The sequence below is a fragment of the Strongylocentrotus purpuratus genome, unplaced genomic scaffold, assembly GCF_000002235.5.
Source record: "Strongylocentrotus purpuratus isolate Spur 01 unplaced genomic scaffold, Spur_5.0 spur5_contig_845, whole genome shotgun sequence".
NCBI lineage: Eukaryota > Metazoa > Echinodermata > Echinoidea > Camarodonta > Strongylocentrotidae > Strongylocentrotus > Strongylocentrotus purpuratus.
In genome coordinates, this window is record NW_022145552.1 from 1,073,247 (window position 1) to 1,217,425 (window position 144,179).

Below are 144,179 nucleotides of genomic sequence, written 5' to 3' on the forward strand. Positions count from 1 at the left end.
TTCCAGCACACACTGTATGCACAATCTCCACTCCCTGGGGAGCATTCCAGCCAGGCGTTACTTATTATGATACAATATTTATTACAATACATGTATCACTAACCAGTGAGATAAAGCATTAACAAATCTAACCACAAACTTCAATATATCGTTTGGGAAAATGGACGTGTCGTCCAGATCTGGTTTGGCGAACTGGTGTAGCGAGTTTAGTCACTACAAATGTTAATACATGTAAGTGTAAGTCTGATAGTTTGAAGATGCTGGTATCTGAATTTTCGATCAATGGGATCATTTGTGCACATATGATAGGTGAAAATGGGTAGTCCAAGACTCATTATGACAAATCAAACTAAGTTGTCAATGACATAACTGTGTTGACTATATACTTGCTCACTCCATCATGTGCATATATCAGTGACAATTGGCAGCATCCCTGCTGCATCGCTGTAAGCCAGTCTGTCCGGTTAAAAGAAAAGTTTTTTTTTCTTCATCCTTTAGATTCTTCAATTGATTTAATTTCCTCTTCACAGCCACTGCTTCCTCTTGGATAAATCCTTACTATTTAAACAAAAAGCTCAATTTGACATTCAATTTGACAGGTTCCCATACATACACATGAGACTGAAAGTAAGGATACTTTGTATCAAACTTTGGTAGAATAGTACCAGGATGGTATTGTCAACTCGGAATTCCCTTAATTTCCTTAGGAAATACAACCTTTGATTAGCTTTTCCTGCGAGTACTTGTGAATTTGAATTCCAATTCAGTTTGTTGTCGATGATTGTCCCTAGACATTTGTATTCTGGGACCTGCTCTATGGGATGTCCGTGAATAGTAATAGGCTCATGAGAATGTGAAGAGTGACCTTAAACCTTGAAGAATTACTCTCCCAAAAGCGTGAACGCTGTCCTGGAGAGGGCTGTGCTGTGTTGCGTGCTGTTGGTGACGAAAATCAAAAATGATTTCCTTTGTCTTTTGTACATTGAGGACTAGATTTGATTGATTCACAGTCAAAGTTAGCTTCTCGCCTTCTCGGCGTGATTTGATGAATTGTTTACTCTTTTCTGTTGTGTAGCTGTCATCAGGGTTCCGTTTAGCTTTTACATCAGATTTCTACTCTTACAGTCCTTCAATTTGTTTGTGGACAAATCCTAGACACAGATGGAAGGTTTAATACATTCCACCTGATCTTATGGGACATCTGGCATGGTTTTCACAAAATTGGGTTTAGATTTCCCATCACATACTGTTGCCCCTAACCCACTTTTGTCACTTTCATGAACTGCATTATATCTGAGCCCACATTTGCTGTAAATGTGGGGTCTTGTCTGGTTTTTAGAGCCCTGTGCCTCATTATGTTCAAAACGTAAACAAACGAAGGCAACAAGAAGTTTATTCTTCCTACTGGCCTTCTTCTCCAATCTTTCTTTCTTTGTCTATTTAATTAATGATTTCTAAATTCGATTTATTTATTCAAATAATCTTAATTTAGATTAACCAGATCAGTTACGATTCACTATTTTACATTTTAGTCCAGTGAATAAAACTGAGCATATCAACAATCATATAAAAAATGCCAAATTCAATACAATAATTATAAAAACACAAGAGGAATCAAGATAACACAGGATATATGAAAAGTATCACATAATGAAATATTTACATTGGTGTTAAAAATGGTAAATTCATTACATGATAATAACAAATGAGAAATCAAGATAACATATGATATGAAAATACCACGAATTGAAAGTAATTAAAATCTTTCAATAAATTTTCTCATAAATCTCTGACCTCATTGTTTGCAGTATTACTGATGAGATTGTTCTTGGATTTTGTTTCCCTCATAAATAATGTAATCGCATATATTGAGAATTTATTACAGAAAGTCATCAACAAAGCATGCTCTATTTAACATTCTCATTGGTCATTTCATTCACCAAATTATGTAGACTTTTACATTTTATGGCTTATGTTGTATGTGTATGTATTATGAAAGTTCTCCATTTCTATCATGTATGTATTGCTGACTGATTGGTATAGAGTTTGTCAATTTGCACATTTAAACAGTAGCCCTATCTAAGACTACATTTTGAACCAATTTTTATCTTTGGACTAATAGCTAACTAACTTTGGGTACATTGTATTGTTTAAGTAATACTTTTGTGTTGCAATGTTGATCCATTTACCTCTTTTTATCTTTTTACCACATTTATCAGGGTTTGTTATAAAAGTAAAAGTCTTCAAACAGCAATGTTCATGTATTGGACAATGCCTGTATTGCAATATTTTATGCTATAATGGTGTAATAAATGTTTAATTCATTGTTTCCTCATACACAATTCAACTTTAACACATGAAATGCATTATATGACAAACAGAAGTTGACATATTTGTAAACAATGTGATCATTACAAGTAAAGTGACATTCTCTATACAAACAAAGCGTTCTCAAATTCAGGAAATTATAGCTGATTTGATAATCTTAATATAAATCAATACCATTTTGAACCTCAATTTGATCTTTTTATACCAAAATTACTGTTTTTTTTACTCTCAATAATAGGTTTACTTTACAGATAATGCTAAACAAACAAGTTTGTTTGCACATGTCCTAGATTTAAAAAAAATCTAAAAAATCTATTAAAAACATAATAATTCGCCATTTGAATGTCTTACATTGCAAAATGTTATTTACCACAATAACAAAAATAGTAATTTTGCATGAAATTTACTTATAATTTACTTACAATGTGTCTTTCTTTTTTTTAAATTATCAAGTTGTTTTTAGGTAGCCAGAGTAAAAAATGTTAAACATACATGTACATATTTACATTTAATGCTTTTTAAAGTACTCCTAATAGTTGAAAGATTCAATTTATGTGAACATATTAAATTAATGTAAAACTATGACAAAATATGTTATTTACATAACACAGTTTTGAATAGAGTTTTTAAAGAAATAATGATGTAATCATGTCTTTCTAATATCTTTATATACTTTGTGGTAGTTTTTTTTATACTTAATAATAAAATATATTTTCATACATTTTAATTTGGACAATCAACTGCTGCATCATTCAAGTAGCATTTTAAGTAGCACTAATGCGGTAAAGCTATGAAATACAAAGTGACAGGTGGGTAATTGGAATACTGCTCCCTTTAAAGCTTATCTACCGTAGTTTACAGGAGGGATTAGACCGCTCTGCAAGGTCACTGGACAGGTGGTTATATCATCAACTCAGCTCTCAGTTAACATAAGTAAAAGAGGATCATGGGGGACCAATGGTCACCGATTAGGCACTGTTTGTTATATAGAGGGCGCAAGTAGCTACCAGTAGTGCAGTGGGCCTTTAATACAATTATAGCATTAATGAAAGATATTTTTATGTCTCTGAATTTTTTAATTGGATTTTCGTCCTCAAATTGATGCAACAAAATTATTTCATTCCACCACAAAGCTTCATCTGTCAGAAAACAAATTCCTACTTCGGCTTTAGACATTATTTTTTAGCTTAAAATGTGCATATCGTCGCTGTTTTCACGAAGTGACGGTTTTCCTCACTACCGTCACTTCGTGAAAACAGGGACGATATGTATGTGAGATTGGATGGAAGATTGTTAAAATAAAGGTGAGAGAGAGAGAGAGAGAGAGAGACAGCTGGTGCACAAAAGACAGAGCAAGACTTCTCAAGTGTGTGTGTGAGAGAGAGAGAGAGAGAGAGAGAGAGAGAGAAAGATAGAGAGAGAGAGAGAGGGGAAAGGGGGGGGGGGGGGGGAGAAGTAGAGAAGGGGACACAGACAGAGAAAGATAGTGCACAAAAATAAGAGAGCAAGACACAGAGAGAGAAAGGGAGATAGGAAGTTGGAGAAGGGGGACACGGAGACAGAAGAACAGAGTGCACAAAACAAGAACAAGACAGAGAGACAGGGAGTGAGAGAGAGAGAGAGAGAGAGAGAGAGAGAGAAGTGGGGAGGGGTCCAAACACATGGACAAACAGAGACAACAAGAGAGAGTAAATGAAATATTGGTAATCATACTAAACATGTAATTAGCCCCCTTAGCTCCTCAAATCAATAATCATTTTCTACCTTGCTAAAAAGCTGCCACCGAAACTATTGATCACTACCCTGCCTCTTCCAACAATCAATTTGTTATTGTGTTTTGCTATGGAAATGACAATGAATCAAGAATTAATTAGAGGGATATTTTGGAAGAAATATGGAAAGAGATTGATTTTTTTCAAGGGTAAATCAATGAACTTGGAGAAAGCTGAAATACCAAACATCTTGGTTATGGATGTATTCTGTTTATGATGAGAAAGATGAGATGAATCGTGTTTGAACCACTCTGATAGCACGATGGACAACAAATGGAATATATTTGTTATCGCTGTGGTAAGTATTTAAATCTATTGATATGAGTACATTTAAAATGTAATTTTCATTTGTGAGGATCTGTGCTAACAAAAATATAGCAATGTGCATGCATATAAACATGAAAATGAAAATAGTGTTAAAATGCCATTATTAATTAGGGGAATATATTTTTTGGCAAAATCTTCATGCACATGTACTCTCAATAAAGAATAAAGAATGCCTATTTCGTTTCCAGCTTTTGTTTCAAGTTTCATATTCTTATTAGTCTGTAACAGGGTTTTATTAGTAAGTATTTAAGAACTATATCATTTATCAATGTGTTAGATTTGGTTAGTACTTTTAATGACATTGAATTTCATAACTTCAACAGCCATATTTGAAAATGTGGGTTTGTGAACTTGTATTTTTTGTTAAAATGTTTTACAATTTGTATATCATAAATTGATTTAATAGCACAATAAATAAACTTCTTTTATTCGCAGGTATCTCTAATTTTCATCCCATTGACAGAACAAGAGGCTGGTGAGCGAGTTTGTTTTTTCAAAGCTAGTTTGATATGAATCATGATCTGGAAGTTGATTAAATAAATAAGTACATATACCTGGTCATATTATGATAGTAAAAACTAAAAATCCAATTCTATATCTAGAATTAGTTTCATGATTTGTACTCATGAAATGCCTATTAATTGCATAATCATTGAATTGTCATTAGTTTTGCCCCAGGATGACCATCATCAAGAGTACATGATGTCACCAGCACGGGCTGCTTCAGTTTTCTTAGAAATGTTCTATTGTTGAAAGAAATGAGCAACAGTATATTCTGCTGAAATTTAGGGACCAACTACAACTACAGTTAACAACTAAATTGTTCATACCCATAGTAAATTTGATGTTGTTTTTTTTGTTTTTTTTGTAAATCAAGAATAAAAGGTGTACTGGTTGAATTAAAGCATTTGTTGAACTCTTTTAGATATAAGCTTTTATTTGTCACATTTTCAAGAAACATAAATTTGTTGGTATGTGAAAAATTTATTTTTCACATACCAACAAAATTACAAAACTTGATAAGGGTGTGACTAATTTAGCTGTTTATTGTTTATTATGTCTTATGATTTTAGTGATATTTACTTAATTTAAAGATAAATAAGACTTGTATAAAGGTTTACCTGGCCGGTTTGCCTACAATATAGTATTATCAACTCACTTTTGTTTGTAAGTTAAATTTCTAATACTTTTTTTTTCTTTTGTAAGCTTTTCCTGGTTGCTATGATGATCCTATCCCTAGCTTCAATGGCACCTGTCCTACTCCCTACATCAATCCCGGTGAATATGACCGGAATGGTGTGACCCCTGACCTGTGTGTCGCCCTCTGTGACTCTACAAATTACAGGTAGTTTTACATTATTTACGTAGCTTTATAGTGACATACTGTATTGGCATAAGAAAGATGCATCTGGAACAAGATACGGGGATAGAGCGCTTTCTGTAGCTGCCCCCGAGTTGTGGAATAGCCTCCTGTCCTACATTCAAAATGCTCCTTCTACATCCACTTTCAAAGTATTGTTAAAAACCCGTCTGTTCAAATACATACCATGAATTTTGTCTTCTCTAAACATGTCAAATAAATAAATGATGTTGTACTTCTATTTGTTATGAAATAAGTCATGTTTAGCACAATTTAAGTTTGATTAAGTTGATTTATTCATTTATTTGTAACAAACTGTAATTTTGATTTTGTAACTTAACACAGCGTAACATACTGTATCTTTCCCAACTGGAAAAGACAGTCAAAATAATGATTTGATGAAAAATCTTTTAAACCCCCAGCCACGCAGTCCTGAAGTCTGGCAATGCCTGCTTCTGTCTGCAGGGTTCACCATTGGATGAGCTTGGCTCCAGCCACAACACCTCATCATGTGACCAGTCATGTGACTCGTCCCCCTCTCAGTCATGCGGAGGAGACAGACTGGTGTCGGTTTACGATGCACCCTTGAGGCTGGATGGAGTCCAGATTCGAGAACTTCAGAATCAGAGCGGTAAAATTATTTCTTTCTTGTTTTCTTTTTGGAGAAGATATCTCTGAACTTGTTGTGGATGCAGTAAAAAGTCTTTATTTTATGTCCCACAAACTACAACAAAATATTATGGGAAAAGGTCATGTTCATATGCAGCCACAGTTTTATGGAATAATTTGCCGGAATACCTAAGAAATATAGAACATAAGAAAAGTTTAGAAGTAATTTGAAAACATATTTATATAGCCCTTTGTATAATCTCACAGTTTTAAACCCAATGCACCATTTCCACTCCCTCTGTATTCTGTTCTGTAAAGAGCATATAATAGAGACATTCAATTATGCCAATGTGTATAATGCGCTATACAAAAACGTTTTTTTTTTTTTTCAAAGGTCAAACAATGGATCATCTTAAATCACCTTCCCCAAACAACATGACTCTTGAAACTATATGCAACATTTCTTTATACTTTAATAATAATTTATATGGACACACACTATATATCCCCTTCTTAGAACTTTGGTGAAATAAACATCTATACAAATTTTGATGAAAACTGAAAAATGAAAATTGGTAAAAGAACTCTAGCATTTTCTTCAAAAGTATTTTACTACTTTGTTGCTGTAGCATTGCATATAATTTGGTAATATGCAAAAATGCATATTATCACTATGGTTGGCAGTTTCATCAATGCTGATTAATTAATTACAATTACTTTTTCAAATCATGATTCCCCCCAATAAAAAGCAATTGATTACCAATTTGCCAAATTCAGAATTTGATGATTGTAATGAATCGCGATTTGGTAACCATAGACACATGGGATTATTGTTTCATGCATGTTTAAAAATAGTAAATATTCATTTTTCTGTTAAAATTGTGATACATCAAACCTTTCTACTGAGGCTACCCAAGGGAAAGATGGCAGGTGATCAGACAGGTGGTCTTTCTATACAGCTTCTACAACACACAATTCTTTCTAGAGGGGGACAAAATGCATGGCCACTGTAGACAGGTGGCCTTTGTAGAGAGGTGGCCACTATTAAAGCCCCACTGCACTACTTAACTACTTGCCCTCTATACAGTCAGACCGCAGCCGGTGCGAAAACCCTCTATTTTATTCAGCACGTATGCAAGAATTTACGTGTCTTGCATACGTAATGAGTAGTGCAGACGGTCTTGCCGATCGGCAATTTTTGCCTTTATAATTGTTCATTTCTCATGAAATGGGTCTTATTTTAAAGATAAGAAGTTGCACTCTCTATATACTTATATGTCAATCATGTTAGATATATTTTGGAAACAGATATTTCGCCTTGAAAAAAGGGTTTTTCGACGATAAATCTATCTAAAGAGTAGGGCTGATTTTCACATAGAAATCATTCTTGCGTCAAGAAGATGTTATAATCAGCATAAAGCATAAATATTTTTCTTTACAATGATATCAAAATTATTATATTTTACGCTGTACCAAAGTCAGGAACCAAAAAAGATCACGCTCATGTTCATGAATAATTAAAAAAAGTAGTCATCTTTGCCGATGTGATAATAGAGAGTTCTGATTGGTCAACTACGTCAACTACGTCACATATGTTTCGCTTTGGTTTATTAACATTCTGAATACCGCTATTTGGTAACCATGCGTTGTGGCGTGCGCCTGTAATACACGTGCGCGCAAGCCGTCTTGACAACAATCTAAGGACCCGAGATCAAATACCTCTCATGCCAGATAAAACGAATTTTATTTACTATTATTCTTTTTTAATCATTTTTCTAATTTTTTTTGGCCAGTCGATGGCGCGGCGGAGCTCCCTGGAGTTTAATAATCAGTTATGCATTGCCATTGCTCAGACGGCGAGCATGCACGAGTAGGAAATCACACAATTTCGCGCTATCATAAAAAGAACAAATTGGTAATTTCCGGGTTTTTAGGGTCTTAATTACCATGGTTATAAAAAGAACATGATTTTGCGTCAATTAGGTTTTGACATATTTTTGATCAGTGACTTTTCATCTTTCGAACGAATCTCAAAGTGGACAAATTTATTTTGTACCACAGTCAGGAACCAAAAGTGAAATTCCCGGGTCAAAACAGCAGTTGAAATGTTACAAAAATAACGTCAATAAAAGTTGTGAAAAATTATTGTTTACAAATTGCGAAATATGGCAAATTACATATCAAACTGATGCTGAAAATCTCGAGAGTGACTTTCCGTTGCATGCTGCCATGTTGAATGAAGTTAACGACCAAAAACGCAGCTACATGTACACCCCTACAAATCTCACTGAAAAGCGCATGGAAATTCAGCAGACGTAAATGTTATGTGATCGCCAGATATCGCTGAATAAAAATCAGCTTTCAGCCTCATTAACGCGCGCGCTGCGGTCTGACTGATATAGCAAACAATGCCTAATCGGTGACCATTAGTCCTCCATGTTCCCCTTTTTCTTATGTTAATTGAGATCTCTGATTTGATGAGATAACCACCTGTCAGTGACCATGCAGGGAGGTCTAATCCCTCCTGGCCAAACTAGTGCAGATAGGCTTTAAGACAGGTGTGGCTGACTGTATTTTTGTCCTATCGAACATTCAGCATTTCCTGCGTTTGAACCTGTGACCTTCACCCTCACCAACCCTGCCACCTGGAACCAAACCGACAACCAGACAGTGACCATCGACATCAGCTTTGATGATGACTATCCGTATCTCTACAAGGGGCAGTGGCGTGAGGAAATGCAATTTGAACATACCTTTACGTAAGTCGAGGGGAACTATACAGTGTGAGTCCAAAAAAAGTTTTCACCTAGAAAATTGCTAATTATTTTAAAAATCATCTATGAACAGTAAATTATTATACTTCTTATGAAAGACTGTTTTATCCTGAATCATTTGGTATCATTTATTTTTTATTTTTTAAATAATTAGCAATTTTTAAGTGTAAACTTTTTTTTGACTCACACGGTATATTCATTCTTCCAATTCAGACTGTTCGGTAGAAATCCCTTAGTTTTCATACTTGTATGTGAAGTAAAAAGGTACAGTATAATCAAGTCTGTTTTTTTTCTTGTACATTCTCATGTAGGATAATCTAAAATTACCTTTTACAAATTCGTTTACGGATTGCATGTTGTGCAATATTTTTCTCATTTAGTGAAAAAAGTATGTTTCATGTACAGTGTACACAGTTACATTTCCTTTTGTGTGTCTGCTTATTAAATGTTGGTTTCTAATTGGAAGTGAAGCCCTTTATGATTCTTGCTAGGGAACGTTGCTAACTTGAAAACTGGAAATGAATTTAGACTATTTACATGTTTACACTGTTTACACCAAACCTGCTAGTAGTCAGGGGCAGTTTCTCCAAGCCATCATAAATCTAACCTCTTGGACACCCTACTTAAAGCTGTGTTATAGAATCAACAAATGTTTCTATGGGATGACCATGAAGTTAGACTTACACTGTATTGAGCAACTGGCCCCAGGCTCCTACATTCCATTGTGTTACGTTGCATGTACACGAACATCTGTAATATTCTTTACAGGGAACCAGGTATACATGCCGTACACTTCAGACTGCTCCAAGCAGGACCAGGAACCGACTGGGTCCAACCAGTGTCCATCGTCATCCCCATCAGCGACGTCTCTATTGCCTGTCCCAACCGTAACCCGGGGATACAAAGCTACGACTGTGACATCACCGTTGCTATGGGAAGCGGCATGCAGATGTCGGCCTACTTCGAGGAGGATGCGGTGTTGGATAGTTTCAACGTGTCAGGTGATGAGAAAATAGCAGCTGCAAAACTTGTCAGTCATGCAAGAATGCTCAAGGATGATGTCAATTTATTTAAACTTAAAATATAAAATAAGCTCTTTGGGTCTTGAGCTTCATGTTAGATACTTATTGGAAATCAGTCATGCATATCTACATATTCATTGAAGGTTATATGACCAGTAAAAATAAATATTCCCTCACAAAAAATAAAAGTTAATTCTTTGTTGATAGGAATTGAGTGTAAGCTAATAATATGTAACATTCACAAGAAACATACTTCGGGACAAACTGATTTTTTACATACTTAAGATATTACAAAACCTGAAGAATTTAGTTGTTAAATGTACATGTACATGTATTAATTGATGTAATATTTTAAGCAAAGGTTTTGTTTGAAATATATCTAGTCAAAGCATGAGTATATTGAAATGAGCATTAATATAGACAAAGGTTATACATTGTTTTAATCAGCGAAGGACCTACATGTACCTGTTTACAATCCAGAAATTGATTTTATTGATGTTATCTTCTGCGGGAGAGCTTATCATTTAGTTACATATGGGATGGATGGTCCTTGACCCAAGCATATTTACAGATCTAATACCTTTATTGAGGCAGCAAGACTATGTTTTTATTGATTACTTTTCTTTTATCTTGACACCCCTTCCTCCCTGCTAAAAAAAAGCCAGTTAAAAAAATGTAAGATGGATATTATAGAATGGAAGAAAGATCTATGTTCAAAGGTACATCTGTGTAAGCTTATCTTAGTTACAGAATGATTTTCAATCATTGATTCTATTACTTCTTAACATTTTGTTATTAGCATGAAAATGTTCCAATATTGAAGGTTTTAATTTAATGTTGTTGCATATCTTTGTTGATTGTCTCTGCAATGAAATGAATTCAATTTTCTTCTTTCGATTTTAAATACTATTAGTTTTTATCTTATGCTGCACAAGTATTACAGAAAATAACTGTTGCATTTATGTTCTATAATAACATTTAAATGCAGTTCATTTAATCATCAGTATTTGTATCAAAAATCTTGATGACAAAACCTCTTCCATTCTTAGTCTGCATTTACATAGAGTAGAGAAATAAACCAAAGAAAGTTTGATTCATATATTCAGAAAATGATATCACACATGTTACTTCAAAGAATGACATTGTATTCTTACTTTTTTTAAATAAAAATTGTATCTTAGTGTTTATTAGCACTGTTAGGAACTTACTTCAGATTCTCAAGTAAGTATGTTGGAGTTGATAACGTTGCCCCTGGTCATTCTTCTACGATATGATCACAGTTGACTCTTGCATCTCCTGCTCATAAAATATTATTATGTCTTCAAAGAATGTATCTTTTTTGATATACCTGTATAATTTCTGATATATGATATTTATGGATCTTCTTCAGATTCTCAAGTTGAGTATGTTGGAGTGAATGCCTTCGCCCCTGATGATTCTTCTACAACACGATCAAAGATGACTCTTGCACCTCCTACTCAATCATTTGGAGAGCCGTTGAGTCCTGTACCTGTGGATGAACGTTACATTAAGGCCAAGGATCCCGTCCTTAAAGATGGCTTGCTGGTTGGATTCGATTTCGATGTACAAGTTTCAGGAAATGTTGTCCTTGAGGTAAAACAAAAGATTTTGAAGTGACCCTATCAAAATTTATAAGAAAAATTGGCTCATAGATTAGGGGAGCCCAAATTGTAAGCACTTTGTAATTGTAAGGGAAAAGAATTAAATGCTACGTGTATGTTAATGGGATAGGACAATTGTTTACTGGCAAATACAACTTGCTATTTGGTGTCCCATGTGTTACTAAATGCAAAGTATAACAGAGCTTTGAACATATGAAATTAACATAAAATCTCTCTCACTTTATCACTTTAATCAAAATTCAGTCTAATCCAAACTCTGGTAGGGCAATTTACTTAAAGGGAAAGTCCACCCCCAAAATAAGTTTGTTTCGATAGAGGCAGAATAATAAGAAAATCAGGTGAGTGAAAGTTTGAGCAAATTCTGAATGAAAATAAGAAAGTTATGAATTATTGAAGTTGTGATCAATCAAATACAAATTGGCAACTCTGTGACTTATTATATGAGCTCTCCTTCATTTGCTTTGTGCATAATATTCCATAAAATCATGTTTTCTTCGTTATTGATGACGGAATATATATTTGTTCCTTGCAGGGGGAGTATAGAAACATATTTGCAATTATTATATTAAGGGTGCATGTATGGTTGAAATTTTTCTTGAGGGAAAATGAAATTTTTAGATTTTTTTAGTACTGAGCAAATGAAAGTTGAGCTCGCATGATACGTCATAGAGTTGCCAATTTGTGTTTGATTGATCACAACTTCAAAAATCCTAACTTCCTTATTTTTAATCGGAATTTGCTCAAACTTTCACTGACTTGTTTCTCTCATTTTTCTACTCCTATTAAAACTAACTTAATTTCAGGGTGGACTTCCCCTTTAACAAATTTATGGGTAATTTTATTATCTTAGATGTGCTTATATAGTAACCTGTGGGACAAAATAGTTTGGACTTGCCCTTGCAGTTTCTGATAAAAGAAAATGTACTTGAAAAATGTTGAAGCCAGATATTATTTGACATTAATGTTCAGATGAGTATTGAATTAGTGAAAATGAATGGAAAAAGACTTACCGGTAACTCCTTATTGTGACAATAATGTGAATTGAAAATTTGGAATCAAGCAAGTTTTCATTGTTGGCAGTTAAAAAGAAATACAAAATGATCTTTGACAATGAAAAAGTGTTTAGCACAGTGATGATATGAATTATGATATTGAATTCATACAGGTTTTTCGCCCACTGGCAAATGAGAGCATGAAATGCGAGAACAATACAAAACCTGATGGAGCAGTTCTGCCAGTGTCTACAAGCTACAGCTGCCAGAACCAAGGAGGTTTCAGCTTCACAAAGAGAGCATGCATTAACCCCACTCCTGATGCCACTCTACCGACTCTCCTGACAACCTACAGATCGGTGATCAGTTTTAACGTGACCCTTCCGTCCCTCGGAAGATACTTTGTGTCTCTGGACGAGCAGGACAGGTTAGAAGTCCGCAGAGGAGACCTCCTGGCGCTGATCCCCAAGTCGGCAGCGATCGTCAGGCGGGCAACAGCAGCGGACCGGGAGTTGTCCCCTGTCAACGGCAGACTCACAGGGGATAGCATCTTGGAGTATGATGGTGTCACGTCTGTGCCTGGGGAACATCAGTGGAGGGCTTTGGTGGTGCTGCCATCTCGTATCTGGGTCAGGAACACCAACATCGGGATGTGGGATACCTCCTGGGTGAACGTGACCTTGACAAACCCTCTAGGAGAGAAGATGATGTCCGCTCTGGCTCCGGCACCGTACCCAGGGATAGAAATTGTCACACCACCTTATGGTGAGTAATTCTCATTATATTTCTCTTTCTTTGTACTGCTTATACATATCATGTATATTAGTCTTATCGTATTGCTGTTGGAGATTAATGTATATGGCAGTGTATGAAGAAGAATGTAGATACAGAGGTGGAAAATGGAATATCATTGTTACATACTCATTATTTCATTGCTTTGAAGTAAAATTGAAAGTGACAAATTTGCATTGCAAGTATTACACAATGACCTAACATGCAGATTTGGTATTAAATGCTGTACTTTCATCAGACCTTTATCTTCATGGTGGTGGTGGTGATGATGATGATTATGGGGATGCAATTCTGTAGATAATGAGTTTCTAATATTCATCAGAATGGTATTATGATATTTCATATGATTATGATACTGTGGGGTTGACAGAAAGAAGGTTTATGTATAGTAATTGTCACATCCCTGTAAATGTCATTCATATCAAAGGCTTGGTTGGTGATAACATCTTTCTTGAGGCCATCTTTGACATACAACTGGACAAGTTTTATTGGAGCTTTGGAGATGGTGAAGAGACCTTGATGAACCTATGCAACGTGGTGTACCACACCTGGACTGAGCCTGGACTGTACAATGTCACCGTAGAGGGGAAGACCCCCCAAGGTTCTGGCATTTTGATGGTAAGTTTTAACCAAGGAAAAATATTTGTACCAATAGCATAATGATAATCACCTGATTTTTTTCTCTGATTCTTTCCAATTTTCTTACTCAAAAGGGGGAAATGTTGTTAGATGCCATTTTTTCTCTGAACCCTTTAATTTTTTGTTAAAAAAGTGCCCACTATCACCCCTGATGAATTGGAAGAATATTCATGTTCTTTGTAAGAGCCTATAAGCAAGGGCATACTGTACGGTATGTATGTTTAGATGTGCATACATGATTTTACAGTTGTTTTGCATTTGCATTTGCATGTTAGGAATGGAATTATTGATTATGTATTGAGTGGCATGGTTGAAATGACCATTCTTTCCTTTTTAATGATTACAAATGAATTAAAAGATAAAGAATTAAAAGATCTTCTATGATATTCCACTCTACTTTGACACACCATTAATTGTAATCATAACAATCTCTGAACAGAAATGGATAAGAACAATTTCAAGGGGACATCTTTCTTATTTACTCTTTTATTCAACAACAGCAACTACAATAACAAAAACAAAATGGGCGGGGAAAAGGAATGGGAGAGGAAGGGAGAAGGCAAATTAACATTAATTTAAAAGATGATTTGTATATGTTCGTTTAAAAAGCTGGAAGACTTTTTGTACATTTTAAGATTTTTTATCTCCATCAATCAGACAACCTTCCTTGTGACCCACAATCCTCCATTGCCCAACATCACTCTGAATGACACAGGTTCTTCTCAAGAATATGATGATGATGGTTCTCTTAAAGTATCAGGAGATGTGTCTTTGTCATGGCATGTCAACTATGAAGGTAAGTGAAAAAAGGGAAAGGCCCTACACCCAGGGATGGGAATTCCCCTTTACTAATCTCCAGAGGTCACTGTATAAAATACTTCTGTTTCCTATAAAAATACTTCCTTGTTTATATGAGCTCATTTTGGTTTGGCTATTGTTAAATTTAGATGTACCTGCAGTACTCAGCTTATTTTTTCCATGTCAGCTCTTCTTCATCACAGAGCTAAGTTGCTGTATGCACCTTCTTGTATTAATCATGGCAAGGAATGGATTACCATTGTACACACATGTAGATTTCTTTCAATGTTTCAAAAATTGTCTGAAAAACTGCAAGTATTGCAACATGTTTTAGATTTACCAGAGGGATGTGAGGAATCTCTCTTTATGGAAGAAGAAAAAAACAGACCACTTAGTCTGTCATGGACACTTAGTTTGTCTACCGTATCTGTGTCAGACAGCAACAGAGATCAATCTTTCTAAATTATTGGGCTTCATAGCAACAGACAAGTGGTAGAAGAAAGTATGTTGGAATACCAGAAGACACTCTGAAATGAGTATCATTTTTGGGGACTTAATTCAAAGCTTACTGGTAACCCCTTTCTCATCTCTGTATCATAAAATTCTTAAAGAATGTCAGGGAAAAAATTAATATTTATTTTTCGGGGGCTACTTTTCAAGCTTGCCTGCATAAAAATAACACTCTAAAATTTGTTTTGCATTGAACTCTATGCAAATTTATTTTTTTCACTGAAGAATGTGCAAGGCTTTTATATCATTGGTCTTAAAATTTAGAGACATGAGGGGTGTTTCACAAAGATCCTAAGTTAAACTTCGCTTTAAGTTGGACCTAACAATTATGGAAAGCCATTAGCATCTTTGAAAATATTTTGTAAAAGTTGTTTTAAAAGGCATAAAATGTTGATTCAAATCATTCATATTTTCTATCATCAAGGAGATTTCATGTTCTTGATGTGGAATTTATAGAAAGTCTAAAATACTTTAACTTTTGCTTTTGAATTTATTTTATTTTAAGGCTAAAAAAATTGCTGTTCATAATATTTAAGTCCAACTTAGATAACTTTGACTTAAGGTCTTTGTGAAACACCCCCTGAAGTTTGAATTTGAATCAGATCGTACACATATATGCATATTGATCTGATTAAGAATCATGAAAACATACAAAAATATAATATCTACTTTTGAATAAGCACCAACTGGACAAAACAAAGAGTTCTCTTTGATTATTTTGAAATGCTCATGTTCTGAAATTTATTAACTGCACAGTGTACAAACAAATTTGATTTGTTATCATGTAGTGCAAATTTAATCTTGAAATATATACTCCTTCCTGTATTAATTCCATTCATTTCTTTACAGCTACCAATGTCACTTACGAAGTTAGTCTAGGGAATGCTTCTGAGGTTTCCATGGCAGTTTGGGAAGGGTCATCAGAGGTCACTGTAGCATCTGCTTCTGTGGGGATCTGTGGGGATCTCATCAACATCACTCTCAAACATGAAGGTAAATAAATGCTTTTTTGGCAATGTTTAGTGATGATAGTTTTGATATTTTAACTTATGTATTTATTAATTACTGCTATTTTATTATGTATATTTGATTTAAATTTTATTTTGTACCCAAGACAGATGTCAGTCTTTGGACTGTTTGCTCTTGGTTTTTGTTTTCAATAAAATCCTATATATATATATATATATATATATCATCAACTTGAGTTTAAAATACATTCAGACATACAGAATTTAAAGAAAATCAGAAAACTCAATACCTTCAGCCATTCCTATGTTGTACACTTTTATGGAGTAAGTAAAAATGACAGTGTTTCATTTGATATTTTAACATAGAATTACCCAATATTTCTGGGTAGAGAGTATAAACTAACAATATGATTTGTTTTGATTTTCCTTACTTATTTTGATTTCCAGATTGGGGTGCAACATTGAGTATTTTTTCATCGTCATCGTGCATGCTACCAGTTTCCATAGTATCCCAGAATGCATTTGGCAATGACACTCTATTACTTGACTTGTACATTCTTGAGGCTATCACAGAGAGTCCAATCATCAATGTAACTGCCAATTTCAGTGAAGTAGGAGAAGATCGATTTGTGGCACACGATGAAGATATGATCATTGATATTGAGATTATAGATGGCAGAGGAATCATTGTCAATATCTCTTTAAACGATGCCAACATCACAAGCACCTGTTTTGATTGGCTAGTGCTTGACCGCAGGGCCAGATGTGTCCTGAAGGTGTCGGACTTGGAGCTCGGGACCTACAACCTCAGAGTGCAAGTGAGCAATGAATTCTCTCCAGTGTATGAATCGTCAGTGAATTTCACAGTCGAGATGAAGATTGAAAACTTGAGGGTCCAGGTGGATAACCTGGTAGAGCGCGACCAAGATGTACCCATCTGCGTCTATGGAGATCAGGGAAGCTCTGTTAAGTATATCATCCAGATCTCGGATGGGACAAACCTGACAGGAACTACTGATCGTTTGTCCACTAACTCTTCATGCCAGACAACAGTACATCAGTTCCCTGTACAAGGGAGGTTATCTTTAGTTGTTACAGCAAAGAACGAGATCAGCCAGGATAGTGTCGTTGAGATGGTCGTTGTAATGGCTCCAGTCTATACCCTGATCATCAATGTCCAAGAACAGGTCAATCTCAATGCTTCTCAGATGGGGTATGCTGTTGTAACAATAGATTACGAAGGCCTACCTGCTCTGCAACCTGTGGAAGTTAAATTGAATGTCACTCTGATCAATACAGCCGACAATTCATCAAGTACACTTGACTTTGCAGTATCAGAAGATAGCCCTTTTCCAGTGACTTTCCAAATTCCCTTCTTTTCAAGTGGAATTTTTTTGTATGAGTACTTCCTCTTCAACAATGTGAGCTATGTTACATCGACAGGGGAAATCATTGCTGGTTCTCGGATACAGAATGCAACATTTAATGTCAACAGTCTAACAGTTTGGTCTGGTGAGACGGTCAATTTTACCATTGCCCTTGTAGCCGGAACAGATTTGATCTACACTGTTGACTTTGGGGACGGTTCAATCATCCAGTCTAGCAACATTACCAATGAACTTCAGATGAAGTTCAGCCATGTATTTTCAGCTTGTTGGACACAGGATTTTGAGGTCATCCTTAGTGTGAAAAACAGCATGAGTATGGCTGAAGAAACCATCACTCTCTCTGTCATTCCAGCAATGTTTTCTGTTGTCAATGACAGTCCCTTCGGGATTTCTGCCCCACCATATCAGATCGTCCAGGTACCATTCCTTCTCTTTCGTGCAAAAAACTTCTCTGTGCCTGATGATGTTGTGTACCTTGCAGACTTTGATGATGGTGTTGGAGAGCGGGAACTTCATTTGACCTTTGAAAACTCCCCATCTTTGGACACCAGCACAGCCACCCATCTTGTTACTGTCTGGAAGTCGTTCACGGCCCCTGGAGCATTCAACGTCACGTTTGTATTCAACTCTTCTGCAGTCTTTCAGGAATGCGAGATCCCTGTTGAAGTGTTCGAGGAAGTGTCCAACCCAAGGGTTGATTTCTTCTTCACCAGTGGGGATGTCACCGACGAAGCCATGGATGAGACTGCCTTTGGAACCGGTGGTGACCATGTACCTCTTGATGCTGCAGTTGTAGTCCAAGTTGTTACAACAGGTGGTACAAACTTATTCTATGAATGGTCTTTTGGAACTGACAATGACTCTGCTCTCCTTGAGCTTCCGCCTAGTTATTGGAAAGGGGAGTCCCCTCGCAACTTCTGGAAGTTCAAAAGGCCAGGTTCCTACCTGGTTTCAGTCAACGTTTCCAATGCTGTCAGTTGGGTAGAGAATTCCGTTACAGTGGTTGCTCAGTCCAAAGTGTCTGGTCTTTCTGTTGAAGGACCAGGTATCGATGTTGCCAATAAAACGTTGTTGTTCACACTCCGTTTCTCAAGTCTACCTACAGAAGCATGTGTCTTGTTGGACTTTCAAGACCTGTCATCAAGACCATCGTATTTGGCAGGAGCTGGTGATTCTAGTTGTGCCACTATGGATTTCCGCTTGGCAAGCACCCTCGATGACAGGCCACTTCAGATACTCGATCTGACGCAAATGTGGAATGATGACCAGACATCTATTGATGTGTACAATGAATTTGGTGCCACAGGGGCATTCACTGTGAAGGTCCTTGTTCAAAACACTGTATCACAAGAACAAACTTCCATTGAACAGGTTATCAGGAGTCCTGGATGCCATCCTCCGGTCGTCACTTTTGGACATACTGGTGAACTCTCCAACCTGGTATCTCAAAGACTTAGCGTCCAGACAACATTATCAATCAACTGTACATCGTCCAACCTGGTTTACTACATGTGGCAGGTGTTCTTTCTTTGGGACAATGGCACTCTAGAGGAAGTGGCACTTCCTTCTTCTGTTGCTTCAGAAGGTGCTACACTGTCAAAGATTGTGATCCCTGCTCGCACACTCACTCCTGGGAACCATGTGATATCTGTCACTGTATCAATCCAGGATGAGCCTGGATTGGCGACCATTGCCACCACGAATGCATCGATTGCTGCCAGTGATCTTGTGGCAAAGATCAACGGGGGTGATCAACGGATCGTGTCCTACCAGGTGGATGATCCAGTCACGGAGGCCTTGACAACACAGAGTTTCTATGTGGATGGTTCATTATCCTCTGACCCTGACAAGGACCCACAGGATCACTTGGGATGGACGTTCACGTGGCAGTGCAGAAGGAAGAGGTACACCCTCGCCAATGGCACAATCATCAACGATCTTGAGACCTTTCAGCAGTGGAATGAGGACTTCTCCATGCTCCGGTCTGACAGTGTGGTCAATCCTGACTTTGAGAAGGAAGCATCTGATGTTGGAGGGTGCTTTGGACGTAATGGAGGACCTTCTAATGCATCTTTGCCGGGAGGTGAGTCAGTGATCAGTGTTCATGAATCTGAGTTTCTCATTTAGATACTCTGCAGATAATTATACCTGTAAACACATTTACATGTATGTGCTGTGTTAAAGTTCTGCAGCTTCCTTTTGCAAATCATATGTAAATATTCTTATAAAGTATAACCTGTATTTCTAATAAAAGTTCAGTGATTAAAAAATAGGTATACGTTATAATTTGCAAAGTAAAGCAAAGTATAAGCACAATTTGCCTTTTACTATCGTAACCCCTTGGAAACAATTCCATTGTCCTTCAATATGTGTCATACATGTTGCTGGTTTTAATCCTGAGTTAACCTGGGACCCGTTTCAAAAAGCCTTTTTCCAATGAAAAATTACAAAAATCAGTGACAAATCTGTTGATAACCAATCAGAAGCAAGGATTTCAGTAGCTTATAACAAAAACTGTCATCTGTCACTGATGACAAGTTTTGTGAAACGCCCCCCTGGACTCTGTATTCAATGATTTAACAATGCTCAGACTAAGATACCGTACTCGGTAGGGTTTCGATATTGTTTTTAGAATGATCTTGCAAGACAGGATAATCATGAATCTATCCAATTATTTCCATACATAGGTCTGCTATCAGTCCGGTCAGGAATCTTCACTGTGGATACACACTACCTCTACCCCAACATGGAGTACGAGTTCAAGCTCTATGTGTCTGATGGATCCAGGAGTGCCACTGCTCTTCAAACCCTCTACGTAGTGGATGGCTTCATACCTGATGTCTATCTGAAGTATGTTCAATGCTTGTTTATGTTGCATGTTTGGGTCTTCAAAAAGAATCAACACCAAAAAATGAAAATAGGAGTTTAGTTCACTGTACATGCATGTTAATTAGCTTCATGGTATACTAAAGCACAATATCACCAAGAAATATAAATTCTTGCTATTTATCAACTATAAGCATCATAGAATTCTGAAAAATAAAAGGTTTGGATGACTTACCAAAATTATATATACCGGTAGGCTTTAAAAATGACACTGTTTACTAAATGTACATCCAAACCACTTAAATAACAATAAATGACATTTTCTTTGAACTCATATTTTGCTGTTCCTGTTGAAAAGTGGATCAGGAAAGATTTTAATGAAGGTGAAGAATAATTGGAGTAACTTTTCCTAACAGGGATAAAGATCTCATTATACCTAGAAATATGTAAAACAGGCATCAGTAAAGGGAAATTGTATTATCATTTTTTTTGTTGAGGGGGGGGGGGGGGGAAAGGAGGGCAGCAAAAACAATACACTGGAGTGGTGGGTGATTTAGCCCATGAAAGCTCGAAAATGCTAAATTGAAAAAGAACTCTCAGCTGGTATTATAAAAAGGGTGCTTATAAAGCTCTTACAACCAAAGTCTCTAGGTATAACAAACAAAATTTTATTAGATGAACAGTTACATATTAAACAAAACAAAAAATTACAAATAAACCTACAATTTACAACACGTATGAAACATTCATCAATATGAACAGAACAATGACATACTTTAATCTCACTGTGAGAAAATCACGCTCATGCAACACCGAATCCTGCAAACAGAAAAGCTTTTTTGACCTGGGGTGGGGGGATTTAGATTCAGGCATTGTGATCAGAGAGAGAGAGTATTCCTTTGATATGCTACAATCTTGTTTCATTCATGCATGTATTCAGGTGTAAAGCCAACTGCAGGGACAAGATCAACCCTCAGAACCGATGGGTCATGGGAGTAGTCTTGTCTCCAGCTGCTGATATCGTTGTCAACCAAACTGTCTACTACAAGTAAGTCATTAATTTATGAGATTATGCTCATGTATTTGATGATAATACTGTAGAAACAAATCGCAAATTCCACTGAAGTGAATCCTTGCTGGCATTACTAAAGCCCAACTGACCTGGTTCGGTCATGTTTCCAGAATGAACAGAGCACGCTTCACTAAACGCTTACTCATGGAGACTGTTGTTGGAACAAATAGGCAAGATAGACCAGGGTAGAGATACATCCTAGTAGGCAGCACCTCCCAAAAGGTATATACATGTAGAATTGCACAAGATAGGAAACATGGTTTGAATATGTTTGTGGAGCCATCTGGAATTCCCCCACCTTTTGATTTGTATTGCTTCTTTATTCTATTCCCCATTTGGTATTCATATGCTTGTCTCTGTTGTGTGTGCTTTGATTCATATTGTGGTAATGAACGGATTTAAACCTGAAAGTTAAATGAGCTCAGGAATCTACCTTGTATAGCCCAGATATATTGGTATATCTGCAGGGCCTGTTTTATCCACAGCAAAAGACCACCCCCCCCCAAAAAAAAAAAAACTCTTTTTTAATTTTTTTTTTTATCAACTGTAGATGGGATCTGTCAGTATACCAGAACAACATGAAGCAGTTGTTGTCTCCAGATGCATGGCTGCCCTATACTTCGCTGTCCAACCAGACCACGACCTCGGCTGACCATTTGTTGGCCATCAAGAGTGGATTCTTAGAGGAAGGCAAGCAATATGAGATAAGTCTAATGGCCTCCTACTCACCTACTTTCAATATCAAAGGTAAGCGTCATATTACTTCAGTGCGTTTCCATTTTCACCGTTTTAGAGCTAAATCATGTTTGAGTTGACTGTGAAAAATGTTCATAATCAAGAGCTTCACAAGGCTTGTGAAAGGGTGAACACTTGATTTTGTTTTTCTATTTGTTTTGTCTAATCAAAATCAAACTCAAACAATTGCTTATTCACACTTAGGCTTGTGAATTTAGCTTGAAAAGATTCAGGCTCAATTGAACTTGGAAGTATTTGAATGAATTTTCATTTATCTTTAAATTCTCAGTAAAATATATCCATGATATTTACATTCATACTTCTTTATACTGCCGTGTAAAATTGAACCTCCAAATGTGGGTAGAGATTTTAATCGGAATGTCAATTGGCACTTTATATCTTTAATGAATGTTACCATCTTTCAGCGGATATGTCAATGACCCTTGACATCAATGCTCCTCCGTACGGTGGCACCTGCTCCATCACTCCTCTGGAAGGCACCGTGGCGGTGACCAAGTACTCCTTTGCCTGTCAGGATTGGATGGTGACAGATCAAGACTGCTTACCTCTGCTCTATGCTGTAAGGGCGAAGGTCAGGGGTGTCGCGGAGACGGTGTCTCTGAGTACCCAGGATACCAGTGACGTCTGGCCTCTGATTTACTCTGGTAGGTGGTGAGATAAGAATGGGGATGATGATCGTGGTGACGGTGACGGAAATGATGGTGATGAAAATGAGGAGGAAGAAGATAAGAAGGAGCAGGAGGAGCTCAGCAGGGGAATGGAAGGAGGAAGAGCAGGAGGAAGAGGAGGAGGAAGAGGATATTGATGATGATGAGGAGGAGGAAGAGGATGGTTAAGATATGGCTTCCAACATGAATCGGTACCTGTTCCTAGTGACATAAAAATCAATAATTTCACATCAAATTGATGCTCAATTGCTCATATACAGGAACGAGCCCTGCCTCTTCAGATCTATTCTTCTCCACTGGATTATCCGGCTATGACTACATTGTTGATGTCAAAGTGCAGATCAGTGATATCTATGGAACCTATGCCTTGGATTCCAACATGGAAATCAGGGTGAGAATTGGTTCCTTAAAGCCCATCTGTACTAGTTTACAGGAGGGATTAGACCACCCTGCAAGGTCACTGACAGGTGGTTATCTCATTAAATCAGCTCTCACTTAGCATAAGAAAAAGAGGATTAAAGGGAGGATTAATGGTCACCGATTAGGCATTGTTTGCTATATAGAGGGCCCAAGTAGCTATAAGTATGCAGTGGGGCTTTAAGGTAATAGATAACATCTGATTAAATAGAATGTTAAAGAGAGAAGGGGGGGGGGGATACATGTATATGTATATCCTTCATGAAAATGGATTGGAACTGTACAGTTAATGCAACATCTACATGAAGGATTAATGGACTGTAGTAAAATAAGCATCTAGGACAACAAGTAAGTTGATAGAATTTCAGAAAAAGATTTAATGTTGTACTAATTTAGAGTAGAAATGAGCTACAAACTCTTTGTAGTGAGAACACATTTCAAGAGGATCGATGTAACTAATTACATGGTTTTGAAGGTAGACTCAGACCCCGTTCTCACTCACTTTGAAAGTGGTCTTAGTTAAACCGCTCCAGAGGAACGGGTCTTGAGGAACGGTTTGCGAGCGTACACACTCCGAGCAGTTTTTAATGGCTCAAACCGCTCCACGAGTCAAAGTGGTCTTGTTGCTATGGCAGCTCAGGTCAGCAGATCAATTTTTTCGCGCGCGGAATACAAACCGTATGTACCGTACTACATGTTTCGCATCGAAGGTCACTAGCTCACTTCAGTTCAAAGTACGCTTTCCGTTCACATTGCACGTTAGAGCGCTCCAAACCGCTCCTAATAAGACCCGCTCCTCAAGACCACCTCGGAAGGTGGTCTTCTGGAGCGGTCCAGAAGTCCACTTCCTGGACCACTTTGACCGTTCTCACTCACCTAAGAACTGCTCCTGAGGAACGGGTCTTAGTTAGAGCGCTCCAGAGCGCTCCAACGAAGTGAGTGAGAACGGGGTCTAATATATTTTTTTTGTAAAGCATGGACAAGTAAAATTAATAAAAAGATTCATCAGAATATATGAGAAGGAGATCCTTGTGAGAGGAAATTAAAATAAGAAAAAGATAATAAAAACAAATGAGAAAGGGCAAAGATAGGGCTGTACAAAATAGTTGTCATAATATTAGTGGTAGTGATGGCAATCCATTATTATGCAATGCATTATTATGTAATGCATTTTCAGATCTACACTTTTGCAACTCGCTTTGACACTTGGTTTAAATTCTCTGACTTGTTTTACCATTCAAATATGAAAATTCAATCAAGGGTGTGCAGATATTTTAATTCTAGTAATAGTATGCTAATTGCTGAATAGTTTGATAATCATCCTATATTTTAGGTACATCCGTTCAATGAGGCATTGTCTGGTGATCTGGCCGACACCCTTACCGACCTGACAAACAGCATGGTTTCAGAAGCATCTACGGGATACTCTGACTACGCTACCAGTTATGCTAGGGTCATCTCAGACATCCTTAATACAGGTAGGCCCATAGAAGTGTGCTTAGAAATTCATGAACATCACTATAGGAAAAGATGGTGATGACATTAGTGATGATGGTGGTGATTATGGATGTGAGGAAGTTGATGGTGGTGACGATTTTGATGACATTTATGAAGGTGGTTTCAGAAGCATCTACGGGATACTCTGACTATGCTACCAGTTATGCTAGGGTCATCTCAGACATCCTTAATACAGGTAGGCCTAAGTGTGTTTAAAAAGATGGTGATATAACATTAGTAATGATGGGGGTGATGGTGGTGATGCTGGCGATTATGGATGTGATAATGGAAGTTATGAAGTTGAAGGTGTTGACGATGTTGATGACATTTATGAAGGTGTTGATGTCATATGTTCAGTGTTCTGGGGGGTGTTTCACAAAGATCCTAAGTTGAACTTATCTCTAAGTTGGACTTAACAATTACGGAAAGCTGTTAGCATCTTTGAAAATATTTTGTAAAAGTTATTTAAAAAGTGTAAAATGTGGATTTAAATCATTCATATTTTCTAGAATCAAGGAGATTTTCTTGTTCTTGATGTGGAATGTATGAAAAGTATAAAATACTCTTTTGGGGCTTTTGAATATATTTTATTTTAAGGCTACAAACGGCTCTCCATAATGTTTAAGTCCAACTTAGAGTTCAGTTTTACTTAGAATCTTTGAGAAACGCCCCCCTGGTGTCTATGTGATCTGGCCCACATTCATAAACATTACTAAGCTAGTTGTCAACTAATTACACAGGGTATTGTACATTGTTAGTTGACAACTATATAAGGTTATTAAGGTTTAATGAATGTGAGCCCAATATGGTACTACTAGTATGACATAAAGAATGTTTACATGTGTTATATACATAGATTCATCATCTGGATCAACTCAGCCTGATGAGACATCATCAAATAGTGCCCTGAGTTCAGAAATCAAGATGGGGGTGAGTAATTAGTATGGCAACGGCAAAATAATCTGTTGCATTCATAATACATGTGGTCAATTTTAGGAGGAGGAGGTGGTGTAATTGTGTGCATGTAATATATTTCATGATTATTAGCATTATATCTCATGTAAAGTGCCTTGAAAAATATTATGTAATACACTATATATAAATGAAGCATGTTATTTTTATTATCATAATGATAATTATTATACTATTTGCTAACTTGGATTTGTTCAGATAAGGGAGAAGATGGTGACTATTCTAGAGCCTGCTGCCTCATCTTCTATCTCTGTCGATGATGTGGACCAGATCTCATCCGTACTGAACCTAGCAACTGCTGTGTCAAGTGAGGTCTCCACCACAACACAGGTAATTCTATTCATGAGTGGATGGGATGTTTGGGGAAGAAGAAAGTGATAAGGAGAAGAAATAAAAAGGGAAATTAGTAGTAGATGAAGGAAAGCAGAGAAAAAAAGGAGAACTGGAGAAGATGAAGATGGAGGGAGAAGGAAAGATTGATAATGGCGATGTACATGTAATAGTGATGATGATGATGATGATAAGTGATGATGATTATCATGAGGATGATTAGGATGATGATGATGATCAGGATGATGATGATGACGATAATGATGATGATGATGGTGATAATGGTGATGATGATGGTGATAATGGAGATGATGATGGTGATGATGGTGATAATGGTGATGATGATGATGATGATGATGATGGTGATGATGATGGTGATGGTGATAATGGTGATGGAGATGATGATAATGATGATGATGTTGATGATGATGGGGATGATAATGGGTGATGATGATGATAATGATGATGATGTTGATGATGATGATGTGATAATGATGATGATGGTGGTGATGGTGATGATGATGATGATGATGATGGTGGTGATAATGAGTGATGATGATGATGATGGTGATGATGATGGTGATAATGAGTGATAATGGTGATGATGATGATGATGATGATGGTGATAATGAGTGATGATGATGATGATGTTGATGATGATGGTGATAATGGTGATGGAGATGATGATGTTGATGATGATGATGATGATGATGATGATGATGTTGATGGTGATGATAATAATGAAAATCATGTTGATGATGATGATGGTGATGAAAAATCACTCCATTGATTAATGTTCCATTCTGATATCAGTATGCAGTGATCACACATTAGTTTCTGTGTACCAGTCATATATTACACAGGCTAGAATAATTATCCTTATATATAATACAATTTGTACATGTATGTATGACATAAACTGTTACCCTACTGCATGATTTTTTTTTAAATCCCAAAGATGTTTTCAACATTAAAAGTGAGTTTTGTTGAACTTGATAGATAACATTTTATTCTACGTCATCCAAATCATCTAGGAGGGAGCCTTAGGTGCCACAGAGAGATTGACAGGTGCATTGGTTGGTATTCAGGAGGAAGATCGAACTGCTGTGGAGAGACTTCAAATATCGGCATCCTTACTCCTTAAAGTCTGTGGTAAGACCGATTGTTATTCATACAACAGTGGAAGAGGAAGAGAGAGAGAGAGAGAAATGTGAAAAAAGAAAGCAAAATTAAAAATAAGAAAAAGAAGAGAGGGGAGTGAGAAAAGCAAAGGGAGACAGAGGGACAGAGAGAAAGTGAGAGAGATTGAGAAACTGCTGTGGAGAGACTTCAAATATCAGCATCCTTACTTCTTAAAGTCTGTGGTAAGACATTCTTATTCATACATGTACATTAGTGCAAGAGGTAGGGAGAGAGTTAGAAATGTGAAAAGAGAAAGCAAAAGTAAAAATACAAAAACAAAGTAAGACAAAGAAGAGAGGGAAGAATAGAAGAGTTAAAGGGAGAGAAGGGAGATGGAGAAACAGAGAGATAGAGAGAAAAATACATGTGAATATTGGGAAAGGATTTGGGTTTCAGTAGTGTAACAATTACAGCTGTTTTGTTGACACTTGTTACATACATGTTTATTTATCATATGTTTCTCATTTCCCATGTGACAGATAATGTGGTAGATGCTGCCATAGATTCAGTGGATCATACAGAAAGCGAACAAGATTCTGTTACAATGCTGAAGGTGAGTGAACATATATGCAAATTCATATTTTAATGTGTTATAACTGATATTAAGACATTGTTGTGAACATGCACATACAGAATTTAATCTGTGGCTGCAAGGAATTGTCAAATAAAACCATTATTGAATTGATATGGAGGCCTTTGTCGTATTAAGTCTTCTTTTCTCCCCATTTACCATCTCCTTTTCTAGGGGTTGGGGAGGGGGGGGGGGGGGCAGTTTATTGTCACAAGTGTCAAGACTTAAGAATTAATGGTTATATTTCTGAATCAAAACCAATGGCAAAAGACTGCTCATGTTGCCATAGCAACTGACAGAAAACTAAGTGCTATATTTGTTATTGTACTCCATGCTGTTACATATTTGAAGCAAATTACTCCCAGTGTTGAAAGAAGTCTAATGAAAGTGTATGCTCTCGACTGAAATGTAGATGTCATAGCATTACTAATACTTTTCTTGATGGGAAAGGTCATGACATTGACAGTGCTGACACATTTGTTGGGGGTATTGATGACTTTCAGTCCTATTTCTGCTTTCTTTTGTACTTCATTCCAGAACTCGGCTGTAATGAACACCCTTGTCAGGTCTGTATCCGTCGTTGACAAGGTATCCGAGGTCCTGAGCAACAATGTGATCACCGGAGAGGGACCTGTTACCGTGGATGCAGGCAACATCAGGGTCAAAGTTCAGAAAACGGAAAGCGAAGATGTCGAAGGTATTAAAATTTCAGGATCAAGAAGTTGACCTTGCAGCACTTTTTTATGTGATACCACCAACATGTACACTTTTTAAAGTTGCTTGTAAAATGTTCAAGTGGGACTGTACTGTAGGGTTTTTACATCGTCATGCTTTTTCTTATCTTCAGTCATTCACCAGCAAGAGTTTCTAAAGTGTATGTACAATTAACAATTAAATTATTCATACCCTTTGTAAATTTGATGTTTTTTGTAACTCAAGAAGGGGAGATACATGGACTGGTTGATCATTAAGGCCCTTTGTTGAATACTTTTAGATGAAAGCTCTAAAATACAATCTGGAGAAACATAAATTGGGACAAATCAGTTTTTCACATACTTAAAACATTTCAAAACTCTGTAAAAGGGTATGAATAATATAGTTGTTAACTGTATATATTCATGTACATGTATCGTGCATGGAATGAACATTTAGGTGTGAATTCACTCACCGTTTCTTGTAGTTAATAGCAAACGGGTACAGTGCATATTGTCGGTTGCTGCCAAAAAACTAAACTCATTATTTCAAGATTATATGAGTTGGGGCCCCCTTCTGGCTCTCATCTGACAATTATTATTCAGTGTATGTTATTGTATGTGATAGGCTTTGTAAACTTATTTTCTGGTCTCTATGAATTTATTAAAGATGTCTGTAAGTATTATGCAAATAATATAAGTGAAGTTCACTCTAAAAAGGCAGCTTTTATTCTTCATATAAAATTTTGGGAACTTTGAAGTGGAGCTTGGCTGCAATCTTGATTTCCTACCTGCTCTATTGAAATTATTTAAATTTATTGAAGATGTTTGAATATGCAATTATTTCAAGTGAAGTCTACTCCAAGAGACAGCTTGTTTTTGTCATATTGTTCAATTATTTCTGGGAACTTTATAGTGGAGCATGGCTGCAATCTTGATTTCCCACTTGCTCTGTTTAAATTATTTTAATTTATGGAAGATGTCTGAATATGCAATTGTTAAAGTGAAGTTCATTCCTAGAGACATCTTTCATTCTTCATATTGTGCAACTATTTCAGGTAACTTTGAAGTGGAGCCTGGCTGCAATCTTGATTTTCCACCCGCTCAAAACATGTTTGATACCAGTGCTACAACAGGAGGAATTGAATTCAAGGTAATGATTGCCCACAAACGAGACACAACGGTTTGAGTCAACATTTTCAAAGAACCGGAGTCTTCAATACAAATGTTTTCATTTACTATCGCAAATTGTATGTACCGGTGTACATGTGCATTAACTCATTACGCACCCTCTTTGCCACTGAAAGAGCAAATGTCACTTAGACTTGATTTCATGAATCAATGATAAATAATAAGAAACCAGTTGGCAGTCCTAAATAGCTAATACCACATTATTATCCTAGTTTGAGCTCTGGTAGCAGATATTAGTGCACAGTGAATCCTATTAAGACCTGGGTGGAGAGAGACCGCAACTGGATAAAATGTCTTGTCTCAGGCAGCATTTTTCAAACGGGTGCTGCAAGACATCCGTAGGGTTGCCACAAGAGAAAGAAGTTCAAGATCTATTAGAATTAACCAGCAATTTCATGAAAATAAAATATTAGAAACCAATATGTATTTTCATAAGGAAATAAAACTTTAAAGACATTAAAGTCTCCCGTTTGATTCCTCAAAAATGTTTATTCTAACAATAAATAGAGTCATGAACCACTCTGGCAATGTGTTTTATTCAAATTTTGCTACTTATTTCCATTTCAGGCTGTGATGTACCAACCCAACATGCGACCCTTCGCCAACGGAGCAGCTGAAATCAACAGCAAGACGGTATCCTTCCAGTTCATTGACAGTTCCACCAATGGTGTCATTGAGGTCAAGAACACCATGCAACCGATCACCATCACGATCCCTCGCATCAATGGACCTACCATAACCTTGGATAACGAGACATTGACATCCTTCAGTCAAACGTATGGAGTGGGAGGTCCCATCGCTCTTCATACTGTTGGTAAGATTCATTTATTTTTATTGGTCAGGGCCCTGTCTTACAAAGAGTTGATATCAATCGCAACTTATTTGCAATTGATATCAATCACAACTATGTACATAAGAGATAGGAGACTGCAAACTTGCGATTGATTTAAGGACTTGCGATTGATTTGGATCAATTGTAACTCTTTGTAAGACGGGGTCCAAATCTTTTAAAAAGGCTGTTAGGTATACATGAAGTGTATATGGCGTCTTTTGTCACTTTACAGTTTGATCCTGATGATAGCTTGGGATTTAGACAGCTTCTACCATGTAAGAAAAATGTAATCACTGACTGTAAACAAATCTCAAGTTAGCCTTTTATTACTGTGACTTGTATTTTGAATTACCTTTAATTTGTTTTCCTTCACATTTAACCCTATTTCTACAGCACCCCAGGAATAAAAAAAAAATCACAGCACAGCAGAACGTTCGTGTTCCATGGATGGGGGTGCTGTAGAAATAGGGTTAAAGGGTTTGGCAGGGCTTATATAAGGAAGGGAATATGAAAGCTTCTTAAAATGGTTGATTGATGATATTAGTTTTCTTTTTGTTGTTTCTGATTTCCCCACTTCAGAAGTAAAATACTTTACAGACATTAGTTTTTTGGGGGTACTGAGTTCCCACAATGTGCATTGTTTAACTTATGAGCATACAAGACGTGATGAGTTTTCAACATGCAGATAACCTTTGCTTTTGAAACTGCTTTTGAATATGATCTTATTAACGTTCTAGTAATTCCTCATGCTATCTTGTTTTTGTTTTTTTACAATTCAGATATCCCATTTTCAAATGGAGCCGAGTTTGAAGTGAAGTGCATGGGTTTCACAGGGATGGAGACAAACTATACTTACAACTGTACTCTCATTGTAATGATAACAACTACTGGGCTGCCAGAAATAGGTATTATTGAAAATCATAACTTATCCAGGGAAAAATAGAGCAACATTGTAATCTACATTCATTATCCAATGTGCACAGTTACATGCATTGTTCATCTATTTGTTATCTCCTTCTTGTAATGTCTTTTGAACTTGAGACATAGGTCTTGCCAATTACATGCATCTTTACTTTTTGTATTTGATGAATTCCATTTTCGATCTCCCACATCATTCTGCATTTTTTTAAAGATTAAGATAAAAAACAGCAGAAGTGGTGATTCATGTGCATATGCACTGTATGTTTTTATAAGAAACATGTTGTGAAATTGTAATGACTACATCTTCTTCTCAGTAGTGTTATTCATTTAATTGCGGGCATTAATTAGCATATCTTTAAAATTTATGGCACACCTTTTGCACCTTCTAAAACCTATCTGCACTAGTTTGGCCAGGAGGGATTAGACCTCCCTGCATGTTCACTGACAGGTGGTTAACTCGTCAAATCAGCTCTCAATTAACATAAGAAAAAGTGGATCATTGGGGGACCAGCGGTCACTGATTAGGCATTGTTTGCTATATAGAGGGCGCAAGTAGCTATAAGTAGTGCAGTGGGGCCTTAAATATACTCTGAATCACAGTGTTGTATGCAGTAAATAAAACTCGATGAATTTCATCATTTTGATAGGAAGTAATGCATGGAACTGTACCTTGGCCCAGTCTGTCACGCTGTCAGACTACCCGTTATATAACAGTACTCTGGTTGATCCCTGGAATAAAACTGACTTCATATCCGTGGAAGGAAACACAAGATGCTTCATCGATAACGACGTCATGAATGAGTAAGTATTATCAATCTGCTTCTGCCTGTAGGTTGCGACCATCATTTTTGGTCAAACAGTGTTTGAGTGTCAAGTAACGCCTGGCTGGAATACTCCCCAGGGAGTGGAGATTGTGCACACAGTGTGTGCGGGCAAGCATTGAATCCAATGACCGGGGTAATAGTATATCTGTAAAGTGCTTAGAGACATCGTAGATGTATTAAGAGTTATATAAAAGCGGAATAGTATATTATTATTATTAGACAAAGCACAGTGAAGGCACGTGATTGCTCGCTTTTAAAACCAAGCTGACGTTGAATCAGTGCCAGTTGATGTGGTATTTATCCTGCATTCCCAAGTTCCTCGATTGGGATGTCTTGTTGACTTGCTGCCAGTCTTCAAAGTATTCTTGTTTACTACAAGTATTTTAATGGGTAAAATGACATTTCATTATCATTGTACCGGTATTATGAATATTCTTCAATTAGATGTTTATGCACATCAGGGGGGTGTTTCACAAAAATCCTAAATCGAACTTAACTCTAAGTTGGACTTAAACATTATAGAGAGCCATTTGTAGCCTTCAAATAAAATATATTCAAAAGCAAAAATTCAATTATTTTAGACTTTTCATAAATTCCACATCAAGAACATGAAATCTTCTTGATAATAGAAAATATGAATGATTTGAATCAACATTTTATGCCTTTTAAAATAACTTTTACAAAATATTTTCAAAGATGCTAGCGGCTTCCATACTTGTTAAGTCCAGCTTAGAGATAAGTTTGACTTAGGATCTTTGTGAAACACCTCCTTGGAATGGTATATCTACTCTAGATATGAAAGCACCCAAGCTTAAATCAAGCAGGGGATGAAAATAGTAATAAAAATGATCTGTTTCATCTATTTTGTGTTTTATCATTGATTTTTAATAGGATACTGGGTAACGGTACATACGCATCAGTAAATGTTGGAGTGAGAGAGCTAGCCAATGAAGTGGAATGGAACGCGACCTATGCCAGAACTCCCAATGCTACGTTTGAATTCAAACACTATTCGTTCAGCCCCACACTGCACAGCTGTTCTTATATCAAGGAAAGGGATAGCGAAGCTGCTTGGAAGAAAGATGGATGTCTGGTCAGTATTGAAACTAGCTGATTGATTTACTTTTTGATTAATAATAATAATAATTATAATAATAGGCATTTCTATAGCGCCATCTATCTAGAAACTCTATTCCGAGGCGCATGTATTATTACCCCGACTTTAGCCTAGCTGCCATTACCGCGCTCCAGCATTTCAAGGAATTCATTCCTGCCAGGTACCCATTTACATCACCTGGGTTGAGTGTGGCAAATGTAGATTAATGTCATGCCAAAGGACATTAGTACCGAGGCGGGACTTGATCCGCATACATTGTGATCGACAGTCCGGCAACGTATCCACTCGATCACGACACCTCTACACAATTGATTAATTCAGAAGTTGCTTTAGTTGTTGATTGTTTAGAGTAGAGGAAATGATATGATTGAATTATTGAGTGTTGGTTGATTGATTGATTGGATAATTGATTGATTGATTTAATGATTGGTTGATTGATTGATTGATTGATTGATTGACCATCTGACCAAGGTCAGTGCAGGCTACCAGATACCCATGAACCGGATTGACCTCTCCTAGTGTGCCTTCACCAAGCTACTAATAACCCACTGATAATGTGAAAGAAGAAATATCCTACATCTTAAAATTCAATTTAATTCAATTCAATTCGGTTTATTCATTTCCATAAAAATCACATTACAAACACACATACATTTGCAAAAAGTACTGTTAATAACTTGCAAAATATGTCACTAGAATATACATACAGTAAGTACATTAAAATATTAAACAATAATGGAAAAAGGGAAGTTATAAAAACCCAAATAAATGAATCCCATTTTCCTTTTCATACATGAACATGTAGGTCAGCCCGTCCAGTAATGCTACCCATACGTCTTGCCTCTGCAACCATCTGACCATGTTTGGTGCAGGATTCCAGATACCCATGAACAGGATCGACCTCTCTCAGTCAGCCTTCACCAAGCTCCATGAGAATCCAGTGGTATTTGCCTTCATGATGTGTTGCCTCTGCATCTACCTGGTGGTCCTTCTCTGGGCAAGGAAAGCTGACAAAAGAGATCTACTGAAGGTATGTTGTCTTTCAAATGAAAATCAATATTTTTAGTTTTATGGAGCTTGTAGTAGTCTCTTGTCTTTGCCTTCATGTACGTCATCAACCTGGGGGGGGCGTTTCACAAAACTTGTCATCAGTGACAAATGACAATTTTGTTATAAGCTACTGAAATCCTTGCTCCTGATTGGTTATCAGCAGATTTGTCACTGATTTTTGTCATTTGTCATTGAAAAAAGGCTTTGTGAAACAGACCCCTGGTGGGCCTTTGGGCTAATACCATGAGTTGTAAGCAACCTAGTCAGCATTCGCTGCTATTACGATGTGTTGCATCTTCATCTACCAAATGGTACCCTTTGGCCTGTATTTTGTATGTCTGCTCAGTTTGTTCTTTAAATTCTTATCATGTAAAATTTGATTATTTGTCACTTTCATTGCCCTAAAGATGATTGTAGAAAAAACTTTCATTCGTTTGAAGAAGTTTGTAAACACATGCAGGCACATGTACATTAGTACGACTTAGATTTAGTAGAATTCCAAGTTCACTGAATTGGAAAAAAGTATTTCAGATCCACAAATGGCCTTTTATCCATATATTCATTTGAAAGTGATAACTTCATTATTTAAAACAAACAGAAATTAAATAGATCTTTTAATGATTTGACAGGTTTCTTGACTCCTGGCTGATGGTTGGATACTAAATTACAGTTACTCTTTTATTCTCCTTGTCAGGCTGGAGTGACCCCACTGATTGGAAACAAACCTCATGATAAGTGTCACTATGAGGTCACAGTGTTCACTGGTGTAAAGTCGGATGCAGGTTTGTATGTCACCCCTAGAACATGAATCTAGACTAAATTATTGGAATAGTCGTGGTAGTGTACATCCCTAAACCTTTTGATGATGGATTTTAAACGGTTTTCATGTAGAGTTTCATGGGCTTAGATTTCCATGGTTTAGGACAAGTTAAGAAAGAATATCCTTATAGTTTTGCATAATGTTTTTGCAATATTTTTGTAAGCACTTTTTTGAGAAAGAATATCCTTAAAGTTTTGCATAATGTTTTTGCAATATTCTTGTAAGCAATTTTTTAATCTATATTGAGAAAATGTTGTTACTACATGATTATGTATTTTATAGTAATGATCATTGCAAGAAAGTATTTTTAAGAAAATAGATTCACACTGAAAATGCTCACTGACATATAATAAATTTCATTCCTTCTGTCTTTGTAGCCGTTTTTCCTCACTTGGCAATATTCCTCATTTCCTTATATGGGATCTTTATAACCAAAACAGACGTACACGAGTGTCAGAATAACTTCTTCTTGTGCATGCATGCCCGCCCAGCTAGTTAGATTCCAAATAATGTTGAGTGGGAAGATGTGGCCCCTTTTTAAAGATGCAGTGCTCTATTAGAAGAAAAAAAACTTACAGTTTTACCTGTAAACACATTATGCTAAGCTACCTTAGTTTTTTAAATATTTATTCTGTTTTGAGGGACTTTATTTGTTCATATCATAAGATAACAGCTATTTGCAACAGTGTTTATATACAGAATTCATGCAACTGTAACATATCATATATAGTACCAAAAAATGAAACTAATGTGACATAATCACTTACCAAAATAATAAAAACATTTTTGTTACTTCATTGTATCAAATTTCTGTTGATTACATTTCATATCAAGACAGGTGCAAATTTCTACCTTTAATTCTTTTATTAAACATACCTATGCTTTTCCTGTGCTTTTCACTTCCAAAATCCTGTGCTTTTCACTTCCAAAACATTCTCTAATATAGTTTCTATAGATAATAAACTGAGCAAGGTTTAAAATAAGATTGACAAGATTTATTTCTCTTCTCTCTATTTCATGACCTATTGAAAGAATTTTTTGCTTAAAAAGATTTAAAAATTAAACAAATTATCGGTTAATTTGAATACAATCTTCCAAAAAAGCGAAAGTTAAGCTACCTTAATATGGCAAGTTGCTTTCTACTACATGGTATATATTAGGCACCACTGCACGAGTCCATGTCATCATCACCGGGGACCACAACGACAGCGGCGTCCGCACCCTCCACGACCCAAAGCGCAAGGTCCTCCAGAGCGGAGGCATCGACTCCTTCCTGCTGACGTCCCCCAGGTCCTTCGGAGACCTCGAGCATGTGAGGATCTGGCATGACAACGGCGGGAAGAACCCCAGCTGGTTCCTCTCTCATCTCTCTGTCAAGGACTTAAACACCAACAAGATGTTCTACTTCATGGCTAACAGGTGGTGGGCCGTGGAAGAGGATGATGGGGCAGTAAGTGTCTTCAAAAATACAATTAACAACTAAATTATTCATATCCTTACCAAGTTTTGTAATTTTTTCAAGTACCGTTAAAGTAGAAATATTCGCAGTACACTAATTTTTTGCGGATTTTGCGCTAAGATCGACAAGCGCGAATTTGAAAAAACTTGCGGAAAATATAAGCACGACTTCTTATGCATGTCTTGAACAGGCTGAATTGCATTTAACGTGAATTTAAGAACTATGTACTATGTTTAGGGGTCGCTAAGTGCGTAAAATGAATCGCACGAAAATAACAGCGTTTATAGTATGTGAAAAAATGATATTTCCCAATTAAAATTTCATCAGAATGTGACGTATTAAAGGCCCACTGCACTACTTGTAGCTACTTGCGCCCTCTATATAACAAACAATGCCTAATCGGTGACCATTGGTCCCCCATGATCCTCTTTTTCGTATGTTAACTGAGAGCTGAGTTGATGAGATAACCACCTGTCCAGTGACCTTGCAGGGCAGTCTAATCCCTCCTGTATACTACGGCAGATAAGCTTTAAAGCTTATATCTCATAGTGTTCAACAAAGACCTTAATTCAATCAGTCTACCTTTCATTCTTGAGTTACGAAAAATGCAAAAAACATCAAATTTACAAGGGTTTTAAATAATTTTGTTCTTAGCTGTAGTGTACCCATATTCTCTTTTACTACTTTTGCTTTGGATTAACTCTTTCAGTGAGGTAGGTAATGAAGTTGCATCCAACTGTTGATCTTCTAAATTTATCTAGAATATTTGGACAAACAAAAGGAGGTCTTTCTTCCCTGAAATTCAAAACTAGTCCATATATTATGATAATAGATTAAGCATAGATAATAGATTTGCCTTATAAGATGAAGAAAGGTTATTGTTAAGTTTAGAATTGTCTGATGAAAACATTTCTGGACCATTTTTCGAAACTCTATGGCACAGTCAGGGTTAAGTTCTGAATGCAGATTCGAGCTTTATTACTTCAAAGCAAACAGTAAGCTTTGGTAGTGTCATGCAAGACATTTATGTGCCTCTCAAAAGATCTTGCTTATGCCACATTTTTGTCAAGTACTCTTAGACTGGTCTGAAATTCCCAAACAAATTTAGCAAATAGAAAAGTGAAAGGACACAAGCTTATTAACTGAAATTTCATCTTTTTCTTTAGACTTTAATTCACATGTGTTCCAACAAAACATATTACCTTCAGTACAAATGTAATGAAAATAATAAGTAGATTCTTATAAAGCACATGATACTCAAAAAGGATCTCTATGTGCTTAAAATAATATGGTAGAATTTTAAGAGATAATAACAATTACAAATATGGAGATGTTTATAATTGTTATTTGGTACATTGATATGGTCATCTTTTATCTCCCCTGAAACAGATTGACCGTGTGATTCCAGTGGCCGGCCGGAGTGAGCTGACCAGCTTCACCCATCTCTTCTCCACCAAGACCAGAAAGAACCTGAGTGACGGTCATCTGTGGTTCTCGGTCTTCTCCAGACCGGTCAAGAGCCGCTTCACCAGGGTCCAGCGTGTGTCCTGCTGTCTCTCCCTGCTCTTCTCAGCCATGATGGCCAATATCTTCTTCTATAATGTAAGGAAAATCCTGTAGCTGCATGTACTTGGTTTAAAGGGGAAGAAGAGTTTTTGAGATAAAAATCACTATAGGATACCAATGAGTGATAACATAACCACAAATACTCTAAAACAACAATGTAAAGTAACTTTAAGAGCCCTGTACATCACCTTTTGAAATTCATTAACCGTATAATGACCTACATGTATTACATACATGATTATATAGGTAATATACGAGGGTGCTGATGTTGCCTTCGAGTTGATTTTATTGGAAGTCTTGGCAATCATCTTTGTGTAACAACTAAGAATGGCTTTGTTTTTCTGCCTGAAATGAAAAAAAGTGTCGCCATTGTAAAGTGTATTTACATGAAATATTATGAAATACCAAGATTTTACCATGAAACAGGCATGATAAAGTGAAAATTTAGTGCTTGAATGTCAATTTTAGGAACTTGTTAAAATCACTTGATGACACAGAAGGTTTAATATATGCATTAAAATGTGTAATCTTACCACTGTAAAAATATTCTCATGTACCCATATTAGTCTAGTTTGATTTTACTGGCAGTGGCAAACAGATGGTACCGTAGACATTATCGGTCCAGTCAGTTTCACCCTGGGCAAAGATGTGATTTTAATTTTGACTGACGGCAGTTGTTCAATTATTTATTTTGTGAATTCAATTATCTTTATTTTTTTTTGCCTGATTTCAGGCCCTGACAACTTTCCATTTCAGGGTTTTTCAGGCTTTATATTGTACAGCACATATGGGGCTTTAACGTGTTCTGGCTTTTTTCAGGCCCATTGAGTAAAACTGACTGGCATCCCTGCTAACTGTCATCCTGTCATTTTTTTTCTCAACCTCCTTCCTGCAGGTTGATTTTACCGGCAGTGGCACCCAGACGGTGTATAGCCTCGGTCCTATCAGCTTCTCTACGGGTGAGGTTGTCATCGGTGTCATCAGCAGCCTGATGGTGTTCCCAGCAAACATCCTTGTGGTACAGATCTTCAGGCTGTCAAGACCTCCGCCGAAGCATGCAAGGGTAGGAAGAGAAATGATTACCTTGCTCTGGCTGGCTGGGATATTGATATACACTGACTGTAAATGATAGAAGAACGAGGCAGAGATATTGGATTAGAGATGAGAGAAAGAGACAGAGAGAGAGGAGTACATTTTAGAATAATAATTGGAAAGAAATAGAAAAAGAGAGGTGTGTGGAGAAGGAAAGAAGGTGCATGAAAATCAAACATAAGAAGATGGTAATGAGGAACATCTTCATGTGAAATCAACATTAAAGGTGTAAATACAAAATTAAATTCCTAATTGAGAGGCAGGAGTGGATAGGGTATAAGATTGATACTCTTTATAGAAATAAATATGACATCGTAACTCATATTTCGTATATAAATCATATTGTGACATTGGAACAACCACTTGTCATATTTAAAAGAAAGAAAAGTTTGAGTACATGTACCTGTCTGAACTTTCAAAGTGTTACTATATTTGCACTCACTATCCCAATACAAAAACAGATTTGCTGCATGAAGAGGAAACAGCCTCGAGTGTCTTCTGCAGGCAGGAGGGACATTGCATCCCGCCTCTCCTTTGCCTCCAGTATGGGCTCCAGAGAGCTCCGGCAGCAGCTGGACCTGCTAGAGAGGGGTCAGGCGACGCCCCCTCCACCGACCATCTCCGCCCAGGTCCAGGGAGCGGGTACCCATCGGGTTAGCTCTCCTTCTCAAATCCAGCTGGACCAAATAAAGTCCCGGGATCAGAGGTCCTTTTCCTTCGACTCCTCAAATCTAAGTGACCGCACCCCATCTCCCGTTACCCGTATCCCTGCTCTCGCGACGGAAGCAGGATACAAGACGATGCAGGCAAAGCCACTGAGGAGAAAGAAGAAGAAGTTTGAGTTGCCATGGCAATGCCTTTATTTTGGATGGGCCTTGCTGGTGACGTCGGTGGGTGTGGCATTCTGGCTGACCATCGAGGTGGCTGGTCAGTTCGGCAAGACCAAGGCGACAGAATGGCTTGTATCAATGTGTATATCTCTGATCCAAGATGTCTTCTTCACTCAGCCTCTGAAAGTGAGTGGTCAGACAGTAGTAAGATACCATCTTTTGTAGATGTTAATAGAGAGAGTAATAATGATCTTTGGTAGATGTGAAAATGTAGGGGATAAATATTATTTCTTTTTATAAAAATAAAAGATAAACAAAGCCTCAGAATATCCAGGTTTAAACCATATTGAAAAATTGCATTTTTCTTTAGATTGAAACTGTTTTTCAATTGGTAAATATATCAATTGTACATGTAATTGTTACGTGTAACTCCAAAATGTGTTTCACTTGTAATTCTCTGTATTATGTGAGATGTATAGAAGTACTGTATGACCCATTCCTTTCAAAATTAAGAACAAATATCTTTTTTTTTTTAGAAAGGAATGTAGATTTATATCTATCAATATCAAATTATATAAATGTATGTAATTCCATAAACTCCATACAAATTTATATAAAAATCACCCAATACTTTTCAGCTCGAAAATGGGTTTGTATCCAGTATCATTGAAATCTTTAATGTTATTTTCTCCCACTTTCCTTCAGGTTCTCTTTCTGGCATTCTTCCTCTCTCTCCTCTTTAAGAAGCCAGAGAAGGAGGAGGATGATGTACCTCCTCTAGGAGACGATGAGGAGTGGTTACATGAGGGGGGTGGAATAGACCCCTCGCAGGGCATCCCGCCGGGGATTTCCCCTCCCAATCGTGACGAGCTAGCTGCTGCGAGGGAGTTGAGGTAAGATATGTCAGACTGCTTTCATAGAGGTGTCTTAGTCGAGTGGTTTAAAGACACTCAGTAGTCAGCTCTCATGGGGAAATCGACACTGTTCGGGTGTTTACCCAATAACAGGTGTTGTCAATCACCAGGGTAAGCCTTCAGTTTTATGACCATTAGACCTTATGTAACGTTTTGCTTTTTCGTCACCCGAAGATTCTCTAGTATTTTTTGAGAGATTAGGAGGGAATTCTTGACTGGCCAACGGGTTTGCTGTGTGCATATTTGTCCTCCCATTAATGGTATTACCACCAATCCTGGAGTCAGCGAATTATGGCCTCCTGCACATGGAAACTGACGAGTGACTCCCTTTAAGCACTTGACTTGAAATGCAAAGGCTGTGGGTTCTATCCCAGACACGGCACTAATGTTCTTTGGCAAGGCATTAATCTACATTTGCAACTTCATACCCAGGAGAGAAATGGAGACCTGGCAGGATGAGGAAAGCCTTTGTGTTAGTAATTACCCCACGTCCACACCCCGGTGACTTAAGCTCACGCACGCCAGCTATTCTCCACTCCTGACGACGGATAGTCAACCTGTTCGAAACATTGATCACTCATCCTCTCCAAGCACTATAGTTCTCCTTAGAACTATAAGCTAAGAAAGATAACCTACAGTCTTTTTCAAGACTACACCAACAGTCCTTTTCAGGACTACACACCCTCAAGAAAGATTACAGAGAGTCTTTTTCAGGACTCCTCAATCCTCCCTCTCCCTCTCTCACATTGTGCACCCGCAAGCCTACTGTAGAGTTACATAGATGTTTAATATTCCAAAATATAATTTCCATCCTCTTGTTGACTTTACACTTAGATTTTGATAAAGAAATCAAAATGGTGATCGTCATTTTTCAGGAATTTAGAAAACATTTACAAAAGTTCTAATAGATCCAGTAGCCAGTTCTTTTTCACAAATACATTTTCTCTCTCATTTCCATCCTAGATTCAAAGAGATCAAAATGAAGAGCATCATTCGTGAAATCATTCTCTACATCCTGTTCCTTAACATCGTGATGCTGATAGCATTTGGTGACAGGGACCCTCAGGCATTCTACGTCAACAAGTCTATGAAAGATGCCTTCGTTGAAGCCCACTACCATGGCCTTATGAAGTTTACCAAGGTACAGTTAACTAAATTATTTATAGTCCTTATAAATTTGATGTTTTTTTTTGTGTGTAACTTAACAATGGTTGAATACCGGTAGGGGCCTTTGTTGAATATTTTAGGTGTTAGCTTTATTAAGCCACATTGTCGATAAAAATAAAGTGGGACAATTAAGTTTTTCTTACATGCTTCATAAAAAATTACAAAAATTGGTAAGGGTGTGAATGAATTAGTGGTTAATTGTAGGTGTGAATATCACTTCAGCTCTGTGCCATGTGATTGACCGACATGTATATTTTTCATATGGTAGCCAGTTTGGCCAGAAATTGTTTTCATAGCTCAAAAAATTGTGTTCGGTAAAAGCCAAGGGCGGTTCTGGTATAAGTCCAGAGTCAGATGTTTAGGCATGGGAGATGGTTCCAATTTCATTTTCTTAGTATTTGCAATTTATTTTGTTTCGAGTTATATCTGGCTTAGAATACATTAGATAGTGCATAAACTGTAAATATGTCATGTATGAATATACTTTAATATACTGAAAGTATAACAAATGTTTAAGTGCAAGGATTGCTTACACAGCATCAGGTTGCTGACCGATTTTGAACTCGCTGCCCAGTGACCGACTGATCTCCCAGCGGTGACCGGGCACTGAGCATACTTTGGGTGGCGAGTGAAAGTGAGCAGACGCTGCCCAAATTTTAACTGGCTGCTAAAACTTCAGCAGCGACCGAGCGATGCCCTAAAAACAAGCGGTGCCTGTGCGGCCGCCGCTCGGTGCCTGGTCGAAATTTGCTCAAAACTCGCCACACAGATGCCGAGCAGGCTGCTTTTAGGTGATGTGACCATGTCTTTAGGGAAGAAAATCATGTAGTAATTAGTACCAATGATGAGTTGAACATTCAATAAATAAACCATTAAAGACCAATTTCTGCTTCTTCAACAGATTCAAACACGAGAACAGTTCTGGAACTACACAGAGAATGTTTTCATCCCATCTCTCTTCTCTGAGACATGGTATAACGGGAAGGAGGACATCCAGGGTATCAAGCAGAGGTTGGTCTCTGGGAAGCAGATGAATCTGGTGGGAATGGCAAGGCTGAGACAGCTTAGAGTTAAACAAGGTGAGTGATGGAGATGATGGGGATGATGATGATGATGGGGATGATGATGGGGATGATGAGGATGATGATGATGGTGATGATGATGATGGCGATGATGATGACGATGATGATGATGACGATGATGATGATGATGAGACGTGGTATAACGGGAAGGAAGACATCCAAGGTATCAAGCAGAGGCTGGTCTCTGGGAAGCAGATGAATCTAGTGGGAATGGCCAGGATGAGACAGCTTAGAGTTAAACAAGGTGAGTGATGGAGATGATGGGGATGATGATGATGATGGGGATGATGATGGGGATGATGAGGATGATGATGATGGTGATGATGATGATGGCGATGATGATGATGACAATGATGATGATGACGATGATGATGATGATGAGACATGGTATAACGGGAAGGAAGACATCCAAGGCATCAAGCAGAGGCTGGTCTCTGGGAAGCAGATGAATCTAGTGGGAATGGCCAGGATGAGACAGCTTAGAGTTAAACAAGGTGAGTCATGGGGATGAAGATGATAATGGTGGTGAGAATGATGATGATGATGGTAATGATTATGATGGTAGGGATGACAATGGTGGTAGGGATGACGATGATGACAGTGTTAGTGTCAATCTTGTTGGCGATAATGATAATGGTAGTGATGATGATGGTGATGATGCAAGTGTGATGATGATGATGATGATTACAGTGATAAAGACAATGGTTGTGATGGAGTTATTGAGCAGAAGCTGGTTTGGGGGATTATAATACGTTGTTACAAAAATCATTGAAGAACTGTGCATGAACATAAATCAAAGATGATATGCAAGAAACACATGAACTACACACAGTTGTATGTTTGTACATTTACATATAAATATGGCATGATTAGACTCTTTTCAGACATTTCCCTAAATTGAATTACCTGCAAATATTGTATTTGTTTGCAGAATCTTGTGACCTACCAGAGAAGATACAAAGCTCTAACATACAGTGTAAACGCACCTATTCATTCGCTGATGATGAGGATGAAGACCTTGCTCCGGGATGGAAACCAGTTAATGAATCAGGTTTGTGATGAAAAAAGAGAGATATGTAGATTGATAGGTAGGTAGGTACGTGGGTAGGTGTTTAGGTGGGTAAGTGAGTATGTGGGTAGGTAGGTAGGAAGGAAGGTGCGTATGAGGGTAGGTAGGTGGATATGTGGGAAGGTGGGTAGGTGGATGGGCATGTAGGTGGGATGTTGGGTAGGTGGGTGGGTAGGTGGTTTGGTAGGTATGTGGGTAGTCGGGTAGGTGGGTGGGAAGTGGGGTAGGTGGGTATGTGTGTAGGTAGGTGGGCAGGTAGTTTGGTAAGTGGGCACGTAGGTGGACAGGCTTGTAGGTAGCGGGAGAGGTAGGTTGGTAGGTGGTTAGGTAGATATGTGGGTAGGTGGGTGGGTGGATAGTGTGGTAGTTGGTTTGGTGGGAAGGTGGTTAGGTAGGTATGTGGGTAGGTGGGTGGGTAGTGGGGTAGTTGGTTTGGTGGGAAGGTGGTTAGGTAGGTATGTGGGTAGGTGGGTGGGTAGTGGAGTAGTTGGTTAGGTGGTTAGGTGGTTAGGTAAGTTGGTGGGTAGGTGAGTAGGTAGTGGGAGAGGTAGGTTGGTAGGTGGTTAGATAGATATGTGGGTAGGTGGGTGGGTGGGTAGTGGGATAGCTGGTTAGGTAGGTATGTGGGTAGGTGGTTAGGTAAGTTGGTGGGTAGATGGGTGGGTAGTGGGAGAGGTAGGTTGGTAGGTGGTTAGGTAGATATGTGGGAAGGTGGGTGGGTGGGTAGTTGGTTAGGTGGGAAGGTGGTTAGGTAGGTATGTGGGTAGGTGGGTGGGTGGGTAGGTGGGTAGTGGGATAGCTGGTTAGGTAAGTTGGTGGGTAGTGGGAGAGGTAGGTTGGTAGGTGGTTAGGTAGATATGTGGGTAGGTGGGTGGGTAGTGGGATAGCTGGTTAGGTGGGTAGGTGGTTAGGTAAGTTGGTGGGTAGGTGAGTAGGTAGTGGGAGAGGTAGGTGGGTAGGTGGTTAGGTAGGTATGTGGGTAGGTGGGTGGGTGGGTAGTTGGTTAGGTGGGAAGGTGGTTAGGTAGGTATGTGGGTAGGTGGGTGGGTAGTGGGATAGCTGGTTAGGTGGGTAGGTGGTTAGGTAAGTTGGTGGGTAGGTGAGTAGGTAGTGGGAGAGGTAGGTGGGTAGGTGGTTAGGTAGGTATGTGGGTAGGTGGGTGGGTGGGTAGTGGGGTAGGTGGTTTGGTGGGTAGGTGGTTAGTTAGGTATGTGGGTAGGTGGGTGGGTATTGGGGGTAGCTGGTTAGGCGGGTAGCCGGTTAGGTAGGTATGTGGGTAGGGGGTGTGTGGGTAGACGGGTAGGTGGTTAGGTGGGTATGTAGTTAGTAGGTATGTGGGTAGGTGGGTGGGTAGTGGGGTAGCTGGAATAATTCATGAATGAGACGCAGTGAACGGGCAAAAAAAAAAATAATGATAATAATAATAATAATAAGAAGAAGAAGAAGAAGAAGAAGGAAGAAAGAGAATCAAAGCTGGATATTCTGCCTCTTTTCTTACTATTATCTACATTTAGATCCTATGGACTACACAACTACTGAGGGTTGTGTTTGGAAGCATTACGACTGGACCGAGATTGATTCATTCCCTTACCTTGGAAAACAAGCAACCTACAAGGGAGGAGGCTATCTGGCTGAGATACCCACAAATCCTACTACTGCTATGGGTAAATTAAATAATTCAATCACAGCTAATGAAGAAGACTTTAAAGTCATATAGTCATCTTGTTTCCAGGTGTATTCCGACTAGTTTAACACTGACTGAATTACCAATGAATGTATGTACAGGGCCTCATTTTATAAAAAGTTGCGATTGACTCAAATTGATTGCAACTCCTATCTCTTAAAGGTAAAGACCAGTTATGGTCATGCGATTGCATTGTGAAAGAAATGTTGTGGAATCGATCAGAAAAGGTTGATCATCTAGCATCTAGCATCTGCAAGGTTCTGGAATCATCAAAATGATAAGAAATTTGGCCCTTTCTTTGTAAAGTTACAAGCACTATGCACAGAAAGATGTATATGGGACTACCCTATATCTCTCACAGACCATGAGAGAAACAAATTTACCAAAAAATGAATTAGTAGGCGGTTTCCCGGCAAATTTTTTATCATCATGTATTAGTCAAAACATATTCTTTCACATGATTGGTAATAAGAGCTTCCATTTCATTTTTTGAAATTGGGGCGTTTCCAATACTGGTCTTTACCTTTAAGTACACAGTTTCTATTAATTATAAGTTGTTGTTGATTGGAATCAATCGCAACTCTACAGGGCACTGGTCTTGACAGATAGCTGAAACTGACTGCCAGATATTTCTTCAACTTGCCTTCAAATCTTGAGGGTGATCAAAATTTATAAATAAGATAAGATTCCCTAATGGGGCGGTTGATGGAGGTTGGAGGGCATTACAAAAGACCTGTTAGTTATGAAAGTGAAGTCCACTCTGGGTGATTATCAGGTAAACATCCAAATGGTGTTGAAAAATCCCCCTTGAGAACCCACAGGTATTGGTCTTTAATTATAAGGAAGACAAACTGTTTTTGAAATTTTCCATTCTTTCCTGTATAATATCATTTAAATATCAAAAGGATTTATCTCGAAATGCCCTCATATTTATTATAATATGATGAGAACTAGTTTAAAGCTTTGATGGAAGTTTGATACAGCATGTGTCTTGTTATGTATCCATTAAAGTGTGCACTGCCTTTCATTATGTGTGAATTTCAGCAAAATTGAGCCATTGCCTTATTATAATGGGCTACATAATCAACATTTTTCAAAAAATTTTCAAGACTTTCTTTCACAATGTAATAACACAATCAGTGCTCAACTGTACGTTTTAATGCTGTTCACTGGGTATGTAGTACTTCTGATACACAGACATGTTCAAGTTAAACCCAATATTCAAATGGCCCAATATTCTTTGCTATCAACCAAACTCAACCCAACCCATCTCACCTTTTCTGTAATTTTCATGTAGTATAAGGTATGTAAAAAGCAAGTATTTGGATTCAGAAAGTGTTCTGATTTCTTGTTCTGCAGCCCAGATGCAGTACCTACGTGATTCATTTTGGGTGGACCAGTACACAAGGGCTGTTTTCTTTGAGTTTGTCACCTATAACCCTATCAACAATATGTACTGCATTTCTTTTCTACTGGTTGAATTTCCATCACAAGGGGGTAAGTATGATGAATCACTCAGTGTATTAAATTTAAACTTCCTTTAAGGGGTCAACTGGAGTACTCTACTAAAAGAATGATTAAACAAATTGTTTTCCTGTTGTTCTTAAATATGGATCTTTGCTGGTTGCAGGTAACTCGGTACCGTTCATGTATTTCATTCTTTGCGTCTTTTTCAACAATTATTATTTACCAAAATGTGTTTTCATACAGAGTTGATTTGATTTGGAAGAAATATTGGTTTATGATGAGATATTGAGACTACTTTATGAAAAGCTTTTTATGGATTGGTCCACCAAGTTTCTACACCATGGCTGTACCATTTTGTAAGTATTGACATAGTTTGTTGTGCCAACTGAAGCATATACTTCAAGAATATAATATCCTGAAAATTGTATTACTCTTCTATCTGTTTTATTGCAATGCAAATGCATTTACAACAAAAGATTCGTTTAATTTTTAAAAAACTTTACATTGTGACAGTCCAGTATGTTTTCAATCAAATTTCTATGCCATGTACCATTTTGTAAGTATTGATATACTGGTAGTTTGTTGTGCCAACTGAATCATATACTCCAAGAATATAATATACTGAGAATTTCATTACTGTTTTGTCTTTTTGTTTGCAATGCCAAATGCATTTACAACAAGTGATTCATTTAAAAAATATTTTGCTTACATTGTGACAGTCTAGTATGTTTTCAATCAATCATTTCATATATAGGTGCATTCCCATACGTGAACTTCCGCACCATCCGGCTTGACCGCTACCAGGGCAACTTTGCCTATTTTGTCCTAGCCGGTGAGGTCACCTACGTCCTGTTCCTCCTCTACTTCACCTACAAGGAGATCAAACTCTTCATCAAAAAGAAGAGAGAGTATTTCAGAAGCTTCTGGAACATGTTGGAGGTCACGACCCTGGTCATGGCGTACTGCGCGATCACTTTCTACCTGTACCGGTTGTTCATCGGTCGACAGCTTATGGCGCAGTACCGGACTGACCCTGACAGCTTCTTGAATTTCCAGTATGTCTCCCATTGGGACTCTGTAAGTACCACAACCGTCAACGTCATTTTGGCAATTCAAGTTGTAGATATTAACTTATAATTCTGTTTTCCCATAATATAAAGGAGATTTTGTTGTCTTTTTATGATATTTCTAACTTTTTTGTCATGGGTTATTGTTCAGTAAATTTCTTGTATAGGAAATTATTACATTTTCCACCAATTGATGTGATAACCTTGAAGTTATCAAAATGAGTTTGGTTGCATTTGAATTAGAATGTTGAATTCTGTTTTTACCTACCGGTCCAATTGCAGTAGAATAAAGCTAAAACCCATCAACAATGGAATGAATGGATATCTCGTACTCTAGATAAAGAATAAGTCCATGTACAATGTAGCTTAATTATGATCAATCCATGCAACCTTTCCTTTAATTAACCACTAGCTGTACCGCTACATGACCGCCCTAGTTGTCTTCATTGCCAACATCAAGTTCATGAAGCTCTTTAGATTCAACCGTCGCCTGCTGATCCTGTCCCTGACCCTGAAGAACGCTGGCCAGGAGATCCTCTACTACCTGATCGTGTTTGGTATCGTCTTCATGGCTTTTAGCTCCATGGCCTTCAACATGTACAGCCCGTACCTGATCGGCTTCAGTACCTTTGGATCCACCATTGTCACCCTCTTCTCAACGATGCTAGGTAGGGAGATGTCTTCATCATTAATTACTTGTGTTTTTTTGTGTTCTGTAGGGTCAGTCAGGGCATAGCGTTGCCCCCCCTCCCCCGTCACTTTATATAGATTGACCACTCTTTCATCGTCTCTGTAATGTACTATCAATTCATCTTTGATGTGGCTATCTTTCTTTCCTCCTTTTTGTAGCATTCCACTATACTCACCACTTAACAATTTCTTTAATTATTTTAATATGTCTAAATAATCTCAGCTGGTCACTCTCTCTCTCTCTCTCTCTCTCTTTCTCTGCCTTTTATCTTAGACATTTCGGGAAAAGCACGCCCTCTTTAATAATAGATTCTTACCTGATAATACCTGGTACATATCTTTGGGGAGTAGCATGCTAATGTCTTTGTTGAGCTATGTTGCAAAGAATCACTAATCATTCGATTCCATGGATGGGTATTACTTTATTCAGCACTTTAATATCAGTTGCACCGGTTTCATGGTTTGTACGAAATATATAAATATAGTGTGCATGCTTTTCCTGAAATCAGAGATTGGTCTATAGTTTCATTGTCTTCTTCTCCTATGTTGTCATATTGATTTTGACAATGTCTTCATGGAGATGCCAAGGTCGAGGGTTCGAATCGTGACACGGCACTAATATTATTTGGCAAGATATACACCTCCACCCAGGTGTTAAATGGGTACCTGGTAGGATGCGGGTAAGCCTGAATCCGATGACCGGGGTAATAATATATCTGTTAAGCGCTTAGGCACATCGTTGGATCAATATATTGAGCGCTATATAAAAACAGAATATTATTATTATTATTATAGGAAAGTTCAAGTTTGCGGAGATGGTGCAGACTAGCCGTCACCTCGGTCCGCTGTTCTTCTTCTGCTACGTGATCATCGTCATCTTCATCTGCCTCAACATGTTCCTGTCCATCATCAACGAGGCTTTCACCAGGGTCAGACAGGAGAACGCCAAATCAGGCAACGAGCTGGAGATCATCGACTTCATGATGGGCCGCTTCAAGAAGTTTGTCGGGCTGACGCGGCAGCAAAACACGAGGCAGAAGAGCAAGGAGGAAGAGAAGGAGGAGAAGAAGCATTGTATTGAGGGTAGGTTAGGCGTTTGCCGTGACAGGATTGGGATGAAAGGGAACAAGGATGCTCAATAGGGCATCGTCAGTGGCATAGCAAAGGGCTGCGTGTGCTCCTCGAAACCCAGAAGAATGCACAAAAGATGACCTAAAGCCGTCGATCCTGTGGTTGCTTAATAACAGGCATTTAAACTTTCTTAGTAGTCGGGTAAAATAACCACCACCACATTCTACTAAACCCCCTTGCAATTTTCTCCACATGTGAGACAAGTGCCCTCCTCTCATAAATAGATTCATGATTTGTCACTGCAGGTATGAAGCATTTCTTAGAGGTCATTTGTGACTAAAAAAAGAAAAAGAAAAAAGCACACCAACAGCAAACTCGGCAGTATAGCACTGTGATTACATGCAATGTATCCCATATGGCATATGACATTAATCATTTATTTCTCAAAAAATTAATATCTCTTGCTATGACTATAGACTACTGTATCTTTCTGGTATGACTAACATCATTAAATGGTCATATGATTTTACAGCTGTACTAAAAAATCAAAACATGTCTGTGGAGCTGATATCCTTTTTGAGCCTACCTTTTTAAATATTTCTTGACATTTTGAATCACCCTCATACTAGATGACGACCCAGTTGAGGTGGGTTGCAAGGAGATGGAGACGAAGACGGAAGAGATGCTACTCCGCCTGGATACCTTTCTCAAGGAGAACTTATCACCGGATGACATCAAGCTCACCCAGAGAAAGATTGTAATCTCAGTATAGATTAACTCTTATCCTGCCATAATGAATACAGCCCAGTGCCAAAGAGGTAAACCCCCATTGTGCCAAGCCACAAATCCCCCCTGTGCCAAGTTTATTTTGAGATAATCTGATAATCGGATGGTGCGATCAATAGTGCGTTCAAAGCACTCAGCACAGTACAATGAGCATGAACAATAACTGCTATTACGAATGTGAGCATGCATGCATAAAGCAGCTAAGCTGTGGCTCGCCCTCGTGAATTAAGCAGCCAATCGATAGCGTGCTCGCGTGTACAAAGCACCATAACGGTTGCGTGCATGTGGCCTTATGGCAGGATATGAGTTGAATATCAGATGATGTGATTTTGTTTTTAGATTCACCATCAATGTATCATCAAAAGAAGACCATTGTTTTAGAGTAGATGACAAATCATGTTGGGAGGAATGTGGTTCTGCCACTTTACTATTAGATTACCCATTTATCTTGTATATCAAAGCGAAAGTTAGTGGTCTCTGAATAGATGACAAATCAAATCAATGTTGCTGTGGTCATGGTTTTATATCTGCTTGCAGATGTGTTCTATTTGGTCTCATATGTACATGTAATTAACTAAAATAAATTTTTAGTTCTTCTGATAATCATGTCAAGTTAATAGCCCTATTAGAGTTTGGATCGAACTGAATTTCAAGGAAATTATTCTTTTGATTTCAATAATTGTTTTAGTTTCAATGTATGGGGCAGCAAATTAACTTAGACTTGCCAGTTAGATAATCCATTAATATTTGATACAAAGGTCACCAAGAAAATGATTGTGGTCTTGGAATGGATGAAAAATTTAAAATTTATATGCTTTTGATTCGTTTTTAGATTAACCATTAAAGCCCCACTGCACTACTTGTAGCTACTGGCTTCCTCTATATAGAAAACAATGGCGGTGGCCGTTGGTCCCCCATGACCCTTTTTTTCTTATGTTCAATGAGAGCTGATTTGATGAGATAACCACCTGTCAGTGACCTCTCTGGGAGGTCTAATCCCTCCTGGCCAAACTAGTACAGACGGGCCTTAAGCTTCAATACCAAGCTTATCAAATGAAATGTAATGTTTTTAGTATTGATAAATCAAATCAATAAGATAATAACTTGGGTCTGTCCTGAAATACATGTATTCACACCATTAAGCCAAGGAGATACCAGCACTTAGCCCATAAGATCTTTGATAAACCCAAAATCATTGATATCAAGTTTGTTTAAAGAAATATTGTATTTAGATGAAGAAAACAAATCGATTTGACGTGGAATGGACTTTTTACTTTAATAGATTAACCATCAAAGTATACCTATCTCACCTGAAATATTTTGTTTAGCTAATATATATAAAATCAACTTTAAAAAAACTAACCTCGGCTGGCATTCTATTGTTTAATGGTTAATGAATGTGAAGACAGTGTCATTTTGGTTGCTATATGAAGTGAGGAAGTCATAAATAATAACATCTCAAACTGTGATCTCCTGTGTCAATTTACTTTTGCCTGACTGCATGTTTATTCAGCCATATTGGAGGGTGTGTCTATATATATGCCCTCTCTCAATATAAACATTATAGTCTCAACTTGTAGATCACGTAAACAGAATATATATTGTCACAAAGACGAGAACCCTCCACACTTTGACTTTATGTGCACCCTATTTCATGCAAACATTTACACATGCATTGACTAGTCTACTTTAAGTTATTTTTGTAAAAAAATGTAATACAGTCAAACCTGCTTTAGTGACCACCTGTCTACAAAGACCACCTGTCTACAAGGACCACATTTTTTGTTTCCTTTGAAAGTGGTTTCTCATTGAAACACGTATTAAAGCTAGAACCTGTCTACAAAGACCACCTGTCAACAAAGGCCACTCTTTGTGTTTCCCTTGGGTGGTCGCTATAGACAGGTTTGACTGTATCTCTCTGGGAAGTAGGAGGAAGTAATACTTGAAGCTCATATTTTGAATACAGCATAGTCACGTGATATCTCTTACATCAAGAACATGTTTGATGAGTGGTACACTTTTAATAATGCTTGATATTAGAAAGAAAACTGTTGTCTCAGCATTGATTAAAAATAAACTAGTGTTGATGTAGTATTGATGTTGAGTATATAGAGGAAGTCTGATGTACATGGAACAAGATCTGAGTTGGCACAATGTCTCATGTTACAAGGTAAAAAACACAATTCATTGATCCCAACCACTTTGTTATATCCAGATTTTTCAGTACTGTTAAACTACAATCTCAAGTGTGCCTAGAGAAATATTGTGGTGTCAATATAAATCAAAATGGTTTAGTGAATATCTCTCTTATAGTTACGCACGTTCCCATGTACATTCTATGTCTTTACATATTTAAAGTTTTTACGCATATATTCTGTTATTATCTTAGTAATGCATAATTGGTAAATTGTACTGTTTTTCTGTAAGGGAAACTTTGTAATTTACTTTGTAATTTCTTTCTAATCGCCTTTTCCTTGTCGTCTTACTTTCATCATTATTCCGGTTCTCCATGTCTTCACAGTTCCAACTGTTCCATTCTTCTCATTCCACTCCCTCCCTATCTCTCTCTCCCTCTCCCATCTTCCGCATGTCTTCCTGTTTTTCTTTCTAACGTACTTGACTCTCTCTCTCAACATCGTTCTCTCCCTAACCTTTTCTCTCACTTTCGGTAATTGTTTAATCATGTTTCTATGATAAATCCTTATATATTGTGTAGCTTTATAGACATTCAATGTGCATTACGGTTTGAAATTAAACAAATCTTCAGTACTTACTTGTTATAACTCAATTAATCATCCTCAATTTATATTTAAAATATGAATATTCCTCACTTAACAATGATTACAGAAGAAAAAAAATAATGCCGAATCTATTTTATTTGTTTCATCAATTTGTTTGCAAGTAGGGAATATGTAATTAGTTATGATCTACCCGACTGTGTATTATGTGTACTTGTCTATATCTAAGTTTGTTGAAATGCTTTTTAATACATGTAAAACTTGCAATGTAATTTAGCTTTCAGGCTACTATTTTGAAGTTGTCTAATAAAAAAACCATTTTACTACTACTACTAGTTGTGGTTGTGTTTATGTATTTGAGATAAACTATTGATCTTTGATACATTATACATTTACATTAAACAAGAGCAAGACCATATCATCAGGATAGATGGAAAATGAAATGCACTGTTCTTGTTAGCAGTTATGTATTGACAAAATTCACCATTAATCTTTGGCTGATATCAAAGAGTAGAGTGGATATAGGCATATAAGGAAATGCTCTGAATGCTGTTATATCATTCACATCTGAGTATCTTTCTCATTTGCTTTGTGTAGAGTGTATCTTTAATTATAATAAAGAGATGATAAAGCATATGGATCTGTGTTGCAGTTATCGTCTTTCACAACTCTGCATTGATAGCAAATTAAAAGAACCATCAAAGACAATACAGAATGAATGCAAATCAAATATAATACATGACCCATAGTTTATTGTAATCAAAATTTAAATCGTGAACATGATTATATTTTGACAAGGACCGACTTTTTCATATGGGGCGATATTTTAAAGTGAATACGAAACAAATAATACATGACCAATATTTTATTGAATTCACAACATATTATAAATATCATTCAATTATATTCAAAATGACTTATTGACGTATCATCACAGGTTTACATTTCCCAAAGTTGGCAAGGTAAAGAAAGAAGTTCCTATTTCAGGTGTACTAGTGACAATATACCAAACTCAACAAAAACAAATAATTCATGGCTGATATTTTATTATTTCACAAAATTTGGTTAATAATAATAAAAGTGCTTTCATTCAATAATTTTCAAAATATTTGTAATGACTTAAATAACTTGCTAAAAGATGAGTGGTACATAATTTATTTCAATTGGCAAGACTATTCTGGTAGAACAGTAAATTATTGCATTTAAATTCCTGTTTCTTAGAATGAATAAATATCCTTGTTGATTTGCAGCATGAACAATAAATAGCAATGCTGATCTCAAATTGTAGTCCATGCATGGTTATTTCTGTTCACTGATCTGGTAAATGCTGATACGTATGAGACGTGATCAAAACCCATCTTGGATCGACTTGTCCGTGACTGACATTTATCTGTGTTTTAATAAATGTTATAGATATAATTCCCTTTGGGATGCCATCATTAGAGATAGTAAAAAGAGATTGTCTTGTGAATGGAACATAAAAGATGTATATTTTGTGTTGTCAACCATATGCAGTCGATATTCGGCCCAGATAGCAGCAGACGCCGGAGCACCAGCAACACATAGTGCGCTCCTTAAAACTAGCGACCATTAAGCCTGCACCCACTGAACTGTACGGATTTTCCGCACAGTATATTCAGTATAGGCCTAGTAGCAGTTCAGTGTCACCGACCGGTTCTCTTATTGGTCGCTAGAACTACCCCGATACCCACTCCAGCAAAGCATAAAGACATTGCAGTCAGATTGGGCGTCTGTTACCCCTCCTTTGCCGGAAGAAAAAGCATAACAAATCATTAAAAAGCATGGAAATTTGTTTTAAAAATAAGAGGGCCCTTGTTACCGGTGCAGGAAAAGGTAAGTGAACCGTCCGACTATATGTGATTTGTGTTCTGCTGTTCAGAATTCTGTTTTGAGATGAGAGTTATACACTTAATTTTTCATTTCAGTCCGATACACTTGTATTGAAGTTGCTATTTCTATTGGAAATCTGAGTGTGAGACTGAGAGCGCGATGTGCTATTTGGTCAATGCTAATGTGTTGATGCGATGCTAGATAACCTCGCGCATCATAAGTTTATGAGTGGTGCTGTGATGATGATGTAGGTGGTGGTGATGGTGGTGGTGGTGGTGGTGGTGGTGGTGGTGGTGGTGGTGATGATGATGATGATGATGATGATGATGAAGATGAATGATGATGATAATAATCATGTACGATTAATTAACGATGATAATATATCAGCCATATAATGATGATGATAATTGTAGGCCTAATATAATGATGAAAGATGATCATGATAATAAATGTTATATCCCTCATGTATAGTTGTTTGCATTGCGATTGTACAGAGCACGAAAAAGGTATAGATAAGTACTATCTACCTTAGATAGTATAGTATTAATGACTGCTTTGAGAGAAATAGTTGTTTTTATACGCTCAAGGGAAGGTTAGAATTGTGCTATTACCCGAGGCGTGCCGAGGGGAATAGCCCAATTCTAACCTTCCCGAGAGCGTATAAAAACAACTATTTCTCGAATATTAAAGCAGTCATTAATACTTTTATATGCCAAAAAAAAAAGAAAAAAAAAAGAAAAGAAAAAAAAACTTTTGTCGAAGATGGGATTCGAACTCTTGCGTACCAAAGGTGATGTTACTAGAGTCAGCGCCTCAAACCGCTCGGCCAGCGCGCTATATCACCATGAACAGTAGTTTTTTTTAATATATACATTAAAATGAATTGAAAACGGCCTCGCGTGGTCGATGCTTCGCCGCTGCTCCATTAAACGGGCCCTTCTTTTACTTTTGCAATGCATATTGGCACGAACTTAGATCAAGATCTATCGGCAGATGTTGTTTTTTTGTTTTTGGAAGTTTATTTTCGTCTTCATGTCAACAATGCAAGATAAAATTGTCGGTAAGATCGATCGAGATTCAATTGTATTGAAATTACCGACCAATTCTTCGCACACGTATGGTATCCTCGATCGCTCAGACCATTTTTTAACATGTAAACCTATGGGGTAACCATGGAGACTGACCTATTTTCCCAATAACCATGGTTATTGGGATTTTGAACTGTTTTTTAACCATGGTTACCGGGAATTTTCGGGAACAGTTAAAGTTTATGAATGCAATTTCGACCAGTCAGATTGCTGGATTATTTAAGTGAGGTATATAATACTTATTGTAAAGTAATTTTTTGCTGCTACCACACTTGCCCACCCTTGCCCATTGAATACGCATAGCAAAGTAGGTTACGCGAAATGTCAAAGTCAATGTCAATGTCAAAGGAGCGCGCATCGACTGTATTATATGTATGCATGTTGCGCTTTGTAAAATCTAGCTGAAGCTAAACTGTCTGCAGAATAAGTTATTATTATTATGTAAAATTCACTTTAAATATACCTTATTGCCGATGTGGGATATAAAACAAATATTAACCTCCTTTACTCGGGCAATGGCTACAAACTATCATCGCCTCTGTGATCTCGGGGCTACCATCTTCCCTTGCCTTGCGGCTCGGGAAGATAGTAGCCCCGAGATCACCTTGGCGATGATAGTTTGCACCATTACCCTCGTAGTCGATTAATATTTGCTTAATAGCATAACCTCACAGAATAACTTTGGTTGTTTTGAGAGATTTATTGCATACTTGTCCATCGGCCATCAATCTACAAGATTCCCCACCAAAGTGCATGAGAAAGCAATGATAAAGCAAGAAAAAAAGTAGCTTTTCAGCAAGATCGACATGGGCATCGCCATTTTCTTGATTGCATGCCATACTATGTGGAGTCGTTTATCAACTAAATGTATTCAAATTTATGGATGCTTCTCTACCAGTTTGTGTTGTTGAATCATTTCATCCACCTGCTATTATCCTTTGTACTCCAATTGCCAGAATGCAAATTGTATACAAAAAGTTGGTGCTGTTCTGGGGTGAAGGTTTCACATAATTAAAATAGATTTTTCAAATGCTATTTTTAGTATTTTTAAATAAATGAGTTACAATTGTTACCCTATTGATATTATATATTTTTCACCAAAAGTACATGTTTGTAACTTGTAAGATTTAGTGCACATCAAAAGGCAGGAATTCGTCTCATTTTACAGAATATCTACACTTATTCATTGGGGTTAGTTCCCGTTTCAAAAGGGCCTACATTGCTGAAGGCCCTAGTCTATAGTGTTAGTTTGTAGCACTAAGTGAATCAACTTGTAGTCTTGTGCCAAAACAATCCACTCATAAATGCATGTTACATAATGTATGTATATGATCTGACCTTTGCTATGTTCATGTCCCTGACTTTCATGCAGGAATCGGTAGAGGAATTGCAGTGGCACTAGCGAAGTGTGGAGCATCGGTGACTGCTCTAACTAGGTCACAGGCCGATTTGGACACATTGAAGCAAGAGGTGCATAATGTTTGAAGTTCTCATCCCAAGAAATAAGTAACAAATTTCAAACAAGTTTTGCAGAAAAGGACCTGTCTACTTTTGTAACCTTAAGTCAGATCTCTAAGAAAAACATCTAACAAATAATAATAAAGTATTAACAAATTGCCTACTTCTGTAACCTTGAGTCAGATTAATAAGAAAAACATCTAACAAAGAATAATAAAGTATTAACAAAACAACAAAATATCCTGAAAAAAAAAAAAAAAATGTATGTTGATGTTTTTCTTTTTAAGTAATAAGTTAAATGATTTAACCCCAGTAGATATTTTTATACGGTTATGACCTCGGATTTATTTCCCTACTAGAAAAAAAAGTTACCTTTGCAGTTCTAGGAACCTTCAATTACATTTGTCACTATGATTATAATTATGATTTCTGATATGTTTCCACTTTCCACTGTATTCTAATTGCATTTCACTGTCTGTCCCCTGATCATTGTTTGTGCAGGTGCCTGGCATTGAGACAATATGTTTGGATGTGCACGACTGGGATAAGACCAATGAAGTACTATCACCCTTACCTCCTTTTGACCTCCTTGTTAACAGTGCTGGCGTCTCCAGTGGAGAGTCCTGCCTAGAGGTCTCGGCAGAGGCCTATGACAAGTAAGGCTCCTTCATATTTTGTCTGTTAAAGGGATTGGGTAACTTTGCCTCAGATTCTGAAACAAAATCCTGGATTTAGCTCATGCTGCAATGACAATTCTAAATCTTTAGGTCAGTCAGGAACCCCATGACTTTTACAAGCTGATCGCCTGTCTGATTATCAAGATATTTATGATTGAAAATCGAAATAAAATTTTGCGTTTGCCAAAAGGTTTTCAGAACACTACAGTCTATTGGGGAAAATTAGTATGGTAAAACTGGTCACTCAAAGATTTTTACTTTGTTGAGGCAATTTTTGATCATTTTGAAGCGCAGTGTTTTTAAAGCTTCAATATTAGACCATATCACTGACAGTGATAACACGTAGGGCCATGGATCTCAGATTTAATATTGTTAAACGATTCCTTTAAGGGCCAAAATGGGAATTTTCTGCAGTGTTCCCTGTTTATGCCTCCGTTACGAAGTAGCCGGAGGCATTATGTTTTCGGGTTGTCCGTCCGTCCGTCCCGTTCTCGTGATCGCGTTATCTGAAGAACCGATCTTGAGAGCCAATGAACTGAGTAGATGTTAGGGTCATGAGGTCAAAGATCAAAGGGTCATATATGTATATGAGAAATTGCTTGTAATCACAATATTCTGAGAACCTGTTAATGGATTACAATTGAACTTGAATTTGAAAAATTTCTTCTGTTTTGGTTTGTAAATTGCTCTATGACGGAGGCATCATTTCAACTGCGCGCAGTCGAAGTTCCATCTAGTCTAAGTAATTTGTTAAAACTTTTCAATACTGTTTTGTGGTCTATATGCTACTTATTCAGCTAAATCTGGAACCCGTCTTAGAAAGAATTGCGATTGATCAAAATCAATTGCAAGTCCTTTAATCAATCACAAGTTTGCAGTATCCTATCTCTTATATACACAGTTGTGATGATATCAACTCTTTATAAGACAGGGCCCTAACCCTCGGTCTAAACTCCTGTTTAACGAGAGGATAACTTTGACCTCAGACTAATGTTCTTTGTTCAACCCAATCTTTGACAAAAGGCCTTATTCATCACTCACCCTCATAGTTGCATGCATTTTAGTCTCAATATCCTTTCATTGTTTGTTCATTTTTTAGAAAAGTGTACCTTTCTATATAGTTTGCTATAGTTAGGAGTAAAAAGAGTTACTGATTTAGTTTTACTATAAGAAAGGGACTAATTCATCTTTAAAAAAATGATTACTATGAAATTTTACAATTCATGGAATGATAATGCTTCTTTATATCTTTTTGTTTTTAGTGTTATGATGATAAATCATCGAGCGATTCTTCAAATCACAAAGGTGAGTTCGACTAATGAATAATTTGGCATGTTTTACTTTTAAGTGCATCATTATAATGAATGTTTGAATGCATGAATTTATTTACAGTGTTTTTTTCCAATATTTAAGATGTACAAATTTGCAGAGAATTTCAGAGAGAAACGGGGTGGACTGGGAATAGACGGTTAGGAAATAACAGAGAAACTATTAGCAAAGTTTACATGAAAATTGTTTTTTATAAATGTGACTTTATAACTTGTCTCCTTTTCTCTCCCTTTATCCTGCATGATTTCTCCCCCCCCCCTATTCATTCATTTTGCAGCATATTAACATGGAAGGATGAAAACCAAGCTTATCATAATGATATAATTCTTTCCTTTATAATTTCAATTCTGTCTAGGTACGTGTATATACAATTCAATTCAACTCACTTAAATTCAAATAGATTCAATTTATTTTATTTTCATATAAATTGAATAAAAAGAAAAATCACAATGACAATAACATTAGAAGAGAAAGTAACAAGTATAGTTTACACAAACAAATTTAAATATGGTGGGTTTTGCAAAGATCACAGGTCTATCAATTGCAAAGCCGATTACAAAAATTATGATATTGGTATATGTATATACATGTATGAAACAAAGCCACAAAAACCCCCACAAAGTATGTACTCAATGGTACAATGAATACTAAATCTTTCCTTATCAGCAGATCTGACATTGGAGAAAATGGACTCTCACTCAACTCCACATCTTAATCCACACTATAGATTTTCCCCTAATACCAACCGCACACTACACGATCGTCATGCGATCCGATTTTCAAAGAAATGGCAATTGCATGAGATGAGAAATTGAAACAAACATAATATTCCTGATTTAGCTTGTAAATAATGATAAGAAACCTAAAAACTGAAATTTTAGTGCATCAAATTCTTCTCGTCAAAATAAAAAGTGAATCGGCTTCAAATCGTAGATAATCGCACTGTTGGTTTGATGTCGCTATATAATTCTGTGCAGATTAAGCTTTTTCTTCCAAGAAAGCATGAAATCCCTTTAAATTTTGATTTTCTTGATAATATGACTATGCAGATTGTTGGTCATTGATATTTTACATGTTTGAATGTTTGTATCAAATGCTATTGAAAATTCTTCGAAAATCGGATTGTTGTCAGATCGTATAGTGTGCGGTGGGCTTAACTCTCATACAAAATGTAGATTTACCTCAATACTTGCATGAAGATGAAATTGAGTACATTCCTTCAGAGGTTTTCCAGCTGAATACTGTTTTCATTTTGAAAATCCCTTTTCCACTTATATCTCTCCTTAAAAAAAAAAAAAATAGATTGTAGCAAAAGGAATGATCGCAAAAGGTGAGGGTGGTTCCATAGTGAATCTTTCTAGCATTGCCAGTCTACAGGGACTCACCAACCATGCTGTATATGGTGAGATACATTGTATAGAGTACCGAAGCTGTGACGTCATAAAAATCTATTTTTAGAATTTCTCAATTTTTTCTTCATTTTCCGAACGAACATAAAAAATAATGTCCAAATGTCGAAAACCAATTGAATATGTTAAATATTGGCTGAGATATGACCATCTGAATAAAGATACTCCCCATAGGAACTCAGTGTTATATGCTCTGGCTCCTAATGGTTAGGAGCCAGAGCATATAACACTGAGTTCCCATAGGACATATATTCATTCGGATGGTCATAACTCAGCCAATATTTAACATATTCAATTGGTTTTCTACATTTGGACATTATTTTTGGTGTTCTTTCGGTATATGAAGAAAAAATTGAGAAATTCTAAAAATAGATTTTTGATGACATCACACTTCACCACTCTATACCGTATTGTGCTATTTTATACGATTAGGGCATCTTATGGGATTTTTTAATAAAAGAGATGCACATGTATATTTGTCAGTAAGTTTCTGTATAATGTAGAGCAAAAGGGAAATCTGCAAAATATGCACATGAAGTATGAAGTGCTTGGCATTACTGCAGATTAAATGTTTTTAAACGGTCCAATGCATATGATGAAGTCCATTGCTATTTTTCTAGGAAATTTACAGACTAAAACTATGTGTACATCATTTAGATCACGGTTTTTTTAGTAGGAGATAAAGACTTTATATCAGTTTTGTACACTAATATTTTTTTCGTCTCAATGACTTGATACGCTCGAGGATGAAAGCTAGAACTTGTCATTGGGTATTGAATAAATGTAATCTTTAACTATTTCATATTTCTTTATCTTTATGTGAGTTTCTTCCCACTTACTTTTATGTCCGTTGTATTTGCAGCATCATCCAAAGGGGCTTTGGATTCATACACAAAGGTTGCTGCCTTAGAACTGGCAAAACACAAGGTAAAACTTATTTCTCCACATTAAAATTTTTGGTGTTATTTTTATAGTTGTAAGATTGTAAGCTTACAAATATGAGTATGTATCAGAAAGAGAGATCCTTGCATGCATCTGTTTCAATTGCCACATAAAAATAAAGTTCCTTTTTATTCCTCCAATTTTTGGAGTAAAGAGCTTAAAATGATAGTTTTTCCAAATGATTTTTCGCAATTGGAACTTTAATCCAGACTGTAATTAGGTACCTCTGTTTTGGTCTTTCATAGCATTGTATGCATGCATTGAGTCAAACATTTTCTCAATTAACACTTTTATGTTTTTATGAAAGTCTGTACAATGTCTTGTGGAAAATTGTCCCTTTTTATAGCCTTAAAAATGATTTCACTAAGAAAATAGTGCTTGCATGTCCTGTCCTTCTTTTCCAAAAAAGTTCAGCCCCCCAAAACTAATGTATTATAATACTGCAAGCCCTGCGGTTATCTTGTAATCAGTTAGGCATTATATAAAAAAAACTTTAATAATATTATTATGATGCATTTCTTTTGGCCTTAGATTCGAGTGAACTGTGTGAACCCTACCGTCGTACTGACTCCTATGGCCAGGAAGTTCTGGGACCAAGGTGAGATGAGGGATGCAATGATCAACAGGATACCACTGGGCAGGTTCCTAGGTAAGTCGCACCCTCTTTAAAGGGTAATCCAACTCTTGTAATAGCTTCATTTGTATGAAGGCAGAAAGATCAGAGAAACAGAATAGAGCGAGTTTAAAATAGATAGAAGTTATACGCCACTTCATCACAGAGACGTTATCGATTCAAATTTATACCATTATGCTTCTCTGATTTTTCTGCTTTCCTATAGAGTAGGTTGCTATCAAGGTTGGATTTCCCTTTAATAGCAGTCATCGTTTGGTATTCTAATTTCACTGACTTGTTTTCTTTAGGGTATAAACTAAAGATGCCCCAAAAGACTAATGCAATGCTAAATGGTGCATAATTGTTGCAAATCATGAATTTATCACATAGAGGTACGACTTCATTGCCAGGATATGGAGCTGGTAAATACATGTATTACCTTAATTTGGCTTTATATTACCTAAGCTTTCATTCAAGTATGTCAGATAAGAAATTTTAATTCACCAACATCACTTATTCTCACGGCCTTTGCGTCCTTGACTCATCTTTTCGTGCCACTGCATTTCACTATGAAGCTACCTACATGTTTAGACAAAGAATATTTGTTTAACTTGTGTGTTGCATTATTGTTCACATACACAGGATTTGCTGGAATAAATGATTACCGTAATGTCTTTACCAATGTGGGATTGTTTAAAAACAAATTGGCAACTCTGTGATTGATGCAAACAGTTCTCCATTTGTTTGTGCTTGAAATAAGAAAAAACATTTAAATAATGTTGTGATTAGTGATGAAAGAACAGATCTCCACTATTTCAGAGAGGGGATGTGTAGCAAACATGTTTACAATGAAATGATTCGGATAAAGGCATGATAAAAGTATTTCCTTTAAAGCATATCTGCACTAGTTTGGCCAGGAGGGATAAGACTTCCCTGCATGGTAACTGGCAGGTGGTTATCTCATCAATTCAGCTTTCAATTTACATAAGAAAAAGGGGATCATGGGGATCAACAGGTACCACTTAAGCATTGTTGGCTGTATAGAGGGTGCAAGTTGCTACAAGTAATGCAGTCCCGCTTAAAGAAAAGTGAAAATAGTGAACTTCGTAGTCCAAAAGCAGGCAGAGCTTCTCAAAAGGGGTATTTTATAGATTTGTTTATATCATTCTAGAGGAATTTACTTTTTTCTTCTTTTATTTTTCTCTCTCCTACAGAAATTGAGGATGTTGTTAATCCAGTTATCTTTCTGCTCAGCGACATGAGTGCAATGATAAATGGTATCACAATGCCTATTGATGGAGGTGCTTCAGCAGCCTTAGTCTAGGGTAGGGCTTAACTCTTTGAATGCCAGACTAAATTCTGTTCCATTTTGATGTGTGTGAATTAGGTGCAAATACCATCAATGGCACTGTAGGGCTTACAGGGGAAGTCAACCTGATATTAAGTAGGTTTTGATAAAAGCAGAACAATGAGAGAAACAATTTAGTGAAAGTTGAAGCAATTTCCAATTAAAAATAGGAAAGTTATGAATTTTTGAAGTTGTCATCAGTGAAACACAAATTGGCTACAGTGTGATGTATCTTGCAAGGTCCTCCCCAATTTTCTCTGTACAGAAAATTTCATAAGTTCTCATTTTCTTAGTTTTTGATGACGGAAAAGATTTGTTTCATACAGGTGTCGTTTAAACTCATTTATGCAATAATTATATGTAGGGTGAATGTATAATTGAATATTTTCCGAAGGGCGATATAGATTTTTAATTTTTGTATTACAGGGGAAATGGGAGGGGAGCTTGCAAGATACATCTTAGAGTTGCCAATTTGTGTTTGATTGGTTGCACCTTCAAAAATTCATAATATTTGTTTTTTTTTCAATGGGTTTTTGCTCAAACTTTTGCTGACCTGTTCCTCTCACATTTCTGCTTTTAAATAATCCAACTTAATATCAGGGTGGACTTCCCCTTTAATTACCACCCATATTCTCTGCATTCTACATGAACCTTTGGCATCACGATGCAACTCTGCAATCACTACCAATGATCTACCTCTCAATTCCATTTCATGATGGATCCTTGTTCAGATATGAGGTGGTGTTTTTGTTTTTAAATAATGGCGTAAGTTTAAAATGCTTAACTTTTTTGTATTTCATAAGTACAGAGCTCAGTGAGTAAATGTAGAAACTATGAGTTGCCATTTATTTACAGGTTATTTTTTTTTATTTTAAAGTACTGTGGTTTACTACTTCATATCTGAATGAGCATGTAATGTGAGTCAGAAAATTCAGATTTGCTTTAGAAGAATATATTCTAGAATTTCCTTTCAGCAATTATGTAAATGATGAGAATAAGGTCTGGGAATATCATGGTTATTTTTATATACCCGGTAGATGTAACATCTACATTTGAGACAATTCCATGAAGATGAATTTCATCATATTTTTTTTTCAGCTTAGTTAGAATTACATTTTGCAGACAGTTATGTACATTATATTCAAGATAATAAATTGCCTCATTTAATTTTTTTTAAATTTAATATAGATGTAATGTCTATATGTGGGAAAATTCCCTGAGGAAGCATTTCAGTATACCCGGTAATACTAGATGTGCCTTATTTTTTCAATTCTTTGAATTTATATACAGTGTTATGAGCATAAAATTTACCGGCCCAAATGCATACCCATCCATTTATTTGTCATACACCAACATTTCAACGTATGAGTTACAACTGTACATGATACATATCTTTATCACCAGTCAAGATTATTTTTTGTTAAGGAGATTGGTTTATTTGCCTGTTTCATGTAGTGAAATAGCGCCATCTTACATGCAACAATACTTGTGGGGATTGTAATGTTCCCGTGAGCTGTAGATTCATTATGAGGGTGTTTGTTTGTATGTATTAGTGGCAGATTCAACATGATGAATTAAAAGGTTTTGCATATAAATACGAGATTAACTGACATATCAGGGTTTCCTGTTTCATCACTAGTAAAAGAAATCATGAATAGAATGTAATCTTGTTATTAATATCCATAACACTGTGATTACAAAAATTCATATGAATCATGCGCTCATGCTCTTAAAAGAGGAGCCCTTATGAAATGGGGGTTGGGGGTTACATTTTTTTTGAAGACCCTTTTATTTAAAGTCTCCAGATTATTCATTATCTGTCCAATATCCCGATAAAAATGTCTCAAAAATCAGACTTTTAGATTAAACCAGAATAATGTTAAATTTAGGCTGGCTTTGTTCACATGCATTAATGGTTGTTGGTTGTAGTTCTAAATTAATCTGATCATATCATGATAATTGAAATTTAAAAGAATTTTGTTACAGTTTTAAGTAAATTAATGGTGTTAAGATGGCCATCACTGCCTTAGACTATTCTGATTTAATGTCAGTGAAAATTGATCTCCTTGCCAAAAAAAGAAAGTTTGCATAAAAATATATCACCCTATTACAATTACACCATGTATTGTCAATGTCTTGCTATCATGTGAAACATGGACAGTATTGTTATATTCTGTGATTTCCAGTCTTGAATGCACAAAGAGTATATTTTATTAAATGTAATAGACCTACAAAATCCGTCTGAATGTCTGCAAAAGTAGTATGGACCTGAAGAAATGTTTTCCACCCAATAAATCTATGCAATCACAGTTTTAATGAGAAATTACCAAGAATGCGGAAATGTGTCAAAAATTATCTGCATAATTTGTATCTTTAAATGTACCGGTAAGCTTATCTTATTGACACACGCTTGTACTTGTCTGGGATAAGTGTCAGGGAACCAAAGGCATTTAGCACAGGGGACTGTTTTATTGGAATATTAGCATTTGAGTGTAAACAGCAAGCTTCGAGCTACATAGTCCATGATTAGCCAGATAACGAACATAGGGATAATTACTACAATAGATCATTTTCGTAATGTAATCAAATGTAATGAACAAATCTTTGTTATGTGCCATGTTGCAAATAATTGTATTCCAATAGTCTGAATGCAAATTGCATACTTTATGTATTGTTAGGTACACAGGCCCTAATGCTTGTCCTACCTAGCAACAATTAATGTTTGCAATTCGCATTCTAACTATTGAAATACAATTATTTGCAACAGGTGAATGAAATAATTTGTAACATGGCACTTAACATAGATTTATGTTTTAAATTTGATTACATTATGTAATAGTCTATTCAATAAACTCATTCCAACCCACTACACACAATGAGAAGATGGTTACATTTACCCCCCAAAATGCCCTGAAATCATCATGAAGGAGGGATATCAGAAAGAAGGTAATTCAATATTTTGTTTGTTTAATGAAATACAGTTATCAACTAAATTATTCATACCCTTACCAGGTTTTGTAATTATTTCATGTCTGTTTAAAATTGATTTGTCCTAATTTACGTTTCTTACGAATGAGACCTATTACAGTATTAAGCTTACACCTAAAAGTATTAAACAAAGGCCTACATTCAACCGGTCCACCTTTAACTCTTGAGTTACGAAAAATGCATCAAATTTACAAGGGACATGAATAATGTAGTTGTTAACTGTATGACAATCATAATTTTAATAATCTTTACATTAAATTATTTTAAGTTCTATCTTGTAATGTTATAATTACTTCCTTTTGATTTTCTGAATATCATTGAATTGACTTTTATTCAAAGTTTATTGGAAATAAAAGTGCAGTCAATGGTAGAAATGCAGAAGTGTACAATGACAACCTTAAAATATAACAAGTACATATATACGTATATTGATTATATGGTTTAGCATAGAGAGTATAAGTGAGAAGGTTCAATTGAACATAGAATACAAACAAAAATGCGTTGGAATATATTCCTGCTGGTATCTAACTCAGTTACAGTTACATACAATGATATCCTACTGGTATATGAAGTACCGATCCAAGAATGATAAAGACCTATGTGATACCATTTTGAATACAAAAATTAATAAGGCTGATTAACTCAGTTAACAGAATAAATATTTTACTTTACTGTGTATCTTCAAATATGAAGTAATGGAACAAGAAAGCAAAATAATAAAATAAATATATATATATATATAGTTTTTACTTGGAAATACAGTAAGCTTTACGAGATAAAGCTGATCCTGTTGTGTACTATAATTGTGACTGGAAATTAAAAATATGCTGAGTATTAATAATTTGTGAGAAAGAGAAAGAATTTACATTAAGCAAAAGTTATTTTTGTAAATACAATAAAGTAAAAGACCAGATAACAGCATCCACCAGTTTTACTGTATTAATCATTTTCACCGTTCCTCTACAGTTGTCGATTTACATGTATAGACCTGCAACATTTTTTTTTTTTTAGGGGGGGGGGGGTCCTCACAGATATACGGGGAATGAATTCACATCCATTTGTATACACGTACAGAATACTTGAATGGAAATATTTTAATTCCTGCATTTTCACAAATCTCTGCAGAGGATATAGTATATTTCTCAATATCTTAAGTATGTACTTTAAAAATATACTTCAAAAATTACCTAAAAACCGAATGTAAGTGATTGTTAAGAGACCTATAAGAACAATATATATTTTTTTAAATTGTGGGTGATGATGATAAATACATACTAATCAGACAGTGCATGAAGTCGTAAGAAGTGTGGCACATTGATACCAATACCAATATCATTATGAATATCATGATAGAAAGGGAGAAAGAAAAAAAAGGGGAAAAAGAGAAAATGATAACAACAAAGGATACTTAAACAAAGAGAAATAGGGGGATTTAGAGAGAGAGAGAAAGATTGATTGATTGATTGATTGATTGATTGATATTTTATTTTTTATTTTAATTTAATTAATTAATTTATTTATTTTATTTTTTATTTATTTTTATTTATTTATTAATTTTTTATTTTTTTAAATTTTTTTTTTTTTTTTTATATTTTTTTTAAATTTATTTATTTATTTATTTATTTTTTTTTTTTTTTTGGGGGGGCATGAATACAGAGATGAATAGTTTAATTAGGAGAGAAAAAGAAAGGAGTATCGTGTGCCTGAGAAGATGTTTTCGTGGATTCATTCTTTTCGGCTGTTAAGCACCAGGCGAGTTCAAGCGATGCAAATAAAGGTTTATTTTTATACAAATCTATCTGCAAACAAGATATGCGTATTTGATTTTCTGCCTACTTGATTATTTGAATCCGAGAACGTAATCACCTTTTTAATACATTTTCCTAGACCATCGTTGCCAGGGAAAAAATACTCGGGGGCGGCGGGCGATTTCGCCCCGGAAACACCGAAAATAGACCAAAAATCCGATTACGGGGGCGACATCAAAAAAGGAAATGATCTCAAATCGCTCCGTAACGATAACGAGCGGCCGCTCTCTACTAGCTACGTATGCATTATGTGCATGATTCATTGCTCTATTTTCTTCAATTTAGGTAAAACGATTAACAAATAATATGGCAAAGTTCAAGAAAGGGGATCACTGTGTTATAAATGGCATTTCTTTACCTTGAAAATCTATGAGGAAGATAACTCCGCAGTATATTTACCAAACTGAGATCAAAGAATGCCTAGGCGACCGATCTTTGAACAGTGCGTATGAAAAAAGTGTACCCAACTTTGGTAGCTCCTAATTAAAGAGTTATAAGCTGTGTGACCTTTAATATTTTTTTTTATTGTAAAGCAGGACTAATGCCCTGCCTAATAATACCAATTTCATAGTTGTGCTGCCAAGTATTGTCAAAATCCTCGTGTACCATCAAGTTTGGACTGAAGCATGAATGTCGGTCAAAGGTCATTCTGTGTTTGCTATCTCATTCCAAAACAATCGCTCCTTTATTGACATTTACTATTAGGCAGTTGAAAGAAAAAAGTGTTAACATTAACCCAAACTCAAAGAAATGTTTATCACAAGCAAAATGTATGATCTTCTCTTGGTTAGGATGATGACAATCTTGCCTTCATTCGTAACCTTCTTATTGAGTGATACATTATGTATAACGTTTATTAGCGATGTTATCTATTTTTATGAAAGTCTATTGTCAATTTCTTTGATATTTATCATCATGAATGTTTTTTTTCTTGCATTTGGGTTAAGTAACCTTTGAGTTTTCGATCGCTATTCGTAATGAACACCTTTTGCCCCTTATGCGCGTGAAATGGCGCAGTGGACAAGTGAGCAGAGAGAACTTAGATATCATGAGACAAGAAGTTTTTTTTTTCTTTTTTTTCTTTGTGTGTTTTATTGAACAATCAAAAAATAATCACAGTATTTACAAGTTATTATAAAAACATTACAAAAAAGCAGTAAAACGCAGATCAAAACCTCACGAATAGTAAATTTACAACATTTACAACATTATAAAACAGGATTATAAGACAAACTTCCATTTTTTTAAGTGCAAGGGCAGTTTGTTTTTCTTTTTTGCAATACGATATTCAAGATCTTTATTATAGCCAATGTAAGTTCTGAAACCCTGAAAATTGGGTATTTTACTTTGAAATTTGCATAAATAATGAGACAAGAAGTTAGTAGGCTTTTACAAATAATTAAAGGTTATTTTGTCGATTAAAACAAGATTCTGTGAAAGCCTAGTTACATTGCATCAGTTTAAACAACGAAGCAATTGATGTGTACGAGGCACAATTTAACTTTCGAGGATAGGGGCGATTTCTTCTGATAAACAGGTCACGTCTGAATACTGAAATAACGAAATGTTAAACTCTTTGGCCCGAATTCACAAAGCAAGGTTTGAGCTCAGACCAAGGTTTGAGCTCAAACCTCCTTTTGTTCCGCCAAACCTCCTTTTGTTATTTACAAACCAGGTTTGTCAATCCCGATTCTTCTTTAATCTTATTAGTACATCTAAGTAAGGAAGGATTTTGATTATTTTCTTTCACTGTTGTTTCGATCAATTTCGCATGAATCAACTCGAAATAATTTAAAACCAAAATGAACATGACATAGGCTATTCAACACGTACTGATGGGTAACGGCTTCATATAATAACCCTTTTTGGCAGGGTTTATAAGTGTTGTTCCTATATGGATAACCATTGTACGGTAGGGCCCTGGCGGATTTGGGAGAGGGCACAACCGGGCTTCGCTCCTTTTGAAACTCAAATAGCTCAAATTCGAACTCCGAAAGATACCACTTCGTTTGGTTAGTTTGGGAGTATTTGCAATGATAAATATCTAAGTTCAAACCTAACACATATAATGAAACATTAAAATATTTCACATAGACCATTCTAGTAAAAAAAAAAAATTAAAAGAATTCTTCAAAGGGAACACCCGCTTTAGATCCACTGACAAATTTGATGTGTTCTTTCTTGGGATCCCACAAAATAACCACAATATTAACACTTTTTAGATCCACTGACAAAGTTGATCTGTTCTTCCTCGGGGTCCCCCCCCCCGAATAACCACAATATTAACCATTTTTAAATCATTATTATCAAAGAATTGCGGAGAAAAAGAGCACCGAAAAGTCTTTTTTCAGAAATTTTTCATGTATAGCCCTTTTTTTTTTTTTTTTTTTACAAAATCCTGGATCCGCCCCTAGGGTCAGATGATACTTAGTTCACCTAATCTAAAAAAAGAAAAGAAAAGCATTAAAGCCCCACTGCACTACTTATAGCAAACAATGCCTAATCGGTGACCATCGATCCCCCATAATCCTCCTTTTCTTATGTTAATCAAAGAGCTGATTTGATGAGATAACCACCTGTCAGTGACCTTGCAGGGTGGTCATTCTTCTAATATCATCCTATTCTACAATGTCATGGCATCCTTCCCTCTGGTCTGATAGAGATTGACCATTGGCAGATCTTTGACATCTATGTGTATTTTGGGCATAATATTTACACATGCGCCGGTTCCATGGATATACACGTCATTCATCTTCATTCGGCATGGGTGTACGTGCTCAGTTTACATAGCAAATGGGTTAGCCTACATCTCTTGCCCGAAGATCAACTCCCCGGTCTGAATTCTGGACTCCGGTTTAACTCAACAAACTCTAGTCTAAGCTACGGTAAACCAGACTTAGACCGCAAGCCCAGTCTAACTCAGATTTAAATACATTTTTGTTTCTGAAAGTCCATTTAAGAAAATGCATTGTTAAACTTTGCAAGCGAGCGAGACATTTTCTTTTTAATAGTGTTATGGAAACTTTTCCCTCGAAATATAGCGCCCGAGATAATAATATAAAGATCAAATAAAATCGCCCCGTTGTCTTATTGCCCGAATGATATAAGTTGAAGAGGCGCCCGATTAATTGTTTGTTTTAATATTTGTTTGGGAGGGGCTGTAGCCACAGAACTAGATAATAAAATACGTATTTTTCAGTTCTGAGGCTGTTGCCCCAAGCCTCCTCCAGTCAGCTACGCCTACGTTTTTCATAATACATCATTTTTTTAATTAAATCGAAATGTGATTATCATAATTGTGTAAATTTGTTAACATTTTAACATGCACTGGGAGTATATGTTTTTGTTTGAGTATCTTCATGATTTCAACTAGTTATATTGATTCAATGAGAAATTTTCTTTAAAATACAAGCTGGAATTTGTTTACGATCGGGATAACATGTACAGTGTCACGTGGATAATTTCCCTTCTCTTTCACCCTCAACGCTTGTTCAGAAATGGCGCGGTCAACCGCCGGAAAAAATAAAGAATGGTGCGGTAAACTGCCGCAAATAAAGAATGGCGCGGTCAACCGCCGCGGTCTTTTTACGTGTCAAGTGAATGGCAACTGCGCGCAACAAAACCTTGGAATTGTCCTTTTTATGTGCACAAGTCATGTTCACAAATGATAAACGTCAAATGCTACGTAATGTATCTACTTGGTTAAATAATATATATTATTTGTACATATATAATTGTTTTCTCAAATATCCTGATTATGGGTGACATGAGTATAAATGTAACTGTCATTGTCATCCTCACAGAAATGTTACACTTTACGTCATCATAGGGGAAAAACCGCTGAGGTTTTGCTTCGTCATATCTAAATGGGACTTTAGCCTTCAGGTGTATTTATCGGGGTATTTATTAACATTTTTCGTCGATGGAATCATTATGAGGGCGAATCCAACAACGTGTCCCGTACGACATAATGACAACCATAATATAGTCAATGAATAATATTGAATCGAAAAACAACTCTTGATAAAATGATTTTAATGATAATGCTGCCCAAAACACCATAATTCAGATTGTTCATGATAGGATGTAGAATGTGTAAAAAATGGGGAAAAAGACATGCATTGACATTGTACTGAACACGTTGCACGGAATCGCCCTTGATAATTAAAACCCTTTTGGGGCTGCAAAAGTCATGAGGGTGAAGATTTATTTCACAAACATACTGATAATGGTTTGGTTGTTGCTCAGAAACGTACGACTATAACTAATTACTATTTTTAAAAGTAACCTCCACTGATAGTTGTAATGGCATTGTCAGATTATATAACTTGACATTGGATAATTCACCTAATAAACGATCTATAATCTGTTCTGAAACAAAAAACTCCTGATAATCGCTGTGTTACAGTAGTCCATTAAGAAGGATTAGTGTCCATGTAAAGGTCACCCCAACTTGTGTTATAAGATTATTTGTATGACGGCAGAAAAATAAGAGAAACAAAATGGTGAAGTTTGAAATAAATTGGACCAATAATTTGAGATTTAAGAATGTTTGAAATATGAGATCACTAAATCTACGCGAATCTCAGATTGACAACTTGGTCTGTGGATTTTGGCTTAGTGGCGTACGTTTGTCGCGTACGAAATATCATCATTAAAAAAAATTGTTTCTCCCAAATGCCTTCTCCCTTGGGGCACTGCTATAAATTTATTATTGATGGTATATTGTTAAAGGTCCTTTAAAAAAAAGAAAAATCCTGAGTCATACATTCTGTGGGTTGAAACAAATAAGAAATTTGTCCGGGACGCGCCGGGAAACCGCCTACCAATTGATATATTTGGTAAATTATCATATCGATCCGGCCTGGATACATATCGCGAATGCACTTCAACATTGAACATTTTGTGCATCGCCATGTTTCTGTTTTCCGGCGAATTTGCTATCTAAACCTCTGAAGGCAATATTTAAACAATATTGAATGGATATTCTGCAGTCTGCACCCAAAACCCTTGAACCGCAAGTTTTACCACTACCGGTCTTTACCTTTAAGCAGAATGCGATCCCCATCCAGCCAGGCACCATATTTAGAAATATTATTCTGTGTAATGGTTTATTAAGGAAAATGGAAATTTAGTACAGGTAAGATGTTAAATAGCAAGACGAGAGACTTGATGCATGGCTGATCGTCAACGAAACGGAGTTAAGTCTTTTGTCAACTCTGTTTGTTGCTACGGCAGGCAGCCATTAAACTTCAAGCTCACTCACACATGATTATTTATGCGACACTTTCAAGGCTACTCATTATTTCAAGTATTATACAAACAGCAACAGCTTCAATATAAAATGTAAGTTCTTCTCACTTAAATCATTGGTCTGGAATCAATTATTTGCCCATTGTTGTATTTGGAATTAAATTTCCACTAACGATGAATTTACATTGTAATGTAATTTTCAAGTTTCCCAGGTTTATTCAGGAGAATAGAAGATTGATATTGTTAAGTTGTTCCATAACATCACTCAGTTTGATTTGATTGGAGATATATCTCATTATAAATGAAACAGTGTAAAGGCTATATAGTCTCAAACAAACCTACACCATTGAACTTCAAGCTCATTCACACTTGATATATTGCGACACTTTCAAGGCTACTTATTATTTGAAGTTCATGTATATACAAATGGCAACAGCTTCCAATATCAAACGTAAGTTTTTTTCACTTAAATCATTGGTCTTAGATCATTGTTGTATAATTATACTACATTTTCCATGACGTTGAATATACGTTGTAATGCAATTTTCAGGAAAATCCTTTATTATTATATGATACTAAAGCAAATCGTTACGCTTATCGATAGGATAATGTGTCAAATAATAAAATCATTAGGTGCTATTATTAACCGGACTAGACATTCAACATTTATAAAACACGTATACACTATTGCCAGCAAGCAAGTTTTTCAACAAAGAATTCAGAAATTAAACAACATTGCACATTTTAGTCAGGACAGATTAGAAGATGTTAGTTGGACTGTAACAGCTGACTTCTAAAAGTCTTCCATATACATATAAATTTAAAGGAGGCCAATAATCATTATGAAAACACCACTTTCGTGACACATCGATACACTTTGAAAAGGTTGGGCATGAGAGTCAACCAAACCATCTATTGGGCAATATTTTGACGAGCGGGCCTTGTACCCCCTGCCCCCCAAAGTTTTTAAAAAAGATTGTGATCAGATATTTACCTTTTTCTTTGCTCGAGGGGGTCAACCCCCCCCCCCTCCCCCCACTGAGCGAAATATCGGCCGGCGCGAAACGAGAATTTATTTTTAGTGCACACTACCCCCCTTACACATGACCTTTTTTCCTATCTCCATGACATGTGCCCCTAATTTGAAGCTACTAAGAGCAATTTTTGTTTAAATCACCCCCAAATCCTGCTCGCTATACGCACGCTTGTATTTATGGTTGATATACTTATGTTACTTATTAAAGGTTGGTTCAGTATTTCATTATTCAATTGGGCTTAAATTCTTATCAGGATTGGAGTTTTCCTCTTTAAAAGATGCAATTTGTATGCTCTGCGACCTCAACAATCTTAATCGCTTCCGGCTCGCTCGGAAATGAGTATTCAGACCATCACACCCAACTGTCACATGTAAAGAGAGAAACAACTATTAAAATCATCCCTGATAATGTAATCACAACTTAGGCCTATATCCCAATGTCTACACATTGTATATTTTCGCTTTGGAGTTTACCTTTTTAATCAAAAGTGCCCATTTTGTTGTGCACCCCCCCCCCCCCTCTCTTTAGAAGACGCTCCGCAAACCCTATACAGTGTGAGTCAAAACAAAATTAACACCTAGAAAATTGCTAATTATTTTAAAATCATCTATGAACATTAAATTATTATACATCTTATGCAAGAGTGTTTTATCCCAAATCAATTGGTATCATGTGTTTGTGGTATCTGTTTACGCTTGGATGAACAGGAGCCATTGTTTAGGAGAGTGGCAGAGTGCAAACATCGACTTGCGCCAAAGTAATACATGTGATGTTTGAAAATAACAATTGGGATTCGGGTATTAATTCGGTCTTTGCAGATCCAAATAACATCCCCAACAAAATTAATCATGCCACACATATCTATATATCAAATATCAAAGAACATTTGTGCGCGTGTGTGTGTGACTTTGTTTCTGCAAAGAGCAAATGCAATGCATTTTATTTGATACATTCAATCCACTCACTCTGATACTTTCGCGCAAGCTGATTTTTGCACTCTCGCAAACAATGCCTGTTCATCCAAGCGTGAACACATACCACACAGAAATATTACCAAACGATTCGAGATATAACACTCTTTCAAAATATGTATGATAACCTTTCGTTCATAGCAGACTTTTGAAATAAATGACAAATTTTCTAAGTTTAAACTTGACTTAAACGGTATAGTTTGTTAGGCAAATATTGTCTATCCACGCGAACATGCATTCTGGTAGAAAATAGACCATTTCCTAATGTTAAAAAATTTAATGCACACATCTTTCATTCATTATTAGCAGGTTAATGGAATACCCGCCACAAGGTTCCCAGGAAAGAAACATCAATAAATTTGAAATGTAATTCAACCGGTGTATTCGCTCATCCATGATGAACAGGCCGAACGATCGTATGCGCTGCATGAAACGCACACCCATGCCATGCCTTCGACACACCCCCAATTCTGACCAATCACGTTGCTCAAATGATCATCACGAACTTTTGGTCGAGTACCTTATACTTATTGGATTGAAACCAGCCTTCATGCTTAAATCCAATGCACACTTCAATTTCTGTCTTATCTAGTGAAATATGACTTTTTACTACTTTCCTTACATGCTAAAAAGCTTAGAGTTTGCTCAACGAACAATAGTTCCTTTGTGTTAATGCACGAGCAATCAGAATATCGCACGATCATTCTTCTTGCATAATTCCAGAGGTCGAAGTTGAAAGCGAACAATAACATCAATAAACATACGTATTTGTTCGACAGCGGCGATCACGCTCTGAACGAACGTGAGTCTACACGAGGTCAACAAAATTTGGGCGCGCCCATTATATTAAATGACGGGGGTGTGTAAGATCATAGCTGACCGAAGTACTCTTGATATTTATCGCACGCTAAATTTATTTTCACTAGTTAGGACATTCGAAGCTTATCTTGTAGTTCTTCATGGATACAATTCGCCGTAGACCTGAACAATTTTGAGTAATAGGTTTATTTTTGTCTACCATTTTGATTCACAATTCAGAAACACCCGTAATTTACTGAGTCATAGCAATTTCTCTGATACGATACGTTGAGCACAGATCGAGTACTCAAGGTGTGTTCGCTATTCAAACAGACTATTTGCGGCTTTAGCTCTAGCAGACGACAGATCGAGGGTGGAAAAATACAAATCTGAGAAGCGTTGTAATAACCTACAGGTCTGTTTGTTTTTTCCTCAAAAGGATGCAAACATTTGGTTAAACACGTTTTGTTGAAACATTAGCAACGATGCTGCGCTAGTGGATAGTTGATTCAATCTCAACGGGAGTGAATGAATGTGCTACTTAATTTTATTCACCTTCAGCCTTAGGATTATTTGATTTCATCATTACTTCATCATTTCAGACTCAATTTCTCTAGTGTTAATGTGAATTGAGCTACTAACATGGCTCTGCCTTGGATAAAACATTTGGAAGAAAATTTTGATTCGGATAAGCAACACGTCTGGTTCCTTAAAAACTGGTGGCTTGCCTTTATCTTCTCGACCATCTACTTCGTCGGGGTCTTCGTGGGGCGGGCATGGATGGAGAATCGGCCCAAGTTTGAACTCCGCAGGGCTCTCACCGCCTGGTCGGGCGGCCTGGCCGTCTTCAGCATCGCCGGTGCGATGATCACCATTCGCGAGCTCGTCGACTACCTGTCCCACGACGGCTGGCATAGCTCGGTATGCGATGCAACTATCTTCGACGGACGTATCGGGCTTTGGACATGGCTCTTCATCCTAAGCAAGGTCCCCGAGCTGGGCGACACCGTTTTCATCGTGCTTCGAAAACAGAAGCTGATGTTTCTGCACTGGTATCATCACATCACCGTACTCCTCTACGCTTGGTACTCGTATCGTGATCAAATCGCTCCAGCTCGCTATTTCATCGTCGTCAACTTCACCGTACACGCCGTCATGTACAGCTACTACGCTTTACGAGCATCCGGCTTCGTCAAAATACCCCGCCAAGTGAACATCACCATCACGCTCATGCAGCTCTTTCAAATGGTGATCGGATGCGCCGTCAACGTTTACGCGCTTTTCCAATTGAACGCGGGAAGGAAATGCGATACGACGTACCAAAATGTCGCCTGGTCGCTCGTCATGTATTTCAGCTATTTCGTGCTTTTTGCGCAATTCTTTTACAATGCTTATATCACGATGGGGCCGAAGAAAGATGTCAAGAATCGTCATTCGAACGAAATGAACGGTAATCATCGAGTCAAAATGGATTAACGAGTCCATCTATTCATCGGAGTGTCATGTGTGTGTGTGTACGTGTGTTCCTATTATAAGTAGAGTTTACAAACTCAAATTTATTTTCCTTATGAACACTGAGGAGCCTTGTGATAATAGTTATCCTTTGTTTATTTGCAGACTATATGTTTATGAGACGTTTTGTGGAGTGAAAATGATTGATAAAATAGCTTCGAAGGATCAAGTAGATTTCATAATATATTCGTAAAACTATTTTTTCCATATAATTATAAACAAAATATGAGTTTTTATTAAATAGGAGCAGAAACTGCGGATGTAGTATAATATATGTACATGTATATATTGACTGACTATAAATCAAATGTTATAACTTTCCATTGGATCAAAATGTAAACGGGTAACTTTTATGAAAGTCATTGTACAGCATCAAGGAAAAAAACCCTCTGGTTGCTTACTTACAAGCATTTGTGCTTTCTGAGCAGTCGGGTAAAATAACCACCATCAACATCTAATTGATCTGCTTCGGCTGTATTTATTCATGATTAATGACAAAAAGAATGTTAACTTTTTATGTGTGCAACTTGTCCTAGACATCAATATACTTGGGGCTTTTTTGAAAAGTGCAATTAATCTGTTCCTAATTTGGAAATCCCACAAGCACTTTGATTCCTTCAACTAGACCCATTACATAATTCTTGTAATAAAATATTTCACTTTAAATTTGAAAATCTGAAGACTAAAATATTGCTTGTGGATGCGGGGGCGAACACCATTCCCCATTGGGAGAAATATACAAAACAGTTTATTCTTCTCTTGAATAATTTTTCTTAGTCGTCAAACCAAGTTGATGTCGTCTAACAATGCTAACTCTTTCCTGTATTTGAATGTGTAAGTTTCCAAGGATTATGTGTTGCTCATTGCGATGGATCAATGATATTAGGCATATTCAACTCATTGAATTTCATTAATGTATTCTCATTAAACGATGTTGACAGTAGCAACTAAAATCGACTTCTAAAACTGAGTTTCATTGAATACACAATCATCTATGACAATTTAGGAAAAGTGTAATGTGAAAATAACTTGACTTAAAGGTAAAGACCAGTTATGGTCATGTGATTGCATTGTGAAAGAAACGTTGTGGAATGGATCAGAAAAGGTTGATCATCTAGCATATAAGTATTGGTGTGTACTGCAAGGTTCTGGAATCATCAAAATGATAAGAAATATGGCCCAGTCTTCGTAAAGTTACAAGCACTGTACACAGAAAGATGTATATGGGACTATACGCACACGTGCGCGATACGTGCGTTTATCTCTCACAGACCATGTAGATAAACTAATTTACCAAATATATCAATTAGTAGGCGGTTTCCCGGCAAAACTGTTATCATCATGTATTAGTCAAAACATATTCTTTCACATGATTGGTAATAAGAGCGTCCATTTCATTTTTTGAAATTGGGGCGTTTCCAATACTGGTCTTTACCTTTAAATGACAGAGAGAGAGAGAGAGAGATAGGGGGAGGGGCAAAAAACACATGCAGACATAATTATAGGAGAGATGTAGATAAAGCCAGAACGAGAGGAAGATAGAGCGGAAGAGTAAGGATGACGTGAAGCGCAAGAGGGAGGGGGAAAGAGAGAAAGGGGCAGATAGAATGATTCAAAGAGAAAGATCAACAAAATGATGGAGTAGCAGAGATCGGTACGGGGGGGGGGGGGGGTAAAGGAGAAGAGAGGCGGGAGAACAGAAGGATAAGGGGTTGGGGGAGAGAGAACGAGTAAAGATGTAGAGAAAATTATAGAGGAAGGGTATAAGCAAGACGTGAAGAGAGAGAGGGAGAGAGAGAGAGAGACATGAACAGAGAGAGTGTATCAGAATGATGGAAAAGGAGAGATCGTTATAGGAGGGGGAGAGAAAACAGAAAGAAAAAAAGATGAATATAGACAGAGAGTGAGGGGGAGGGGGGAGAGAGAGAGAGAGAGAGAGGGAGAGAATGCCATGTCCAATCAGTGATTGTAAGGACCGTTGATCGTCATGGCGATGAAATCCGTTATAATATTTGCCAGTATAAATCATATGATTTCAATGCAGTTTCGTGAAATTATGTTTTATCATTATGGTAATTGATTAAAATCATGAAGGACCATACCGTGAAAAAGATCAATTTCTCGTGACTGAAGCTGCTGTATAGGTTTGCTGCTTGGATTCAATCTGCTAACCGAAATAATTATAGTCATTAACACGATTAAGAAATGTTAATCAAGAAAAATTGCATTTATTTGCTGCAAAAATGACGCAAAAGATAAATAATGACGAAAAAATGATCTGTAATTTAAGTTCGAATGACAAATTCTGGTTATTTACAGAAAGAAACCGTAAACCCTCCGTATAAAATATATTTCAACATTCCTTTATAGTAGTCATATCACTGTTATTGAAAGAGAGCAGTCTTACCGGGAGGGGAAGAGGGAATGGGGGCATTATTAATCCAAATGGATATTAAAGATCTATACTGAACGTTAATGATTCCTGTCAATATGTTGACACTTTTGCTTTAACCCCCCGCCCCCACCCCGCCCCACTCCTCCTTGTTCTCAATTGGAATCTTTCTGCTAACTATTTTAAAAACACGGGAAAACTGGTGGTAGCATTATCACTTGCTACCACCTATCAAAGAATGGAGCAATGTAGCACCTTCCCCATCATAAGTTTTGTTTGATATTCGATCCCAGTTATTGTACAAAATCACAATTCGGTTTTTATGACTGCGAGGATAAAAAAAACCCCACAAGAAGCTCTTGAACCCACGCCATTTATTTATATTGGTATTTTGAAGCCTTTTTGCTATCGATGTTATACTCTCTGACCGTATTACTCTATGTTAAAGGTACTATGTCCCATTTGCAAGCCAAAACAATGAAAAGGTAAAATTCCAACGGCATTTGAAAGACAATACTAAATTAGAACTTCCCTCAAAACGAAAGGGATTGAAATTGGCTTTTAGTGGGAAAATAACAATTATTAGTTGTCGAATAGTTTGATTTTCAGACCATTTTACCGAATGGTCGTACGTTTTGTGCTGCAAACAATTCAATCAGTTTAATTTTGGCCATGACAAGTGGTGGGTTACTGATGTAGACAAAATAATGCTTATGTACCTGTTACATCTCATTTTATGTATGTTACAATGTATTACCAAAGAAAAAAATGTCAGTCACTCAATAGTGTCTGACAGTAAAGTCTAGAAGGTAAACTGGTTTCCTTGCATAATTTGAATACTAGGACACTGCTAATGTTTACATTTCACAGATAGGACATAAATGACAACTTCATTATTCCTGCAAAGTTCTACATAATTTGATGTTGGCTGCAAAAGGGACATAGTGTCTTTACACACTAAAATTAACGTCTTAGGAGCGTACCGGACGCTAATTATTTTTTACAGTAAATTTACACGAGGTTTTCGGCATACATGGTTCACATAATTTACGACAGCGTATAGGGTAACACTAGCATGAACATAGTACTAATAAAACAAACTCAAAACTAAACGTAAACGATTTAAAACATATATCATCCATCACATTTAACTTGATAATCTGTTAAAAGAATATAATAATACGTTTTAAGTGGCAGAGTTTTATTAAGGTAGCGATAAACTATAAGCAATAATATAAACATAACATGTTTAACAGAACGGAAATACAATAATGATTGAAAAATCAATGAAGGATCATTTGACAAACTTTAATGTTTCAAGGCAGTAATAGTCTTGGCCTGAAAGCACATATTTTAGAATCAAAGGTTGGCTATTAAAATGTACAGAAGTAGCAAATATAAATTGTAAGATGGATAATTAAAGTAAATACATGTACATAATGTGTGTATATTATAAGGACTTGTTTTCGACACGTGCAGATAGAAGATCACTATTAGCGCTCCTTCGCATCTTTTTAATCTTCTATTATTTCTATTTTCTTCCTATTTTTTAACCATTATAATTGGTAGAAAAATGAAAGAATTTGCCTTTTCGCCCTTTCTAAATTGATATATAACTGCCATTAACATACACACAATTTACACAGCCACATTGTTTTTTCATAATGAGTACTGGAATTAGCTTTTATATTATACATTATACATACATACATTATTTTGTCAATGTCTCATTTCCAACATTCATTTGCTTTGAATTGTAAACAACTCTGAGTTAATACAATAATGGGCATGACATTGTACTTTCAAAGAAAAATATTTATAACCATGGCATAATAAATAATAATAATAATACTAATACTACTACTACTAATAGTAATTATAATAATACTAATAATAATGATAATGATAATAATATTAATAATGACAATAATAATAAAAACTACAATAATGATAATAATAATTGGTTCTTTTCGCTGAAAGTGATCAGAGCGCTGATACAAAAATAAGTATGTACATATAATATGTAGCCCATTTTAATGTATAACAAATCATTAGGAACAGCATAGCATACACGTATGGTATTCATCAACTGAAATCGACTTTAACTTGATTTAGGCTACCTCTTCCTTGTACTTTTTCAAAAACATGTCATATCTGAGATCCACCTATTCCCCACAATACTTGTAACCAGGGGCGTACGCAGGATTTTTTTCGAGGGGGGGGGGGGGGGTTAAAATTTGAAAAACGCACTGAAAATTTCGCAAAGACTCAGCCAACCGCTGAATAAGTGGGGTAAGGGGGGGGGGGGGGTAAGAGCGAATTTTTTCATTAAAAAAAAAATTAAGGGGGGAGGGGGGTTCGACCCCCCTTGCGTACTCTCCTGCTTGTAACCTTAGACAGAACTTGAAGTATATAGTCCTATACGAACGAAGATATTTACAAAATAATTACCAACTTTGATGTGTGCCTTCCTCGAAAATCATACAACATTAATTTTCAAATATTTTCAAATGGTTTTATTTCTCATGCAAAACATAATACAATGAATAAGTATATTACAAAAAAAATATGCAATGAAACGACAAATATAATCGAATTAGCACGAGGAAAGAGGAACTAACTAGAAGCAGAGCTTGTTGAAGTGTTAGTTCCTTAGATGGATAAAATGAATATCAAATGTAATGTACGATTTTACAATTCAAAACTGTGAAAGACTCATCGTTCCAACTAATCCCGATTACATAATTTCATGAATTTAATTGTTCAATGAATGAAATAAAATAATAATAAATCCTACAAGAAGGATTGAACTTTTGATTTTTCAACGTCCAGCATAAAATAATTTCATGCCTAAATTATATACATACAATGCCTTTTATAAGTTTTCAGCATATTAATAATACCGATTGGTCTACAAATATGGATGTACATTGTAAGAATAACCGTTTTGAAATTTTCGCAAATAATAATGTAAATATATTCAGGACATAAGGGGAAATTTATCGGACATATCACGAACCAGAATTTTCTAAGATTAGCGACATTTTGAGACAAGATCCATGAAGATCCTCAATGATTAGCGTTACTTGGATATAGGCCTCCTATATCCGGTTCTTTGAAAAAAATTGTCGTGCATAGCAATAGAGGTTCATCAGTTCATTGGTTAAACACATTCATTTATAAGGGAATAGGGGTGCGAGTATGGGTAGGGGAGTAAAAATGTACCCTTATCTGAGATTCTGAAGTAATCATAATATTTATGAAATGATATTGAATATAATTAAAAATCCTAATGAATTTACTAAACATTACACCTACCGCTGCTGCTGCTACTACTACTACTTCTACTATTACTACTGCGGCATTTTCTACTGCTACTTTCACTACTACTAATACTTATAAAGCATCAGTTGCTGGCTCAGGTCAAATCATTAAGGCACAACGATTCTTGATTATTTTATAATGATTATTCTTATGTCACTACATTTTCACTACAAACCTATTTCATTTAATTGATTTCTCCTATAAAATGTTCTCAATTTGTTCGCGTTTCCCGAAAACATGATCGCACAGACTTTCTAAAAGGCAGTTAATATAGACTTCAACCTTCAGATGTGTGAAAATTACAATAACGTTACGGCATCCGAACATTATTTCTTTAAGATAAGCAAACATTAATTGGTATCGCTCTTGAGTTCCACTGATATTTCACCATGATATTTATTATGTTGTATCATGTCCTGCATTTGAAATAGGTCCTAATATTGAAGTTATTTTCATACTCCAGCAGCAATTCTATCAAGACACTAAATAAGTTTCATTTTTTGTCAATGGAAACATATTTACATATATTTACAATGTATGCGATTGAATATGACAACAAATATGAGATATATGTCCGAAAAAAAATCACCTGATGCAATTTTTATTTTGTTAAAACAAACGTATTTATACAACCAAGTTGAACCAACCAACTCGAGCATGAAATAACAACGGACAAATATACATTTGCACGCTCAGCCAAAAATCACATCAAATGGCTTATAATAAACATGTTATTGTTTGGTGAAAATTGTATATATTGAACTATCCGTTTTCTTAGATTATGTGGGAACATAATTTATGAGAAATATTCGTATGATCGCTTTTTCCATTAATGGACAAGCATATTTTTGTATTCATACAGTAAATGTGTTCATTTCTTGTACTGCAGGACAGCAGAACTTTATATAAGACAGAAAGAGAGGAGGGAGGGGGGGGGGGGGGGTGGGGAGGAGGAGACTGAAAAACGTTTTAATCTTCTATCACTAGAAATGAAATCAATTTCTGTAATCATGTAGGGGGTCCAAACTTGATAAATCCATCAGTTTCAAGGAGATTCATCAAACGATAATTGATCCCAATGTTATATGAATATAATTCTATGATATCATCAGCTCCACTGGCTAATTTGCTGACCATATATATTAACCTGTTCATTTTCAGTGTTTCACGGCAGATTAATCATGATAAATGATCAAGTCCGGTTCGACGCACTTCATGGAAGCAATTACATATTCATGAAGTTGATACCTCAACAATGGGGCAGTTTAATAAGAATTTTGCAAAATCATAAGGCAATTTTCAGTGGCCCTTACCTTCATCTATTTAAATGTCCGAACATTACAGTGATGTAGCGTAATCCGATCTTGTTCAATTTGGGATGTATAATATCTTTTTGAAATTGCCTTGGGTTGTTTTCTCGAAAGTCTTTGCGATCGTATTTAGCGTAATCTCCTGACAAACGTCTCTAAACTTGTCGACTTATCGTGAAAGAGTTGGACATCGGGAACGTTGAGCCGTCCTGCCACAGCTACACAGTCTGCCAATTCATAAGTCGTCGGCTGGGTTCGGTGAATTGTCTCAAGCTGGATTTTTAGGATTTCAGGCTTGTACTCGAAATCGTGTACAATCACAGCCATGCGACTTCTCCCTGAAGAATAGAATAAATGAAACGTACAAAATGACTTGAATATTGTCCGTCGATGGTTAGTACTAGATTTAGATGATACTGGGTCTGAAATAAAAAGAAACGTTTGACGATGATAAAAGGGACGATTTGAAGATTTCTGGATCAAAATCACTAAACATCCATCAGTCACGTATATAAATAATGAATTCATATCATGATAAACCCATCACGTAATTGATAAAAGTTTTCAAATAATTATCTCCTTAATCAATTACACAAGCACACAGTATCATGCGGCAAATGTGGCCCCAAATTTAAAAAATACAAAACATACCTCTACAATAACTTTGAATTTATTCAATCACTCACACAATCAATCACTCACACAATCAATCACTCACTCATACAATCAATCGCTTACACAATCAATCACTCACACAATCAATCGCTCATACAATCAATCGCTCACACAATCAATCGCTTACACAATCAATCACTCACACAATCAATCGCTCATACAATCAATCGCTCACACAATCAATCGCTTACACAATCAATCACTCACACAATCAATCGCTTACACAATCAATCACTCACACAATCAATCGCTTACACAATCAATCACTCACACAAGCAATCACTCACACAAGCAATCGCACATACAATCAATCGCTTACACAATCAAGCGATCATACAATCAATCACTCACACAATCAATCAGTCACACAATCAATCACTCACACAAGCAATCGCACACACAATCAATCGCTCACACAACCAATCAATCACACAAGCAATCACTCACACAATCAATCACTCACACAATCAATCGCTTACACAATCAATCACTCACACAAGCAATCACTCACACAAGCAATCGCACACACAATCAATCGCTTACACAATCAAGCGCTCATACAATCAATCACTCACACAATCAATCAGTCACACAATCAATCACTCACACAAGCAATCGCACACACAATCAATCGCTCACACAACCAATCAATCACACAAGCAATCACTCACACAATCAATCACTCACACAATCAATCACTCACACAATCAACCACTCACACAATCAATCGCTTACACAATCAATCACTCACACAACAAATCGCTTACACAATCAATCACTCACACAATCAACCACTCACACAATCAATCACTCACACAATCAATCAATCACTCACACAATCAACCACTCACACAACCAATCGCTTACACAATCAATCACTCACACAATCAACCACGCACACCATCAATCGCTTACACAATCAATCACTTACACAACCAATCACTCACACAATCAATCACTAACACAACCAATCACTCACACAATCAACCACTCACACAATCAATCACTCACACACTCAATCGCTTACACAATCAAGCGCTCATACAATACATCACACAATCAATCAACCATTCATACTGCAAACAATAATAGGCCTACCCATTCAATCAGTCACTCACCGAATCATTGAATAAAGCGAACATTCAATGACTCAGTCATACAACCCACCAATCAGTCAACCAGTCAAGGCATACAAAAACTAGATGGAATTCGACTGCGCGCAGTCGAAAATGATGCCTCCGTCATAGAGCAATTTTACAAACCGAAACGGAAGAAATTTTTCAAATTCAAGTTCAATTGTAATCCATTAACATGTTCTCAGAATATCGTGATTACAAGCAATTTCTCATAAACATATATGACCCTTTGATCTTTGACCTCATGACCCTAAAATCTACTCAGTTCATTGGCTCTGCAAGATTTCCTGAGTTAAATAGTAATCCATCTGTCAGTTCTAATGAGAATGCGTCCACAAGCTATTTTTGCATACATAATGAGCCCATGACCTTTGATCTTATGAACCATTCATTGGCTCTGCAAGATACATAAATGATCTAAGTTTGGCAGGAATCCATCAATCTGTTCTAATGATAATACGATCACAAGCTATTTTTGCATACATAATGAGCCGCATGACCTTGACCTTTACCTCATGACCCCAAAATCTAATCAGTTCAACAGCTCTGCAAGTAACATACATGACCAAAGTTTGGCAGGAATCCATCAATCGGTTGTTCAGATAACGCGATCACGAGCTGTTTTTGCATACATAATGTGCGCTGTGACCTTTGACCTCGTGACCCCAAAATCTAATCAGTTCATTGGCTTTGCAAGATACATACATAACCAAAGTTTGGCAGGAATCCATCAATCGGTTCTTCAGATAACGCGATCACAAGCTGTTTTTGCATACATAATGAGCCCTGTGACCTTTGACCTCGTGACCCCAAAATCTAATCAGTTCATCAGCTCTGCAAGATACATACATGACCAAAGTTTGGCAGGAATCCATCCATCGGTTGTTCAGATAACGCGATCACAAGCTGTTTTTGCATACATAATGAGCCCTGTGACCTTTGACCTTTGACCTACGTGCTCCAAAATGTAATCAGATTGTTTTCCTATAGTGATACACACTATCACTAAGTTTGAAGTTTAAATCTCCAGTGGTTCTTGAGATATCATGATAACAATCTCAATGTATGGAATTTCATAAGTTGACCTCTGTGACCCTTGACCTTTGACATACGTGCTCCAAAATCTAATCAGATCGTCTTCCTATGGTGATACATACTATCCTTAAGTTTTAAGTTTAAATCTCAAATGGTTCTTGAGATATCGCGCTAACAAACTCAATACAAGGAATTTCATAAGTTGACCTCTGTGACCTGTGACCTTTGACCTACGTACTCCAAAATCTAATCAGATCGTCTTCCTATGGTGATAAATACTATTCCCGAGTCTTAAGTTTAAATCTTAAATGGTTCTTGAGATATTGTGATAACGGTCAAACGGGACGGACGGACGGACGTACGGACGGACGGACGGACGTACGGACGGACGTACGGACGGACAACCCGAAAACATGATGCCTCCGGCACCACCTTCGGTGGCGGAGGCATAAAAATTATGCAACCAATCGAGTAAGATAAATCTATCAATTTGAATGAAAGATAATTCGAGCTATAGTGTTATCAAATAGTTATACCCCAAAATACCAGATTTTCACTTACCAAAGACTCGATTGCAGTACTTCAGGAACTCGTCGTAGATTGAGTTTTGAACATCCGTGATGGAGAAACCCCTGTTCTGCACCGAATGGCAGAGAATCATGGCATCAGTTTTATCCACCTCCGGGGGAAACTTGAAATCCTCCGGGCGACTGTAAGGCAGCACTTGCTCCTTGATCTCATACCTTGAGAACGATTGCTTTAACAAAGTTTGTAACTTTTCCTTGAGTCCTTTAACACTGTCTAGCCCCCACGAGGTGCAGATATAGATGGCGGGCTTGTGGGATCCCGTTACCATCCCAACAGGGCCACCTGATGATGTCGTGCCAAAGATATTCATACCTTTCTTATCTTTTTCAGATTTGTTTAGTTTTTGTTTGGTGTCAGAAGTGTTTATTTTGGGAAGCGTTGTTTGACTGATATCAGCTGTTGTCAGAATAAATGAATGTTTGTTAATGGTTTTAAATACATAAATAAATATATATATATATATATATATATATTTAAAATTACATCAATTCAATTATGCAGCGACAAGAAGATTGTCTTAAAAATGGCTATATGCCATGTACGTGATTTAAAGATGTTTTACGCTTGTGACATAATTATGTGAGAAATAGTATCTGACGTAAATCAAGAGGATTACAGGATCAATAACATCACAGATAGTTATAGATAATGGAACGGTGAGTATTTGTTACTCAGAAACACACATAGCTTATTGTATAAACCTGGTTAAAGGTGAAATAGGCTTGATATCAATCAGAGTAAAGCAAACTATAACTTCATGACGCCTTCATTATTACTCTCAAATAGCAGTATGCAATATGGAATAGCAATACCATTTGGTAGCTCTCTGTGTGTGACATCCCTTTTACACGTAGTAATAAAAATGCCATCACTTCGCAAAACGAACAATTCAAGATATGTCTTACTCACCAATTGTGGGAGTTGACTTAGAAGCGTCCTCCAGGAACTTCACCAAGCTCTTCCAATCTTTCTCCTGAATCTCTGGGGTCTTATCCATCATTCCACAAATCATGACCAGGCCCGCCTTCTCAAAGGTGGACCATTGGGTGTGCTTGAAAGTATTCATCGTCACTGCCCTCACCTCATTTTTCTCCTGTCTGAAATCGTGAGCAATGACCACGATTCTTTCTTTTCCTAGAAGGCACAATAGGACAAGACAAGAACCATTGGCAAATCGTACTCCTATAACATCTACTCTACAAACCGTACACTGAACCTTTCATTCGCCACCAGGACCAATTTGCACTGTCGCTAGTTTACCATGCGCGTCAATCGGCACAAAACAAATGTTACGAATATTAACAGAAAGATTGCTGTGTGGAACACAACATTTTGCAAAATAAACAATGCCCGGTCTCGATTGGCAACACGAACACCCTTTTGACATCATTATTTAGAGTTATTCTACACTGGACATATTTAAATAATCTCGAAGACTTTAGTAAACATATCGCATATAAAATACACTGTGGAATTAGGAGATCATTTGCGTGGCACACATAAAGTTTATCGAATCCCACCTCTTTCTTCAGCTTGTCAGCAACAATAGTGATGAGTATTATCTTTACCTTTGGTGATACAATATTGATAACCCTTTCCAATTCTTTCATCCGCTCAAATTATCGATCTCATCGTTAACAATAATTTAGTTCCTAAGAACCACAATTGGAGTGAACCTTGATAAGGCTGAGCTTTGAGATGTACCCCAATATATGCCAAGACTTATTTTATTATGTATTGTGAAAAAGACTATTATGTTTTAGAGTCATGGTAATCTTACGTTCAGAGCAGGAATTTAGAACGAGAGAACAAAATCCTAAAAATCAACATTTCAAATTCAATGAAATAATGTATGAACCAGTGTCAACTATGTAGGCAACAGTGTAAAAGTGTAAAGTTCTTGAATGATCAAAATGGAAATAAATTGACTCATTCTTGCTAAAAACCACATGCATTGCACACAGATATAGGTATATGGGTTTCCGGGATGGGTTTGAAAACACATCAGGCTTGAAAGTTCGGTACAAACTTTTCACCTACAGTTCTCGTCAGATTTCGTATCAGAGATCATTTGACGACCAATCCTTTTTAGGGGACAATTTTACTAAAATGACTGATATACAAAGTATGAGAAAGCTAATGAACTATTTATTCATCTTTACTATAACTCGACCTTTCCTTTCATTAACTCACCAAGCGTCTTGTTACAGTAATCGAGGAACTCATCGTAGAGGGAGTCTGTTACGTTGGTGATGCCGAACCGCCTGTTCACGATAGAGTGGCAGAGAACCATGATATCAACATCCTCAGTGAATGTGAAGCGTTGTAACCCACTGAAGGGGAGCGAGAGGACCTTCACGGCTTCTATGAGATCAGAACGAGCCCTCTGCAAGGTCATCAGCTTTTTCTTCAAACCCTCTACGCTGGAAAGGTGCCAGGATGTCATTAGGGTTATTTTGACCTTCCGCTTCTCAAACTTGCCTAAATTTTAAATTAAAAAAAAAGGCGTACAACAAATAAATGAAAAGGGCAATCTCAATACTCTAACCATAATTAAATGTTCTGCTTAATATTTGATTATCCTCTTCGCACATTTTTGTCAATGGGTGACGCACAAGAATATTGAAATTGCCTTGGGTAGATTAATTTTTTTTTTTATCTATTCGATCATGTTTATGGTTATGTAAGCGGCAGAAAGAAGATAACTATATAAACTGCATACCTTCTTGTGAGTGCAAATGATCTGCCAGGTGTTTCAGGTTCGCTTTCTTTAGTGCCTCCAGTAAACCAGGCATCTGCTTTGCATCAGGGGTATTTTTTTTCCAGGCCCCTAACATACGCAAGATTCCAGAACTATGTTTTAGTTGAACACGTCCACAGTACTGAGTTCTTTCTGCGTGGCTGAATTCGAGTTTCTGGCCTAGCGAACTAGCATTTGGATAACTCTTACCCTCAAGTGCCTTGGCCAGGTTTTCAAGTATGCTGTCAGGTATTCCACCTTGAATAAGAAAATATGATGATCTGTAAAATAGTACACATTAATATTTACTGCTTAAAAATACAAGAAAGAGGAATAAGGCTCATTGTTTATCAGTACAACGAGTAAAAAACTTTATGAAAAGATAGTCTTATAGGTTTCTGCAGACCTGTATATAAGTAAGGCCAGCAGTGGATTTTCCATTTTTATCTATTTATTCATTATTATTATTACTATTATTATTTTCTGCTAGGGGGGGGGGGGGAGGATTAGCTGCCTATCCCCATTTTGACTAATCCTGTAGAAATAATACACGGTGTAACCGCAAACCTCACTGAAGTCTATCCTAGATTATATTAAACGCATTCACATGGAGCCTACACAGACATAATCAAATGGAGTGACGTAGGAAATATGGAGTTAGAACCCATTAGAAATCTATTCAAATAATAAACAGAATCATCCATCTTATATGGATAGATATGAAACTATATTTCACAACTTTCGTACCAATTCCATCACTTTTATGCCGAGGAAGAAGGCCCTTTCAGCTCGTACAAAGATTATGTAATGGCTAAACTGCATTATTACATGTTCGAGCCTTACCAAATAAGCCAAGGCCACCAACCATCTGACCTTTCTGAAAAGATGCCAGGACTCGGGTGCAACACCCCTAGGACTCTTTTTCAGAACACCTGTCCGATCTAGAGCAGCCGAACGCATTCTTAGATATCCCTCATTTGCCCTAAATTACCAGGGAAAGGATCCGAGACATTCGCAGCCATCTTCATCAACTCCAGTCAGGTATCAAGTTGACTTTTTCATAAGATGACTGGAAAAAGGGTGAAAGTTTGAATAGAAGATCCTTTGACTTTGCCTTTGAGACTACCAAGTCACGGGAAATGAAGAATTTCAATATGCTGCTCCTTTCAACCCCGTCTAACCGCAGATCTTGTCAACATTTGACTCGCAACAAAACTGTAATCAACTTGAGCAAGCGCCAGCTACTCAGGACGAACAATAGTTTTATATCCTAAGGATTGAACTTTGCAGTAGCCTGAGAAAAATTGATAAGAAAGACACCATTCAACGCATTTAGACAGGGCTCAAACTCCTGAACCAAACTAGGGATAGCTCCACCCGCCTTCAGATCACCCATACTCTGGCGTTGGCCAAGCCGCCCAGGCCGAACGTTCAGCCATTAAAATTCTGAGCAATGACAATTCCATCCTCAAACGAGGTTAACGCCACAGTTGTGGTGGACAGGAAGGAGTACGAGTCCAAAATCAAAACACTTCTTGCCTGTGGGACATACTGGAAACTTCTTCGGGACCCAACGCCAGCCTTGGAACGCAGAGTTAATGACATGCTCCTCTCCCTAAAAGAGAAGCAATTCTTGTCCCAAACCTTGTACCACCAATTACGAAGTGCCCCGTACCTTCGGGAAACTAAAGATCCACAAACCTGAGATTCCTTAAAGGCCAATAGTTTCCACTAGGGGTTCACCCATCTATGACTTAGCCAAGCACCTTGCTTTGCTTCTCAAACTTCTTCTTGGCAACTGTGAACACCATGTGGTAAACTCTACCGACCTTATTGACCAGATCAGGAATATGACTTTTCCTAGCAGGCACTCAACTCAAGAACAGGACAGACAATTCCACATAACAGATAATCGACCCGATTTATTGTGCCTAAACTTCACTTCCTCTAAAGGTACTATGTCCCATTTGCAGGCCCAACAAATGAAAAGGTTAATTCCAACAGCATATGAAAGGCAATACTAATATAGAACTTCCCTCAAAACAAAAGGGCTTGAAAATGGCTTTTAGTGGGAAAATAACGACCACTAGATGTCGAATCGACTTAAGTGATTGTAATCATCTAGTAATAGTCTGATTTTCAGACCCTTTTACCGAATGGTCGTACGTTTTGTGCCGCACAAAAGATTCAATCAGTTTACTTTTGGCCATTACAAGTAGTGGGTTATTGATGTAGACAAATGCTCGTGTGCCTGTTACAGCTCATTTCATGTATGTTATTACCAAAGAAAAAAAGATGTCAGTCAGTCACTCAATAGTGTCTGACAGTGAAGTCTAGAAGGTACACGTATTTCCTTGCATAATTTAAATACTAAGACACTGCTAATGTTTAAATTTCACAGATAGGACACACATGACATATCCATAATTCCTTCAAAGTTCTCTATAATTTGATGGCTGCAAAAGGGACATAGTATCTTTACGTAGAAAGATTTATTCTACAAGAAGACGGAAGACGCTATGGGTTCTCCCTTGTTACCCATAGTAGCAAAGCTGTGCATTGAACATGTCGAGCAGGCATCATAACAGTCAGCAACCCTGAGGCCCAAGATGCGGTTATGATACGTACGTGGTCGATACCTTTGTGATATGGCCAAATGGGGTTGATAAAGTTGATGACTTTCTTCAACACCTCAACAGCAAGCACCCAACCAACCAATATCGCCGTGCCCATCAAATTCCCAGCTAATACGGTAATGTCTACACTGGAGAGACAGGCCGTTCCTGTACCACAAGGCTTAAAGGGAGTAGGTAGTCAGTTTCCATGTGCAGAAGGCCGTAATTCGCTGACACCAGACTTGGTGGAAATACCATTAATGGCAGTACAAATCTGCACACAGCAAACCCGTTGGCCAATCAAGAATTACCCCCTAGTCTCTCGGAGCATGCTCGGAGATTCTTCGGGCGAAGGAAAAGCAAAGCATTACATAAGGTCTAATTGTCATATAAAACTCGAGGCTAACCCTGGTGATTGACAACACCTGTTATTGGGTAAACACCCGAGCGGTGTCGAATTCCCCATGAGAGCTGACTTCTATGTGACTTTAAGGAACGACAGGCCTTACATGTATGTGCCCCCCCCCAAAAAAAAAAACAACAACAAAAAAACATCAAACTTTGGCTACGTGCCTGCACCTCTATCAAACACATACACGAAGATTCAGGAAGCACTGGAGATCCACCAACACAACACTGGTCCTCAGGACAGTGGCCTTCAGATCAGCAACATCTGGCATACTATACTTTACAAAGCACTGCTGCCTCCAGGCGGCCATCTCTGACCAATCTCACGAATAGCCGATCTTTACCAATAAGGATCCAGCCTTTGGCACCAGTCAGAAATTTAACCATGTGACTGTTACAGTGGATCATACCCAAGGTATGTAAAAGTCATATCCAACAATTTAGGTAAAACTTTTACATTCCCCATGTGTAAATATAATCTGTATATAAAGTACGACAAAGGTCTATAGTATCGGGGCATATCATGAATACGTGCCCCATTATTCAAATAATTTGTAAATATGTTTTTTGTTTCCGTTTTGATTTTTTAAATCATAGGCCCATATTGTTGCTTATCATTGCTCGGTGTATATTACATTTTCGTTTTCTTTTAAATAAATATGTGTAAGACAGTGGAACCAATTTTCTCGGGAAAGATTTACTTTCAGTTCAAACCCAAGTTCATTTCCTTTCATTATCAGGTAAAGGTATCCCAAATGGAGCCTCCCTGTTCCGCAACTGTATTTCAATTTGTTTTGTTTCCGAGAAACCCTCGTATCATACCATCATGCGAAGATGGTGCCGAATAAGAAAGGACAGGATGTGGTGAACTGGCATGATAATAATTATTTTAAAAACAATACCTGAAAAAAATGCAGGGACACCATGCCAATTGAAAACAGTTATGATAAAAGAGAGGGGTCAATTAATTTGTCATAATAGTCAAATTTGACTGATTGCCAATTAACTCTGAATACAACAACAAAAAGCATATCTACAGGGGAGGTGTGAATTGGTCCGTGGTATGGTCAGCTCTCTGTCTTCGCCTACGAACTGACCAAGCGGACTCAAGTCACTTGAGTCACGTCTTAATTTCGGTTGATGACGTTTAAGGTCGGTCCACAGACGTAAATAAATATATGATTGATACATGACCGTAAAAACCAAAGTTACACACATACATAGTCATCTTGAAGACGATGGGTACAACTTATACTTGTCTGTGTACCATGTAAAACCATGAAATGCTCACTTCATCTGATGAGAATAAATCGGTAAAAAAAACACCTTCTTATAATATCACCCCCTTTATTTTTCCCCCTTCTCATTATTCTCCTTTCCCCCTTTTCTCTTCTCCGTCTTTCCCCCTTTCTTCCTTTCCCCCTCTTTTTTCTCCTCTTCCCTTTTATCTCCTCCCTCTCTTCTTCATCTTTCTCTCTTCCATTTTCTTTCTTTTCCCCTCCTTTATCTTTACCCCTCCTTTTTCTCCTGTTTTCCCTTTTCTTTTCCCCCTTCCCCTTTTTTTTACCAGGGGAGGGGGGGGGGGGGGGGGGGACGGGGACGTGCCCCATGTGCCCCCTGAATCCGCCACTGATATAGTTGTATACATGTACAGTCTCCTTCGTTCTGATTGGCCGGCTGGATAAAGGTATAGTTGTACGGATAGTAGCATGCTCGGCCCGCCATATACCCCGCCATATTTACCTCGACTAGCTCTTAAACACGACCTTTACCCTAGGGTAACTTTTCTCCGTCTGAACAAGACTATTGTCTATTACGTCAGAAACGTCAAGTCGGATCAAATTGCTAACAAAGGCTGTGGCTAAATAATTTAATATTGAGAAGAAATGTTAACTTTCAAACGAGATAACTATTATACCTTTATCTGTGTAATCCTTCATGGGGTTTTGTAGCGGGGGCTGGTCATCGATGGTTGCCGACTGTTTTCGACCAACCTGAACGTCCGCTTCTGAAGAGGATGAAGGTGCAGTGTTGGATCGTCCGTAACTAACTGGTTCTGTTTTCTTCGTAGTGGAAGTGCTAGGAGCTGAAAGATCATTCCGGTCGAAAGGATAACCGGTACAATTCGAATTATAAAAAAGGTGATTAACTTCGGAGTTAGAACTACTTAAAAAACCTTATGCAAGTTATCAATACTTATCGATTACTCTGTGATGCCTATAGAAATCATGTTCTCACTAATATGTGATTGTCATCCTTGTACATTAAGTTCAATAGGTGACGCACAAGGATGTTGAAATTGCCTTGGGTAGATTTGTTTAATGACCTATTCGATCATGTTTATGGTTATCTAAGCGGCAGAAAGAAGATAACTATATAAATTTAATACCTTCTTGTAAGTCATCTGCCAGGTGTTTCAGGTTTGCTTTCTTTAGCGCCTCCAGTAAACCAGATGTCTCGTTTGCCTCAGGGGTTTTGCGTTTCCAGGCCCGTAACATGCGCAAGATTCCAGAACTTTCTTTAGGTTTACCATATCCACAATACTGATAGACTTCTGTGCGGATGAATCCGAGTTCCAAACCTAGCGAACGAGCACTATAATCATCAACCATAAGAGCCTTGGTCAGCTTTTCAAGGCTGCTGTCGGATATTCCACCTTGAATAATAAGAAAATATGACTATCTGTAAAATAATATACATTTACTGCTTTAAAAATAAACGGGAGAGGCAATAGGGCTGAGCGGCCTATGCCCTCTTTGTAAAACCACTATGAAATATTTTACGAACACGCAGGAAAACCTTGTCCTCTCAGTTTTGCTTTTGCCCCTAAATTCTAGACCCCAGAGGCATCTCAAAAGTGCTAATATTTAATTTAATTTAATTTGTCTTTATTTTGCCCCTTTTTTTCTTGCTTTAAACAAAAATTGTCGTCATTATATGCCCCTGCCCTTTAACAAAATCCCGGATCCGCCTCTGCAAATAGCTGCAAAATCTTACATATACGGCATGTGAAGCAAATTGAATGATGGAACAAAGAAAATTAATTAAATTAAAGTAAGTTAGTACCAATCCATAATTTGATGCGTTAGAAATGAAGATAAAGGAAACAATTTTTCCGATTTCAGTGTCGTTTAATTTTGTTGCATTTGTCTATCGGTAATTTATTTTATAAATACATATAGGCCTAAAGTTATATTATTCAGGTCATGAGCATCCAGGAATGTGTCTCTCGTATTTATTGAGGGAACTAATAAGTTCATTGTCCATCACGTCAAGAACGTCAAGTCGGGCCACCTCGCTGACAAAGGCTGTGGCTGAACAGCTGAACGTTTTGGAGGTAAAGAATTTTATATTGAGAAGAAAATATAACTTTTAAACAAGATAACTTTCATACCTATACCTGTGTTACCCTTCATAGGGTGTTCCTGGGGCGGGTCATGGATGGTTGTCAACCGTTTGAGACCAACCTGAACGCCCGCTTCTGAAGAGGATGAAGTTGCAGTGTTGGATCCTCCAGCAGCAAAATGGTATGGTTCTGTTTCCATCGGAGGGGAAAAGCTAGAATTTTTCGGGCCAAATCGAAAACCGCCGCTGTTCGAATGTCGTGGAGGACTCTGAAAATGAAACAAATAAAAATAAAAATGTGAGTTTGAACTACTTATCAAATATTTTATCCCAAAAGAGAAACTCATCCAAAGCTCTGATGATCCTTCTTTCACCAGGTATCTACAAAGTGCTCTAACATGTAACAATTAAGATTCATTGATAATATTACTTCAGGACTGGTAACACTAGGTGTCACTGAGACATGGTTTACAAGTGAAGCTGATAGGAACCTTTTTATCTATTTCTGGTTTTAATCTTGTGAACAACAATAGACCAAGCAGACGTGGAGTAGGTGTTGCTTTGTACATCCCTTCCCAAGTAGAATTCCATATATATCATGACCTTAGTACAATGTCGGACCAAATAGAAACTGTTTTTGTTGAGATTGATAGCCCCGATCAAAAGAATCATATTATAGGTGTTGTATACAGGCCTCCAAATAGTAACTTTAATGATTTTGTAATTGAATTCCAGTCAATTCTAGAAAATCCACTTTTAGTAGGAAAGTAAATATATCTTATGGGAGACTATAATGCAAATCTATTACTTTGTAATAATGATAATCGAATTGATGTTTTTCTAAATATGTTAATGTCTTTCTCCTTATTGCCCCTTATCAATAAGCCAACAAGAATTACAGAAGTTTCCAGTAATTTAATTGACAATATTTTCTGTAATGTACAATCATATCCACCCTCTGGAATTATAGTATCTGATGTATCTGATCATTATCCTGTGTATTGTAGGTTGTCTTTGGGGAAATTGAATCGTAAATCCAGAGGCAGGGAAATATGTACGCAAAGGTACTCCTGAAAATATTGCCAAATTGAGAGAAGCATTAATAGCAACTGATTGGAATGATGTTTTTTCAGATCAAAATGTTGAAAGCGCTTTTGAAAATTTCTTTAATACATTCAAGTTGTTGTATGATGGGAATGTCCCAGTGGTTGAATAGTGAATACAAAAAGAAAAACTATAATAAAGTTCGTCGTATGCCTTGGATAACTAAATCAATATTAAAGTCTATAATACTAAGAAAAACAAGTTGTATTATCAATATAAAAGGAGAAGCTCAGATTTTATGTGGAGAAAGTATTCTAATGATAGAAATACTCTTACCTTTGTATTACGTACTGCAAAGAATCAATATTATTCTGCTCGATTTAAAATGACATTTAATGAAATTAAAAATACATGGAAAGTAATTAGAAGTATTTTTAAATCACCTTTAAAAACTTCAAATATTAATTGTATAAATGTGAATGGTTGTTCCGTAGAAGATCTATCCCTAGATGTCAGAAGAACTTTTTTGATTTTATGCAAGGTAGCCTATTTTTGATGCCCATGAATGAAGCAGAACTGCTTAAACTTGTGAACTCGCTACAAAAGAAAGCCATGCTTATATGTACTGATTCTTCCTATCCCTTGTTTTCAAAACTAAAAACTCTAAATATTCTACAAATAGCACTTTTCATGTTTCGCTTACACAATGGTCTACTACCTTCATACTTTCCCCCATCGTTTAATTTGAATTCAACCATCCACTCTTACCCTACAAGGCAAACTGAAAAATTCCATTTAAAGTAGATATTCGTTGATTTTAAAAACTAACTTTATTTTCATTATTGCAAAGTTGAAACTGTGATTCGACAAGGTTATCAAAATTCAATGCTTGGAAACATTCGAAGTAATGATTATTATAAATTACAAAACGCTTAAATACAGCCCCGGCATAGCACCTGAAGAGCTCTCCGAACGCTGCTAAGATGTGTGATATCACAGTATGGACATGACTTGCACAAGCAGACGATGCCCCATGACATCTCACGCATTTTCAGTGCCTGTGTTTTCATCTTCTTTGAGTTCTTTCTCTTACTTACTTCACTACCGTCAGGCTAAATGTATAATCTATTGCCTCACTCTAAACCCCGCGCATGGTTTTATTTTGATGACAAATGCAGCGATACAAAAATAATGGAATATGTCGCTTGTAAGCAAAATAAGACGCCATTGTATATTCAGCTGCACACACCGGGGTATGTTCGGCGTTTCAAGATGGAACAAATGCCGTCCTTAATAGCATTCCGGGGGTTTTCAATTTGAAAGTCTGGTTTCTTTGATTGTTAATTAACCCCTATCCTGTGTATTTACAAGCAAAAGATGTTAGTTATCAGGATCGGGTCATATCCCCTTTTGAATGGTTTGACATGCCATTACATTTATATACACTAAACTCATTATAATTGGAGAAATAATAGCTTTGCAATTATGTTCATTCTCTATGGGATGTCGTCTGCTTGGGCAGTGTTGGTCCATATAGTGACGTCATTAAACATCGTTATTTTTCCGGCGATTCTCTCGTATATCCCAGCTGCTACGGAGGTGGTTGTATTTGTATTTTTATAAATCCCCCGATATGTAGTTGACCTATAACTTGTACGATGGCCATCTGTTAACTTACCAGTTTCTAGTGATACATTAGTTGGCATATTTGTGATTTTCTTTGAATTTCACCTTTAAGATATCCAAAAACCGCATTGGCTCTCAAATCCATTAGACACACCGGCCCAGACATCTGGAACTCTCTGCCCATTGTAATAAGAAACCTTAGGACATTGTATTCTTTTAAGAAGGCGGTTAAACTATGTTATTGTCTAAATATTGATCCTGTCGTGTGTAATTCTAATGTATTCATTTTCGTGTGTACATTGACTGTTCATTCAACAATAATAGGGACTTTTAGATTTGCACGTCGACAGCTTTGACTGCAACGTGTGACGTCATTTTAAGGCACTGCGCAAGCGTTATGTCGTCTCAGTCGGCGATCGGGAATGCGTTAACCTTAATTTTCCTAAATCTACATTTATATAGCGCCTTTACATGCTGAAAGGTACTAGTATGCCGCGTGCGCATAAAATATACAGTTCCTCAGGTAGACAAAGGAACATCCCTTTTCCTGTTATTATGTAAAAATGTGTAAAACAGGTGTCACATGCATATTCACCTGTTCTACACATATTTACATATTAGCAGTGAAGGGATGTTCTTTAGTTGAGGGTAGAATTTGTCCTCTTTCTTTGTCCGTGATGTTTATTGTGTTACTTCCTGCATGCATATCGTCGAGTGCAATCTAAAAGATTTCCAATTGTAGCCAATATGGGCAGTTAAGTACGTTGACACGCATGATTGGTCGGCGTTCGTCGTGTTCTCGTCCACTCAATCTAAAAGTCCCTAATGTGTATCGTCCATGACCTAGCACCGTTTATCCATCCATGGATGAACCTGCATTCAATCAGCAGTTGTATGAGATTTATTGTATTATTACCAACGCTCCTTCTCTCCCCTTTCCCTTTATTCTCCGCAAGTCACTCTTTTTTTATTTATTTTTTAATTTTTTTAATTATTGTATTTAAGTTGGGGGCTGCGGGCATGTCAAGCTACTTTGCTTATTTCTGTAGCTCTCCTGCATCTAATGTATGTTAATTATGCATTCAATATATTTGTTTATTATCTGTATAAATTTATATACACTTTAAACACTGTATCAAACCATATTATATTCATGAAAATGTGTGATTAAAAAAGAGAAAGAAGATGCAGAAACCAATAAATCAAATCAAATCAAAAGTAAAGAGCCCTGGTTTTTATGGCATAACAAATGAGTTAATAATAAGGATACATGGAATTGTAATAACGCTTTTCTATATTTTTAACTTATCTTTCTTATCTGGCATTGTACCAAAACGAATGAACATTGCTAAGGTAGTGCCAATTTTTTAAAAGGGTGATCCTCAACATTAAGTAATTATAGACCCATTTCATTATTGACATCTTTTCCCAAAATTTTAGAAAAGCTGATAATTATATGATAGAACAGTAACATTTTTGAATAAGACCAAAATATTTTCAAAATTCCAGTTTAGTTTTCGTGAAAAACATACTTACTACGCATGTTATCTTACATTTTATTGATAAATTATCTGAAGCGTTAAATGATCACCTTCACACAATAGGCATACTCTTGGATTTCTCAAAGGCGTTTGATCATGAAATTTTAATTAGTAAATTGGCATATTATGGAGTCAGAGGCATCGCTCTTAGTTGGTTCAGGAGCTATTTAACTGACATGAAACAATATGTATCATTAATTAAATGGAATTAACTCAAGTCATCAAACTATAGCCAGGTACCCATTTACATCACCAGGGTTGAGTGTGGCAAACGTAGATCAATGTCTTGCCAAATGACATTAGTGCCGCGGCGGGACTCGAACCGCGGACCTTGCGATCGACAGTCCGGCGACATATCCACTCGACCACAACACATCTATTAATAGCAATCGTATTAGTATTAGTAATATTAATATTATTTTAAAAAACCCGCATTATTCCAAAATAAAATATGCCACTCAAATACAGGGCATGGCTCACCTGACGTGGTCGTTGTGTAGTTACTCCCTCATTGGTTCTCCTACCTCTTGATGAGGACGATGTGTGTTGAAATGGATTCATATCACTCGTTTTCGGTGATGTATTTTTAAACGGTTTTTTTCTCTTTTTCCCTTTAGGGGGTAATTCACTGGTGAATTGTTGCTCTGGTTCATTAACGAAATTTTCTGGTGCATCAAAGTATTTTTCATCGACATCGCTATCGCTGTCCACTGACAAATGGTTTAGGGCATCACACCAGTCGTCTTCATCCTCGCCTAATTTGCGTCGCTTTTTAGAAGGTTTTCCTAACCTCTCCTTAAAGTTTTGAAGTGTTTTTAGCAATGACATCGATGAACCAGGTAGCAGGGACATAGGCGATGGGTTGAATGCTTACTGCTCGTCTGGATGGAGACAGTGATTGATAAATTATCATTATTTTATACAATGACCGAAAAGATAGACTGGAGCAAGCAAAATAAAAAAGCACAAGACAGAACACAACGAAGGAAACTTACGGATCGATGTCCTCCCAAGGGCCGAACAATCTATTAGGTCTAATACTATCAATCTGCATATTAATTCAAATCTAAAATAATGAAATTATATGTAACAATGCCCAATTTATTTATAATCCCATTGTCGAGAGTAATTTTTTGTATAAACATTCATGATACCATTGTTTTTTTTTCTATAGAATTATAACCCGTGCAAGTGGTAGGTATGTCCCATTCGTTATCAAGAATAAATGAATTGTATCATGAAATTGTAAACATAAACTGACAAGAAATATTTCATTATTTTGATTTTGTGTCTGACTTATACTGTAGTAGAGTTATTAGCTTGATGCATTCATTAGATAGACTCGAGTTTAGGTGTGAACGGTAGCTTGGACTTGCCCGTCTGTACATTCGATTTTACGTGGTTCCACATATCCCCACCCCTCTGTTCCTTATTTAGAACAAATAAATCATATCATACTACAATAGAGAGCTGCTCTAAAGGAAACCATAAACATAATATACAAAATCAAGAATTCATAGCTGTCTTTTACTTCATCAGATTTTCCTCGAACATTCAATGATATGCTAATGCTAATCATTTTCCTTTTTTGCATTGCACTTTGTATTCATGGTGAACATCCCCATTAAGTCTTCGCAAAATATAATCACATTTTATAATTGATAATAAAGATCTATAGATATAGCGACAGGCCGGGAGCGTTGTTATGCCGTAAATACAAGGGATGCGTCCACCCTCCCCATCACCGCTAAATTGAAAAAAGAACATCGCATGCACAATGAATTTCACTTCAATTTAATTTTATTTCACCAGTATAGCATACATGGAGTGATGCACTGCCAAGCAAGTAGAATACATGTTATCAGGCACGTAGCCACAGGGGAGCACGGGGGGGGGGGGGGGGGGGGGGGGGCACGTGCCCCCTAACATTTCCAAGATCGGTTGAACTTTTTTAGACCCCTTTTTTTTTACCTCTATCGATTACATGTAAGTGCCCCCCCCCCCCCCCAAACATCGAACTCTGGCTACGTGCCTGCATGTTATATATATAATGCGAAAGGAAATGAGAGAATGATTGTTGGGTAGCTTAAATCAAAGTTATCTATGCCTACCTCTCCTTTTGAGATTTTCTTTTGCAAAGCCAAAGGTTGAAAAATGTCTTCGTCGGAAATCGATCTCTGGCGAGAACGTCAATGTCTTATGCCGAAATAAGAATCACTTTACCGACACATTGACACATTTTTAACCTTCTAGCTGGCATTGAATTTTCTAAGTGTATTTTTTTCTTCCACATACTTTTAAAACATTTAGCGTTTGTGATTCAGAGGTCACGAAAACAAATTTCAAATGATAGGTCCTTGGTAAATCAAATATACTTTGAAAAGATATACATGTACATTTAAATACATACATGCATATATAATAATAAATAATGATAGTGGGTTCTTGTATAGCGCTCATGTCAGTCAGATTTGACCCTCCTGGCGCTCCCGATTATTACCCCGGCTTTAGCACGGCTGCCATACGGCGCTTAATACACATATCTCCATAATTATATATCACATATAATCCACATATAATCCACATATATCCATATATATCCACATATATCCATATATATATCCAGATCTATAGGCTACGTGGCAAATGAAAATTCCTAGTAGTTCATTAATTTGTAGGGCTTTGAAAATTGCAATTTAGATTTAAAGAATTTCAATTTGATTCGGAGAGATGTTTGTGACATGATTAACTCATGAATTTTCTAATGTGTATAAACAAGGTGTATAAAACTAAAGAACGCCAAATCTTGAGAGAACTAGAAGTAGGTTAAATACTGTATGGGCAAGAAATGAGGCATAGTTGATAACTACCACCAGTAATTTGCCAGGAAATAGATCTACATTTAAGATTCCAGATAAAGAGCAATTGTTTTACTATTACTAGTAAGGGTTGAATGCAGCAGCCTTTAGTTTGGCTGAAATGAAGCAGTTATTATTTACAACATATACAAAATGGTAAAGTGTCTATTGCCTCCAATGATCAGTGCGGAATATTCTTTTTATAAAAATGACTCACCATGTAAACAACGCGGTATTAATCCCTTGCTATAAGTAACCAGCAAAAAGCGCCGCTCTGTTTGACCATATAAACGCTGATGTCGCGTATACGGCTAGCCGTATTGCGAGGATTGTGGACGTTGGGTCACGGGTAGCGTAGATCTTATGGTTGTCTCTTTTCAGGCTCAATTTATTTGTATCGTTATCATCCGGGACGACTATTTCCTCATCAGAGTGTACGTTATCAACATCTGGAAGCTGGTCGAACCAATAATTTTAAGTTAACCACAGCCCAGAAGGCACATTGTGCATTGTGTGTCTACATATTTAGAAATACATAGCTTTGCCAATTGAAATGTAATATATTGTATAGATATAATGTCTACCATCATGTCTATACGGTGTGCGTAACTGTATCTTATCCACTCGTTGACGTTCGTTCTCTCTTTAACATTAAAATTACTAAGACAATGTAATTTGAACCTCTTTCAGTCAAATTTGAAAATATAAGCTGTCCTATAATGACACGGAGGAGAAAGTAAACAAGAGCACAAATGAAGAGCGTCTGGTATAAAGACTAAACTTGGAAATTCCCAGTGACCTCTCTGTAGGGGGATTCCCCGATCACGAACAATTCCTGCGATAATTGAACATAGCCTGATATAGAACACTGGCGTACATTTGAAATTGACATTTTATATGCCTCATAATTCTAGACATTAAAATGTTTTAAATTGATGGTGTGAAGTTGTGGTACGTGTAGGCGGTGTAGCGTACATATTCACCGGAGTTTCAATCAGACGAGAACTCTTCGGTATTTGATTAAATTTATATTCTCATATGGGCCAACCCATGGAGCATATTTCCCTTTCAATCTTTCTCTTAATAATCACAATATCATCACTAGCCTTGTAATTACTACATTAGTAGATCCTACTTTATAGGCCAAATACCCAAAATAGCGTGTTTCTCGTCCGGACTCTTTTAAAACAAGGAGGAGGCAGGGCATTACTATTTTGCTTTTTTTAAAAATCAAGATGGCTGCCATGCTAATGATAGCTGACCAAACCTATTTATTCACATATATTGTGCAATGTGAGTATAATGACAAAAGCAAATGATTTGTATCACTTTAGAAACTATTTAAACAAAATGTATATCACAGGCTTTTTTTTCTTTTTTTTTGGGGGGGGGGGGTGGTTCTTTTTCTTCTAAATAGTTACTAGTAAAAAGAAAAAGGAGACGGTCGGGTCCGAGAAACACTACATTTTTAGTTTTGTTTTACCTTACACGAAATATGTTAAATCTTCTCGCTAAATTTCAAGTCGCGACAAGTATTTTCCGGGTAATTTTTTTCTTCTAAGTAGGCCTATAGGTTCAGTTCATTTTCATTTAACTTGAATGTTCTGTGTACATAAATTACACATTTCAATCGAATGTTTTTGTTTTTTTCATAGCATCTTGCAAATATTTTCATGGAACTTTGAATTGCCATATTGCACATTTTTATCGTTGATACGGAAGGTTTGTAAAGTATTTTGCAGAAAATAGTTCATGCTGTTGCTCATAAATTCACAAGTTTTTATTAGGCATTTTAAAATTTGAATTCGCAAAATCCTTCATTTAGTAAAAGTTATTTTAAATACGTTCATTACAAATGATTCATGTTATGGTTAATCCTCTGAAAATGAGATATACACTCAACTGATGTTTTCATTGTTGACCATTAAGTTAGTCGATATATTTATATATTATGCTATTATCGATCTCACTCAGCGTATGAATTTCTGTAGCATATTTTATGTTACATTTTAACATCTGTTTTTCAATTTTGATATTTGTGGTATATGCGTTAATTTTGTATTGATTTTTTTTAATGGTACAATAAACATTATAATGCTTTTGAGCTGCTTGCACCTTTTTATGTTATCCATTTCAAATAGACCAATGATCACAACATATATTCCTAAATTTTACGACGGTTAATCATAGCCGCAATATGCAGATTTAGGTATAATTCTTTAATAGCGTTGTAAATTTCATTGCAAAAATGTGGATTTCATTAAAGAAACCAGCCTCATGATGAAACTATAAAGGTCTTCGGCACAAAAGTGTGTGGCAGCAATACAGTTGTTAAGGTGTAACATAACTGTTTCATATTACCACAGTGACATATACACATTTAATTCAATTCAATTCATTATAAAATAGTTTTATTTCCTTAGCCCAATCAAAAAGTGAGAAAAATGCTAACATAAAATAATTATAAATGCCATTTGCAATTTGACATAAAGGATTAAACTATTTTTTAAAGTTCACAATATCAAATGTCGATAAGTAATCAAAGCATTTTAGGATACAAAATATATATGCAAATCATGAATTAAGTCGAATTTCAAAATGGCATACAAGACTTATATGGCCGATGAAAACATTCAAATAGGGCGTACATTAAATCTCACATGATACAAAAGGCACCATGGTTAATGTTATAATAAATGGTTAACATTACTGAAAATATTGATTACACAGAAATAATAGAGATATGAAAAATCTTTAATATATGTAGAAGACATGGTGTGGTAGTGATATGGAGCACATTGACGACGGAGTACGGTAGACTAGAGTGTGAGTGAGAAAGAGGAAAGTTTTCAAGAGGCAACTATTAGATGAACATAAAGAGAGGAGATGGAGAAAACGAAAGAGAAAGATCGGGAGATGAAGAAAGACGGTATTTAAATCAAAGAGCATGAATCGATGACATTACCTGCTTATTCACTTTAAATGCTCTACATTTTCAAATAAAAAAAGTAACATTGAACAATTGTTTAACTACATACAATTCTTACAGTTTCCATATTGACGCATAAAAAATGGCACATACGGCGGTTTGCAAATAGAACATGACTTAAAGATACTATGTCCCTTTTGCAGCCAACATCAAATTCTATAGAACTTTGCAGGAGTTATGAATATGTCATGTATGCTCTATCTGTGAAATTTAAACGTTAGCAGTGTCCTAATATTCAAAGTATGCAAGGAAACCCGTTTACTTGCTAGACTTCATCGTCAGAAACTATTGAGTGACTGATCACTGGCTTTTTTCTTCTTTAGTAATAACATACATAAAATGAGCTGTAAAGGGTACATGAGCATTTGTCTACGTCAATAACCCACTTCTTGTAATCGCCAAAATTAAACTGAATGAATCTTTGTGCAGCACAAAACGTACGACCATTCGGTATAATGGTCTAAATATCAGACTTTTACTTACTGGCTCTATAGCTCTTAAGTCGATTTGACAACTAATAGTCGGTATTTTCCCACTTAAAGACATTTTCAAGCCCCCCCCTTTTTTTTTGGAGGGGGAGTTCTAAATTGGAGTTATCTTTCAAATGCCGTTGGGAGTTAACCTTTTCATTTGTTTGGCCTGAAATGGGACAAAGTGCGTTTAAGAACAATGCATAATTTTACTTTTACTATGCAACACGATCGCATCTATTCCGAAATATCAACTCAAGGGTAATGTCAATACCATACAGTATGTCCAAAAGAAATCATGTTCGGATTACGTAATATGTCATTGTCATATTTGACATTCTAATCGTTGACGCACAGTACTATCTGGGTTAATGCTCCACAATAGTTACGATCGCAAAAAATTACGGTTGTCATCAATTTATACAATACAGGAAAGAATATTCACACATCACCAGTGACCTCCTTCTTTAATCGTTTGGATTTAATCAGATAATTAGACCTCTGAGAAATAAAGAATCCTCACTAAGTGATTCATATTGATTCGAGGTAGACGTTGCCTTTCCCTTGAGAACTTTTGTTTAATTGCTAGTCTTTTGTGTATACAAGTCAAGAGGACTTACAGTTCTAGTGTCAATTTATCGGTATTTTGTAGGTGTATACATGCAATCTATATGATTATAATCATAATATACATAATATGAAATGATGACATTTTCAATGATATCGAAAATATACGGCAGTGTACATAGAAATATAACAATATTCGTGATCTTTTAATACAATGTAGCACCCTCTACAATCAACATGATATAATAACTATTCATCAGATATAGGTTACATTATGTATCCGATTTCTTTTGGTATTCTACGCATATGTCATTAATAGGATAGGCCCACTATGTCTTTATGGAATAACACCCATGCCAGCTAGATATGCAGTCCTAAGTAAGCCCGTGACAACATTTAATCGTTGGTTCCATTCAATGATTCTAAAATGGATACTCAATACACGCAGATGTGAATGGTGGGTGCTCACCAGCATGTTGTGACAGTTCCCCCTCGTGTAATACCTAATGAGGAGGTCGTATAACTTGTCCACCCTGATACTGAGCTGGTTTCAATAGAAGAAGAAAAATGAGAGAAATAGGTAAGTGAAACCTAGAACAAAATCCGATTAAAAATAAGAAAGTTATGGATTCTTGAAGTTGCAATCGACCAAAGACGAATTGGCAACTTTGTGACGCATCTTAGGAGGTCCCCTCCCTTGTAATCAAAATTAATAAATTTCGATTGTCTGCAACGAATACTGTCTAATATACATGCACCCTAGATACAATTACTGTGTCTCTAAACGGCGTTTATAATTATGAAACCAACTTATTACTTCATCAATAAGTAAGAAAACTAATATTCATTACATTTCATATACAGAGCAACTGAGAGAGGACCTTACAAGATACGTCACACCGTTTCCAATTCGTGCTTCATTGATTACAACTTCAAAAATTCATAATCTTAATATTTTCAATTTGAGTTTGCTCATACTTTCACTAAACTGTTTCTCTTATTTGTATTGCTTTTTATTAAAACCAACTTAATATCAGGGTAGACTCTAATGCACATGTTACAGAAAGGAGAATATTCATAGTTTCATACTGGGTTATGGATCTGAATCCCTAAACAAGCTGCCAAGTGACATTCAAAACATTCAATGCCTAGAAACCTTTCAGAAACATGTTAAAAAGGTTTTATTTACTCAGAGTTACAAATGATATTATGTTGTTAAATTCTGGAGAGAGATTTGTGTATTTTGTTTTTTACAGCGCCTTGAGTAAGTTTTTAGATAAGTGCGCTTTTTAAGTATTTATTATCATTATTATTTGTTGCATACGCGAACCCGCAAACTAATAGCCGTTGAATTAGGGCCATTTCGACTGTGGTACTACCTGCCCTAATCAAGCCTATGGGGGCAATTAATGGATGAGCCAGTTATTCAATGCCATGTTGGCAGTGTTCATTTTACACTGTTACCCTTATGCATAAAATGATTGTGATAACATGATTTATTGTTGATAGACAACGTAGATATCATCTCATAACTTTAGTGATCAACCTAAAGAGTCATACAGAGGGATCAATACAGTTTTGAGAAGATATAAACCTTTTCTATGCATAATAAATAATATCATATCATTAAAGGTAAGAAAAAAAGTATTCCAACTTTATGGGCAACAGAGTATATGCACTTTGTGTTCAACGTCAAACTTGCATACCGCGTCGATGACCGCGCAATGCACTGACGTATCCTTTTTTCTCAATAGTTTTTTGTTATTGATTCCAAACAATACAAATTAATTTTAGAAATAATATACAGTTGTTTTTCCTTGACATAATTCAAAACATTTTCATTACATAGATTGTACAATTGATGAAAACAAAATTGAAATTAGTTGTACCATAAAACAAATAACCCCATCCAACCAAACACACTACTACCCACTATTTTGCCCTAATCTTTGAACATGTACACACTCCCAGAACAAGTGTAAATAGGTTTCTAACTTTTGCTTACAAATAAAGACTAGTTATACAACAAAGCCGAATCTGAATAAATGTTCTCTAGTATAATTATTGCTCCATGAAGCAGTTTATACTGATTTTCTCTTAGTCTGTAATTAACAAGAGTAACTTTCCTAGGCCTACTAAATATCTTCCTACATACCTCATTTGAAAAATCTGAAAATTCCCGTCCATCATGAATCTTCAAGACAAATACATTTTGTAACTTCTCTATAAAATATTCATAAACCTTCCTCGATAATACATCTCTGAGGAGCTTCATAGTACTGTTAAACTGCATTAAAATATACTCTTTTACATCCACTAAACTCCAGTTATCCTTTTTTCTGCTTCTCAAAATAGCTCCACCCGGGCCTATTACACACACACACACACACACACGCATGCACACGCAATTTGGTATAATAACAAGTTTTTTTCTTGTTTTCTTTTCTTTGATGCAAGTGATGAAAATGAAAGCTCAACATTTTAATATCCATGTTTTTTTCTCCATACACCCATTTCATATCTTGTCGACAGTATTTATAAACTCCATTTTCAAATATTGAAAATAAAGGTACTTCTCTCTTGGCACAATATTTCCCTGTCCCCTCTCATTCCAATAAAAATAAAATCTAGAGCGCTATTGTATCAGTTATAAAGTCCTTAGCACCATGGTTTTTGTTAAGTTTTCTTAAAATTTTTGAAGCGACATGTTTTTTTGTTCCTTCTCTCTCTAATTGGAGCAGACGTTAGCAAAACTTATTCACGAACTTTTCTAGCTGTGTTAAATCGTCTTGACAGAGTTGCACCTCGGTATCATCAAGCTTTCCTGCAAGAACAACGAGGCCGGCCATCTTGAAAGTCGTAGGCTGCATGGATTGAAATGTCTCCATTTGGCCCTTCAGAGCTTCTTTCATGAAAGGGAAATCGTGTACGACAACGACCATGTGATCTCTTCCTGAAGAAGAAGAAAAACAGAAGGAAAAGAAGAAGAAGCTAGAAAAATAAAGAAGGAATGACCCTCTGCTCATTAAAGTGTTTATACATAGCGTTACGCAGGACAAAATTATTAGGTTTTGTGCTTTCGTTGCGGGAACTTATAACGCACCAAAACAATGATATAATTAGGGTGTATCTACACATATTGGAAGTGATTTAACACTAAAACAATAATAAAGGATAGTATGGATTTTCCAAAGACGAAATACCGTTTGCCCTCAATGCTGTAAAGGTTCTTTAAATACCAAATTCAATAGATTAATATCAATCCATTAAGTAGCATTAAATTACACCATAAAGCCATCAACCGATAACACGCTTACATTTCCGTCTCTTACCAAAGACCTGATTGCAGTTCTTCAGGAACTCGTCATAGATTGAGTTTTGGACATCAGTGATGGAGAACCCCCTGTTATGGACCGAATGGCAGAGAATCATGGCATCAGTTCTGTTCACCTCCGAGGGAAACTGGAAATCCTCTAGGCGATTGAAAGGCAGCTCCAGCTCTAAAACGACGCACCTGGAAGAGTCTGATGAGGTCTGTAACTTCTTCTTGAGCCAATGGATGCTCCTGGTGCTCGAGGAGGTACAGATATAGATGCTGGGTATGCGTGTTGGCCATACCTTCGAAAGTAACCATGGTAACCAGCCGAATAAATCGAACCAAAAAAACCATTTCCCTAACCGACCGAACCATCCAGAGGACTTATCTGAAAGTTGATTTTCTTCCTGGCACACTTTGCCGCTCTTATCATCTGTTGTTGCAGGTTGTTCTGGATTAATCTCAATGGCTGGAGTGTCTCCATCAGGGGGGTGTTTCACAAAGCCTTTAAAAAAATGACAAATGACATAAAATCAGTGACAAATTTGCTGATAACCAATCAGAAGCAAGGATCTCAGTAGCTCATAACAAAAAATGTAATTTGTCACTGATGAAAAGTTTTGTTAAACACCCCCCTGCTCTTGGTAATGACACCAGACGTGTCGAATTAATGATTTAAGAAAATGCAAGCAATCGGGACATTGCCCATTTTGTCCGGAATCAAATATATTTTGGGCCAAATCAGTATTAAAAAAAATTATCTTCACGTCCATCAAAATATAACGAAACGGAACTAAAAACAATCGTTGACAGCATGTAATGTAAGTTGTCATTTTGTGGGAAATAGTACACCGGAGCGATGAGGTGGTGAGGGAGGGGGGGGGGGGGTATTACTTTAAGATCTCATAAGCAGTGTTATTAACATGTTTGAGGTTGCTCTGGGTTTGAAAAAGTTGAGTATATTTGTTTTTTTATTCTCCTTGAGGATTTTATTTTTATGAGAACACAAAGCCTTTCAAGAACTAAATGAGAAGGGCAATCTCAATACTTTAATCATGTTCTGATCTGATCTGATCTGATAGGATATTGAAATTGCCTTGGGTAGATTTTTTTTAATTACCTATTCGATCATGTTCATGGTTATGTAAGCGGCAGAAAGAAGATAACAAGTACAACTTTATACCTTCCTGTGTAAGCAAATCATTTGCCAGGTATTTCAGGTTTGCTTTCTTTAGTGCCTCCAGTAAACCAGATTATCTGCTCTTCATCAGGGACCGTATCATGTGCAAGATTCCAGAACTATATTTTGGTTTACCATATCCATAATACCCATTTTTCTTTTCTTTGCCCCTTTTTTTCTTGTTTTAACAAACAAAATTTGTCGTCATTATATGCCCCTCCTCTCATAAAATCCCACTTATACAGCATGTGAAGTAAATTATCCACTGTATTTAAGGTTTTTTCCCCGCACAGATGGAATAAATGAGAATGTAGAAGATAAACCTTTTTCTCGATGCAATAGATCAGCCAGGTAAAGAGTTTCATATTGAGAAGAAATTCAATTTTCAAACAAGATAACTGTTATACCTTTACCTGTGTATACCTTCATGGGGTGTGCCTGGGGCGGATCATCGATGGTTTTCGACCATGTCAAACCAAACTGAGCGTCCGCTTCTGAAGAGGATGAAGTTGCAGATTTGGATCCTCCATCACCCAAATGATATGGTTCTATGTCCTTCGGAAAGGAAGTGCTAGAATCTTTCGGGCCAAATTGAAAATCGCCGCTGTTCGAATGTCGTGGAGAACTCTGGGGAAAAAGATGTGATTAACTTTGTTTGAAGTATTTATTAAACAATTTATCCCAAAAGAGAGACTTATCCAAAGCTCTCATGATCCTCCTTTCACCAGGTATCAAAAAATTGCTCTAAGGTGTTACAATGCCGTTCAGATTCCGTCCGTGTTTTCGCATCTGATAGGGCGTGCAACACGGAAACAGTCCAGGCAGTGGACTTATAACCTCAGAACTGTTCGGTGCTAGTACAAATGATGTTATGTGATTGTTTTAGTCAGTCATTTTGGTACAAGCTAAAAGGGGCTTCTTCTGCATAAAATCGGTAGAAATGTGAACGAAATTTGAATATCATTTCATATCTATCCGAATGTATGAAAAAGGTGTGTAATTCTGTTCATCATTAATAGATTTCCAATGGAGTATATTAGCTTAGCCCATATTTCCTAAGTCATTCCATTTTATTATGTCTGTGCAACTAGGCTTCTCGAAATCAATACTTGTGGTGCAGTCAACTGCGTATTAATTTGATGTAGCCCGTTAAAAAGGTGGTCACTGAAAGTAATATTTCTCATCAATTTGAGGTGTTTTGAAACCCACTCAACATAAACGAATTTAAGTTAATCACATCGACTTTTTCTCCAGATCCCAAGAACAAGAGTCGTCTGCGGATAAAGACCATTCTCGGCTGCAGCAGCTTTTCTGAGGAAAAAGAATGACCGTTGGCCTTCAGATCTACGACAACATTAAAGTGTCTCAATTTCGAGTTTAAATCCTTCCTGTTTTAGTAATGCTTGACATGCTTGACATCTATGCAAATGCCTACTTTTATTATTAGTAATAACAGTAGTATTAGTATTAGAAACGCATTATTCCAAAATAATATATGGCACTCAAATAAAGGGCATGGCTCACCTGACGTTGTGGTTGTTTAATTACTCCTTCATATGTTCTCTTACTTCTAGATGTGGAGGATGTGTGTTGAAATGGATTCAAATCAATCGTTTCCTGTAATTTTTGTTTTGACGCTTTGGGGCTTTTCTTTCCATTTTTCTCTGTAGGGAGTGATTTACTGGTGATTTGCTGCTCTCGTTCATCAAAGTATAGTTCTGATGCATCAACGTATTCTTCATCGACATCGCTATTGCTATCGCTTTCCACTGACAAATGTTCTATGGCATCACAACAGTCGTCTTCATCCTCGCCTAATTTGCGTCGCTTTTTAGAAGGTTTTCCAAACCTCTCCTTAATGTTTTGAAGTGTTTTTAGCAATGACATCGATGAACCAGGTAGCAGGGACATAGGCGATGGGTTGAATGCTTACTGCTCGTCTGGATGGAGACAGTGATTGATAAATTATCATTATTTTATACAATGACCGAAAAGATAGACTGAATCAAGCAAAGTCAAAAAGCACAAGACAGCACACAATGGAGGAAACTTGCGGGTCGATGTCCTCCCGAGGGGCGGAACCATCAAAGGTCTACTATTACCGATCCGCGTGAGCGTTAATAGGACCTGGGTAGGGGGTTGGGGTTCGTCCACCCTCGCCATTCCTGCCGGATTGGAAAAAAGCTATTGAAGCTAATTTGTTTTTGTTTTTTTGTTGATTTTGTTGATTGAATTTTATTTCTGCATTTTTTCCAAATATAATATAACTAAATAACAAAGAACATATAAATGTAAGGTATAATAGAACATAAACAAACAATAATTACATAGTATTGTACATTATAATAACGAAACTTAATATTTCCATATCATAAACTTAAATTATTATTCGAACTATTCTGTTGGAAAAGTGCAGGAGACCGCAATCATAAGCAAAGCTTGACAAGGATGGCGGCCTCAAAAAAAAAAAATAAAAAAAAAAATCTTAAGGTAAAACTTAAAATGAAAAAGTGTTTCATTTTAAATGATAGGCCCTTTAAAAAGATATACAGGTACATGCATAGAGATATATCCAGATCTATTCATGGCAAGTAAAAATTCATAGCATATCATGTTTTTGTGGGGCTCTGAAAATTGAAATTTTAGATTTAAAGAAATGAAGTTTAATTCGGGGAGATGTTTATGACTTGATAAGTTCATGAATGTTATACTTGGTATAAACAAGGAATATCAATCTAAAGAACGCAAAATCTTGAGCGAACTATAATTGTAGTTGATACTGAATGGGCAAGAAATGAGGCATGGTTAATAATTACCACTAGTAATTTGCCAGGAAATACATGAAGATAATAATTTTTAACCGTTGTAAACCTGATGTTTTTTGTTGTTTTTATAACTCAAGAATGAAACTAAGGTGTACTGGTTGAATTGGGCCCGTACTTAAACGCTTCTAGATGTAAGCTTAATATGACACATTCTCAAGAAACATGCATCGGGACAAATCAATTTGTCAAATATTTAAATAATTTGAACAATTATTAAGGTTATGAATAATTGCGTGGTTTACTGTAGATCTACATTTAAGATTCCAGATAAAGATCATCTATCTAGTATTCGCGTTGAATACAGAAGCCTATAAGGGTGAGGCTATAGTGTGGCTGAAACGAAGAAGTTATTATTTAAAACATATAGATGTGTCCAAAAGGATGAAGAAATGGTGAAGTGTCTATAGAGAAAATGGTCAACTGTAAATCTCCAATAATAAATGCAGGATTAAAAATATTGAAACCACTTACCACGTAAACACCGTGGTGTTACTCTTTTGCTTGCTGCCTGTATATTACGACCTTATACCCGCGGGTGTATCGCATACAGCAAGCTGTAGTGCCTAGATTGTGGACGTACTATCGATCTTACCGTTGTCTTCTTTCAGGCTCACTTTATTTGTATCGTTATTATCCGGGGTTTATTATTACCTTTTATAAAGGCTAAAATGATTGAGCAGTTTTCTTCTTTTCCAAGTAGATTTTTTTTTTCTTTTTTTCCCTGCGATGCCGCCCTGGTTTTATAGGCGGCAAGTGGCGCCGAATGGCGGGCAACCAGGTGGCATTTGGCGCGAAGTAGTCACCAATCGGGTGCCGTTTGGCTCGCGCCACTGCACATTTGGCGCGCTTTGGCGGGCTATCCGCCTCTGTTGGAATTATTTGGCGCGTAGTGGCGCAAACAAGGTGCCACATGGCGCCAAGTGGCGCCATGTGTGCGCGAAATCTCATTGGCGCAACTTGGCGCGCGCCATTACATTCCAGTGGATTCCAATAGGCGGATTGTTTGCGCTAAAGGGCGATATGTTCGCGCCATTTTGTGCCACTTGGCGGACACTTGGCGCTGATTGCTCGATGCAAGTGGCGCGACGAAAATTTCAAACATTTTGAAATTTTCTTGCCGCCACATTCAAATTTGGTGCCGTTACGGGCCACCACGAGCCAGTTGGGAGGCAGTTTGAGCCACTACACGCCACTAGGCACCTTATTGGCGACACTAGGCGCCACAGTAAATTGCACTGGCGCCAACTGGCGCCGGCCCAGTGGACTCCTAGCATAACATTATTCATTTATGCACCAACGGTACATTCTATGATACGCAGGTTGAAGTATTCTTTTCAAGAGGACAAACAAAAGGTATTCATGAAGCACATCTAGGACTTTGGCAGTTATTATTCTAAGATGCTCAAAGTGGAACTTCTCCATGTGTAAACGATCTGTGGATATATGGGGTCATTTGTACCATGTGATATCTGTAAACTCTCGTTCACGAACATGTTTTTGCAAATTAGACAATCAATTAAAATAATCTTGATCATAGTTTCCCAAAACAAACATATATTTGGGTATGGTGGATTGTTACCTATCTAATTTCCTTCTGGCCTGGACTTCCCTTTTAAATGCATCGTTTAACAATGTTAAATCTGAAATGCATGGTCCCACGTGTTATCAGCGTCTTTGATATTGAAGCCCTAAAAAAAATGCGCTCCAAAATGATCATGAAGTGCCTCAAAAAAGTAAAAATCTTTGAGTAACCAGTTTTACCCTACTCATTTCTCCCATAGACTGCAGTGTTATGAAAACCGTTAAGAAAACGAACCTTTAAATTTCGATTTCCAATCATAAAATATCTTGATAATCAGCCAGGCGCCGGCTTGTACATTTAAATGTCATGGGATTTCTGACTGACCTAAAATATTATAATCATGATTGCATTATGAGCTAAATCCAGGATTTTGTTCAGAATCTGAGACAAAGTTACCCAATCCCGTTAAGGGTATGGCAAAGTACGCTATTGGCCTCAAGTGACCCTTCTTCTAATCCCAGCGGGTCTCTCTCTATATCTCTCTCTCTTTATATATATATATATATATATATATATATATATATATATATATATATAATATACTTCCTTCCTTCTTCCTCGAATTTATATATCCTTCGGACAACCCTTTGTACATCCCTTGGTCCCTTAAAAATGCTTTTCTGTTGCTGTTAATGCCTGTTTAGATGCAGGAATGGGTATTAAAGATAAATACCAGTTATGGTCATGCGAAAAATGGGAGAGCACTGTGCCCCCCCCCCCCGGAGGGCTGCCTCTGCTAACCACTCTTCGTTACCACTCTTCGTTAATTGATACTATTTGTCTTGGCGCTCTTTTTTCAAGAGATTTAAAGTTATTTATTTATACATTTGTTTAAATGTATTTGTTTATTAAAATATATGTTTAAAGGATAACACAGGAGCCATATGTTGCTTCTAACCATCTTCGCCTCGAACTTCAGGATATATTTTCCGCATCGTTGTGAAACCCGGTCTCCTCTGCGAATCTCACCATGTCGAATCGTGAATTCCTATTCCGACTTTAAGGATGCATTAGACACGTGATCGATTACACCGTTTTGTTTGCCTTCAAGTTCGTACATTTTCGTTCAATGTACTTACCTTGTTAGGCGCCTTGAGCATCTCTTGGGGTGGATATGTGCGCATTATAAATGTTGTTATTATTATTATTATTATTATTCAATATTTGCTCCAGGAAAAAAGAGAGCCGGGCTATTTCGACAAAGGAATAGCGGTAGGGATAGGGTCGGTATTGGGTTTCAGATATGGTTTAGTGTGAAGGTGAAAGTAAGGTATATATTTGGATCCAGGGCTGAAGTTGAGAATACGTTAAGGGCAGAATATTAACAGTGGGTAACTGAGCATATATCATCGTATACAATCGTCGTTTAACTTTGTTTTGTCGTGCTTCCTGCATTTCCTATGTTGAAGAAAAATTTAGAATCATTTATGGCACTTTGCTCATGTTCTCAGTAAATAACCATTTACACCGTCTCGATTTAAACAATGCAAGTTGTAATGTGTCATGACCCCACCCCTTCATCCTCTATTTCTCTCTCTCTCTCTCTCTCTCTCTCTCTATTTCTCTCTTAAGTCCCCCTCACTCTTTCTAAATACTTCTCTCTTTAATACTCTCACACACACAAACAAATATTTCTCACAAATGCTCCTCTCTCTTTACATTTATTATCATTCATGTGTAAATTCCCATTCCCTCTCCCTTCAAACCTGCATAATCTGGCACTAGCCAAAATTCTAGTTAAGGCGAGGGTGAAATATATGCTCCGTCCCTCTGGTGTTAAATAAATGCCTGTACACGTACCCGTTGATGACAATGGGTTACATTCTGACTGTATAATAATTATACCCTCCCCGCATCTTGACTAACTTTAAAAAACTCTTTACGCTTGAGAGAGAAACATCAATTCGAGACGAATAGTCAAATGATTTATTAAACATTTTGTTTGTGAACTCTATGTACTCTTGCACGTATAAGTTTATTAAGCTAATGAAAGATCTGGTATCGAAATGTAAATTAGTGATATATTGAGGAAGACAAAGAAATAGTATTGATAACTTACATACTTTGAAATGAAATCAAAAGTTATATCAACTTTACTTCTTAGATCATGTTCAGAATATCATCTCAAGAAATTCCCCCACTGTTATAATATACATCCTGATAATTGCACTTGACTATATATATGATTTTAAGGACCATCTATATCTATCCAGTGCTATACAGTAATACATACATTTGCGAATCAAAAATACACATGCAAAGAGTTGATTGATTTGGTATGCCAACTTAGCCCCATAGGGTATTTTGCACACAGGCACGCCTGCATACTGTAGATGCGAGTAATGTGTATTTACTTTAATAAGTTGAGCATTCATGTGTAAACATATTATTAACGATTGATATGACATGCGTAAGGTAATGAATGTTCACCTGTTCAGTATTTGTTATTAACAGATTAACACATTGAGAAAGTTCCTTGCATTATTAATATTTGCATTCTCACTCTTAACACCATATCTATGTACAGCCAATTGATTTTCTGCCCATGAGACATTTACGTCCTCTTTTAGAGTTTTCATATTTTCGTGTTCAGCAAAGTTATTTTGATATAAATATTTTAGTACTGAATGATAGTACTTTTAAAATGTGTATACGATCGGAATAGCAATGACGATATTACGTAACACGAAACAAGATTGAATAATAAGATATGACGCGATAAGATAGATAACATCAGAATTATAATTACAAACATTAGACAGAAATTATTAGCTTCAACGCAAAATGTACCATAGGAAAACATGTAGCAAATAATATGACAATGCTATGTCATAATGGTAGGGTACCTGATATGCTTCCGCCACGTTTAAGCGGGACTGCACTACTTGTAGCTACTTGCGTCCTCTATATAGCAAACAATGCCTAAGCGGTACCTGTTGGTCCCCCATGATCCCCTTTTTCTTATGTTAATTGAGAGCTCATTTGATGAGATAACCACCTGCCAGTGACTACGCAGGGAGGTATAATCCCTCCTGCCCAAACTAGTACAGACAGGCTCTAAAGAAAATCCATTATATGATACCCTTTTTTCTTTTCGTTTTAAATGCATTCAAAACATTACAAATATTTACAGATATGTGTGAGGTCTGGCCAAGCGATTGTCTGAAGAAAAATCGAGAGATGATTGAGTTCCATACACACAAACAGTGTTGTATACCTTAGTAATTGAGAAGAAATTGACTCAGTCTTGCTGAACGTCGCATGCTCAGCCCACATAGATATATCAAACTACAGACACACACAAACACAAACGCACTCACGCACACGGGCACATATACGTTGCATGGTATTTTGGTCCAAAATCTTGTCATATTTCAAATTCGAAGAATTAGAAAAGAAAACAAAATATTTTGCGATATTCTTCCAACATTATTACAACATATATACATAAAATAAGATGAAACAGTTATTCTGTACAAGTTTGAATGTTTGTCCAAAGGGCCCCATCATATTGAAAGCTGCAACCATCTTATGTATATGGGTTTATTGCATATACATTGACACACCTTACAAAGTGACCCTAGCCTCCGTTTTATTTCTTCCTCTACTACAACTGAGTTGCTGGAGCTATTACGACTATTCAATATATTTTGCTAGATCTCCGACTCCTATCTCCTGAAGGATAGTCTTCAGTTGGTCCATATTACCACCAGTTTCTGTTTGCCAGTGTGCCAAGCAAGACCTAGTAGCTCTCTGGTAGTCATTGGTTGCCCCACATAGGATGTTGTTGGCTTCGTTGTATTCGATGCCAAGACCTGTGCATAGCGATGTGTATTTCTCTGCAGGCATGTGTCTCGACAGCCTGTCAAATGTTTCATCTGATTTGAGATCAAACCTGGGGAATGAAACGATTAATATGATTACCACTCATTGATGCTACTTCATAGTCAAAGGTTTGACGCATGATGATGATTATGATAATAATGATAATGATAATAATAATGACGCTAACACAAATAAAAATAATAATAAAAATAATCATGATTATGATAATTATTTTAAAGAAGGTATACCTAGGACACCACATCGGCTGCATTACTATAACACTTCCTGAAGGACCTACTATTATTATTACCCAGCAATTGCCAAGTACCAATTTGCAGTCGGGTGGAGAGTAGCAAATGTGAATAAATGAATTGGTCAAAGGACCTTCGTGCCCGGCTGGGATTCAAACCCTCAACCATGGAATTACGAGTCAAGTTGAATGAAAATGTGTACCATGAAACCTCCTGATTGTTAGCACATGTTCAAGAATAGCATCCAAAAAATATGCCTTCATTCGTAATAAACAAAAACGGGTACGAAAAGGGCCATCCAATGTAACATTAAGTTTTAGCTTACTGAGCGCACATTCATAAACGGTATCTTGTTTTCACAAAAAACGGGTACGTACGAATACACATGTTTGCTTTTATCGTGAAAAGGTTACCCTTTTTAGCGCTTACTTGCTCTTTCAAAAAAATAAAAATAACACACCTTTTTTGTTCGTGAACTTTACTGGCAATTTACCCTATTCTATATCTCATTAGAAGTATGTAATTTGGGGTCCTTTCAATAACTTGAATAACTCCGTCATAAGGGCGAGAAATACCTCTCTATTAATTAACTTATTAAGTTAAAAGAATACCTCGTTCAGAACCCATTTTATATGTCACTAAAGTGCAGCACTGGTCTTGAGATTACGATGTGAAAGAAACTGTGTGGAAGCGATTGGGAAAGGTTGATGATGTAATATATACGAAATGAAGCATACTTTGAGTTTGTGGAATGATACAAATCTAAAGAAATGGACGAATTATTGCTAAATATAAGATACACCCAAGAGAAATATAATAATCCTAAGCTTTCTGTTCTTTAATGTAATATTTCAAATAAAAGGGCATTGAAGAGAAATCCATTTCAGGCGACATTTCTAATATGATATTCTTCCAAACCGTCATAACAAGATTGTTCATAAAGTGCTTTTCATTTTCGCCACAACTCGGCCTACTCTTTCAAATATATTATAGATCGGTTACATACCCTGGTAGCGCTGGCACACCTGCTGCTTGTACACTGGCATGCATGGGAAGGAATGGTGCTCCTGCTGCTGTAGTATATACATTAATTAAAAGTCAAGTCCATTTTGATTAATATTTGAGGCTGGTTTCGGGTGCTGGTCTTAAAGCTATTGTAGCAAACAACTTAAAAAACTTACATTTAATATTGCTACTCTTTTAGAGACACTCATTTGTTTGCTTCTATTATTTCAAGTGCTACACTCCTCCCAATGCCTGATCTAGTGTCGAAATATTTGAATAACTATATCCTATTTAAACTGGCACTACTCTGTTAAATAAAAGCTCACGTTAACATTACTTTTATAATTGTGTTAGGATAGCAAACATGGCAAACATAGCAAACGAGTATAAACAGTAGAAGAAGAAGAAAATGTGTCAGATGACTTTTTTTTTGCACAGAAATCTTAAAGCTTTGATTTTATTTATCCTTTTAAGTTTATGATTTATATCCCCTGTACCACACTGAAACTAACTTGTGTATACTGTATATGCCTAATTCATCATAATGGTTATTTAGTCATTGATCATGGGCTTTACTCGAACGCCAATGTGAAATTTGTCTAGTTTGTGCTTATAAAGCTTATGTTATGTTTAAACAAAAAAACAGGTCTGTCAGTGTTTGGTTTTAGTTTGCATAATTTTGAACAAATTTGATTTGTCTCACTTTTTATTAATTATATGTAACCCAAATTGAGTATGATTGATACACATCTATTGGTCCTAGGACTCCTTTAAAAAGAAGCTAATTAACAGCATTACAATGTCAATCTGTCAACATATATAACTTTCCATTCTTAAACATTTTGATCGTTAATAGTTTGAATTTAAGGTGAAATTCACATTTGATAGTCTTCCGTAAAATAAAGAATCGCATTCATGCGCTGCATGTGGATAGCTTATTACCATTTTATTTTGTAAAACATATTTGGAATGGGGATCGAAAGTGAATCACGTACTTTATTGACGTTTGTCAGTCGTAATTTTTCTCAGAAGTCAACCAGTTTCCACAAGACATTGTTCTAAAATCACGGAATTAGAATTCTTTTAGACTTTCAGCTCAAAGTGGGTAACTTTTGGCCCCTCCATCATACGTACCATCATATGGCAAGATAAATCGAATCCGTGTCGGGTAAGAGGGAGACTCTTTTTGATCCAAGGTGAATTTGAGATACTTTTGGCTTTCCCCGGACTCGAGTGGCTTAACGTCAAAGAAGAATTGTTTCCTTTCAACGTGGTTCATATCCCTTTCGCCAAGTTTCTATTTTAAAAGAAAAAGGAATTCAAGGAAAGTTGAGTTAATTTTCTCATTAAAAAGACAACTTGAAAAGCATAACCTGAAGTTCAAACATCACCGCACACTCTAAAGTTACCTAGAATATTTTTAAATGGTACATAAATCACATAATCATGCCTGGGTAAATAATAATTGAAAATAAGAAGGCGGGAAAGATATAGAGAGGGGAAAATGTGCGTAATTGCGTTGCAGTGCATTTCTTAGTTCTGTGAATTAAAGAAGGTAAAGGTAAAAAGTAACACACACTTTTTATCAAAAAAATGAAATCGAAAATATTAAGAATTTACTTAATAATGTTTCGTATCAACTGAATGAAAATTCGGCGAAAGGGTTTGTACATGATATTAAAAGTTTGACATTAAAAGTGAGATCCATCCCCATGTTGATGGCTAATGAGAAAGGGCGGGTGTATGTGCATGTGTTTGTGTGGGTACCTGTGTAGTTGGCTGCTCTGCGTTCGCAAGTAATAAGTGTGTATGCAAGAGAGAGAGAGAGAGAGAGAGAGAGAAAGGGGGATTATTGAACATTAAATTAAACTAGACCTGCAATCGTTTTTGAAAATTTGCATGCATTGACGCTCGTGATTCTACATATAAACAGACGAAAGAGCATCTCTCGGACTATCTAGAGAAATTTGTTATAACTCTGTAGCATATCGGATGGTGAAGATAGGTAGGCCGAAAGATAGACTTCTAAAACAGCCCGAAAAGACAAAATGGCGCCTGGACGGTCACGAGTGAGATATTTCGGAGAACGAAGAGACAGATGACCTTGATTGGATGCCAGGGAATATGCAGAGCATCGTCCACGAGCCCCCATAAGTGATGTTTTCCTGGCATTTACTAACACAATGGAGACCATAAAAAACAGTGCATGATAACGTCTTTTAAAATCGTGTAATAGTTATATCCATAGTTATCATGTATTTGGTTAAAGACATAGAATTGAGCTCTCATGGGGAATTAGACACCGCTCAGGTGTTTACCCAATAACAGGTGTTGTCAATCACCAGGGTTAGCCTTCAGTTTTATGGCCATTATACCTTATGTAGTGCTCTGCTTTCCCTCACCCGAAGATTCTTCGAGCATGGACCTACTTGCTCCGAAAGACTAGGGGAGAATTTTCGATTGGCCTACGGGTTTGCCGTGTGCAGATTTGTACTCATATTAATGGTATTTCCACCAAGTCTGGTGTCGGCGAATTATGGCCTTTTGCACATGGAAACTGACGAACCTCTCCCTTTAAGTTACCAGACGAGTTGAATATCTTCTCACAATGTTTGCACTTGAAAGGTTTCTCTCCAGTGTGCGTTTTTTCTTTGTGGTCTAAGGGTGCGTTCAATCGAATTTTCGAAGCTAGAATCACAAACATGAATCACAAATCAAAACGCCGTTACAAAAAACAAGGTCACTGCGGTTAGCGTTGAAGCGATTTTTCATCAACGCTGATTCTAGCTCATTTCGAGCCCAGCCACTGCGGATCACACTCGCAGTGTGACCCAGGAAGTATAGGTCAACTTCGGCGCGCGCTTTTTGGAATTGTTTACGGGCGACTGTCGACTGCTGTTTTGAGCATAGATCGCAATAATAAAACAAAGAATGAGAAGGTGATGGAAGGAAGAAACAAAAAATAACATAAGGAAAGACAGAAAGAGAAAGTGATAGAATGATTGAAACAAAGAATAACAAAAGAGAAAGTGATAGAATTATAAAAAACAAAGAATAACATAAGAGAAGGTGATAGAAGGAAGGAACAAAGAATAACATAAGGAAAGACAGAGAGAGAAAGTGATAGAATGCTTAAAACAAAGAATTACATTAAAAAAGCTGATAGAAGGAAACAACACAAAGATTAACATAAGAATAGAAGGAAGAAACAAAAACTAACAAAAGAGAAAGTGATAGAATTATAAAAACAAAGAATAACATAAGAGAAGGTGATTGAAGGAAAAAACAAAGAATAACATAATAAAAGACAAAAAGAGAATGTGATACAAGGAAGAAACAAAGAATAACATAAGGAAAGACAGAAAGAGAAAGTGATAGAATGATTAAAACAAAGAATAACATAAGAGACTGTGATAGAATTATAAAAACAAAGAATAACATAAGAGAAGGTGATAGAAGGAAAAAACAAAGAATAACATTAAAAAAGCTGATAGAAGGAAAAAAAACAAAAGATTAACATAAGAATAGAAGGAAGAAACAAAGAATAACAAAAGAGAAAGTGATAGAAGGAAAAAACAAAGAATAACATAAGAATAAAAGGAAGAAACAAAGAATAACATAATGAAAGACAAAAAGAGAATGTGATACAAGGAAGAAACAAAGAATAACATAAGGAAAGACAAAAAGAGAAAGTGATAGAATGATAAAAACAAAGAATAACATAAGGAAAGACAAAAAGAGAAAGTGATAGAATGATTAAAACAAAGAATAACATGAGAGAAAGTGATAGAATTATAAAAATAAAGAATAACATAAGAGAAGGTGATAGAAGGAAAAAACAAAGAATAACATAAGAATAGAAGGAAGAAACAAAGAATAACATAAGGAAAGACAGAAAGAGAAAAAGATAGAAGGAAAACAAAGTATAACATAACGGAAAAGGCCACGATAAAGAGCATGGTATAGTAAACGCAAATTGCATGAAAAGCAGGCGCGCGGTTTTTGCCCAAACCGGAACAGGCTCCGTCATACAATCATGATTGAGAACTCCGTCCGTTCAATCGAATTTTAGCGACCGTGATTCTGCAGAATCATGATACAAAACGCATCTTTTTCAGCGTTTCATGTTTGTGTTTTCAAACACGTTTATTTTTACGACCGACGAAAAAAATCGCTTGGACGCATTGCGTTTTGAACTAAACGTCTTTAGAAACCGTGATTCTAGGGTGAAAAAGTGTCGATTAAACGCACCCTAACTCTAACCACTTGTTGTCGGACCTCTCTTTAAGGAAATCAATGACATGACTGGTTAACATTTCAGTGAGTCTATACACTGAGCACACAGTCATGTGGTTAGTCAAACAGGATTGAGCTGCGCTTGACCAACTATGCCGTATCTAGCTGTGCTGCTTGGCTGCAGTGGACGGCCATCAAGGTGAGGCCCCCAGCCTCTCCTCCTATTTTCTGATGTAGGCCTACACACAGCTAGATAAGACAACACGTGTGGACTAGTTAGTATCTCAGATACGAAGTTTGAAAGAAATCATTATCGAGGAAGGAACCTAGATAAGGCTCGCAAGCACTGCTCGCAAAACGAAAGGGATTTGAGTAAATAATGAAGAAAACGTCATGACGCGAGCTCTATGGCCCAAATGGCCTTCCATACTAACATAATCATGCAGGGTATTAAATAGCGTCCAAAATGGCACCTTGAAATATTTAATAAATCCGGCTTCGAAATGCCCTGTTTTGGGCTGCCCATAATATGCAAGCCTCATGGATCGTTTTTTAAAGTGGGGGGGGGGGGGATATTCACGACTTGGTAGAGCGTGGAGTAACTTGGTGTGGAGTCCAAGGGGCGGAGCCCCCTGATGCTAAAGGGTTTTAGCAGGCCCGGGACGGCGGAGCGTCATTGAAAGTGGGGAGGGGGCACCAGCAAAAAGGGCACTTTCTGGGGGAAAAGGGTCACCTACAAAGGAAACCTCAAAGCGAATTTTTTGTTTGTTTTGACAATGGTATATACCCCACATTATGATTACATTATCAGGAACGATTCCAATGTGTTTTTCTCTCTTTACATGGTCCAAGATACATGTATCTGAAGTAAAAGGGGACACTTTTCCTATGTAAAAAGAGGCACTTTAGGGCTACTTGAAAACGAAAGGGATGGGTGGGCACTGTGTCCAATAATTGCTAGGTAGGGGAATCATTAGGCTTCTGCGTTAAATGTCATTACATTTAAAAAAAGGCCTAATGTATTTAATTATCCATATACCTTTGAAATACACAACATACCCTTTCTTCAACCTTCTTTTCATTATCCGTTGGGCCATCGAACAACTCGATTTTGATATCACCACACCTCCATTCTACGAACATTTGCTGGGGCGGAGAGAGTATTATGTGCTTCGCCATTTTTTCGTTTGTTTTCTGTTGGAGCAAAAAATAATGTAATGTAAATAAGACCTCCCTCTCTCAATATCTGTTTCTCTTCATTTCTTTTTTTTTTCTCTCTCTCTCTCTCTCTATATATATATATATCAAGAAAGAGAGAAAGCTTTATACAGTCAAACCATTCTCGTTTTTCATTGAAACATGTGCTTTAGGCACTTGTACATAAAGACCACTTGTCTTGTCTCCCTTAGGTGGTCTTTATAGACAGGTTTCATTGTACAGTACGTCCCAGAAAAAAACGAAACCGAGAATTATCGATGTTTTATCATAACTTAATCACATTTATAGTTGATAAATGACACATATTTGGAAAGCTTAGATTCCCCTCTTTCATTTGATGCAACTCATATAATATATTTTTCACGCACGAGTGATTAAAATGACTTTGAAGAGAGGAAACCAAAAAGTCATTTGGCGGACGGTATCTGAGTTTCAAGGAGAAAATCACATTTTTAGAAAGATGAGGTTCTGCCCTTTCATATGACACCTCAATTAGGAAAAATGAGCAAGGAATGAAAAAAAATCTGTTTGTTTGAAGTAGTGCTTGCATTTCCATAATTTTGTCAAACGAATTCGTTTTCACTGGGTGCCTGCCGTAGCAACAGAGTTGACAAAAGACTTAACTCCATTTCATTGACAATCAGCCGTAGACAAAAGACTCCATGCATGGCTGATTGTCAACGAAACGGAGATTCGTCCGCCAAATAACTTTTTGGTTTCCTCTCTTCAAATTCATTTGAATCACTTATGCGTGAAATATGTATTATATGAGTTGCATCAAATGAAAGAGGAGAACCTAAGCTTTCCAAATATGAGTCATTTATCAATTATAAATGGGATTAAGTTATGATAAAACATCGATAATACTCGGTTTCGTTTTTTTCTGGGACGCACTGTATATATATATATATATGTACATAGCTATATACATTTTATATATTTTTCTTTTTACTATGCTAGGAATGAATCCAGAGGGCTTAAATTACAAATTACGTGACAGAAAAAAATACGTGTCCCCCCCCCCCCCCACACACACACAGCAACTAATTCAGTCGTCATCAAATCATAAAATAGCCAGAAATGTGTTCACTTTCTTTTCTTCTTTTTTTCAGAGAACTTTTTTGGGAAATGAAACATATTTTTCTTTCTCGTTCTCTTCTTCATTTATATTTTTTTGAGGCCTCCTTAACGGCATATGGGTTAAATTTTCGACTCACTTGCTGGAATATTTCCTGCGACCGATCACCCACCCCCCCCCCCCCCCCGCCCCCATCCAAAATTATAAACCAACGGTCCAACGCCCTTATCTCTGTCTCACCTTAATAACATCCAAGAGATCGTCACATATGCAGAGTATCACTACGTGCGTGAACCCTTTCGTGACAGGTGGTCTTACGTATGGTGTGCACTCGACCCTCTTTCCGACGAAGTACCGAGTGATTAGGGCCACAATCCACCAAATACTGAAATGATCTACGTAGATATCCAAGTCCTTTGATCTGACGTCACAACGTGGGCAACCGTCGGTGGATGCCGGAATTCTCTCAAAAGTTGTTGAGTCTATACAAACGAGATTTATAACACAAATATTTGTTCCACATGAAACTTGTTCGTCATTGTTTTTTTTTTCAATGCTAAGTTATTGGTGAATATATAATCCAACAAATCATTGAGAGACAGCATGTATGCATCAACTCTCACTATGGAATAGAACTTTTCTTCTTCCTGATCCCCATATTTTTTTTTGGAGGGGGAGGATGGGGATGGGGTGGGGGTGGGGGGGGGGGGCATATGCCCCATGTTCCAATACGATCATCTTCTGGTACATGAATAAGTTATCACTTAAACAATTAAACAAAAATCAAATATGAAAGAAAACTGAAGGTGACATGTATTTTACCTATTGTTAACGATAATTTTACTCATATTCTATGGTATTATTTCTATGTCAAAAATTGTTTGTTTGATTGATGAAAAAGGCATATGAGCTGCGGTAAATGGTACATGATACTTACTCCTGTGACAATTGCTCCGCTTCAATTTCCTACAATACACGAATCCTTAACTTAAACGATTGAATTTACACTATACCTAATTCTAACCATATCCCCAAGCCTAAACCTAACCTGGAATTCAATTGTTACCCTAATCATATGCCTATAACTTTGAAATAAAGAAATAAAGCCTGGAACTATTGTTGGCACAGGAGCTTTAGTCAGGTCCCCGCTGTAATTGCCCCAGACCTTTGTTGCGGGTGTAGAAGACGATCTCTGCCCGTCTTGGATTGGTGAAGTGTGCATTATGGTTCAATGTGACCTTGATAGGTTTGCTGAGCTTGGCTCCAGATGGCGAGAATCTGATGCCGCAGGATATTACTACTTCATTATCTTCAAGGGTAAGTTCTTGAGAACTGTCTGTCAGAAAATCCCAGTGAACTTTTATGCCGTCTGCAAAATAAAGGTTGGTATGATGAACAAAAGTTGTTCCTTTTCTCAACTGTAAAAGATTGTATAATCTACTTGACTAGCATGACTAGAAGGATAACAAGCATGAATTATCATAGATCAGTTCTGATTTGTTCATTCTGTCCATTTCAGCCAACTCCCCACCGTAATTTGTCCATTTAGTATAGGCAAGCATTTTGCCGAGGTAAGCAAAAACATGAATATTCATGAACGCCATGGACTATTCGATTATTTACAGAGGGGTGCCATTGTGCACCACATCAAACTCCCCTACTTTCAGTCAAGTGTTCCATTGTATTATGTAGTTTGTTAGCTTTATTATATACTTACTGTTTAATTATCAGATATCAATGGTAGTTTAAAGATATGGAAAAGGTTCTTGTATTTTATATTTAGCAAAGCAATCTCATATACAAAATCACTATCAAGTGTCGTCTGATCCGCCGATTGCCGTCTGCTATATATGTTCAAGGCACATTTATCTGTGGACTGTGATGTACACAGTTTACTCTTCATTGTAGATTTATGATTTAGATTTATGATTAGCCATCTGTCATGTATTAGACTGTTGACACACATACAATTACCACACACATGAACACTGTCACTTCCCCTCCCCAACACACCGCCCGGTCCACACGTCATACCCAATGGCATATACATCCTGCAACATAGTGGAACATTCTAGTTTGGTAGTGACGGTGAACTAGCTACGTTGAGCGACAATGAGAAAACCGGAGCAATATGATCTCCATCACCATTATCACCACCATCATCATCGCCATTATTGTATGCATCTTATCTAATGTACTTAAAAATGTATAATTATGTAAAATGAAGAAAAAATTGTTACTTTATGTATATGATTATGTTCTATTTTGAAAACGCAGAAATAAAAACAAACAAACATGCATTACCATCATCACCATCGTCATTGCCGAAAGTATCACACTACCATTAACCACCACCATCACCATCATCAGTACCACCAACACCATCAACCCCACCAACACCATCATCACCACAACCATCATCATACCTCAGTTACAACGGCCATTGGGAGTAATGTCATTGTCATTGTTTGTTCGTTTTGTCGTTTGTCTTTATTTACCACGGGCAGTCACTGTTCTTTGTACCCTGTACGCTACCTCAGCTCTTCCCTCCCAGAGCTCCTCGTTTTCTGTCACCTTCTCTATCTCCCTCACATTTCATTTCTTGTCAACTCCATGCAACTCCCCCTTCCCCCCCTCTCTCTCTCTCTCTCATTTGTTCCTGTGTCTGTTTTTCCTCATACTCCATTTATGGGAGAATGGGGGTGAATGTTCAGAGCACTTTTATTTCATCTATTTCATGCATGATTACGATCAAGAGAATAGGTAACGAGTGGACAGTTGTAGGCAAGTCTGGTAAGTTTAACGCAGATAGCACCTCCAACCCTACCACCGGTAGTTTTATCAACAAGGTACTGCAACCACGCCCTCCATGCACCGAATACTAAGACCAAGCCCCAAGCCAGTCGTAACAACAAAATGTAGGTGACATCGAACAACCAGATAATTTGATTGGCAGCGAATCCTGGCTGGAGAAAGACATCCTCACATCAGAAATTTTCCCAGACCACCTACAAGTATTCAGAAAGGATAAAAATACACATGGAGGCGGTGTATTTGTTGCCATAAACAAAACCATCCCTTGTTTTGAGCGTACTGACCTTGCAGCGGAAAATACGGAGCTCCTGTGGTGCCGAGCATCTCTACCCAACCAAGATATCCTGATAGGCAGTTTTTACAGACCATCTGAAACCAACCATACTCCTATTTTAAACCTAGGAGAGAGCCTGTCTAAGATCACGAATGTTACTTAGTCGCCCTACATCATCCTGGGAGGATACTTTAACGTACCAAACCTTAGTTGGAAAGACCCGGAGTTCATTGTACCAAGCGGTAACCTCCAGTCCTCGCTTTTCCAGATTATTAATGACAACCATCTCACGCAAACTGTGACTTTCAAGACCAGAAGCGACCAAAATGGATCAGGAAATACACTCGACCTACTTCTAACCATGCACCCATTATTATTGACTATTACGTAAGACCTAGTGCGGGAATTAGTGATCACTGCATCATCTTAGCCGATATGTCCAATAAAGTAAGGCTTTCTTCAAAACCACCGCGTAATGTACCACTCTGGAGGAAGGTTGAAAACGAGTATCTGAAACAAAAGACTGCTGGCATGAGAGACAACTTCTTTGCTGAAACACCTGATAAGAAGAGTGTGGAAGAGAATTGGTCATGGTTCAGAGATGCAATAAATAAACTACTCCTTGGTTTACCCAAAAGCTACAACGACTCTGCAGCAAGAAGGAAAAACTGTACATCAAAGCCAGAAGTAGTGGCAATGAAGATGCGTGGAAAAAGTTTGTCAGCGTGAGGAAACAAATCGACAAGACACTACGCACCGCTCACAACCACTATGTTGAATCCATTGTCAACTTGGAGCAACCGAAAGATTTCTGGCGCTACGTCAGATCTAGGCGAAAAGACACCACTGGAATCCAACCTCTGAAAGTTAATGGTAACCTCACCAGCAGCGATGCTGGGAAAGCAGAAGCTCTAGCCCAACAGTTCCAGAGTGTGTTCACGAGGGAAAACATTGATCCTGCTTCAATGCCGACTTTGCCACCAAGTGAAGTTCCCAGCATGCCTGACTTCGACATCACCACTGCAGGTGTAGAGAAGCTCCTGTTAAAGATCAACACTTCCAAAGCAATTGGTCCAGACCAGATACCAAACCAGATTCTAAAGAAAACCGCCCATGAAATTGCTCCTGTCCTTCAATTTATCTTCCAACAGTCTCTTAAAGGTAATACAAAGTTTTGATATGGGGTCATGAATTTGGTTCAAATGAACATATTGAAAGCATATGCGATCCTACAATATTCAGTGATTGTTGTCGCAGTCGAAATCGAGTCTAAACTTATGAAATTGTAAATAATAAATTCTTTATGTTGTATAGCTCCATCTTAAGGTCAAGATAATAATTAAGCTATAAAACGATGTTTCTTGACTAAAATCGACCGATTAGCTATTCCCGTTTGGAAATTATATATCACAACTACATATTGGGACATTTTCATGGTCGCAGCTACCATTGTATGGCTGTAGGCGCTATTTGAAAATTTATATAAATTTACCGGGAGCACCGGTGAATTTTTATATTCAATTTTTTCTCGAAAGCAGAAGTGTTTTAGGGGCTAAATTTTGTAGTGCTTATAATACATCCACAGGGGCATCCAAATGTATAAAAATTGTAAAGAATTACTATCCACCCAATTTTCAAAATTCCCGAAACTTTGTATTACCTTTAACACTGGTGACCACCCATTGGATTGGAGAGGAGCCAACATCACCCCCATCTACAAGAAGGGTAGCACCACAGACCCAGCAAACTATAGACCTGTATCCTTGACTTGTAATTGTTGCAAGCTACTCGAGCATATAATCGACAGCAAGATCATGCGTCACTTCACTAAAAATAGTATACTTGCTAAAAACCAGCATGCCTTCCGAAAAGCTGGATTATGCGAGACACAGCTTATACTGACTGCTCACGACCTCACCATGAACTTGGACAAAAAATTTAACACAGATATGGCAATACTTGACTTCTCGAAAGCGTTCGATGCCATGCCTCACCACCGTCTACTCCTCAAGTTGGATCACTACGGCGTCAGATACAAGACTCAAAGATGGATTCGTTCATTCCTGACAAATCGATTCCAGAGGGTGGTGGTAAATGGCGTGTCATCGGATTGGCAGCCTGTACTCCGCGGTGCTCCACAGGGCACAATGTTGGGTCCTCATCTGTTCCTCGTACTGATAACTGACATCCATGAAAACGTCAAGAGCTGCACAAGACTTTTTGCTGATAACTGCCTGCTTTTTAACACCGTCAAATCACCTGATGACGAAACTGTTCTCCAAAAAGATCTAGACCAGATGGTTTGGGCCCAAAATTGGGGGATGAGGTTTAACCCAGCCAAATGTAGCACTCTGCGTCTTACTAGAGGCAAACATCCAGGAAAGACAAACTACAACATGATGGGCACTGTCCTTGAAGAAACAGACGAGACAAAATATCTTGGGATCTACGTTTCAGCTTTTGTTTCTTTTTGTTTGTCTTTTAGTACTTTTAGATCTCATAAGCCGTGTTTATAGTAACATGTACGGGGTGCTTTGGGGTTGAAAAATAAATAAAAGGGGTTTACACAGTCATAATTTACTTCATCGCCTTGGATTGGGGGTTTTAATGCATGTTATGATGTTTAGAAATGACCATTATTTGTGTTCTACTTTTTTTTTTAGCAGACCAGTAATATGCATGCATTGTGTTTTTGCTTGAAACTTTCTTACCCTCCTTCGAACGACTATGAGGCTCCGAACTCTGCTGTTGCTGATACACACCCATTGACTTGTGACTTGGAGTCGAGTCGTTAAAATTCCTTGAAGGTGAAGTCCTTGGACCACCTGCAATGGTTGTCTTGCAGATGTCTGGTTTTGAGTCAAAAGAGCGTGAGCGATGTCTTTTCCAAACTTTTGTAGCAAGCTAGACCGTGTCAAATAAAAATCAAAGGAAGTTTTGTGCGACTCGCGGAAATTAAAAATTTCACTCATACATTAACCATCCCTCCATTTATCGTCCTGGTACTGAGTGGGTTAAAATGTATCATAATTATTGTCTTTGATTGGTTCTTTTAAACTAGAATTTCGCCTAATACAATATCATCTGCAATTGGTGAATAAATATTTGGTTGTAAGAGCACGGTATATTTAGAAGAGAGAGAGGGAGAGTTTAATTACATGTTGTCCAGCCCGACGAAGGCCCAAATACGACTCCTTCTCAATTCAGTAATGTAACGGGTAATATAAAGGCACAATGCGGACGTGGGGGAAAACGATGCGCTGAGCTATCTTGGAAAGCACACGCGCAGCGTATAATGGACAAGCATAAGACTGTGCTAGTCCGTAATAGATTTATTCGTTATTTCTCATTAATAAACTTTAGAACCTAAAGTAAGCCATACAATTCCAAAAGAGTATTTCTTTTGCAATGGACAGAGTATAATCAGAAATCAACATAAGCATTTCTGAGTCATAAATTCATCTAAAATGCGCAAGAAACAGCTAGCACTGGATCCGTGTGCTTTCCGTACGCTCATCCGCGGTTAACATAGTTCAAAGCAAAATATCAAAGTAAATCTCTTATCTTACCATTAATTATATACAACACTCGGAATGAAATATCAGTTGCAATAAATATTAACAAGATAATAATAATGATGGTAATAATAATAATAATAATAATAATCTTTAAAGTCCACTACAAATTTTATTAAACCGAAACGGAAATTCTTTTTGCCCAATTGATCGTGAGCCCGGCAGCCACTGAGCAGCGCCAGATTGACGATGCTCTATCCCTTATTGTTGAACGCCAAACAAGGTAGCAGCAACTCCCATCTTTTAACGTCTTTTGGTATGACGCGGCCGGGGTTCGAACCCACGACCTCCCGGTTGTGAGGCGGACGCTCTACTGACTGAGCCAACACACACGGTATGCACATTGCTTAAACAACTTTCCATCCGAATTCATGTGATATACTTATAAATAATTAAAGCTTAACATCTTAAGCATCTAAATAAAAGATCCAAATATCAAGCGCTCGTATGCAAATTAGTTACGTAAAGTAGACACTGCCTTGTGCGTCGGTGAATGACGCTTGAAACAGGTACTTCTCTCTTGGCACAATATCTCCTTGTCCCCTCTCATTCCAATACAAATAAAATCTAGAGCGCTAATGTATGTCCATAGCACCATGATTTCTGTTAAGTTTTCTTAAACATTTTGAAGCGACATGTTTTTATGTTCCTTCTCTCTTTTATCTGAGCAGACGTTAGCAACATTTCATTACAAACTGTTCTAGCTGTGCTAAATCGTCTTGAAAGAGTTGCACCTCGGTATCATCAAGCTTTCCTGCAAGAACAACGAGGCCGGCCATCTTGAAAGTCGTCGGCTGCATGGATTGAAATGTCTCCATATGGCCCTTCAGAGCTTCTTTATTGAAGATGAAATCGTGTACGACAACGACCATGTGATCTCTACCTGAAGAAGAAGAAAAGCAGAAGGAAAAGAAGAAGAAGCTAGAAAAATAAAGAAGGAATGACCCTCTGCTCATTAAAGTGTTTATACATAGCGTTACGCAGGACAAAATTATTAGAAGGTTTTGTGCTTTCGTTGCGGGAACTTATAACGCACCAAAACAATGATAATAAGGGTGTATCTACACATAATGGAAGTGATTTAACACTAAAACAATAATAAAGGATAGTATGAATTTTCCAAATACTAAATACCGTTTGCCCCTCAATGCTGTAAAGGTTCTCTACCAAATTCAATAGATTAATATCAATCCATTAAGTAGCATTAAATTACACCATAAAGCCATCAACCGATAACACGCTTACATTTCCATCTCTTACCAAAGACCTTATTGCAGTACTTCAGGAACTCGTCGTAGATTGAGTTTTGGACATCAGTGATGGAGAACCCCCTGTTATGGACCGAATGGCATAGAATCATGGCATCAGTTCTGTTCACCTTCGAGGGAAACTTGAAATCCTCTAGGCGGTTGTAAGGCAGCTCCAGCTCTTGAACGACGCACCTGGAAGAGTCTGATGAGGTCTGTAACTTCTTCTTGAGCCCATGGATGCTCCTGATGCCCGAAGAGGTACAGAGATAGATGCTGGGCTTGCGTGTTGGCCATGCCCTCAAAAGTAACCATGGTAACCAGCCGAATAAAAGTAACAAAACAAAACTGTTCCCCAACCAACACAAAATGTGACCAAACCAACCCAACAAACCAGTGGACTTGTCTTCCTGGTACGCTTTGCCGCTCTTTCCATCTGTTGTTGCAGGTTGTTCTGGATTAATCTCAATGGCTGGAGGGTCTCCAGCTCTTGGTAATGGCGCCAAACTTGTCGAATCTATGATTAAAGAAAATGCAAGCAACCGAGACACTGTACTTTTTGTCCGTAGACAAAAATATTTGTAGGTCAAATCGGCTACTATTAAAGCCCCACTGTCCTACTTGTAGCTACTTGCTCCCTCCATACACTCTAAAAATAGAGTGCAAAATTTTGCTGTGCAAAATCGCTGTTTAAAAAAGTTGGGTAAAGTATGCTAGGAGCTGAAAGATTATTCCGGTCGAAAGGTTGACCTGTACAATTCGTATTATAAGGTGATTAACTTCGGAGTTTGAACTACTTAAAAAACCTTATGCAAGTTATCAATACTTATCGATTACTCTGTGTTGCCTATGGAAATCATGTTCTCACTAATATGTGATTGTCATCCTTGTACATTAAGTTCAATAGGTGACGCACAAGGATGTTGAAATTGCCTTGGGTATATTTGTTTAATGACCTATTCGATCATGTTTATGGTTATCTACGCGGCAGAAAGAAGATAACTATATAAACTTAATACCTTCTTGTGAATGGAAGTCATCTGCCAGGTGTTTCAGGTTTGCTTTCTTTAGCGCTTCCAGTAAACCAGATATCTGCTTTGCATCAGGGGTGTTCTCTTTCCAGTCCCGTAACATGCGCAAGATTCCAGAACTCTCTTTAGGTTTACCATTTCCACAATACCCAGAGACTTCTGTGCGGCTGAATCCGAGTTCCCGACCTAGCGAACGAGCACTATCATCCTTACCCATAAGAGCCTTGGCCAGCTTTTCAAGGTTGCTGTCAGATATTCCACCTTGAATAATAAGAAAATATGCGTCTGTAAAATATAATACATTCACTGCTTTAAAAATATACGGGAGAAGCAATAGGGGCTGAGCGGCCTATGCCCTCTTTTTAAAACCGATAATGGAATATTTTACGTACACGCAGGAAAACCAGTCTTCCCAAATTTGTTCGTGTACCCCTAAATACCACACCCCAAAGGCCCTTCAAATGTGCTAATATTTTTATTTTAATTTTTCTTTATTTTGCCCCCTTTTCTTGCTTTAAACAAATATTGTCGTCATTATATGCCCCCGCCCTTTTACCAAATCCCGGACCCGCGCCTCTACCTATAGCTGCAAAAACTAACATATACGGCTTGTGAAGCAAATTGAATGATGGAACAAAGAAAATTAATGAAAGTAAGTTAATACTAATCAATTATTTGATGCTTTAGTAACGAAGATAAAGGAAACAATTTTCCCGATTTCAGCGTTGTTTTTATTGTGTTTCATGTGTCTATTGTTTTGTTTTTAAATACACACACATATATATACATATATACATACATATATATATATTCAGGTCATGAGTATCCAGAAATGTGTAGCGCCTCTCTTATCTATTGAGGGAACTAAAGTTCATCGTCCATTAGTCAGGAAGGTCAGGTCGGGCCTCATTGCTGACAAAGGCTGTGGCTAAACAGCTGAACGTTTTGGAGGTAAAGAATTTTATATTAAGAAGAAAATTCAACTTTCAAACAAGATAACTATTATACCTTTATCTGTGTAACCCTTCATGGGGTGTTCCTGGGGCGGGTCACGGATGGCTGTCAACCGTTTGAGACCAACCTGAACGCCCGCTTCTGAAGAGGATGAAGTGGCAGTGTTGGATCGTCCGTAACCAAAACGAACTGGTTCTGTTTCCATCGGAGTGGAAAAGCTAGAATATTTCGGGTCAAATTGAAAACCGCCGCTCTTCGAATGTCGTGGAGAACTCTGAAAATGAAACAAATAAAAATAAAATGTGAGTTTGAACTACTTATAAAATATTTTATCCAAAAAGAGAGACTCATCCAAAGCTCTGATGATCCTTCTTTCACCAGGTATATCTACAAAGTGCTCTAACATGTAACAATTAAGATTCATTGATAATATTACTTCAGGACTGGTAACACTAGGTGTCACTGAGACATGGTTTACAAGTAAAGCTGATAGGAACCTTTTTATCTATTTCTGGTTTTAATCTTGTGAACAACAATAGACCAAGCAGACGTGGGGGTGTTGCTTTGTACATCCCTTCCCAGGTAGAATTCCAGATACATCATGACCTTAATACAATGTCGGACCAAATAGAAACTGTTTTTGTTGAGATTGATAACCCTGATTAAAAGAATCATATTATAGGTGTTGTATACGGCTCGGTGTAAAAATGTCAGAGGAAAAAATGTCAGAGGTAAAAATGTCAGAGGAAAAAATGTCAGAGGTAAAAATGTCAGAGGTAAAAATTTCAGAGGTAAAAATGTCAGAGGTAAAAATGTCAGAGGTAAAAATGTCAGAGGTAAAAACGTCAGAGGTAAAAATGTCAGAGGTAAAAATGTCAGAGGTAAAAATGTCAGAGGTATAAAATAAAAACAAAAGCATGTGACAAGTTTGTTATGGTTACACCCGGGTTATATATTAGGCTTATCGAAAAAGAACAGCGAGGGATATTCTGCAGTCGTTATTTCACCGCTGCTTTATTCTCCACTTTCCCAGTTTAAATTTATTTACCTTTCGGCCCCAAAATGTGACTTTTTGCTCTATTATTGTCGAAGGAAGACGGGGGGGGGGGGGGGGTATTCTTCTTCTGGGGCACGGTAACCCGGCTGCTCTCCCCCTTCCTCTTATATGCTTTGCTATATATCCTTCCGAACAGTGGTCAATTCCTAGGCAGAGCAGGCAGACTAATGGGACATGGTTTCTACTCCGAGTTTCGCGCCTTGCACGCAGTCATCAGGCAACTGATAGCATTCTTAAAAGTACATGGTTTATCCTACAACCTTAAAGGGAAAGTCCATCCCCAAAATAAGTTTGTTTCGATAGATGCAGAATAATAAGAAAATCAGGTGAGTGAAAGTTTGAGCAAATTCTGAATGAAAATAAGAAAGTTATGAATTATTGAAGTTGTGATCAATCAAATACAAATTGGCCACTCTGTGACTTATTATACGAGCTCTCCTTCATTTGCTTTGTGCATAATATTCCATAAAATCATGTTTTCTTCGTTATTGATGACGGAATATATATTTGTTCCTTGCAGGGGGAGTATAGAAACATATTTGCAATTATTATATTTAGGGTGCATGCATGGTTGAAATTTTTCTTGAGGGAAAATGAAAATTTTAGATTTTTTTAGTACTGAGCAAATGGAAGTTGAGCTCGCATGATACGTCACAGAGTTGCCAATTTGTGTTTGATTGATCACAACTTCAAAAATCCTAACTTCCTTATTTTTAATCGGAATTTGCTCAAACTTTCACTGACTTGTTTCTCTCATTTTTCTACTCCTATTAAAACTAACTTAATTTCAGGGTGGACTTCCCCTTTAAATCGGTACAAATACCCCTAAAATAAGACTTAACTAAAAAAAAACAATTGGAATTACTCATGAGTATTCTTATTGTATTGTATTCAGGTATTGTAGTCTTATTGTATTGTATAGCTCTTATTTTGTGCGTATTTGTACCAAGGTTGTAGAGGAGTCATGTACTTTGACGAAAGCTATCAGTTGTCTGATGATCGCTTGCGAGGCGTGAAACTCGGAGTAGCAACCATGCATGTCCCATTAGTCTGCCTTATTCAATATTGATATACCGGTATATTATGCTTTTGTATAAGCAAATGGTACTGGTACACTGAGCAAACTTCTGGGGGAAAAGATTTCTAAAATCGAGAAGTTTGGCCATGTTTTATAGGCTGAGTTGTCGCTCCATGGTGTAATCATTAAATAAAAAGAAAAGTCAGTACAGCCAACAAAATAGGAACAGATATCTATGACCCCCCCCCCCCCCACTTCTCCTTCACTTTTGAAGATTGTTGGACATTTCAACTGCGTGGAAATGACTACTATTATATGTAATTTCCAATAAATGCATATTTCCGACAATTCCACTTTCTTGTGGGCTTGGTATTTTGATACTCTGAAAGTAGGGTCCATGCTGAAACAAAGCAGAAAGCCATGTTATCAGTGCTAACCGCACCATCACATTCCCGAAGTGCTCACGTTGCAATAAAATATTGTCGATTACTATTGCGGTATAGAGTAGTCTGGGAAAAATCAATAAGCAGCTTTGTTACTCCGATACAAAGCAGCAAGCCGCCCATGTTACATCAATTAAAGAGAAGGTTGAGTTCTGGGGAAAGGTGAACAATAATGTGTGAGCGTTTGTTATCATTCTTATTATGCAAGTGTGGAAGAACATCAAAGAAAAAAGTTATTCCCTGAAAATCTATTTCATATGACTTCATATCCCAGATATGACAAGTAACAGCTTTAAAATGAGGCCCGATAATAATGTATGCCATATGTTTGTGTAGTCCCATATCAATATCTTTCTGTGTACCAAAGATTTTATCATTTTGATGACTCCAAAACCTTGCACTACACACCAATACTTACATGTTTATGCTAGATGATCAACCTTTTCTGATTGCTTCCACACCGTTTCTTTCACAATGCAATCGCAAGACCAGAACTCAACTTTATCTTTAAATGCCAACCGCACCATCACATTTTAGAGAAGCGCGCGCTTTGCAGAGGTTCGGTTTAAATTACATTGTTATTTATAATAGACCAGTTCACGGTTAGCACATTACTGCAATGACCCCGAATATCCACAGATCTTCAAAACATGAAGAGGTCCCACTTTGTACATTTTAAAATAATCATTCCTACAGCGATGGAGGTGCTAAATAAATAACCTTTGTTTCCCCTTTTCAATTGTACTTCCACCTGTGTACCACGGAGTGCACTGCCTGTGCATAAATGAATAATGATTACATAACTTTCGTGAGCAGGTATCCAGTAGTTCGTCTCCGTGTTCTTCAAAATTTGTTCTGCAATGACCTTTATCTGCTCATGCTCAGACTGCAACCGTGAACTGGCTTATTGTCGGAGAGTTTAAAATGGGGATGAGCTTCTGAATCGAGACGGTCTTTTACTTTTTGGAGTGGGTTTTTAGTTTTCGGAGCGACTTTTTACTTTTCGGGCGACTTCTTGTTTTTTCTCATTCTTACTCCACTTCCATTGCCGCCATGAGGTGCTAAAAGCTTTAGCAGAGTTCGGGGCGCCCAGCCCTTATATGTAACTTTTCGTGATTCCTCGTGATTATGTAACTATTTTGTACTAAATGCACTACTCACTT

At 37.0% G+C, this 144,179-nt stretch overlaps 7 protein-coding genes and 1 pseudogene across 7 annotated transcripts; 5 read left to right on the top strand and 3 right to left on the bottom strand.

Moving 5' to 3' along the window:
- Window positions 1-4,362: 4,362 nt before the first annotated feature.
- On the top strand, window positions 4,363-26,508 carry LOC115926475. The gene is made up of 20 exons (XM_030991219.1): window positions 4,363-4,398; window positions 4,863-4,902; window positions 5,634-5,772; window positions 6,210-6,418; window positions 8,993-9,155; window positions 9,939-10,171; window positions 11,583-11,806; window positions 13,001-13,592; window positions 14,047-14,237; window positions 14,916-15,054; window positions 16,416-16,559; window positions 16,982-20,005; window positions 20,610-20,772; window positions 21,689-21,796; window positions 22,371-22,567; window positions 22,981-23,220; window positions 23,505-23,635; window positions 24,995-25,139; window positions 26,015-26,088; window positions 26,329-26,508. The coding sequence occupies exons 1-20, from the start codon at window positions 4,363-4,365 to the stop codon at window positions 26,506-26,508; spliced, it is 6,372 nt and encodes a 2,123-aa protein (XP_030847079.1).
- Window positions 26,509-26,587: 79 nt separating this feature from the next.
- LOC100891661 (polycystic kidney disease protein 1-like 2) lies at window positions 26,588-49,127 on the top strand. The gene is made up of 21 exons (XM_030991228.1): window positions 26,588-26,626; window positions 27,495-27,612; window positions 28,122-28,195; window positions 28,751-28,910; window positions 29,964-30,058; window positions 30,664-30,910; window positions 32,497-32,650; window positions 33,565-33,766; window positions 34,596-34,820; window positions 35,535-35,622; window positions 36,821-37,110; window positions 38,509-38,721; window positions 39,581-39,748; window positions 40,239-40,793; window positions 41,313-41,500; window positions 42,485-42,662; window positions 43,590-43,767; window positions 44,702-44,821; window positions 46,354-46,503; window positions 47,883-48,020; window positions 48,745-49,127. Exons 1-21 carry the CDS (start codon window positions 26,588-26,590, stop codon window positions 49,125-49,127), a joined length of 3,963 nt encoding a protein of 1,320 aa, XP_030847088.1.
- A 343-nt stretch (window positions 49,128-49,470) lies between these two features.
- LOC115926639 (polycystin-2-like) lies at window positions 49,471-52,163 on the top strand. Its single transcript, XM_030991578.1, has 3 exons — window positions 49,471-49,725; window positions 50,543-50,830; window positions 51,448-52,163. Exons 1-3 carry the CDS (start codon window positions 49,482-49,484, stop codon window positions 51,588-51,590), a joined length of 675 nt encoding a protein of 224 aa, XP_030847438.1. The 5' UTR covers window positions 49,471-49,481; the 3' UTR covers window positions 51,591-52,163.
- A 3,871-nt stretch (window positions 52,164-56,034) lies between these two features.
- On the top strand, window positions 56,035-68,966 carry LOC115926641 (L-xylulose reductase-like). Its single transcript, XM_030991587.1, has 8 exons — window positions 56,035-56,196; window positions 58,654-58,751; window positions 59,241-59,395; window positions 60,679-60,721; window positions 62,048-62,147; window positions 63,017-63,081; window positions 63,628-63,745; window positions 64,924-68,966. Exons 1-8 carry the CDS (start codon window positions 56,145-56,147, stop codon window positions 65,031-65,033), a joined length of 741 nt encoding a protein of 246 aa, XP_030847447.1. The 5' UTR covers window positions 56,035-56,144; the 3' UTR covers window positions 65,034-68,966.
- A 9,251-nt stretch (window positions 68,967-78,217) lies between these two features.
- Window positions 78,218-80,377, top strand: LOC754741 (annotated as a pseudogene).
- Window positions 80,378-86,080: 5,703 nt separating this feature from the next.
- On the bottom strand, window positions 86,081-92,361 carry LOC115918820. Its single transcript, XM_030991602.1, has 4 exons — window positions 92,078-92,361; window positions 90,794-91,018; window positions 89,858-90,280; window positions 86,081-86,788 (listed from the first exon to the last, which is right to left on the bottom strand). Exons 1-4 carry the CDS (start codon window positions 92,328-92,330, stop codon window positions 86,580-86,582), a joined length of 1,110 nt encoding a protein of 369 aa, XP_030847462.1. The 5' UTR covers window positions 92,331-92,361; the 3' UTR covers window positions 86,081-86,579.
- Window positions 92,362-94,378: 2,017 nt separating this feature from the next.
- On the bottom strand, window positions 94,379-99,192 carry LOC115926484. The gene is made up of 4 exons (XM_030991237.1): window positions 99,048-99,192; window positions 98,037-98,303; window positions 97,566-97,733; window positions 94,379-94,494 (listed from the first exon to the last, which is right to left on the bottom strand). Exons 1-4 carry the CDS (start codon window positions 99,190-99,192, stop codon window positions 94,379-94,381), a joined length of 696 nt encoding a protein of 231 aa, XP_030847097.1.
- A 23,160-nt stretch (window positions 99,193-122,352) lies between these two features.
- On the bottom strand, window positions 122,353-131,965 carry LOC105441303. Its single transcript, XM_030991957.1, has 6 exons — window positions 131,769-131,965; window positions 130,844-131,085; window positions 129,367-129,501; window positions 125,206-125,368; window positions 124,073-124,139; window positions 122,353-122,885 (listed from the first exon to the last, which is right to left on the bottom strand). Exons 3-6 carry the CDS (start codon window positions 129,484-129,486, stop codon window positions 122,627-122,629), a joined length of 609 nt encoding a protein of 202 aa, XP_030847817.1. The 5' UTR covers window positions 129,487-129,501; window positions 130,844-131,085; window positions 131,769-131,965; the 3' UTR covers window positions 122,353-122,626.
- Between the last annotated feature and the right edge of the window lie 12,214 nt (window positions 131,966-144,179).

Coding starts and splice junctions, on each gene's coding strand:
- LOC115926475 (XM_030991219.1), top strand. CDS start 4,363: ATGGACAACAAATGGAATATATTTGTTATCGCTGTG. Junction 9,156..9,938: donor CAATTTGAACATACCTTTAC/GTAAGTCGAGGG, acceptor TATTCTTTACAG/GGAACCAGGTATACATGCCG. Junction 20,773..21,688: donor ATACCTGATGTCTATCTGAA/GTATGTTCAATG, acceptor GCATGTATTCAG/GTGTAAAGCCAACTGCAGGG.
- LOC115926639 (XM_030991578.1), top strand. CDS start 49,482: ATGACCGCCCTAGTTGTCTTCATTGCCAACATCAAGTTCATGAAGCTC. Junction 49,726..50,542: donor CCTCTTCTCAACGATGCTAG/GTAGGGAGATGT, acceptor TTATTATTATAG/GAAAGTTCAAGTTTGCGGAG. Junction 50,831..51,447: donor GAAGAAGCATTGTATTGAGG/GTAGGTTAGGCG, acceptor CCCTCATACTAG/ATGACGACCCAGTTGAGGTG.
- LOC105441303 (XM_030991957.1), bottom strand. CDS start 129,486: ATGGCGAAGCACATAATACTCTCTCCGCCCCAGCAAATGTTCGTAGAA. Junction 124,140..125,205: donor ATTTATCTTGCCATATGATG/GTACGTATGATG, acceptor TATATACTACAG/CAGCAGGAGCACCATTCCTT. Junction 122,886..124,072: donor GGTGTGCCAGCGCTACCAGG/GTATGTAACCGA, acceptor TTCATTCCCCAG/GTTTGATCTCAAATCAGATG.
- LOC115926641 (XM_030991587.1), top strand. CDS start 56,145: ATGGAAATTTGTTTTAAAAATAAGAGGGCCCTTGTTACCGGTGCAGGA. Junction 56,197..58,653: donor TGTTACCGGTGCAGGAAAAG/GTAAGTGAACCG, acceptor ACTTTCATGCAG/GAATCGGTAGAGGAATTGCA. Junction 58,752..59,240: donor TGGACACATTGAAGCAAGAG/GTGCATAATGTT, acceptor TTGTTTGTGCAG/GTGCCTGGCATTGAGACAAT.
- LOC115918820 (XM_030991602.1), bottom strand. CDS start 92,330: ATGACATCCTGGCACCTTTCCAGCGTAGAGGGTTTGAAGAAAAAGCTG. Junction 90,281..90,793: donor TAAGTCAACTCCCACAATTG/GTGAGTAAGACA, acceptor TTCTGACAACAG/CTGATATCAGTCAAACAACG. Junction 86,789..89,857: donor GTACTGCAATCGAGTCTTTG/GTAAGTGAAAAT, acceptor TCTATTCTTCAG/GGAGAAGTCGCATGGCTGTG.
- LOC115926484 (XM_030991237.1), bottom strand. CDS start 99,192: ATGGAAACAGAACCATACCATTTTGCTGCTGGAGGATCCAACACTGCA. Junction 98,304..99,047: donor CCCTATGAAGGGTAACACAG/GTATAGGTATGA, acceptor TTATTATTCAAG/GTGGAATATCCGACAGCAGC. Junction 97,734..98,036: donor GGCAGATGACTTACAAGAAG/GTATTAAATTTA, acceptor ATGATCTTTCAG/CTCCTAGCACTTCCACTACG.
- LOC100891661 (XM_030991228.1), top strand. CDS start 26,588: ATGGAGGGAGAAGGAAAGATTGATAATGGCGATGTACAT. Junction 28,911..29,963: donor GGAAAGCGAAGATGTCGAAG/GTATTAAAATTT, acceptor CAACTATTTCAG/GTAACTTTGAAGTGGAGCCT. Junction 38,722..39,580: donor CCAATATCTTCTTCTATAAT/GTAAGGAAAATC, acceptor TCCTTCCTGCAG/GTTGATTTTACCGGCAGTGG.